At 37.9% G+C, this 133,401-nt stretch overlaps 1 protein-coding gene and 2 long non-coding RNA genes across 6 annotated transcripts; 2 read left to right on the top strand and 1 right to left on the bottom strand.

The window, feature by feature from the left end:
* Positions 1–61,034: 61,034 nt before the first annotated feature.
* Positions 61,035–133,172, bottom strand: MYOF (myoferlin). 3 transcript variants are annotated; one of them, XM_037400128.1, is made up of 55 exons: positions 132,944–133,170; positions 126,925–126,980; positions 125,960–126,051; positions 115,210–115,318; positions 113,861–113,945; positions 111,548–111,708; positions 110,893–111,021; positions 109,368–109,430; positions 109,205–109,255; positions 107,589–107,619; positions 107,007–107,122; positions 105,658–105,784; positions 104,282–104,385; positions 103,296–103,364; positions 103,134–103,177; positions 102,630–102,712; positions 100,382–100,420; positions 97,739–97,863; positions 97,177–97,293; positions 96,634–96,811; positions 95,719–95,843; positions 95,094–95,200; positions 92,688–92,880; positions 91,530–91,685; positions 89,828–89,959; positions 88,291–88,454; positions 86,464–86,578; positions 86,246–86,351; positions 84,280–84,422; positions 83,823–83,996; positions 82,588–82,696; positions 81,102–81,179; positions 79,125–79,306; positions 78,874–79,032; positions 78,597–78,695; positions 78,124–78,285; positions 77,442–77,607; positions 76,755–76,831; positions 75,282–75,338; positions 73,019–73,030; positions 71,611–71,709; positions 70,813–70,938; positions 69,930–70,085; positions 69,724–69,815; positions 68,215–68,385; positions 67,519–67,667; positions 67,154–67,293; positions 66,085–66,173; positions 65,904–65,999; positions 65,156–65,297; positions 64,745–64,844; positions 63,682–63,875; positions 62,609–62,718; positions 62,137–62,284; positions 61,035–61,692 (listed from the first exon to the last, which is right to left on the bottom strand). In XM_037400128.1, the coding sequence occupies exons 1-55, from the start codon at positions 133,029–133,031 to the stop codon at positions 61,657–61,659; spliced, it is 6,231 nt and encodes a 2,076-aa protein (XP_037256025.1). In that variant the 5' UTR covers positions 133,032–133,170; the 3' UTR covers positions 61,035–61,656. The 3 variants fall into 3 exon arrangements, with proteins under 3 accessions (XP_037256025.1, XP_037256026.1, XP_037256027.1); XM_037400129.1 differs by lacking the exon at positions 75,282–75,338; XM_037400130.1 differs by lacking the exons at positions 61,035–61,692; positions 62,137–62,284; positions 62,609–62,718; ... (4 more) ...; positions 66,085–66,173; positions 67,154–67,293 and having other exon boundaries at positions 67,541–67,662; positions 132,944–133,172.
* Positions 61,613–66,043, top strand: LOC119153535. 2 transcript variants are annotated; one of them, XR_005106161.1, is made up of 4 exons: positions 61,640–61,723; positions 63,583–63,638; positions 64,271–64,367; positions 65,957–66,043. It is a non-coding gene; the product is annotated as an uncharacterized LOC119153535 (long non-coding RNA). The 2 variants fall into 2 exon arrangements; XR_005106162.1 differs by lacking the exon at positions 63,583–63,638 and having other exon boundaries at positions 61,613–61,723.
* Positions 66,170–83,757, top strand: LOC119153534. Its single transcript, XR_005106160.1, has 6 exons — positions 66,170–66,434; positions 68,914–68,961; positions 69,337–69,424; positions 73,403–73,510; positions 78,942–79,046; positions 82,868–83,757. It is a non-coding gene; the product is annotated as an uncharacterized LOC119153534 (long non-coding RNA).
* Positions 133,173–133,401: the final 229 nt, after the last annotated feature.

Genomic DNA, 133,401 nt, shown 5'->3' with positions numbered 1-133,401 from the left:
TGCTATTTCACTGTGGCTGGCTGTGGATTTGAAACAGTTGTTTTCAGCAGAAGCAGCAAAAATACAATAGTGATATTAGAAACCAGTCTTGTATTCCTGAATTCCTTTAAAATAGACTGCTTGCTTTATCTGACAGCATGAAGTCTGCAGTCAGGTTAGACACAGAAATATTTACCCACACTATATACAAATATAGTTATACATTGAGCTATATAAAGTCAGGTAGAAATATGTAAAATGTTTTTTTTATCTTCATATGATCTACACTAGGCAAAGAAACACAGATACACCGTGGAACCGAAGTTTGACCTGTCACCACTAAAGCACAGTGTATGTCCCACCTGGCTGCGGCTCCTTGTTTGCTTGTTTTTCCCAAAAGCTGGAGGAAGCACAAGGATTTCAGAAGAAGCTTCTGGATCAGACGCATTGTCCTTGCAGCCAAAGAAGATATAGGGTAGGAGTAGGGTCAGGCCACCAGCTTGGAAGAAGGTCACTGTGGCTGCCCTTCTGCATGCTCAGCTTCTGACAGAGAGGACATAGGTATGCTAGGAAAACAGTAAGTGAGGAGAGCAGAAACCTAGCCCTTGGCCAGCTGGTTTACTGATCACTTGTGCACTTTGTAGCTCCTGTAGGCTGAGCTGGTGCAGGTGCCAGGGCCACCTCCCTGCTTCCTCCTTTCCCATCCTTCTTTACCCTCCTAATATTTGCCCCTGCGCTGTGGCTTCCCTTCCCTCCTGCAGATCCCTGGACAGAGGGTAAATGTGGTTTCACGTCCCTCAGGCTCCTTACACCTCCCTCCCCTGTACCAGGCTTTCCTACTGGCAGACTTTCCCCTCATCTCCCACAGCAGTGCTCGGGGTGGCCCTGGCTCCCCACCTCTGTGAGTAGGCTTCCACCACTCCCTCCTGCATTCCCTTCCCCAGTCCCCTACCCCTAGCCAAGGCATTCTCCCCAGTCTTTATTTGTCTGGGAAATCGCTCATTTAACTGGGACAGGGAGGATGGGCAGAGATGAGAAAGAGCCATTGTTATGCTGAAAGCAGTTAATGGGTGCCACCAGACACTGCTGTGACCTACAGATTATAGCAGAAGTCCCTTAAGCTCTGCTGGTGCTGCCCACCGCACAAGGGTTTCCCACTTCTCTCATCCCAGTTTCCTGATTTTCATCCAGTCAAAGCACCGATCTACACCATTCCTTGGCATTTTCTGATGGATTTCATGGGACAGTCAAAATGCCATACCGCAAGGGGAGAAACACCCTCGAATTGAGAAAAGGCCTTATGAAGTGTCACTAAAAACCTGAGGCTTTGGCTTTGGAGAGGGGTTTGGAGAGCAGGGCAGGGCCTGCCTTGCGTGGAGGGGCTGAGCTGAAGCTGCGGGCCGGGCTCACGTCTGCTTGCAGCCAGCTGTGCGCCCAGTGGCGTGTGCAGGGGGTGGGATGTGGTGACCTGCGCCCTTACTTTCTCTTGAGTGTTTAAACATGCTATGGGGAAAAAATAAATCACACTGTTCCAGAAGAAAATACGTTTTTTTACAGGCAGATGCCGGGCCTTCAGCAGAGGTGTCCGCGTCGGTCAGTTGTATGCTCCGTTGTATGCTCTGAGAGCGCCTGTTTGATCAAGGAAGTCTTCGTTTGTGTTTCTGTAGATGTTTACCTTAACTCTTGATTGGACTGGGGTTTTTATGGTTAATTGGCAAAAACACCGTCAAATAATTTAAAAGCCTAAATAACATCAAAAATAATTCACTCTTATCTTCCTCTTTTCAAGGGGCTGCCTGTTGGAAGCAACGTGAATTGTTGCTCACTTTTCAGCTCTGCTATCTGAACACTTGGAAGTTACTTAAATTCTCACTCTTTCTCATTATTTTTTTCTTTCTCTCCCTCACCCTCTGTCTGGATCACAAGCACTGACTTTAATCTCCACAAGCAGTTCAGTCTCTCAGAGTTTTCCTTGTTACCAAAAAAGGTGGAAGATGACTAAGATTTTGCTGGTCAAAAACGGAGTGTTACTGATTCACTGAAACAAATCCCAAGTGGCTGGTGGGACGTCTGTAAATATGCTGTAATGAATCACCAGTGACCTCTAAGGGGAAGATAATGTGTCAGAGATTGCCTACAGGTACACCTTCTAGACTGGTATGGAAGACGGCTGTTTCCATATTCCCTGACAGGTATAGGGAAGGTACTTGAAATAAATCTTGTAAGAAAAGAGGGTGGCTGGCATATGGTGTCATTCACCTAGAGTCATATCCAGCCGAATGCAGCAGTGGCTGAAGTTGTTAACATATCATTGTCCTTTAATGGTCTATGAAAACGAACTTTTGATCCCAGTCCTGTTTTAAGTAAACAGTTGACCCCATCAAGCAACACCATCCCATTTGGGAGCTCAGCAGAGGCTAAAGCTAGCAGTAAAAAAGATCTGCCGTTTACAGGCATCGCTAGTTAGCTGTGAACTTTTGTCCAAGGGATGGTGGTGGTGAAAGGACACAGGAAGAAGTAGGAGCAGTGACACTTGGTCAGTTACCAATTTCTGGTAGATTTTTTTTTAACTCTGGTTCTTTCTGTCACAAGGAATTTTGGAAATTAAGAATGTTATCTGTGAACAAACTCAGGAGCCAGAAAAGGTTAGTAACCCTGCCTGTCTCCCGAGGAGGTTGCCTGTGCAGTGGTAGGACAGAGTTCACATGTGGTTCAGCTGCCCTCTTACTCTGCTGGCAGGACGGTAGTGGCAGCCCAACAAGCTGCTGCTTTTAGTTTGAGTGATGCTGAAGGATGACGGTTAGCTCACGTGCAAGCTTTGGCCCTGCTGATCTGAACTCGGTGATAAAGTAAGTGTTTCTACCAGAACTAGCTTGCAAATTGAGCTCTTTCCCATTTCAGTGCTAGAAACCAAAAATTGCAACGTGCTTTGTGCTGTACTTAAGGGATATCAAGGGCCATTTCTAATTTGATCTTAACAATATTTTTTCATGAACAAGAAAATTCTCTGTCTATAAACCTTTTTGGCAGATTACAGTCATTTTTGCTAAGTCCAAGTCATTAGTTTAAATTTAAGGACTGCCTTATACCGTAAAGCTGGATAACCTTTTGGGGTTTTTTTGGGGTTTTTTTTTTTTGGTGGGGCAGGGAGGGAAGGGAGCTGCACGGCCTTTCACCTTCCAACTTTACAGGCAAAGCCAAACTTCTGGGCAATCGCTGTGCAAAATACTTTTTCCCTCCCCCTCTTCCAGTGATGGCTGCAAACAAAGATCTTTAGGGCTGGCTACTCCAGACTTCAGGACTTTTAAGGGTCTTTACTTGACTGGAGATCAAAGGTTTCTCCTTAAAGAGTTTATCACTCAGACAAATACTCTGCAGTTAGCATTTCAAACTGGGTTTACAAGTCAAATAATTTAGCAATTTCTTCTAACCGTGTGGCCTTATGTGGAGGCTGCTGGGTGCCAATTATAGCACCACTTTGACATGGAGTGCAGCACTATTGACAAATGTGTGTGCCCTTTTCACCACTCTTTACCACAGAGAAAAGAGGTTTTCCACATATTGTGAGTAGGTCCCAGACTGCTCAGCTGGGGCTTGAGTTCCCTTCCTGGGGTTGCTGATTCCTTACTTGTCACCTCAATGTGTCTCTGCCTCTCTGTCCCTGCAGGAAGTGTTTTTCTCCTTGGAAAGCATCAGAGCTATGAAGATGTGTAATTGGGTGGTGGGCATTATTGCCATTGGTGTACAATACAGTAATGTGACTAGAACCATGTCTTAAGCATTGTTCAGATATCCCTCACTATTAACTGTTCAAAGTTGTTATCAGAATATCCTGGCACTAGGAAGAAGAGTGCCTGGTGTGCTGATGTACAGGCCAAGCCAGTGCCCAAAATGCTGTTGTATGCAAACCTGTACCAGCAGCTCTTCCATATTAGCTGCTTGAGTCCAGAGCTCTGTTTATTCTCTGTGCTAGATTTTAATCTGTTACGTTTTATGTAGGTTCTTTTGCTGTGCTTGTCACTTTGAGCACCTTCCAGAAGTGCATTGAGCAGTGGCACTAGCACCTGTCTTGGATTTGTGTAGTCTTTCATCTCATCAGGTGGAGAAATAGAGTCATTGACTTATTGTGGGGAAGGTGAAATTTTTATTTCCATTAGTCTTTTACATACCTCTTCCCAAAAAAATTAAAGGAAGAAAAAACAGAACTCTGTTTACACATATTTTAATTTGAATGTAAAATTCTGGTAGCAATGTCAGCTGTCCATTAAATTGTGAGAAGAGTAATAGATGGGATTCACTGAAGGGAAGGTGCCTAGGCTTACACAAACTATCAGCTTGTTGTAAGGGGAGCTGTGTAAGAAGAATTACAGACACCTTCTTTCCACACCCCATGGAGGGAGGCTTTGCTCTGCCTGCTGACTGTGGAGGCACAGGATCTGACTTGGGCTGGTAATTCTAGAACAGAATCATTTTATGGTAGCAGATCAGTGGGTCAGGTTTTTCAGACAAAAGACTGAATGTTTTCTCACAGCTTCTGTGTAACCAATAATATACACAGTATTTGGGCAGCTTTATTAGTAATAGTTTAGCTGGCTAATTGTTTTGAATTGAAAGTGCAAATGAGGTACAGAAAAATGTCAGCATGGCGTGGGTAATTTGTGGCATATATTTTTTTCCAGGTGAAGATTCTGGTTGTTATATGCCATTTATGACATAGACTGGTATGTTCAGGGTTATGGGTGACTTAGTACTCAATAGAAGAATTTCATGTTGATATTAAACAAATGGTGTGTTCTACCTGCACCTATAGGTATATGAGAGGTTGGTTAAGGATTACTTTTCATTTGGGATAGTTTTTTTGCTTTGGGGAATATTAGGTACAAAACACCCCCTCTCCTTTTATATGACTATGGTATCTGCTCAGCATCCTGATAACTTAACAGTGCTAGATTTATAGAAAGCACTTTCGTTCATCTATCCTTTCCCTCACAGGGAATAACAGGGTGGTTATTTTCTAAGTTATTGGGAAGTGTATGGCTTCTATTCACCAGAATGACAGTTTCTACAAGAAGCCAAGGTAATTAATCCAAACACATTGTTTGTGTGAGAATTGCAGGCTGAGGAGCACAGATGGTATTGCATCTTTCTCCTGACCAGCTTCTGGACATTAGCTTGTCCTTGCCCAGTGTCTCCACCATGCAGAAGGCATTTGCAGAACAAATCAAAGCTAAAGAGGTAACTATGTCATTTCAAAAGCAGGGAAATTAATTTGCAGAGAGCATTCACATCCCATGTGCTTTTAGGAGCAGCTTCTGGAGATCACAATGAGATCAAAAGCTTGCCTAGTTCCACCGAGAAAAACTGTCACCCGGTTGTTTCATTGCTGAATCCTTCAGGAATAGGTAGGATTCAGGTGAAGGCAGTAACAGCTACTGTGTTCACACCATCTGATGTGCTGCAACAGAAAGTCACAGTACCCTACCCTACTGCCTGGATAAAAAAAAGTTGAAGGAACAGATATATTAAGAACTCTAGATTCTGATACATTCAGGTACTGGCTGAATTACCAAAAAGATAGAAGGTGTATGTTAGTATATAGAAGACTATGGAAGAAAAAATTGATTTCTGATGGGCTGCAATTTTACGTGGTCATTTAGAAGTGAATCCTAACTGGGCTTTTGTCAGTATTTGTAGACTTCTGCATTATTTTTACCTTTTTGTTGAATTATACCAAACTCTTTCAGAACAACAAACCTAAACAGTCCCTGTTACATATTTTATTCTAATTCAATTATATGATATGAAATTGCTAAAACAGCCAAATCAAATTAATTGATAATGATATGATGTCAAGATGGCATTCTCTAACACAGGGGCCAAGCAATATTATGTACAAAAGCAAGGCATAATATGGGAGACAACCTCATTTGAGCTGATAGCAAAACTCCACTTTGAATTTGAAAAGCCAGGCTGTATCTAGCCAAAATTTCTTTTTACCAAGCAGTCCTATAAAGAGCCTATCCTTGTTTATTTTGTTACTATTTAAAATTTTGCCATAGCATGTAGGAATCTGAAGCATGGATAAGGAGTCTAAAAGGGTGTTTTCTGCCCCATCAATAATCTACAGGTCTTGAGGGCCCTAGATGCATTGGGGTCTTTCTGCTAGATATGCTCAGGATGCCACCTGAAAGAGGAAAATAGAAATGGTGTCTCCTTTTCATCTAATTGCCTACTAATGAAAGTTGCCATCCAAGACTCAGGAAACCTAAGTCATACCTTGACTGGGTGACACATTTCTCCCCCTTGATGGGAAAGCATTCCTAACCACAGAGCCTCTGGCAGCATGGTGGAGTGCTCAACTCGGCGGGAGAAATATGACTTTGCCTGGATCAATTGTGCCAGAGCCAGACTGTAAGTATTCACTGGTCTGGCCAGGAGGCAGGGTTCTAACGTGGGAGCTGGGGTGCTCATCTGAAAGTGAGGGACTTGGCTACACCTTTTGTGAAGTTGTATGTCTTTTGGAGAAAGCTTAATTAGGCTGAGAATGAGTTTGATGCCATTTTGGCTACCATGGTGGTGAGATGGCTGGACAAGTGTGGAGTTGATGTGTTCAGCTCTGCTTTTTACATTGCCTTCTACAACCTTAGCACTGGATAACAAACACTCAACTTTTCTAATGATGAGTTTGATTTTTGAGAGGAGAACACATCACAGGATGAAAGCTAAGCTCCTAGGGATGATATTCCAAAGGCTCAAGTCTTACTCTCCATGATTTAGTTCAGTTGTTTCATATGATGGCAGTATAGGGTGTCACTGGAGTGCATATTTGTTCATTGTGGCCCTGAGAATGGTAGTCAAAACTGACAAGAGTGAGGCAAGAAGCAGCAGAAATGGCTTACTGCAGAAATGCTCAGATTTCCTAATCGGCTATCAATATTTCTGTGCCTGAATTGTCCACTTTATTATCTCTACCTGGAAAGAGGCATTGGATAAAAGATATTTATAGACCTGAAATTTTCTGAGTGATTTATCAAGTAGTAGAAGAGTTTGGAATATGAGGGTTATCTGGAAAACAGCTGTGTTATGGGTGGAATCAATGCAAAATATAAATTCCTTGTTCTGTCATACCCCCTTTGGTTTGTTCATGTTATTTCAGTGTAGTAAATGGGAATCCAGTTTTGTATTCTTTACTTAAACGCACAATTATTCTAAAAGAATTGTCTTGTCTGAAAAGGAGTTGTGATAGGTCTGAGTTAAAACAGCAGGTCTGGGTAGTAAGTCATGTGCTACAGACTAATAACTCCTTAGCATAATATCATCATGTGCCACGAAAACTGGTAACTAAAATATTCATACTGACTGTAAAAAGACCTTTCTGCACTTCACCACATCCTAGGGTATGTTTTCTTTTGGAAGTAGCAATATACTGAACTTTCAATATAACCAGGTCAACATTTTGTATAATATATTCCTACCATTACTATTGCTTGGTGAAGTGGTTGTTGCCAAGTTTAGTATCTGCTGATGTAAGTGGTGGGAGAAAGTGGGGACAGAAAGAATTGGTTTTCTAGATTTTATTTTGAGGGAAACTATATTAATATGTCAATACCTTGCAGGTGTTACTTTACAGATGATTTTATTTTGGCAACAATGTGGTAATTTTTGTATCAGAGCTAGTGTTTTTTATCATAAGCAGTATGTGCTATCATAGCGCTGGCCTAGAAGAGACCTTCTTTGACACTGCTGTTGCAGGTAGCTACAATCTTATCAAAAAACCCATTCTCAAAATGTATCTAACTTGGTCTTAAAAACAGATACAGTTTTTGCTTCTACTTTCTTAATGGAAAGCTCTTTTTGAATGACACTTTTCTAATATTTAAAACCTCCTCTGAAATCCAGAAAAAAATTGCTCAGACCTGCATGATATCTGTTTATTCTTGCACTAATTTTGTTTTAAAATTAAGTAAGATTTTCCCATTTTGGCTATTTGGTTTTTCTTTCATTTATAGAGAGCCCTCCTAGCTGGCTTCATCTATTGCACCACATGAGCCTTTTCATTCTCTTGTCAGGATTCTGTCAGTGCTGAAAATCTTCTCTTCAGTCATTCAGTTTTGAACAGATTAATTTACAGTGTGGGCTAATGTCAACAGTGTTCCAGATGAGGCTCAAACACCACCTTCTCCAGTGTCAAGAATATTTGACTATTTCCATTGGAAATGCCTTGCCTCGTATATTCCAGGATCACTTTTGGCTTTTCACAGCCCTATCATGTTGGCAACTCAGTCTTTCCACGATCAAGTAATTCCTCCTGATCTTTTTTCTTCCTTCTGTCGTTTCCAGCTGATGAGACCCTTAGTCTAATTTAAATCATTAGTTGCTAAATATAAGCTTGTACTTTACATATTACTTTTCATCCCACTTTTGCTATTGTAGATTATCTGTTTCTCTTGTGTGCCATTCTGATCATTCTCTTTTGGACACCATCACCCTCTGGCTTTTTGTCATCTCATGAAATGAGATGGTCACAGAACTGATAGTTGAGAAATTACTGTAGTAATTTCTCCTCTAACCACCTCTGACCAAACACTCTTCCTTTCAGCACTGCTGCCCCCCCCCCCCCCCAATTCTCCAAATTCTCATCCACCTCACAACTCTCTCAGCTTCTACCTTCTCTACCTTAGCTAACAACCACTTACGAAGCAGAGCATCAAGGGCTCTGCTAGAGGCTTTTTCTGTGTCCAGAAATTCCGTTATTTTCTCAAAACAAACCATCATAATATGTCTCAACCACTCTGATATATTTACTATGAATTCTCACTGGTAGTTCTGTACAATTTCCTATGAAACAATCTTTAACTTGTCAGGAAAAATTCAAAATGTGTCCATTTCAAATATGAATGAATTGTTAACAGGCGCAGCTTTGTGGTACATCTGTGCAATATTCAGTAGCTAATTTTTCCCATAAAAGTGGGGACAGAATGCAGTAGCAGAATAATTCTTTTAAAATGCTTGTCTGACTTGCTTTTTTTTTGTCAATTGGATTTTTTATTCAAAATCAAAATTATGAAATTCTTTCAAAGCTGATGGAAAAATTGTTGTGACTACAGTTGTGCAAAATATCATCCTTATTGATGGATTGATTAAACCTGTGTAATAGGGACCTGGAATAGTTGATCTGTGCTAACAGAAAAACATGCTTCAAGAAATATTAATATTCTCCTAATTACGTAGAGATGATGTATACACTAATGCCTTAATTTCTGTGTTGTTTTATGATTTTATTTTCTTTTGAGATCTAGATCTTTGTGAAGCACAACAGAATTGAGAAAGGAAAAGAATAATTTTCTCTTTTGCTGCCATGGACGGCCTGAATCAGATATAATTACCTTTATAAAGCTATCTGTATTCTATTGAGAAAATTAGAATTGAAAGTAGAAAGGCTTCAAAAACTTCATGCTTGGACTCTTGTAAAATACCCTCTGTAATCTGTATATTAGCCATTCTTTTAATAGTGGAAAGGGTTTATAATTCTTCAGATACATACTTCTAGCTCTTGTTTGTTCCTATATATTTTTTAATCAGTGACTTATCATTAATAACCTTCTGGAAAAGGGAATGTGTGTGGTTTAGACTCATATTTGGTCAGATGACAAATATGTCTGGTAAGACACCAAAACCTTTTCTTTACAAAATGGAAAGAAGCCATGATAAATTAGTTTTTCCTCCTCAAAGAAAAATAGCTGCATTTTTATAACTTCTGAAATCCAGCTAAAAATCATAAGCAGGTAAACATTTCTGCAGATGACTTCAGACTCAGACACCTGGTTTTGAACCACAGAACCACCTGTGCTGTCTTAAACATGAGAGGAAGGAAGTACAGTACACAAGGTAAAAAGTACAGGGCGAGGCAATGTGATGTATCCCTTAGGTCAAACAGGAGGCTGTTTGTAAATGACCCTTCTGAGGCAGGCATATGACATCCCAAGATTGGAGCATTCTACAAAGGGATGCATAAATAGCAGTTGTTCACAGCAAGGGTTATACTATATGGCTATTAGCGTGAATAGAAGCAACTCACTTCTTGCCAATGACAGGAAATAAGGTCAAGCAAAGATAACAGGTCTTTGAATTAGAGGTTTTCAAAATATTAGTCTTACGCCTCCAGTATGGAGTTGAATGAGTGGTTCTCTTTAAAATGTCCTACTTCTAAAACTCAGGGACATTTGAAACCACATGTATGAAAGAGCAATCATTATCATTAGGTTTTATACCTGCCTTACCCAGCTTTGCTTACTCCAGAAGGCAGTACAATTAATAACATAGCCAATCTGAATGTAAATAATTTTTAAAATGCAACTGAGGGCTTTGGAGCATACTTTTGTGTAATCTGGATGTTCTCTCTAAAAGGAAGGGAGAAGAAACCATGAAGTATGCCAATGCTGTAACAGCACTGCTAAACATCTGACTGACTTGAGAAAACAAATATTTGTATAACAGCACATTGTTTACTACTAATCTTTAATGTCTGTATTCCTGTGGTGCAGGAATAGCTCTCCTTTTCCATAATCCTTTAACAGATTAACCATGTAATCCATTTCCAGAGTGAACAAACCCCCAGCTTTCTTCTCTGACATTTGATAAAGGAAAATTGATCTTTTCCTGTGAGATGTTGCTGAATATGCCTCATCATTATCCAAACCCAGTCATTACCATGTTTTGGAATGCAAGCATTTAATATCAAAATTTGTTAGGGAAATAGTTTTACAGTGATTCCTAGAAGTTCAATCTGAGCTACTGTCCTCTTATCTCATCTCTTCAAATCTTACAAAGTATTTTTTCCTGTAAGTCATTTAAAATGTAAAACGATTTTATCTGTGAGAAGTAAATGAAGTTAAATCAGAGGCATAAACTTAAGGATAACTTAAACTCTTCCATGTACATACCATGTTCAGTAATCACACAATAAGTGAACCTATATAAACTTGTTCCATAGTGGAGTAAATTCAATAGATCGAATTCTCAATTAGTTGAACTGTCAGCAACAGTAAGAATATATGTAAAACATGAAAAAAATTAAGCATACCTTTTTTGTAGCCCCCTAGTGAACTAGCATGTTTGATTCTTTTTGTATTAATATTTTGTACTCAGAATCAGAAATTAAAAAATAATTAAATGACAAATTATTTCTTACAACAAATACACAGGTGTAGCAGTTTTTGTTTCTACTGCATACATATTTTGTATGTTTAGTTGGTACATAGCTTGATTTTGCACATATATTGTTCTTACAGTAAAATACAAATCTCTGCTAGCTAATTTCTGACTAGTAATTAAATTAATGTAGCATGAACAGAGATTGCATATTTTGTTCTAGTGTTTGTGCATTTGTGTTTCGATAGGACACAATAGATAAGCTAATTTTTCTAGAATACAATGGAAAGTCTTTTGTTTCATTTAGCAAGAAAAGGTAAAAACTCTTGATGGTCATTAACATGTGTTAGGTGGGTTAGAAAAAAAAAGATTAAACATCCTTTCACATTATCCCTTAATCACAGGCAATTTCCTTGATGCAGGAGTTTCATACCTTTCATAGGGATGTCAAAATGACTCATCTAAGTAAATCAGCTGCAAGACAAAGGAAGAAAAAGTTCACACATTTGTTGTTCCTTTTGTAATGCTGCAGCTCCTGCTTTAAAATGACAGAAATTTCCACTTGGAGTTTTGCGTTTAAGTGAAAAATCTTCTCCTTTTATATTTTATGCTTTGTTCAGTAATAAAATGCCAGTGATGTTAACTAGATAGATAAATATTGTTATTACATGAACAAAGTATTTGTTTCTGGTAAAACTGCACTATTTAAGCAGAAGAAATATAAACTACTAAAATATATTTATTAAATATAAAAATTATAGTATGTTTTGTGTATACATGATACATACTTCAGTTTACAGACTCATCTATAATCTATAATGAAATTTGTAATAAGGAACAAATGCTAGAAATAATTATATTTTAAAGACTGCCGTTTTGAAACCACAACAAGATAAGGTTGTGTAGTTAAAAATGTTTCCTTCACTACCATACATCTCTTTAAATGGTGGGAAACAAAAGAAGGTAGTAGTTCTCATCAGAAATCGAAGTCAAATCTGACCTATGGACTGACTGCACAGGAAAGGAGAGACTGTTCCTAAAACACAGATACTATTCCAAGGTCGTAGTTCCAATCACTTCAGTGAAGTGATTGAATAAAACCTGAAGATAACTTCTACCTGCTGTCAAAATTTCTTCCAATTAATTTTTTACAAATTCTAGTACATGGCTTTGGGAGGGTAGAATAGGGGGAAAATAAAAGGGGGGTGGGGAATGTTATATACTTTGAAGCCTGCCAAATCTAAGCAGATTAACTTTCAGTTTTAATTGTTCTATACTCTCTTCATTTTAGCTATGTTAGTGACATGGTGCTTATTAAAGACTACAGAAAGGCAGTGGTATGTTCAGCGTGGTCTTCTGAGCAGTTGAGCAGAAAAATCTGCTTCTCATCCATTTCCAACAATGAACAGTTCATTCACAAGTGAAAAGGAGAAAGATTGCTGCTAATCAGCAAGTCCAAAAGGCAGCAACCCATGGTCATCTTCCCCCTCAAAAAAAAGTTTGAGCTGGTCAGTCTCACATAATTTCTTACAGAGCTTCATTACACCATTCATTATGACATTCACACCAGTCTAGGTGTGCTGGAGGAGGGAACTTAGTACTTATCTGGAATTTCTCAAAGTTTAGCAGTGGCTGCCTCTAAAGGTTTGGGTCTACTCACTCGGCAGCTGCTGTTCAACAATCAAGTTATGTTAAGATATGACCAGGGATAGCAGCCAACTTTCCCCAAAGCACATGCCTCAAACATCCAGTAGCAATCAGGGCTGGCTACGTTGCTTCTCCCGAGACTGCTTCTGTACAGGGAAGGTGTTTCTTATCCCTATTTCTTTACTGAAATCTCCAGGTCTCAAATTTCTTTTAGCCTCATTGATGAAGTAGGAGAGGGAAAGAATTAATTTCTTTTTGCAATTCAACTTTTGGCTTTTTCCACAAATGGTAGTTATGACAGTCCTTGTGTTGTTTTGAATAATGTTAGAAATAATGTTTTCTCTCCCCACCCCCCCATTCTAATTGTGCTGACTTTAAATAAAGGATTTATTGAGTTTTCCTTTAAATAGTGTACAGGGTAGCATCAACTTGACATTATGTTCTAGTTCTTTGTGTTTTATATATATGAAAGATTATCTGTTTCACATTGTTCTTTTACTATTCATTAACTTTAATGATTGTGTGTTTCTACCATATATTCTGTGAGCTCCTTAAAGTAAATCTCTGAGTGGTATTTGGTTTTCCTTCTTCCTTGGGTCTTTAACTTTTATTTAAAAAACATATAAGAAATGGTGCCACGTTTCCTTGTGCTTGTCCTCTTGAATTATTCCTTATTTTTTAAAAGATTTTACCCAGAGTTCACAGATTCTGTTAACTCTTTTATATTCATTCTGGCACAAAGGATGGCATTTTTCCAGGGTTGGAATAATTTTTTTTGGTAACTGTCTAAAGTTAAATACTTTTATAGGCTCTTGAGAGCTCTGCAGCTCCTTAACGTTTGCCATCTGTACCTGGAGGAGATGTCTTATTTCAGTGAGCATGGCTGTGCTTCTGTGCCATGACTATACAGAGCTCAATCATTCTTTTGCAGTTTTCACTCCCAAACTACCAAAAAGCTTCCTGAACAACACCATCTGAGATGTATTTTAAAATTGGTCTGTCTTGTGTGTAGTCACTATGAATGTAACACCAGAGTACTGCAGTCCCAATGCATTTTCTTTGCATTTTTCTTAATGAGGAAAGTAGAACGTTGTTATTCCAATTTCACATACAGTTATACAGTCCAGCATGCTTTGGTTTATAACTGCCCCAGTCTTCTGGTGAATGACATACTTAATTTTTCAACCCCTCAACTCGTGTCCTAACTACTGGAGTTTTAGTATGGTTACTGTTCTTTATGTATGCCTTCTATCTCAACCTTTTAAAGGAAAACTCTTTAAAGGCATAGGATTCTACATAGTCTGAAATTTCTGAGGTTTTGGATGAAAAATGTTTACAAATTGTACAGATTTGAGCACAAATTTGAGTCCTCCTGCTCTGTTGTATTTTTTATCTGCCCAGGTGCAGGGTTTTTTCTTCCCTTGCTTTACACGTATGGACTTTCTCTGTCTATTGTAGCAACATGCAAAAACATTAATATTGTATCTGAGGTGCCTGCTGAGTGTTTCCGACACCCTGGGAGGGGCACACATGTTAGTAATGATATCTCCAGCTGCTGCTAAATAAATCATAATGCCATCTTAAAAACATTGACAAAATAGAACCAGATTCCATATTGAAAGCTGGCCAATCTTTCATATGAAAGTCTTTCACAGAAATTCCTGGGCACCTGTTATAAGACTTACTCTTCACTTTTAATTAAAAGATATCCATAAGTATTTTTATTAAAGACCTAAGCACACATGATCACCTTTTTTTCATCTTTTGTTGTTTTTTTTTTCTATAAAGTGTAAAATCATCTGCCAAATATTGTACTCTCTGCAAATTTTGTAGTTCGAGGGTCACATTGAAATGGGGAACCTGAAAGATGAAAGAACGAGTATACAACTCCCAAACTATGTTTGTATATCCAATACATAAAATGCTGCCCTCAAATGCAGATGTTTTTATTTTATTTTGTTTTGAGCTGTCCTCTAGAAAGGAAAACATAATCCTGGTATCATTTCCTGCTGAAGAAGCATGAGTATATTAGAGAAAAAGTATTACACACATTTTAATAGTAAGGAATGAAAACATACATGGGATAGGATTTTTAAATAACTCAACAATGCTTCCATATCTTTTGCATAAATGTACCCAACTGAAATAAAATTCCTCAACTTCAAAGGTTCTTTTGTTATTTTTGTGGTTTCCTGTTGTATGATGAACGGACAGGCTTCTGCCTTACTACGTAAGTTTCTCCTGCGGTGTTTTTTGCACTTTGTGATCTTTTCATCTGTATTACCTGACTTGTTTTCTCTGAGACAAACTGCACAGTTACAGAATTTACCACCAGCCTAGAGCACTCAAATCTGCTAGTAACTCTTTATAGAGGTTTTTCATGTTCATTCGGTACTTTGCTTTCATGGGTGTTAAGAAAATGTTTTTAATAGTCTTTTTCAGAAATATGACTTTGGGGCAATTTTTCCCTGTGTATCTGTAAGCTCTGCAAACCACAGTCTGCTTTCAACATGGGGTTTCAGGTAGTCATGTCTTCTGCTCTTGCTACGTGTTATCCTTTGGAACAGTGCTTTCATATTGTTTTAGCCTAATACCATAACACCAGAGTAATGGTAGTTGTTTTAAGAGGGTGACGTGAGTGAGAATCTTAGGGCGTGCAGACTATGGGGAGAATCATATGTATGCCAAAGTTTTTAAAACTTTCAACTTTAAGGCTCCTTAAGAGAAAGAATTAGGAAGCTGAAAGGCAGAAGTAAGTTTTTCATGTCAGCTAAACAAGCTTCATAGCCTTCACATGCAACAAAACCAGTCTGTGTTAGAAGGAGCATGCTTAAACCATTAGCTGTTCTGTCAGTGGGATAGGTAGAGTGTATGTTCGGTATGTATGTAGAAGTAGAGTGTATGCTGCTAATACTAACATGCCATTTTCAGTGCATAAAGATACTGTCATGCTGAAATTCTGTGTCATGTGAGAGCTGTTTAGAGGTGGAATGTAAATCAGAGCAGCAGTGCAGCACCACTGAGTGTTGACCTCATTCCTGAAGGTAGCCAATTCACAAAAGCATTCAGAATATTTATCCATCAGGAGCTCCTAAAAAACAGAAAACACTTGATTGGACAACATAATCGGGTAGAAATTAGCATGTACTTGTATACATTTTGGTATCAATCGTCAGCCAGCTGTGACTAGTATGAGTGCTAGTTTGAAATCATTCCAATATACAACATCATGCGTGTGTGCAAGCAAGAAATACCACCAAGAATCTTAAATCGGAGGTGGTGTACCAAACATCTACTAATTTAAGCTCTGTAGAAAACATTGCCGAACCAGAAGGCCCTGTGCGCCTTTTGTTTTATTTATTGCCTAACACCTTGAAGAAACTGTTAAAACACTGTTTATTTTTATGTGAAGAGAATCCCTGAATTTTGCCAAGTTCAATGTTAGCATGGTTTATAGACCATTCCCATGCCCACAAGACTGGAAAGCCTGCCCAAGGGCACAGGAAGGGTGTAGTCTAGTTTGGAATGGCTTAATATGATGAAGGATGTAATGTAATCAGTGGATACTAGAAAGTAATAAAGCATTTTGGATTAAAGATAGAACTTAGAGGGTTTTTTTCATCTAGTTTAAACATATGCAAAGGAATGAAAAATTGTTGTGTTATGTTTTGGAGTTTTTTAAGTTTCTTCCTCTAACCTTGTACTTTAAGACATTTTACTTTGTGAATATTGCATAGGTAACCGTCCATATTTTAGAAGCATATTCTGTTCATTAGTCTCTTCTCTTCCAGTAAAGTACTTAACAGCTAACTGTTTAATTGTGAGCTCATTTAAAACACATTAATAGTGTAACATAAAATGGATCTAGAGTTAAAATTTAATGGATAAACCACTGAGAGTATTAAAACTGTTCCATATAATAAATAAAAAAGGGGAGTAAGAACTGTCTGGGGTATTGTCATACAAAAAGTACGCAAAACATCTCATCTGCTTTCTGGCACTAACCCAGCTGAGACCTAGCTACCATGTAAAAAACAGATTAAACTAACATCCATCAAGGTGAAAGATAATTATTGCTTGTGTCAGACAACACCTGTTTTTGAAGCATTCCTCAACTGAGTTAAACTAGAGACATGCTGAAGCTTTCCACTGAATTTTACATTTGACAGTTGCCCAAAGCAATTGTGTCTGTGAAACACCTTCACCTCTTCCTTTGTTTACTTATTGGGCAGACTAAAAATGTTAAATACTAAACAGAAAATTTTACAATTAAGCAGAAAATCCAGCAGTAAAATATGTAAAGTCAATGATGGATGTTTATTGAAAAAATGTTACAATAGTCAGTCTTTGTGAAGTCTACATACAGATCTGTTGAAAACATTCATTTGAGAATGAATTCGGCTTACATTACTCAAGTGAGTAATCTCACTTACTTCACTGGAAGTTTGTAAGAGTGAAATCAGTAGTCACTAGATAATGCCATAATGCACCCTCGCTATCTTTGAAGAGCACTGCATAGTTTGTAAGGCAAGATGTTCATCCTACTGTGTAAATTAATCTGTATCACAATAGCAAATTTTGCAAGTCCTGCTTCAGTTGTGCTAGACAGCTCAGAGCCCATGGATCAAAGTGCATTCTGTTATGTGAAAAGCAATTATATGTATGCATGTTATAGCTTTCATAGGTCAGTTCACAGAATCATTTGGGGTCTTTTCTGTTTTGTTTTGCCTTTTTGTAAGATGTGGGATAAAGTTTGATTTTGTGACTGTAAGATCAACCAAAGGTCTTTTGAAATAGAACACTTTTGAAATACAACTTATTTTTCCTCTGTATAGAAAAAAAGTTGAAAACTATGTCATCAACTACTCTGCAAGGTACAATCTAACTTGATCAGGTTAAATACTGAAAGGTCCAATCCAGAGTTCACTTACATCAGAAAGGGTCTTTTAATTGGTTGAAGTGGGGTTTGGATGATACCTGACAGAAAGGTCAGGTGGATGATTATGCTAAACAGTAACCCCTGAATTAATTTGATGGGAGGAGATGCTGCTTTAGAAGAGAGAGGGAAGTGCAAGTTTTGGTAGGCTACAAACTACATGTTGAGCCAAGAGGGAAGAGAACTGGGAAGGGGTACAAGTAGTGAAGCACAAATCATCCCATTAAATGCAAAACTGCCAGCACATGGTAAACTATGGTAAACTGCGTTCAAAAGGTAAAGAAAACCCCTCTGCAAAAAATGTGCTTCCCAAGAGAGAGACACAGAGGTCCATAGCAGGGAATGAGCTGAGGTCACAGATGTGGTGTTTATTGGGGCAATAGATCCAGAGGCAGCACAGCACGCCTCATTGCAAAAGGAGGCAGCAGTTAACAGTGATTGGTACTCGCTGGTTTTAATGACACACAACTTCTAAAGACTGCACACAGATTTGAAAACAAACATGATCAGATGGAGAGATGCAAAACAGATAAAATGTGTAGGGCAAAGGCCTTAAAGGAAAAGGTTCTGCCACAAACAGGTCAGGGGAGGCGCTTGCATCAGTACAGAGAAAAGATGTAAGATCATCTTGTGGGAAATCTTGGCTGAATGATCAGGCAGAGGAACTATTTGGGCCACCTTATCTATTCTTAAGAGTTTTATCTGAGAGCACGTCAGGGCAGTATGGTCACAGCAAGGTTAGTGCTGATGCCACCCACAAATAGAGGGTTTTGAAGGGATTACAATGTTACCTTTCCCATTGAAAACTCATTTGGAGGGCAGACCTTGGTCAGGAGAGTGTGTCCTTAAGTGAGTAACCATACTCCTGAGAGAATTAACAGAGCAGCAAAAAGAGGCAAAACAATAAAGGAGTCCACAAATTGCCTAAAGTCAATGGACATCTCACAAAAAACTTAGTGGCCTGTAGAGATCCCTGAGTTTTTGCTAAAATTGTATACAAAAGCAGTGTTAGTTACTGGCAGAGGAAGGACAGTGGATGACAAAACACTCATGAACATTAGATAAAAAGATTGCTCTGCAAAAATCATGGTCTTACCGTAGATGACAGAATGACCAAGAAAACATTTCATAATACTTTAGCAACATCACCACATTAATTTCCAGAAACTTCAGAACAATGTACGGACAGAGACCCAAATGTAATCTGACAGTATAGTAACCAGAGGCAGGAGTTAAGAGTATGTAAACAGTAAGAGTGTGTCTGTGGAAAGTGTTTTAGAGACTATGCCTCAATAGCGGATGAGGTCAGTGGAGAAAGCTGTCAATTATTTGAGCTGGAAATCTACATTGCTGGGAGCTGTATTAACAATACAGCTGGTACTGATTACATAAAAGTAGTACAGGAAATACCAGAAAGAGAAGATAAAAATGTCCTTTGGTTTAAATGTATGAAAAATACATCTTTGTAGTTACAGTGATAACTGTGGAAGGTCTTCGTGCATTTCTTCACATCTCTCTTAATGTACTGATGCCATACTTCAGAACAATGGGCTTAGAGCATGAGTCAGTGACATGCAACCTAATTAAATAAAAGGTGTACTTGGTGATCAGAGAAGTGCAATGAGATCAACAGGAGAAACCAAATGATTAGCTTCCATATGATGTTTTTCAGGGTTTTATTTTTCAAACAAATCTAGTACAAGTACAGATCTAACATACATTCTTTCAAATCCTACAAAAACCCACAAAAAACACTGTTATGGTTATGAAACATAATAGTCTTTGCCCTGGAGTTTATAGCCTAGAACTATTTAATTGCCAAGTCTATATTTCTACCTGTGTTAACACTTTAACCTCTAATACTGTCCAAAATGGTTCAAAACTCGTAGAGAAAAAGCAGGGCAACATACAATCTGAAGAACAAATCATTGCAATTACCTGCCAAAAAGGAGATGATCACAGCTGATGTCTGGTTCAAGGAGCTGTTCCACAGACCATGTGCAACAGCTGAGTCCCATGTAATAAACCCTCACCCATTCATCTGCATGACACCACATACTTGAGTTGGTATCAGTGTTGACCGTGGCACTATATTTATCTTACACAGTTTTCCATGACCTCCAGATAGCTACATAGCTAAAACTTTTTTATGAAACTTTCACCCACTCATATATCAGTTTCTAACACATCTTTTTGCCTGGTTCTCAGAAATTCAGTTCTCCATTTGCTTCTGCTCAGAAAGATAGCTAAAATATTATTTTCCTGGACTGTTATTTCACTCACCTCTCTCTCACCATCATTCTCTCCGTAGTCTAAGTCAGCAGAAGTGATTTATCTTTTCTTTTGAGGAGATTTGTGGCTTATATGAGCTTCTCATTCAGCATCTAAAGGTCGACACCTATTTTTAACCTGTTAATAATGCCAGTGTCTATTTTCCACTTGTTACGTTTTCAAAAGAGCACCACAGTGCTTTCATCCATATATTTGGCAGAAGCTCCATTAAGAACTTCTAAAGAAGAGCAACCTATTCATCTTCATTGCCCTTAGACACAATGCCTACAAAAAAGTTGCCAACATCAGACTTCTGGGGTTCTGAGACACCTGCTCCTCAAGCTGATGATCATTGTTCTGGTCTTCTATTGTAAAGCTCTGTTGTAATTTGTTCTCTTTTATTTAACAGTAGAGCTTTTGGGGGCAGGTACTTAGGGACTTTTTCTGCTTTGCCTTTATGCAACACTGCTAGGATGTGCAGTGATGCCAAAAGAACAATTAATAATGCTGTACACAAAATTACGTAGTGGCCAGAGTTATTTGCTGGTACCCTGTAGCTTATGAAATAGCTATGCACAATAGCCGATAAATGGAAGAATTAACTTTTGCATGATCTACTGGCTATCTTGAATTGTCTTGTAGACCCGACCTTCCTTCAGCATGAAGCAGGGAGGTTCTGTGTGATTAAAGATGTCATATCTAAACATAGACTTTCAAAAAGCTTGTGGCATTTGCTGTGTAGTTTCAAACACCGTACTGTGCATGCGTGTGTATATTTGCTACTTCGGTTCTGCTTATTGCAGAACTAATAAAACCGGACCCAGCCACTTTCAGTGACACTGCTTGCTTCTCTGCTTTCTCTCTCTGAATCTCTTAAAAATACATGCATCAACACAGCAGTCTAACAAGCCATTTTAGGAGCCGATTTGATTGATGCTTCTGTAATAGGTTGCCAGTACAAGTCCTACAACAAATTAGAAAGAAATGGGAGAGCAGGGGCACGCACAGGGTCTACAGACCAAGGGTCAACTTCCTAAGTCTCACAGAGGAGTCAGTGTTTCAGCTGGGGAGTAGGTTTGATATACTATTCTGAACTTCCCAGAAGAAAGACAAGGGGATCTAAAGGATTAAACACATATTGGTCATCCACACCTGTCATTGTGAAAGGAAAAGCAGCCTCAGGGGGGCTGGCAACAAAACCGTTCCTGTCCATTATCATTCTAGATGCCAGAGGTAACTTTCCCCTTGGATCATGAGGTGGGTGCCCACAGCCACTCCTTCTCCAGTTTGAATGAATCCCAGCCCACAGCCTTTTTGTGAAAAGGCCAGGAAGCAATAAAATCACTCCCATGTATTGGGGGTGAAAAGAAATTCTCCTTTTTGTGTTGCAGCAGGCTGGCACGGAAAGCAGCACCCAGCAAGGCTTGCTCAGGCTTTGCAGCAGTGGGGCGATGTGCGAAGGCAGGGCGAAGTGCGAAGGCAGGGTGGAGTGCGAAGGCAGGGTGATGTGCGAAGGCAGGGTGATGTGCGAAGGCAGGGCGGAGTGCGAAGGCAGGGCGATGTGCGAAGGCAGGGCGATGTGCGAAGGCAGGGTGATGTGCGAAGGCAGGGCAGAGTGCGAAGGCAGGGTGATGTGTGAAGGCAGGGTGATGTGCGAAGGCAGGGCGGAGTGCGAAGGCAGGGCGGAGTGCGAAGGCAGGGCAATGTGCGAAGGCAGGGCGATGTGCGAAGGCAGGGCGGCGTGTGAAGGCAGGGCGATGTGCGAAGGCAGGGCGATGTGCGAAGGCAGGGTGATGTGCGAAGGCAGGGCGGAGTGCGAAGGCAGGGTGATGTGCGAAGGCAGGGCGATGTGCGAAGGCAGGGCGATGTGCGAAGGCAGGGCGATGTGCGAAGGCAGGGCGGAGTGCGAAGGCAGGGTGATGTGCGAAGGCAGGGCAGCGTGTGAAGGCAGGGCAGAGGGGAGGGTGCTGCACCGGTGGGCTGGGCTGGGCTGGGCGGGTGGCTCTCGGCAAGGGCACAGCTTGGAGTGTCCAACAGCTGGGGAAGGGAATGGAGAAACTCAGCATTATCGCTGGAAAAGTTCAGAAGGCAAATTCATGGAGCATCTAGGGTGTGGATTCAGGTCGTTGTGGAGAACATATGGAACGAATCAAGCAATGATTCAGGTTATTTTTCAGATCACTGATAACAATACAAGTGTTGGGGCATACAAAACGTTAGTGCTTCAGATCAGGTCCCTGTGTGGAGTGTCAGTAGGGTCTTGCCCTTCAAACAGTGACCCGGGGGACGCGCTGCCGGCGGCTTCACGCGGTTTGGGGCAGCGCAGAGCGCAGGCGGGTCCCGAGGCAGACACCCAGTGGTTTACAAACCCCGCAGCCATCGCCCCGGTTCGAAGGGAGGCTGGATGGAGGCTCCGCCGCTCCACAGCAGCGGCACCGCGCGCGGCGGCCGTTGGGCGCGCAGGTGCGGGCGGGCCGCAGCCGTTACCCGGCTCGCGGCGCCTCGCGCGGTGCCGCCCGTTCCCCGCCGGCGGGCTCCTTCCCGCGCCGCCTTTCCGGGAGCGCGGCGGCTCTTGCCGGCGGGGGGCGGCCGCCTCGGCCGGTGCCTGACTCCGCGGCGGGCCCGAGGGGCTGCTCCGCCTCGCAGAAGCCTGGCGGGTTCAGTGCCTTTGGCCAGTGAGATAAGAAGGTACCCGGGACTTGTTAATGGCAGGTACAAGGCATTCCTTTGTCTGGCTGTTTGAAACCGAGCGGGTCTGCGGTCCAGGCTCGGGGTGCCGGCTAAAGTTCTTCCTTATCGTTATTTGCATCTGTACAACTGCGAACTGCGCGGTCGGGGGGAGTGCGACCGGGGAGGGCGGGAGCCCGGCCGCCTGCCCCGCGCGCGCCGCCCGCCTTCCCGCCTTCCCGCCCGGCCGGGCCCCGCCGCTGGGCCGCCCGCCGGGGCGCTGGGCCGCCGCTCGGGCTCCTCTGCGGCTTCTTCCCCTTTCTTTTGTTTGTGGTGGGTTTTTTTGCTTTTTGGGATTTTTTTGGGGGTGTGTGTGTTGTGGCTGTTGTTGTTTTTTAAATGCAGCAAGACAGAGAATTCCTTGCCTTATTCCTGCAGAGTGCAGTCCTCTTGGGTGAATAGGAAAACCGGCAAGTATCTTTGGAAGTAAAACTTGCCCGCAAACCAAGTGAACCAAGGAAGAGCTATAGAAGTACTCTTTGGCGTTAAATGGTAAATTTGGAAGGTTGAGTTGGAAAACAAAGTTAGTAACGCCACATGTCTTTAAATTGCTTTAGGAATTTTCTAATTCTTGAATCTGCCTTCCTGTCATAGTTCAGCTGAATAAAAACGTCTATATAGCTTTGTTAACAAGCTGTATCAGAGAGGTGATATAACGTTGTTGGTGATTTTTACAGCTGCCACTGTGAGTGATCTCAGGTTTTTCCACTCTTGGATGGAAGGAGGTAGCGAGTGGCTCAGTCTCACCAGCTGGTGAAATGCAGGTTCTTGTGCAGCGTGATTGTTCTGAACAGTTGTAGGTATCACTTATCTGTTGGTGTTGTAACGCTCATCTGAACCCTATGTAATATGCAGTCAGCACTTCTAATGTGGTCAGAAATATTCGACATTCATATGTGCTAGCGAGTTATGAAACTGATTGTGAACTTGAAATACAGGACATCTTGCAGGGTCTTACAAGTAATTTTAAAAGCCTTGAAAAATTTTCCAGGTTTTGTTGGCTGATAGGTCTAAAATTGATAAAGTATGAATTGAGAATGCTGTAGAACTTTTATTAACGTTAAGAAAGGATCATAGCAGTCATATGCAAGCAGGTTGAGATTTTGGGTCAATGAGGAGCAGCAGCATAAGCATATCAAATGCACTATTTTCGGTTTTTTGGTTTTTTTTTTTAAGGACTCTTTCTGGTGTATGTCAGGAATGCAGGTGACAAACCTTTTCCTTCTGGGAAAAAGAAAAAGGTTTCAACTTCTCTATAATAAAGAGAATCCAGCCGGAACATAAAAATGAAATAGTAGTGCAGGGAGCCAAGTGAATTCATGTGTGCAGAGTATTTTTTTTTTTAACTGACTATATCTGTGAACTCCCAGCCCTGAAGCCTATTTGAAGTAAGATAGGAAACTTCAGTCTTGTCACAAATGCAGCTACAACTTGTCCTGGGGAAGCCTTCGTAATGGGGTCAGGTAAAGTTCAATGAACTACCAAACCAGCACTATTTCAGAAATGCTAAGGTGCTCTTTCCACTGATCTCTCCACTCTCTCTGCCTGTTATTAAACTGGTAGTTTTTACAACATCAATAAAGAACTTTCCTACCCAATTGCCCCAGACAAAGGCCTGAAAGCTAGGTTTAAACTATGAAAACTTTGTGTTAGGTTCATTTAGATTGTTTTGCTGTGTCAAATACTCACTTGAGTTCAAAAGTTCAGATGAACCATGAACTTTGTCATTTCACAGCAGGCAGTTCTACAAATATAATCCACAAGTGAAAAAACATTTGAGATTTAAGATGCGTTTGTTGTTCTGTGTGGAATATACTCGGAGTTCTTAATTCGCAAAGTACTGCTTGACTTAAAGAAACTTTTACCTATTTAAAAGACAGAAAAAATCTAAACACAATTAAGCCAAATAATTCCTTGATCCCTGACCTTTTAGGCTTTCAAACCAACACATATTCAGTGACTAATCATTACTGCACAAACTAAACCCAGCTAATCTTCTTAATAAATTGTGAAGTCTTGTATGTCTCATGGTTTCAGTGATGGCTTTTCTCCCCGTCTGGAACATTGCAGAATATCAAAACAAATGGGTCATGGCTTTATGTATTTGTTTAAAGTTTGAATCTATGTCATCTCATGATATAGCCTTGAGTTGAGCAGGTTTTACAAGCGTATGTGAAGACTGTTAGGAATGAAAAATCAGTCAATACAATTTTCATCTATTTATTAGATAATAAAAATGTGTGGGCGAAACCAGTTTGTGCAAAACTATTTTTCTAAATGTGGAAACTTACCAGGAACCGAAGAGCCTGTAATAAATTCAGCTTTTTTTCCATGAAAAGGAATTCCTTATGCCTACTCTCTCCTTCTTCCTAGTAGGTCTGGGGACTCAATCTATTAGGAAGAAGCAGCATTTCTTTTTCAGACCTAAATCTGGAATCAGAAACAGCTGATTTAAGGCTGTTGTCCCTGGCTGTTCATAAATTGTAATTCAGGGCACCCCAGTATTGCTACATCAGTTTAAAACAAACAAACCCAACATGACATTATCTGAAATGTATTATGTATATTTAATTATTTTTACTTTAGAAAAAGTTAGAAATCTTGAACATTTCCTTATGCTGTGTAAGAACTGGGACCTTGTTTTGGGGGCTTATAGAATTACAACACTCTTGGGACGTCTCATTTATAAAAACATAAAATAATGATAGATTTTTGTTAAAGTTGCTGTATTTGGTTTCTGTATGGGGCATGTGCTCTTTGCAGGAGTCATTTAATTGTTTGAAATAATTAATTGCTATTGCATTACTCAGCAAAGAACACATATAAGCATAGGGAAGAAATTAGCAATTGTGTCCTTTGTGAACAACAAAGAGAGGAGAATGAGGAAACGTCAAATTTGGTGGACATCTGCAACAGTTCAAAATCTGTGTTGCTAAACCCATAGTTGTAGTTGAGAATGTGATTGAGGTTGCGATGTTAATTGTGATTGTTGTTAGGATCGTTACCTTCTCTCCTCCCTCTTCCTGAAAGCTTGCATCTACTAAATGGAAAAAATATGCATTGTAAGAAAGAGCCCGTTGCCTGTCTTGTCTGACAGTTGCAAATGTTTGTTATCTAGGGTTGTTCTACAACATTATTGTAATGAAATGCACCCATTCCAGGAGCTGGCAATACTTGACTCATGGGGCTAGCACTGCTGCACCAAGCATAAGATTTCTTCCTGCTTTCAGGTTGTTGTGGGAAGAAGCCCAGGGAAACAAAAGCAGAATTTCCAGAATACAAGCAGCACATTTCAGTGGCAGTAGCTTCCTGCTAGCACTGGCAGGAAGCATCATATACCACATCAGTGATATGCAGTATGAGCTACAGACCTTCTCTGAAGGTTTGGTTATAACCTAATTTATACATATGCATGTAAGTCTTAATTTCTTTATGCTGGGTAAAAATCATAGAGCAGTACAAGCTTTCAGAGTTCTAGGTCTAGGTGAGGAGGGCTGTCTTCTGTGACCTCTCCTGCCCTTTCTTCTAACACTTCTGGAGATGGGGTGGTGGTGGGAGAGTCGCTGGAGATGAAAGCCATGGGCTGCATCACATCAGGGCATCCTTCTGTAACATCATCAGCCAGTGACCTCAGATGCTGTGATGCAGCCTAGCATCAGAGAAGGTGCACAGATGGCTTTATGCCAATTGAGCATTCTGTCCCTTCTCTGAGAGCTCTGTGTGAATTTGTGTAGAGATGCAACATATGTATAAACTTCCTAAAGTGCTGTATGATGTGTGAGCTGAAGAGAATTTCAGGGGTGGTGGTGGTTGGTTGGTTTGTTTGTTTTTGCAAGGTACAGTTTAGACCAAAATCTTGTATAAATTTCTAACCGAAGACAGAGTTAACTAATGGTGAGGTGGCCCTTCATTGCTTCCAGTTGTTGAGGCTGGTATAGCAAATGAAGAGCTGGGAAGGGGAGGCTGGTTTTCTCCTATTCTGAACATGGCCAGTGGTTTTAAGCATAGTTTTCTTTTCCCATTTGGGAACATGATTTTTAGTGAAGAATATTCTACTGTAATGAGGCTGCAGCACTAATAATGTTCATGTAATATAGTACTTCTCATTTTATTGTCTGTTTTAATCAGCTTCAGTGAGACAATAGAAGAGCAGCATTTCTCCTCTTATAGATATCTCTTGCATAAATATATGTTCAGGGTCTAATTCATTGTGGCAGGTCGTAACAGCTGAAAACTTCTGAATAGGTCTTGTGTTTTTATCATCAGTTCTAAAGATATAGTAATTGCTATACAGTATACTTAATGTATTTTAAAGTTATAATAAGAAAATCAAAATATTAATTAAAAAAAAAGGGATGGCTTTTTTTGTTGGATGTTTCTTCCTGTAGGTCATCTGAGTTCTGTGTAGGTACAAATAGCAAAAAAAGATAGACACTGAGATTCATTACTGAAGCTATGTAAAAAAGGTCAAACTTGTCTAGTACCAATTCATAAATTAGACTGTATTAATCTCTCATATTGTTTTGACCAAAATAGAATAATATTGGTGATAAATACAATGAATTTTTCTGTTCAGGCTGCTGTTAATTGGAGTGATCAGATTATTCAGTGAATGGAAATAACTCTAGGATGGGAGACAGACATAGGTATTGGGTTGCTTGTGAAAGCTTGAATTACTAGGTTTTTTAATTATTTATTATAATTTGTTATTTGTTTTAACAATCTATATTTATTATTTGTTACAGTTGATTACATGATTTTATTTATGTTACTAGTATTGATGTACTGACAATGTGTCAGCATAGGAAGAAAGCACATTACCTGCTTCAAGAATGCTGAAGTTCTGTTTTTTGTTGATTTAAGCACCTTAAATGGTGTAAGTTTTTCACAAGCTTCTGGAGACTTCCAATGTTGACTGGAAAACCTGAAACAAAAAGTTGGTTTCTGCTATTAACCATTTATTGGTCCATTTGCACATATTTGGGAAAGAGAATTTTCAGTGGTATTTTGGCCTTTTGCTCTGCTTGCACGGTAAGTAAAACTGAAAAATCTTTAAGGTGATTTCAGAACCATTCTGTTTAGACTTGACATAAAAATATTTAGAGTATTTTTTGGATGACAGTGGTGGAAAATTTGTACGTTTTTTTCCCCAGAGTGGTTGAACCATTACTAATTCAGTGTTTCCTGATCTTATCCATATAATGCAGTATAGGCTTTGAACTATGCAAATAGTATCCTTTAAGAGTAAATATTACAGTGTTACATTTTTACTGCATAAATGTGTTATTACTTTGGTTAATTACTAGATCCACCAGTCTTCTGGGGGCTGCCACAGAGTTTCAACTGAAGTCACTTAAAATAAGGGCTGAACAATAGAAAAGCTGAGACTGGCACTGAGACCACAGAAAAAGGGTTTGTGCACTAGTGCATATGTTTACTGCATGAACAGAAAGCATGCCAAAAGGTGTAAGAACCTGATCCTCTGAGTGCTCAGAAGTCTGGAAAGAATTTAGTGGTATTTGGTGTGTATCCAAGAAGGGAATAAGGAAGTGGTAAGTTGCAGTCCCAACTCTGAAGTCTATGTGGTCAAGCCTTGCCGCTAGTTTGGGCAAAAAGACAACAGCTGCAATAGTTTCAGTTTTGCCATTGGTCCACAGGAGCAGTGAGATGTTTCTTCTAGTGACTTGTCTAAGTGTTTGTGTCTTTAAATGCCTTAACAGGAGTGTTTAAATACATGGAAGCTTACTTGTGAAGAAACAGATGATAAAAGCAATAGGAAGAGAATATATGAGTATGTTCAGTTGTAGTAATCCCAACAAGGAGTTTGTCTTGGGTTTTGTCCGCATTGGGATTCTCAAGTGTTTTCTTTGACATCCTGCTAGGGATATTGTCAAGAGAGAGGTTTGCTTTGAGCAAAAAAAATAATTCCCATTTTCCTGTCAAAGGAGGATCATGGACAGCAGGCTAACCATAAATCAACATCATTCCATGTTTCATATCCTCATCATCACATCAGGTACCTGTGCAAGTTGTGGTTAGCAGGTCTAACGTTTTGTATTGATTACTGACTGCAGGACTGTAGGTTGCCTGGGCCTGCAGCGCTGCCTCCTTTATCCTTCAGCCACTTGCTCAGTTGCTGCCCTCTCTTTCCCTATTCTTTAAATTGCTTTTACTCTAACTGTTAAAAGTGGGTTTTATACCTCGGTTTTCTCCTGGCTAGATGAAAGTGAGGAGCTGTCAGTACCAGCTTCACAGCCCATAAGACTCTGTGCTGTTAATAGTTTTCACCACAGTGTTTCGGAAGTTGGGCTGTCGCAGGAAGCAGCCAGGGTGCATTTCTGTACCCTGTGGACCTGCCTGAGGCCACACAGTAAAGTGGCACTCCTCCCTGGTTTGTGTGTCTCCACCTTGGTATGCCATAACTGCTGCTGGCCTGTCCTGTGCCCTAGGAGGTTATCCAGCCCCAATAAAAACTCCAGAGGATTAACTAATGCACTGTAATGAAAATGCTGGTGCATTGTCAGAGCATCCACTGCTGCAGGTTTCTGATGTGGCTAGTTCTTCAAACTTAAATTCTTCTGCATGTGTTTGCTTTTAGTGTTTCAAACAAGCTTTACCAATCTCCAGGGGAGCTGCTGCTTTGGTCAGTTCTAGTAGTGGCCTTCCTGGTGGTGCGTTTCCGACTTGAACTGGATAGTGCTGTTGGTACAACACTTTCATAATTTGTTTTGGCTTTGTAAAGTCAGTCAAAGGAAATCAATTTCTTTCTTTAAACAGTTCACTGTGCAAAGTGTAGACGGCTGACTCTTAGACTCTAGCTCTTTCATTTTGTTCACATTTCCCTACTGTCACTGACTGACAATTCAGCCTACATTTTACTTCAAGGACATCTGACCTTTTGTATTTTTTTGTTTTCTCTAAAATCATGAGTTCTCAGCTGGTGAGTCTGGAAGTTTGTGGGCATGCTGGAGATCGGTATCTATTCCAAGTTCAAATGATGCTGTACTTGTTCCTTTTGAGGTTTGGATTCTGTGTGCTTCTAGAAGGTATTAATTCTTTAAGGCTCATCTGTTTTACAACCAGTCTCATATATCCACCTTCATATGAGCCTGTTGTAAATCATAGAATCATTTAAGTTGGAAAAGACTTTTGAGATCATAGAGTCCAACCATTAAATACCAATAAGATATTTAAATACCAGTAATACCAGTATTGGTATTAAATGCCAATAAGGAATGACACTGCTGCTTCAGCTGTTCTATTAGTATAGGAAATACACTTTTTTCAAAAACATTGTATTTTAATGGAATGGCTTTCTGTCACAAAAACATGCAGAAAGCACAGCTCAGGAGAGGCAGAACAGTGGAAATGGCATCCTTATCCTGCATCATCTAATGTGTGGCCTAGGATAGGTGAAGTACCTGGACTCAAGACTCTTCTTCTATATGGAAAGAAAGCATAGATCTTTCTGTCTTAGGCTTACATAATGATGTCTTTATGGCAGCAGAGTAGCAGAAAGAGATCCATGGGGTTTTTTTTTTCAGATGAACATTTGGATCTGCTGGAAAACATGCAAGTCTAAGACCTGGCTGCACTGTTTCCTAGGGATATCGCATCTTGTACTGGTACTTCTGTGATGTGAGGGTTTTAGCAGAGTCATAGATCGCTGTTCTTCAGATGGTCCAATGTTTAGAATAGTGCAGTATTATTAAAGTTAGGATTGGCCTATTGAAATCTAGTTAAAGGCCTGGATTCCTGGGCAGGGTGGAAACTCACGGACATGGGGGTGACTGCTTAGAGAGGTGCAGGAGAGGAGAAGGAAAAGGTAAAATCAAGAGCTGATGAGAATTTTTTTGGCCTGAGAGGATGGATTCATCATATCTCAGTGGCACTTTCAAGTAACAGTATACCTTTTAGATGTTCTTGCATCTGTGATCTCTGCTCTGAAAAATCTCCACTTGCATTCTTTCATCTTACAGCTGGAATATTGAATAAGTGACCTTTTCTGACTCAGACACATTGCTGTCTCTGACCTCTTCAAACCATGGTTTCACCTTTGTTGCTGCCAGATGCCTGACTACCTTCCATCTCCCATGTCTCAGCACCTCAAAAACTGTCCTTCATTCCTACCAGAGTCTTTCCTGTTGGTCTGTCACCGAGCTGCTTTTCTTACCACTTGCCTCTCAGATCTTTATAATTGACAGGCATTTACATTTTATTCCACTTTAGGAAAGCAGCTTCCATATGGAAAACACATTTTATTTGATATTTGATTTATCCAGGAGCTGATCTTAGTCATAATAACTGTTTTTTATTCAGTGTTGCTGGTTTTCTTTCTCTATTTTCCAGCTGGACTGTTTGAGGCATAGGAGGTCAAGTGACTTGTCCCAGACTGTGAGTCAGTGCTGTGAATTTGGACTAGAACCCAGTAACCTAAAGGCTCCCAGTATTCTCCTCTGACCATCACTAGACCATGCAGCATCTCTGAAAGGCCTGGCTCTATGGAAAAACACAAATTAAGAACACTGAGTTTGAATCTTAATTCCCAGAATGTAGTTATTGAGCCTTGTTCAGATTACAATGAAAATATGTTTTTTTAAGTGAATAAACCATGTAACAGCTTTTGGGTTTCGGCTTTGTCTCTTTCTCTGCCCACCTAAGTAGTGGCAAAATGTTTTTTATCAGCCACTAATACAGGAGGCAAAGCATGAAGAGGAGGACATCTAGAAATGTTTGGCCTGTGACCATGATTTAACACGTACTTTGGACAGACTGACTCCCTTTGTAGCTGCATGCAATTGTAGTTGGGTACTTCTTCCAGTTAATTTGAGCATACTGCTGCTTATAATTTGAGGGTCAAACCCTCCTTTTAATCTGTGGTATATACTAAGTTTTGTCAAGGGTGCCTTCTGGAACACTTAGGCTTCAGAGATCTTAATACATTTTGTTTGCAGAGCAGCTCCAGAGGGTGATGGGGGCACTCCCCTGTTTTTATAAAGTGTGATAAAAGTGCAGGGAAGCTGGTGCAGAAGTTTTTGCGAAGTCTGGGACTCCAGCCTGAGGTGTTTAGACCTGATTTATCAGGGAAAAGAAATTATGTTGCTTATGCTTTAAAGGATTTTGGTTATTGTTGTCTGGTTAAAAACTGAATACAAACCCCACTTGTTTCTATGTATTTCCACAAGATGCAGTTTCATAGAGACTTCTGTCACAGGTTTTAGACTGACCGCACCTGTAGCTGGTTGTCCACTCAGTGAAGAATTAATTAGTCTGCAGACATGAACTCCTTTGCTGAGGACTGATCAAACCGTTTTCTGTTTTCTTTCCCCATCCACTGGTTCCTCATGCTGGTCTCCAAGCTGATCTTATACAAGTGTGAAGTAATGATATGCCTAGCCAAGTCTTAAGTCCTTGTTCTTAAGCATTATAGTGCTAGGCGTTATCATCTGAACGTATTGATGGGGCAAAGTTATTCTTATTCTGGTTTCAGGGACCAGCAGTACAATTATACAGAAGCTCTCCGGAAGACTGTCCCAGGGCAGATAGAAGGAATGGGAATGTTCAGATTAATTGGTTGAAGAGTTGCTAAATTATAGGCAGCTGAAAAGAGACTTTTATAATGCAAAATATTGGATAACCTTCGCTTTTGCTGAATTGGCTGTGAATAGAACAGAGCTGACACTGGTATGTTGCTTTGGCAAGAGCCACTGTTACATTATCAATATGGCCATCAGATCGAGTTCTGGAGAAAACAACCGGACTTATAGGCTGCGCCAGTTGTGCTTGGCACCTGTGTTTGTCTTTTTATTTCCTGTTTTCTTTTGAATAACACATGCCCCTGGCTGATGACACCTCTTTTGTCATGTCATAGGTGATTAGTTAAATTCACTTTTAGTCCTAGAATACTGATAAATCTCTCATCAGCACTGTGACTTGCATATCTGTATTACTATAAACCAATAAGCACTAATGATGACACCTTACGTAGTCTTCTGCTGGATATTTAAAATACTGAAGCTCATCTAGTTTTGAAAGTATCAGAGTGTGATGTTGTCACACTACTTTTGGTCAGCTAAGCACATTATCAGACTGGTTCCTATGTCAAATGTTTTTGATGAACTTGAGAATTTGTAACACAGTAGTGATGTTTATTTGCCTTTAGATTCCCTCTATGAGGTCAACATAGCTGTAGCAGATCTGAGACCTATCTACCACACATGCAAATTAACCAGCTTGCTAGGTTTTAATTTAAATTTTAATTTAAAATTTTGATAATTTTGTAAGCCTCTGTACCAGGGGAAATACAGATGGCACTCTCACTGGTGCTTCCCTTAAAATACTCAGTAAAGAGGTTTAGGTCCAGTGTAATTTAAGCTTACATTGAAGAAGTGCACACAGATGAAGTGGCATCTACATGCCATAAGAGTCCAAGGGAAATATTTCAAGGTTAGCAATTTTTGTAAGATGTCTGCTCTTTGAAATTCAATCCTCATGGAAATTCATATTCTCATGAAAATTTCAACCAACTCCTAACAAACTAGAACTGGAGCAAATCTGTCTGGTTTTGATTTTAACGGGAGTCAAAGCTGTTGGTTCAGTATTGGACGACTTCAAGAAGACTGACTCACATAGCTGAAGTTAATTTTTTGCTGAAACATTAGGTGAAACAGGGCATTACAGTTGAGGTTCTGATTATAACTCCTCTCTGACACACTCACATAATCATGTGCATACATAACTTTTAAAACTTATTTTATCAGTTTATACCGATATACACAGAGTTGAGGAAGTGTTGCATGCTGTGGAGTTTGCGGGGGCTGGGAAGAGGGTATTGGTTCAGTTTGGTTTGGTTTTGTTTAGGCTTGAATTTGAACTCTAGAGGTAGGATTTTCCAAAGGATAGCTGTCTTGGATATTTTTGGACACAGACGCTTGTGGAATGGAGAATGTGTGGTTCAACATTGTTTGTCTCCATTTGGAGAATGCCAGTTAATTATTACTCATACTTTATGGTGAAAAGAAAATACTTTGTTTTCCAGCATTGTCTGTTGTTTTTCTGCTTTTGAAACTTTCTCAGATAGTAGAACAGGAACTGTATGTGTTTTGTAAATATAATTAATATGTTATGTAAGCAACAGATTTTTTTTTTTTTTTTTTTTTTTTTTTAGCTTTGCAACTGTGAAATGGTTAGCTTTAGTGCTAGCTCAAGCTTTAGTGCTAGCTCAGTCTGGAAAAATGAGCTACTCTAAATAGCAAATTACAGTTCTGCTTACTTTGTTGTGGGAATACAGTATGCAAACTTGCAGTGTAAACTGTTGCATTCAAATGAGAGAAAATGAGGGCTAGGGAGGCTTGCCTGGTTTTTCACCTGCTGCAGTGAACTTCTGACTTCACAGAATTTGTATAAAGCCTAGAAAAGCATTAGAATTTAACAGCTACTGGTCTTTCATCAAATCATTTGTAACAACCAGTGCTTGGAATACCAGTTGCTCCCTTGGGTTTCGTATGTGCAACACAAGAATGTAATTTTACTTTCACTCTTTCCCATTTTGCTTTCACTCCTATTTAATAAAAATTACCAAACACTTTCTAAGGTCTGCTTTGCAATGTACTTTGCCAGCCTCCCATAACTGTAGCCAGTAAGGAGAATGGAAACGTTTACTTTTTCTTTCTTTTCACTTTTTTTCCTGCTTGGAACAGCCCTTTATATTGCCAATAGCACTTGACATTGACATTTTTCTTTCTTCCACAGTACTCTACAAACTGGGCAAATGATAATTTTGCTCATAACACAGATATTAAGGTAATGTAAAGTACATTTCACAGAAATCCCCATTAAATGCTGCTCTTACCTTTTGAATTTCCACTGTCCTTTTTGTTCCAGCAGCTCTGCTCTTGATGTTAGTTGCTGAACACAGAAACAGGTAGTTTGCATCAAAGGCTCTGCCTCATTATTGCAAGAGGTTAGCAGTGTAAGAAGAAAAGGGAGAGCCCTAACCCTCGCTTTTTTTTTTATTAGTAGGTTTATTTTTTACTGCATTCATCACTGAACTTTTTTCTGTAAGGAAAATCCTTTGGAGGCTTTAAGTAAAAGCAAGCAGCTTCCACAAATTTTGCTACTTAGAATAATTAAAAAGTTAAGTTCAGCAAGTTCTGGTGGTGTTATGCTTGGGGGAGGGGCAAGGTACCTATAGTGTAAGATCCCCTCTGAAGTCAGGGGAAAATTCTGTGGGAAATCTGTTTTACCTTTACTGATTTTTTTTTTTTTTTTTTTTATCAGTTATGACATGGTGCACCAAGAATGGCAATTTCCCTCTTCCCATCCCCCCCAATGAATACTTCAACAAGTAGCAAATTATTTAAGATAAATGCCTACTGCTGTAGACAGCTGCCAGAATAGAAGTGAAAATAAACTGGTGAAAGGAAACTGCCCAGTTCATGGAAAGGGCAGCAACGATATAGTGCAGCAAGTCCATGACACTTCTGGATACACATGCTGAAAGACTTACCCTGGCTGGCCTGCTACAAATCTCCCAGTAATTCATTAAGGGGAAACGCTCCTTGCAACATTTCACTCCTGTTTTAACACCCTTTGTCTTTACCTTCCATACTCAGTGAGTTCATTCCTATGTCAAGTGAGCCTTAGTGAAACCAGTTTTTCATTCCTGATAGAGCATACTGCTTTGCTCCAGTAGAAAGATTAGATAGATGCTTTTACTGTAAATATTTTAACAGTCTATGGTATTTTTTCAAGGTTTGGGGTCAAAAGAAGGATATGAGCGTTGTGATCCAGTAAATAATGTAGAAATAAAGTAGCATGACCAGTGACTGAAACGGGTGAATGTTGTCATGTTTTTGCTGTAACTTTGAGAAAGTGCCTTGAAGAAACAGTCATCCTCTAAATATAATGCAATCAGATGCATATTAAGATTGAAATATAAAAATGTATCCTGGTTGTTCTGATCTGCTTCAAATCTTTGAAATTACAGAATTATTTTCATTATCACAGGGGCGAATTTGCTGTAATTGCCTAAGGAGGAATCCCATTAACTTCACTCTGAATTTTTCTGAATGCTGACCATGGGGTTTGACCTGTTTAAACAAAGAAGCTTGCCATTTATTTCAGCTAGTATTTAGTTACATCAAGTGTCTATTCCTCCTTATGTAACTTGATAACCCTAAAGAAAGTTGTAGCTGAGTCCTGGTTTAGTAATTTTGTATTTCTAAAACAGATCAGTGACAGAACAATACTTGAATTTACACAATAGTTACTGAAATATGTTGGCAGAAAGCTGAGTCTGGATAACCTGAGTGTATCCAAGGAAGTAAAACTGTCATCTTTTGCTCGTAGTTTACAGTTTTATGAGATTAGGCAGGTTGGGAGGGCAAAGTATGGCAATACCCGTACTTCTGGTATACTTTAAACAAACAAACAAAAAACCAACACAAAACCTGTAGTAGCTGCATGATGACATACTGGCAGTTGCTACTATACCTAGAGCTGCTTTGATTTTTCTAAACAACAGTGCAGATCCTTGAGAATGGTTCTATCAAGAGAATGTTTCAGAACAGTTCTATGAAGCATGCAATTCAAGAAGCAGTCTGTTTTACATTAGTGTGTCTCTGGCTACAGACTCCAGGTTTCTTTTTTTTTTTTTTTTTAAGTCTTGTTATTTCCCAGTCTATAAAATGGCTCATCATTGATGGCATTCTGTGGGGCCTCTGGATTTCATTCATAAACCTTTACAGTTTGATGGGATTTCCATGGTCGAGACACATTCCATTGTGCATATGCACACATACATACGTGTGCATGCTCTAGTCTTACCTGTGTAAAGAAAACTTCTCTTTAGTTGGATGCATATAAATGAACATCATCTGGCTGAAAAATGTTTATACTGGCCAAGAGTGGGCTGCATATTCACTTAGGGCCAGTAAGAAAGCTAATCTCTAATACTTGGAAGTTTTGTTGCCTGTGTCTTGTTTGTTTGCTTGTTTTTAAATTGGGTTGTAACACTAAATAGTGTGAATGAAAGTACCAGAATCTAGGCTGCTGTAACTCCTGTTAACTCTCCTGTGAATTTCAACTTGGAAATTCAATGAGTTGCCCTTTCCTTGGTTTAACTCAAATAGTAGTTGGATTTGCTTGTTGTAACCAGGATGGAAACAATGGTATAAAGCAAATAAAGCAAACCCTGTGCACAATAGTTACTTTTTTGCTCACCGCGTTAAGTTTGAGCCTTCGGTACCTATTTCTTTAAATCTCCATCTTTGTAAGTGATTAAAACGTTTTCATGTTTGTGTGTGGGTGTATGTTTGCTGTTCGTTTCTTAAAAATCCTGAGAAATTTGCATTTGGCATGATATGGAAGTGCCAGGCTTGATAGACTTTTTTATTGTGAACATAAAACATTATTAAAATTTCCTTTTCACCCTTATGGTTTAGCATTGCTGTTTTCCCTTTGTGATTGTATTTGGTGTCTAAATGTTGTTTGGTGTGCTATGGTTAGTTTGAAAAAACTATCCCTGCTCTGTTAGATACATGCATCTCCTGCTTGATATGTTATCACATGCCTTGAGAGCAGTACAGTGAAGTTGTCTGAATTCCAGCATCCACGTCACAGTATAATGTCCCTTTGCACTGTTTTGGAACCTGAAATTTGTCTTGTGTGTTTTATTCTAGTTATTTGTAATAGCCTTCTGTCACTTTATATTACTAACCCACCAGTAGCATTCCCCTTTTTTCTCAGGTTTGCATTCTGTTTTCTTCAGGCTCACTTGTTTTGCCCCCTTGCATGATTCCTTATCCTGGATCGTAAATTGCATTCTGAAAATAACAGGTACTTACCTCAGCACTATCTTAGCAAAAACAAACCTTCAGAGGAATGTTAAACCAAAGTACTATTAATATGAAAAGCAAATGGTAATGGAAGTAGAACTAAAGACAGTAGTAAGCTTAGTAGCTAAAAGAGAAAAGAATGACTGATGAGTCTTAATACTGTTTTGGGCTAATGTGATGGATATGGTTTTAGCTAATGTCTTGCTATTACAGACATGTCAGGGAAACAAATTGATGCCACCTGGTAAAGTGGTATATTCACTGGTTTTTGTAACTTCAAAATTAGTTCTGTTAAGTAGCGAACCCTGATCAGTAACTACTTGCAGAGGTGTTTGTCAGGTGAGCTGTATTAGCAGGAATCATTACAAGCACATGAAGGTTTAACCTAGCTCAAAAATTCAGACTGATTCAAGGTGGAAATAAAAATAAGGCACTACACTGTGCTTTGGATCACAAGGAGATTTTTTTGCCTGCTTGTATTATGCTGTTTATAGTTGACCGTGAGAAATAAACAGCTCTTTTATTAATTAAAATGTTACATGTACTTAATAGGTAGGTCTCATCTAGGATACATTTTTTATATTTCTTCTTTTCAGAACATTATTTGAAATTGACTGCTATATGGGAACTGAACATCTTAGAGGGTGTGGTTTTGCTGCCTAAAAGCAATGATCTCCTGAAGCACAGGTAGCATGCTTATAAGGAAGCAACAAAACATAAGTTGTGATTAATTTCTTCTCAGTATTCCTAGAGGGCTGGGGCCTGTGATACCCACTAGCTTTACTTTTTATCTTGAAATTATTTCTTGGTGGCAGCACAGAGGTAGAAAGGTTTGTATTACTGCTGAAGATGTGACAGAGTGGTTTGTCAACCAAGTCGTGAGGGAGGCTTTCAAAGGCTTAAGAAATATATGTGCCTAAAACTTATCAAGTCTCTCAAGGAGTCTGGCATCTAGTGTGCCTTTGCCAGAGGTGCAATTTTCTTTATTTCATTTGGAAACCTTGAAAATGGAAGCTACTGTTTCACACTACAAAGTAGGCTGCTTCTGATAATAGTGCTTACTTCCCTATTGTATGGTTTATAATTGTTTATTAGTTACTTCTTTAGGTATTGACCAGCTTTGTGGAGATTGCTAAGGTAGAGTGGTTAATAACTTCCATTAAATAAATACATGTTTATTGGCAGTCAGTAGTTTACCTCCTGGTGTCTTTTTTTAGCTGTAAGCTTTTTGTTCCACACCTTGGCTGGTACAATGCGCTTCGTTAGTGCTACCATATTTTTTTCCTTCACATTTTAAATTTAATTCACATTCTGTTACTGCTTGTTGATCACGTCTAACTTCCTAAAGAGATATTTAACCAGGGATGACTTGTAGTTCTGCTGCTCTGATAATTTGTTTGTGACTGTCATCAGCTAACAGAAGCTGAAAAACATGACATATGTGTTTGTATACAGTTTGCTGTATAATCAAAGAAAGGCTTACTTTTGGAACCTTCTTCTGTATAGGCCACAAACTTCTAAATGCTTCATTCCAAATAATGACTCATTTAATCAAAAACCAGGAGTTAATTTGAAGCTTGGAGTAGATGAATGCACTTAGCGAGGCTCCCAAAACTTAAGTCGGAAAAATGTTTCTGTTGGTTTTATTTTTTCTCCTCTCTGTTTGCCTTTGAGACAAAAAGGAACAGTGCGAAACCAGAGTTGCCCTCAAGGAACTCTACTTGGCCAGAATCAGAAAGGACCAGCAGGCTCCGAACAGCCTTCCTGTCTTCTGCCTCCTCCTTCTCTGTCTCGCTCACAAGGTTCTAGTCTGGAAGTTTAGACCAAGTTATAGATCAGTCTTTCTTCATGGAAAAAATGGACTTATTTAATGTATATGCTTACCTATAAGCTGGTATTTTGTTTTTATCCGTGTTGTGCTACTAGAGAAGGCAGACAGAGATCTTCTAGGAAAAAAAATATATCTCAAGATCCATTTTAAATGGCCTGGGGAGCTCTGCATAGTATGGAGCAAAATTATAGTTCAGGAAAACATCATCGCCTGTAGCATAGCCTATATACTGAACACAAATCTACACAATTCTTACGCAATTTTATTTTTTTTTTAAATTATATTATCAGTTTTAATATATTAATATAGATTTGGGAGATATCTTTATGTACAGATAAGATGTATGACCTTAAAATTAGTATTTAATACATTTCTGTAATCAATAAGGTTCTACAATTATAGTCTCTTCATTGCTGTATGTGAGGTGGGAATGGGAATTATGTAAAGGTGTGGAGTTTATTGTTTATTTTTGTCAGCATTCCTTTTTTGGAAACCATGAGTAACTCTGAATGACTAGAAAGCATTTTGAGAAACTTTCAGCTTCAGAAAAGGGATCTGTACCTTATTGAGTTAATACTGAATACTTTTGTGCGTTCAAGGCTGACAAAGTAAAATATCTCTAGTTCTTAATCTCTTTTGGTAGGTAAAGTAATAGGTTAAAAACTTTCGTGACACAAATCATTATTTGTATGCCTTGTTGTTTGGGCAGGGAAACTGTATGCAAGCAAATACTGCTGAAGTTCAAAACAAGAATCCCAAAGCTAAATTTTAAATAAAAGGACGTGTACAGACCTGTGGGGTGGAGCATCTGTCTTACCAAGGTATCTTAGTTTGGTATAGCAAGAAAGGAGAGAAAATTTGTAATGCATAGTACAAACATGAAGGGGCATTATGAGCAGTATTGCTTTGCTGGTCATGCTTCTGCTTCAGGAAGTCATCCTTACTTTAGGAAGCATCAAAAATAGAAAAATGAGAGGCTAAGAAGAATAATGGAAACAAATCTAACTGGGCATGAAAAGAAGCAATGGTCTGAGTTAGAAACTTTAAGATTCCATAAGGCTTTTTTTCCATCAAGAATGAAGGAATAAAAAAAGGTTTCAAATATGGAACTTGCATTAATCTAGTGGCCACAAGCGTGTGCTCCAGGAACTGGCAAAAATTGTTGCTGGGGCAGGAGATCTGGAGAGATCGCTTTCATCATGCTGTTTATTCTCTGTAGTGTGTTATGCCATTGAATGTATAGTAGGAAGTATGTCCTGCCATTCTTCAGTGACATTTTAAAAATGGCCAATCCAACAAGGAATCTGAGGTTAGTGTACCCTGATGAATCAGTTACTTTCTCATCTGGTAGAGAGGTGAATTGCAGCAAGTGTCAGGGCGGAACGAGGGTATGTGGAGAGTAGCAAGTTTCAGAGGTACAAGTTTCCAAGTATTCCAAAGCCGTAGGGATATACAGACATGAATAAAACAACTTTGCAGAACAGTGTATGCGGTATTGGAATAGCTACATATTTTCTGAATTAGGTCACAGAAAATGCTGAATTAGCTCATCCCTACCTCAGCCACTTCAGAAAGGAGCCAAGAGCCTGTTGCAGTTATCAGACAAGTAACGGCTCAACCATGGGAGAAGACTAAAGGCACAGCCTGACAGTCATGTACCCTTTTATATGTCTAATGTTCTCATTCCTCTCCTCCTGGGATTCTCTCACCATCAGCTAGATCTCTTGTGTAAATAAGGGTAAATAAGCCATTTATTTACCTCTAAATTCAGGACATTGTCCCATTTAGAATTGGGTTTATGTTTTAGAATTCCTTGTGACAGTCATCCTTCAGGTGAGTTGGAAGTTGCCATAGCTTTGTCTCCCAGGTAGTATAAAACTCTCAAACACTTGGATTTGGATTTGCCTTGCTGTCACTTGCTAAAATATATTACAAAGAAATCAACCCAATACCACTAAATTTTAGTGAACCTTTTGGTAATCTGTGAATCACTGCTAGCAACATTCTTACTTGATGATGGCTACATGCTAAAGAAAGAAGAGAAATAAACAGATTTAAAGTGCATTGCAAAGAAATTAGATACATTTAAATGAATGGGAGAGCCTGGTGTGTGTGGGTGTGCTGGTACTGGCAAGTAAAATCTTGTTTTAAAAGGACTGGTGGAAATCAAGACACCTGCTGTATCAATGAGATTACTCAGCCATATGCGTGCATTTTTCTAGTGTTATGAAATGAGTCAGCTAAACCAAAAACCACCAGGTTCTCTTCACATTTTTGTTTGCTGTAAATAAGGAGCAGGTCCAATGAACAGAGTTGCACAGGTATGGAATAGCTTGGAGAAGTCCAAGCTGAACTGAAGTCACAGTGGGCTTCCATCAAGGTTAGGGTGGAGAACTGGTAAAGTTCTCTTCAGGGCAACTGTGGGTGGGGGCAATGGCTTAATCCTGTGTCTGCCTGGTGATGTGTTTTCTTAGTTGGACAAACGAGTGAAAGAAAACAAATGTAGAATTCCTCGGTAATCTTTTATTTAGCTAGTTCTAATTATTCCTGCTCATGCAGAAGTACATTTGCAAATTAGATGGGGGAGAAAAACCCCAAACAACCAAACAACTTTTATTTCTGTCGAGGTCTTGGTTAATTGTAAGAAATTTTATGTCCCATTGACTTTAGTAATGTCCTGGGTTTTGGGATGTTTTCCCCTTTTGGTTTGTTGTCATTTCCAGATATTTTTGGTCCTGCTTTTCAGAGAGTGTACCTGCTTTACTGTATCCCTTTTAACTTGAGTTACGAAGTTTTAGAAGTTCAATAATAATTTTTCTTGCTATGAAAAATGAAGTTCTCAATGAAAAAGCCTTTTATATGATGATTGATAGGTCTACTGTATTTCTGGTTTTAAAATTCACTTTGTTCATTTTTTTGTAAAGCAGAATATTGTCTATATTACATTCTATTCAGACAAGTCCACTATAGGCACTCAGATGTCAAAATGTTTCAAAACCATATAAAAAATAAAGAAATGAATAGAAGCTTCCTTGTTCCTTAAATTATTACTGTGTTACCCTGAACTGTAAGTGAACCCTTTTTGCTTATAAAAGAAGCAGCTGTTCATGCGATTGAAACCATGGTTCATTACAAGCTGACCTCAAATTCAGGAGTAAAACTTCCTCTATTTTACTACAACTATTCAGACGTGGACTAGAGATAAACAATAATCAAAATCAGGATGAAACTTGACTGGGAAACCCTCTATACTCTCTGGCAGAATTATAGCAGCTCTTGGATCACCAAGAGTGATATAATGTTAAATGACCCTAAAACATTCCCTTCTCAAATGCAGCAGGTCTGTGCTGCCAACTCTGTAGCAAACAAAGGCTGATTGTAATGACTCCTTAAGCATAAGAGTATAAAAACGTTAATTATCATATTTTTACGTTAAACATCTACAGAGAGTCAAGATGAAAATGGACCTGTTTGTGTTGATTTTACACTTCTTTTTGGGTAAATCATGTGGTTAAAATAGATTTTCCTTGTGTGTGTCCTGTTTGAGTTTCGTATCTTTCCTAAATGGTTTTGCTTTTTAGCTACTTTTGGAATTATATTGGATGTAAAACTAACAAAAGTAAGCTAATGTGCCACTACTGTTTTGACTGAAGATGTATGTCTAGAATAATGTCATACCATTAAAAAATGTAAACTAATGCTCATTACTAGCCAACTCTTTTATAAATGAAGTAGGGCAGTGACATAGTGCCTTGGATGTATGTTTCTCTCTTTTGGTCCATTGTGTTTGTTATCCCTCTTCTGTAGCTCCCTTGTTTGTTGTTGTCCAATTTTGAGACACAGCAATCCTTTCTAATATTATTCATGACCCATATAACGAGACTTAGAGAGAAGATCTTTTACTATTTACTCGTGTGCTATACAGAGTCCCTAAGATTTCATGGTCAAGTACAAATGGGAGATTCTTTATGAATATGTGTACGTTTGCCATGATACATTTAATTACACAGATTTGGGGCAAAAAACTTTGAGTCAGAGTGAAGTACAATATGCATCAAGTAGTAGCAGTATTAATGACACTTGTTCAGTAAACTAGAATTCTTCCTCATATTATAACTGTGTTCAGACAATTTTTTGCATTCTGACCTAATTTGTGGGGAGGTTAAAAACAGTACTATGAATGTATCTCTGGGGTTTTTAAATATGTTATGGAAGTGTCTTAAGAAACTGCTGGGAGGGGGGGCAGGGAAGAAAGAAGTTGTTCTCCTATGTTTAGAAATCTGCTGGCTCGAGATGTGTTGTACTGTTTTGAGATAAGCTGATACTATCTTCCATTGATAAATAGTTTTCCTTATGCTGTATTCACCCACTGAAGCACTTGTAGTGTTTGACTCTCATTATTAATCTGCATAAAAATTGTTGATTCCCTTTACCCACAGATTTTGAGAGGTGTTTTTACAAAAGATGAGGTTTGTTTAAACTGTCTAATCTTTGAATGTTAGGAAAGCAAAAAGCATTTCTGTTGAAGTGTCATTTTGAGGGAAGGTAATTGAAAAGCTAAAATTTCACATTTCTCAGAAACATTTTCTTAAATTTGTTGTATTTTCTTCGCTCATTATGTGTGCATTGCATGCAGTGTCTTCTTCCCTACTAAGCAGAATTCCTTGTCATCCTTGTCCAGTTCTATCCCTTACCCTTGCTGTAAAGAAGTCAGGAGGAGACCACCTAAGTTTCACATCACAGTTTTACTCATTCCACTGTTTGATCCCGTCACTGTGCAACTCCGTTATCATATCTACTTGCCAGAGGATCAGGGAGGCTTACCTGGAGTCACACACGAAAGAGGTCAGAATCCCACTAGACTAGACTAGCCCCCTCCCCCGTTTTACTCTTTTTCTTCTTAAGCTGTTGCTCCACTGGTGAAACTTCAGCCACAGTCTAAGTAGAGAAAAAAGAGGAAAGAAGGGAGGGAGACTGGATAGCTGCTTAGCTGTGGCTGTACTGTACAACGTGGAGCCATGTGTAACAGTGACCATAGCTGTCTATTGCAAAATATGACTGCTGTTCTGTCTGTCTGGATTCTTAAGGATTAATCTCTTTCACACATTGCATGTATCCTGTTTTCAGCTGGCCTGTTTTCATTTAGCTGCTGGACTCTCGCTCCTTACAGTTGTGCTCTCTCTTTCTTGTGTTACAGGTCTTTACTCTCACGGGCCTTTCTTCTTTGCTTTTGAACTTCTGACTTCTCTGCTTTCAAGACACGTTCTGGTTTTGTTTCTTGTCTGGTCACAGTGCTGCTGATTACTCATATATTTTCTGTAAGAGTGATAATATTTTGGATTCCATCTTTTTAATTATTAGTAAGTGGTATTATGGTCATTAGCTAAGTATGTCTACCTTGAGTGTAATACAGTATACTATGCATAATGTCTGATATTTGGACCCAACTGTGTTCTTTTTGAAGTGATAGTCTCCAAGTACATTTACACTGCGAGTATGTAGTGCTGTTTCTCCAGAGACTGAAAAATTTTTTGCTTTCACATGGAAGGTGTGTGCTCATGCTCTGCTGTCCCTCACGTTCAGCGCAGGTGAAGTACGTTTAGCACAATTTCACTTCCTCTGCGAGGGGGGATAAAATGCTCTGTTGAAGAACTCTCATGTAGAGAAATCATGAAGATTTTGGTCCTACTGTTGTTTGCTGCTGTTTTACCATCTGTCTTCAGCCCCTGTAAATGCCTGCTGGGGATTAAAAAAAAACCCAACCCAACATAAAACCTGGGGCAAATTCTGTTAATTTAAGCTTTGGTTGTCAATCTTCTCTTGCATCAGTAATCTGTTTAAGTCATCTTGGTTCATTTTTGGTGGCAGTAAGTCCAAATCTTCTGCTTTTGGGATAGATGCGTTTCTGGCCCAGAAGGGCACTATCCGCTTCTCAGGTATGCGGAGTTCTGTGGGTCTCGGCAGCATAACATCATGATTCTTGGCCCTGCTAGAGGGAACACTGTGCAGCATTGACCATACCCAGCAATGATGAAGCTCCTTTGGCCACCAATGTAAAAAGAACTACGGACACTCAATTTTGGCCGCATGCCTCCTTGTTCATCCCCATAGAAATACGTCCATTGGATCCACTGCAGCTGCTGAATGTCATCTATGTCTCTGAGCAAAGGCAGATGAAGACTTAGTGATCTTTGTCTTCTGCTTAAGGAAAAAGCTGAGCTCACGTATAAACTTACCTTTTGGATATTTCTTCATGGTCCATTAACTGTTAGGGCAACACTTCCAGTTAATGAAGCTTTTACAGTTCAAGGCAGTATCTTGTGGTTTATTACAGCCTCTTGTCACCTGACTATGGAACGAGTCAGCAAAGTGTATCAGCTTTCCACTGGGGAGATTGGTTTCTTTTTCAGGTATCTGCTCAGCTAGAAGTATCTAAGCAATCTTACTGTTAAAGACAGGGACCCAAATTGCTTAGATGCTTTTGATAAAGGAGCATCTCTCTTGGTACTGGCATGATTGGATAATTACTAGACCTTTTTGACGTTCATTGAGCACAAGCTCATTGGTCATCACTGCTTTCCAAATCTCTGGCTCACTGAATCTGAGGATGACTTGGTGGTAGTTCAGAGAGCTCCAGCTAATTTCAGTATCTCTCTTTTGCTGTGCTAGATAGAGCAGGTCTTAGGTCTGCCAGTCTTACTGTATTTTCTATTTATTATTTTTGCTTCTCTAAGAAGAGCTGAAACCTAGCAGTTTTTGGAGGTACCTTTCAACAACATTGAAATACATCAGACCAAGAAATTACTGAAGAAGTGGATTAGGACAGTGTTTTTCAGTTGGAAGAGATGTATAAATACATTTTCACTTCATCTGCTTCTAAGAGAGAGCCATGATATTTCCAAGAAAGGTAATGAAGGATGTACACTCTGTGGAGCTGTAAGGAAAGTAGAATAATGAATAAATTGTCCAGTGGAATCAATATATTTACCCCTATAAAAATCCTGAAACGTTTAATGATCTAAGTGATCAGGAATACTGTTGTGCCTGTTATAGCTGAATATAGCGTTCAGAATGCTCCGAAGCCGGCGGGAGCACCTGGCGGGAGCAGTGCCACCTTTCCGTTGCTGACAGCATCCCGGATTGTCCTGTGCATTCTCTTGTCTGTCCAGGTTGATGGTAACTTATTTAAGGTGACTGTGTGATGGGCGCAACTTGAAGTCTACCACCTTATGTCACTCGTTCTTCAGTCTTTCAGATGAATTTCATAGATAAAAGAATCTTTGTCATTTTAACCTTTTTTCAGTGGTTTGAGTTCAAGATGAAATGTCAGATGTAACTTTTAATTTCCTGTCTATTTCATTTTGAGGCCAGGTCTTTTGGTGTTACTTAATCAGTGTGATATTTTAATGCAGCTACTGACATGTGACTCTTGCTCTGGCATGTTTTAGAAACACACAAAATGTCTGAAGCTTAAAGAGCAAATCATGCAAAACTGAAACGTACAAGGAACAAAGTAGACTTATTTTTATCCTTCTTAATAAAAAACAACAAAAACTGGTTATCTTGACATAGCCTAGAATGGACTTTTTAAAACATGTCAAAGATTATCTGTGATTGGAAGATCATTTAGATATTTAGATATGGCTCATGCAGACAAGAAACCAGAAACAAGAAAAATGTGAGGGACAGTATTAATTTTAGGGGCTTCTTAATGTTTTGAGACTTATGCAAAAAGTTATCCACAGCCATTCAATGATAGTAAAAAAGGAAAAAAAAAATCTGTACCAAAACCTAGTATTAGGATAAAGCCTATACAGAATTTAAATAGCTGCTTTCAAGGCTAGCAGTGAAGTGTGCTGTTTGATGTCGTTCATGGCCTCTATTTTAGGGAACTTAGATTTCCCTGTGGTCATATTGGATTGACTCAGGAAAACATAGAGGGGTCTAAACATCTCAGAGGGAGGTCTTCTGTTGCCTGATGCTGACACTGCTTGTGTAGTAATGTAGGTTATAGTCTTTTTCAAAGAGTCAGAACAAAACCAGCCCTCCATGACCAAAACCAAAATATAAGATACTTTAAATGTGTTAGCCTTTCAGTGCCTCCTTTGTTCTGATACTGCACCATCTGCCTCATGCTACACAGTGATTCTCTTCAAGTATTTATTTCTGTAGCGTCTGAAAGTTTGTGCTATAGGTGTTAGAAACACAGAAGAAGGTAGCACTGTGCCTAAAGATCTTGCAAATTAAACAAATGGGATACAAAGGGAGAGAGGACTTTTTATTTTTTTCTGCTTGCCCTTTTAATTTTTTTAATTTTGTTCGTTCTGCTGCTTCATTTAGCTACCCTTATTTTCTAGCTGATTTCCATAGCTACTGGCTATTTTCTTTACTTGTGCACACATATGCATTGTTGTCTCTTGTTGTAATCCTTTTTTAATCTATTGTGCAACTTTTATGAGTTTTTCCTTTTAGCTTTTTTCTGTTTTCACACTTGTGTCATTATGTTTTACAGCTGAAAGAAATGTTTATAGTTTGTATTCTGCTGCAGACTGGCTGACCCAGGCCTTTGGGGGAATCTCTAGCACTTAGGCTCCTGTTAAAATGCTGATTAGTCTGCTAGTGATCTTGCTATGCCAGAGCCACAGGGCATCTCTTTTGTGGTCAGGAAAGATACGGACTAAAGCAAGAATTAAAGCTGTGCTGTCCTTACTTCTCCTGGTCTACTCTGTGCCTGCTAGCCCCAGGATAATTGCAGCCTGGAACATCTTTCACTTGATTGCAAGAATAGTAATAGTGTGACCTGCACATGGGTCCGTCCCCTCAAATAAGCACAGCCAGTTACTCCCAGTATCAGGATGCTGTTGTCCCTAAGAAGGAAAGTGCAGTGGACGTCTGTCTCCTCTGTGGTTACAGAGAAGCTAAAGAAAAATGCAGATGCTAGTCTTTGCAATTCAAACATCTTAATGGGACAGATTATTTGCAGAGGAGGACACAAGATAAGTCATTCTGTTCTTGTTATTTTAGCTGCCATTTGTCTCTGTAACTAATCTAATTTTAAAAAATAACGCAGTATATCAAGAAATACTGATAACAACCCAAATCTAACAACCCTGCAGTGTCCTTCAGTTGCTATTCATGGTTTATTTCATAATCTCACTGAATGGACTCTCAAAAGAAGCAGCTGCTTTTTTCATTGTCCCCACTTCATAAAAATCACAGTATTCTGAAAGCTATCAAACTGTTAATGAAGTGAATATTAATACTTTCAGAACAATTAGTAAATGAACCAAAGAGCTAGACTGGGAAAGTCATGTTTCAGCTCTAAGTTCAAGATCTGTGAACCAGCTTAAATCCAAAGGCTTTGACACAGTTTTCTGCTACTGCACTCATGCTGCTTTTTGTTTTTATGTGGGTTTGGTTTTTCTAAATTTGTATTTTACTTATTGTCTGTATGAAAAAACAGACTATGCAGTGAAGGGAGCAGTGTGAGTTGAAATTGCATGCAAAACTGTTTGGAACGCAGAAGTCCTTAAAAAAGAAAAAAAAAACCAAAACACTACTGAAGATTTTTAAATTAAAGAGATTTATTAGCTATTCTACTTTACCAGCAGTAGGACAAATTCGGTATGAATCAAGACTTCTGGGCCAAAGCTCAGAACAGCAGGTTTTCTACCTAAAGACGCAAATTTTGCTTTGTTGTTGATCTTGGACAGAAATGACAGTATAAGACCCCCCTCAGTTTCCTGAGACATCAAGTGATGATACTGCCTGTGCTGCAGCTAAGGCAACGTTCCAGGGCATAGCTAAACCAGTCAGCTGCCTAAAAATGGCTGTGTTAGCATCCTGGTTTTGGCTGGGACAGAGTTAATTTTCTTCTCGGTAGCTGATGCTGTGGTTTTGGATCTAGTATGAGAATAATATTGATAACACACTGATGGTTTTAGTTGTTGCTAAGTAATGTTTATACTAAGTCAAGGACTTTAGATTTCTCAGGCCCTGCCAGCAAGAGGACTGGGGGGGCATGGGAAATTGGGAAAGGACACAGCCCCAACAACTGACCCAAACTAGCCAAAGGGATATTCCGTGCCATAGAATGTCATGCTCAGTATATGAACTGGGGGGGGTTGGCTGGGGCTGCCGATCGCTGCTGGGGGACTGGCTGGGCATCAGTCAGCAGGTGGTGGGCAATTGTGTTGTGCATCACTTGTTTTTTGGGGGTTGTGGGGTTTTTTTCTTTTTAGGTTTTATTCCTCTCTCTCCTTTTTATTACAATTGTTGTTGTTATTTCAATTATTAGTTTCTTCTTATATCAACCCATGAGTTTTTTACCTTTTTTCCGATTCTCCTCACCATCCCACTGCGGGGTGGGGTAAGAGAGAACAGACTTTAACAGACTTATTCTGACTTCCCCCTAAAAACTGCCTCAAGGGTTTTTCCATTGGATCCCAAGCTTATTGTCCCTCTACTGGAGGATCTTGGTTTGAAGGAAACCTGACTTAAAAAAAAAAAAAGTCCTCTAGTAAAACAACCAACCAACCAACCAACAAAAGAAAACAAACCCCAAAACCTAAAAGCAGACAAAAACCCAAAAAAACCCCACCCACACTAAAAATTAGGTCAAAAGATTTAATCAATGAGTATCATAAGAATTTTATGGAATCTGAATGGCATCTCCTCCAAAGCTGAAATGGGAGAAAATAGCAACAGTTAGTTTACAATTTGGTTATTTAGAGACACTTGAAAGTCAACATTATTTAGCACTGATTGTGAAAGAATTGTTCTGTTAAACCAGGAGATTAGATGAAAGAATATGGAATTATTTAATAGGTGGCTGAACTAAAAAAATCTTGCAGGAAATGTCACCTCTTTTACTGTAGTGTGTTTCCCTGGGTTAGTAACTTCCGTGCAGCTGAAGCGTTGTCCTGTATGGCTTCACTGCAATTTGTGACTGTCTTTTTCCATTCCATATCACATCATTTCCACAGTGACACGAGTTCCTAGGATCATAGTGATGTTTTTAATTCTGGTTTTCATAGCTACATATTTCTAATGACTTGACACTATCCATTGGTGTAGGTGCTCTTGTTTTCAAATTCATTTTCATTAAGTTTCAGTAAGTCGAGGATTCTTTAGTGCATTTATGGAATTAAGAATACAAACCATTAAATGTTGCTTTAATGAAGAGCTTCCACAGAAATTTTATTCAGCTGCGGTTCTCTCTGCTTGCCAAGATTAATGAATTTCAGTGCTCAAAAGGCCAAGTAGATGTTCACCACAAGCAGGAAACCCACAGGTGGTGGTGGTGCCTTTTGTCAGTCAGACAGGATCTGGTGAAAATAGCTTTGATATGTGTGGTGACCAGGTCAGATGTAGTATGTTTATAGTCAAGCCTGATTGGCTAAGTGAAAACTGTAATGTGCCTGTATATTATTTTGTTTTCCAGACACTCTAAGCATCTTTGGTTTATACAGAGGCCCACTATTGTAGTCACACATGGACCACTCTTCCCGGCACCCCGCCCCATCGTGTTAGGTTTTTTGGGGAGGTATGAGATTGAACATATGAAATGTCTCAGATGCTGCCTTGGTGGCATTTGAGACAAATTTCTTTATTTTCTTCGGGGTTTTTATTTGTTTGGGTTTTGGCATTTCCTGAAATTGGCAAATCCTGAAATTACTTGAAAAACGTTTAGCCTCTGAAACATTTTGTTTCTCTTGGCACATCCTAAAAATCATTAGCCTTTGGAAAAAAAATGAAAAAATCCAACAGAACTGAAAGTTACCCCCTAAACTGATGACAGAATCCAGAAATGTGTTGTTTGCATACTTTATGATAACAGTAGCGGCAAACAATTAATATGCTTGCAAATACAACCCAGGATTTAAAAATACAATATTTAGGAAAATACCAAAGGGAGCACCACCTTTATACAAGGAAATAATTGGATAATATGAACAACAGTCTTTGAGGGCTAAAATTCCATGTTGGCTGGGCTAAGCATCAGTCTTGGTGTCATTCTCTACCCACAGGGGAGGCTTCGGGTCAATGAAGAAAGCTAAGCCCTGCAGAAGGTGAATTGCAGACACACGTGCCCCGAGCGCTTCTCTGTTGGTCAGGTATAGGCTGTTCCACATGCTGACTACTTTGGCTTTAATTTTGTCATCTACTTTGCTCTACAAACTTTATAGGGAGTAGAGGTATCTAATAATATCTGCCCACTGTCCAACATGAAAATGCTTATGCTTGTTATTGAATCCATCCTGTATTTTCTTATATGCTGCTGGTCATCTAGAAGCCTTGCATCTATGAGATGGAGCCTGGCCGGCAGCTTCAAGCTTTATAGGAAAGGACTGATGAGAGAGGGTGGAGAAACAAGATGGTAGCATAAGCCTTTGCTTCTTAGGAAACCAAGCTAAAACCCTGAATTGGGCCAGTGTTTTAATATCTGCTCAAGAAGGGCAAATCTCCCTTAGAAGGGATTTGAAAACACTATTACTTCCTGGGTTTGTTTTTTCTTGCTGTATTTGTCTGGGTTTTATGTTGCTTCATGTTGGTAAGTATAGAAGTACTCAAATTTGATGAGTTTAAGGTACCTTGCAAGCCACTCAATCTGTCTTTTCAACCAGTGGGTGCAGAAAAATTAGAGAAATCGTGTCTAAGCATCAGAATCAGGGATGTCTATGTCAGGTGGTTCTGGATTCTGTAACTTCTTTCGTCACAATTAACCCTAATACCAAGCTCACTCAATAGGACAGAAGAAACAGTCCATGGATGAGCCATCAACTTCAAAATGGCAGGACTGTGGTTTTGTGTTACCTCTCACTGCCTTTCCCATTGCTCTTGTACTCCCAGTTTACATTTTAGTAGAGATTCCCACTCCTATTGCACTAAGGATGTCCACCTTCTTTCGCATCAGCCAGTGTGTTAGTATCACTGAAGCTGGTGCATTTGCATAGTTCAGCATAATTTAACACAAAGATAAGGCTCTGGTCCCAAAAGCAGGATACTGGTGATATTCATGTGTGGGACTGCACTCATTCTCAACAGCGTTCACTTGGGTATGGCACAGATTTGGCTGTAGTGGGAGAGTTTTTGGTGTTTAAAATACTCTTTTCAGGCAACGGCTGTGTAATTGTTACATTGAAATCTCAGAGAAAGTTTTTTTCTAGTAGATTAAACCTTGGACCAGAATTTAATGAATCTGGCTTCTCTGGCTCCTGACCTGTTTGATGGCAGTGAACAAATCGTTATATCACCCTGTGCTTGTTGCTTACCTAGTTAAGCCTGTTCATATGCACTGAAGCTAGACATTTTTACTCACCAGAGCTGAGAGTAAGAGTGTTTCGCTAGAATATGAGATGGCTTAGTCTGATGTGACATTTATCTTCACTCATCAGAAGTGCAATCAGTGGGGAGTTACCCAGATCTTTGTTTGTGAAGATAAATGTCAAATGTTATCTATCTACATTCTCATATGGTGTCTATCACCATGGTATCGGAATGCCTTCCAAAGAAATAATGTACACAAATTAGACCTAAACCAGTCAGCAAATCATCATCATAGAGATGTCGCCGACAATTTCCTGGCAGTGGCTGTTTGGATCGAATCTTTCCTGTTTCCTTTCATTCTGTAACAGACAGTGAGAGATATGCTTGTTTAATTATTGGGAGGGGACGATGAGGGGAGATTAAAAAAGATAGACTCGGACAGTATGATGGAATACTGAATTCATAATAAATTCTTTCTTTCACCTTCCTTCTAGTTTCCCTTTCTGCCCAGGAGGCTAAAGACACGTTCTCGTTCTCTCTTCTGAAGTCAGTATTGGAGTAAGCACTGCCAACAAGGCCAGGTGTAATTTAAAAATATTTATGCATCGTCAGTTCTGGAATTAATCTTTCTTAATTGAATTGACACGAACTCATGTCTGCAGGTAATGTAAACTGTCAAATGCTCTGCCAGTGACAGCATGTTGGTCAGGGTGGTGAAGTTAATGAGAGATCTAAATTATGATGGAATATCTCAGCATTGGCTTTGGAGCCTGGTGTTTATAAATTCGTTAGTAACATCACATTAACTACAGGCTACAGACTCTGGAGTTCAGAAGGGCTAATTATTTGTTTGCAGTTTCTGCAAGAACTAGGGGTGAGAGAGTTGTACCTCAAACATTTTAGTAGTATTATTTGCTGCGGTGAGATTTCTTTCCCTTGAAATGCATATAATGGAATTTTAAAGCATAATATATTTCATTTGATAAACAGTGCTTTTATAGACTGGAGATACTGTTTTAAAATACGCATATCAAAGCATTTGTCAACACTATCTAGGAGGGTCTTACTGAGTTTCCACTGACAGCTAGATCAAGTCTGCAGTTACCTGTTAGCAGAGCAGTTAGCACAGTCTAATAACGATGCTTTGTTTTCCTTCCCCTCATCAGAAAATGGAATTACTGTTACTTTCTAAAATCCAGAGAATGCAAGGAGGATGCTGCGTGTGTAACAGAAATCATAGATAATGTTTATGATGAAGGAACAAAATCGGCAGATGAGCCTTTGCTTGCAATAGGCAACTGTTCATGAGGATTTCCCAGGATCTTCCAAGCTCAGTGAAGTGTCACGGGCTCTGCATGACGCGCTCAAGGGTGAGGCTGCAGCCAGGTTTTACTGAGGGGAGGCAGGAGCTGATGAATCTAGTGTCTGAATCCTCTGAGATGAGTACTTGCTTACGTGCCATAGTAAGTACTAGTAAGCATCAAACTGCTTTCTGTGCTAGTTAGACCTTCTTTGTGTCTTCTTTTGATTCCTTTCCCTGTTACTCATTCTCTTGCTTACCAAATGCAGATGAAGTCAAAAGACATTTACAGATAGATCATATGAAAAGATGCTGACCTGATGAGACTAGAATTCGTGGAGGTCTCTGGAGCTGGTGTCTTCATATTAGCACTTGGCTTTCACAGTAGGGTTCATTCTATGGTGTTGCGTCTGCCAGCTATTTCCATAAGACTTTTGACTATTGTCTTATGACTGGAGTAGTACAGGACAGGTTAGAATAGACCAGTGTTTGATGTTCTAACTAATGTGGCATCTTATTCTTGTAAAATTTAGGTGATTTTCTGGTTAAAATTACAGCAACTTGTTTCATTGTTGTGTTAGTGTGGGTCTGATCTTTTATGTACATACCATTGAAAATTTGTAGTCCTGCCTTAACCCTGAACATATTTATGAACAATTTTAAAATAATAAAGATAATTAAACAGGACTAGGACTTAAATGAGTAGCTAATTCACCTGGCCTTGCCTCTGTGAATTAATAGAAGCAGTTTCTACTTTTGCAAAGTGGTAACTTGGGAGTAGCTCATTTGGTCGGATCCACCAGTAGAGAGACCATTCCGATTCAGATTACTTCTTTATGTATAAAAGGAAAACATAAGCTCATTGAGGTTGAAATTTCAATTGAGAAGGTGTGGGTTTGTTCATCTCTTGCAGATACAGGGAAAAGGGTCTATTACAGCCTGGCCTGGATTCCTGAGAGTTTGTAACGGCTCCAGCACTGCATTGGGCTTGTAGGTTTTTCTGCCCAGTTCAGATGTAGCTACTGGTAGCTTTCTGAAGCTTTTCATTGAAAGTACTCTTCGGATAAAACCAACAAGCATGCTGTTTTCACAGATGGGCTATGGAATTTTTTTCTTTACCCCTTTTTAATTGTCTTCACACCAAATTTTCACAGCATTTTTTTTTCATTGCATTCAGATAAAAAAAAATATTGGAGGTGAAATTTGGTATTTCTAGTTTCCAAACTGGAAGCCCAGCTTTTGAACTAGTAGTGACATGCAGCAGTGAATATGTATAATATAGTTGAAGTTTTACGGAACAGGTGGCCACATGCTTAACGATTGCTACGGTAAGGCATTTCAGAGGTGCATCAGCATCTGTACCGTGTGAGCTTTGCAAAGGTCGGACTGATTTGGAGGCTGGCCGAAATGAAGACGTTTTCCCATGTGCTCCAAAAGGGACAAAGAGCAGATCAGTCGTTAGAGCTGATGCTAACAGCAGAGCTCTCCCGTGACTTGGCAGGCTGGCTTGGCATTCGCTGTGCAAGAAGGATTTGGTGTTCCAACCCATTTTTTTCCCTCCTTATTGCCCTGAGCACACAAGTTTGTTTTCAGGGTCTTTTGCTAGTTTGGGAGCAGGGGAGGTATGGTTCTCTTTCATTGCTTCGGGGGATTTCCATTCCATTTTCCTTTAATTTGCTCCTCCCTGTTAATCGCATAAGAGAAGCTTAGAGTGTTAAGTGAACACATAATACTTGGTCCATGTGTACGAGCAAGAAGAATTCAGATTTGCATGTAAATAGCTATCCTCAGGTTAGACCTTTACATTTGGAAATAAGTTCTTTTCAGGTCTACTTTCCCTCCATTGTTATGTGTTTTATTTAATGTGAATGGTGGATGTTTGGGGAGGGACAGAGGTTTGTCTGACTATTCAAATTCATTGGCAGGGTTTAAGTTGGCACAGCATGGATCAGAGCAAGATGAGCAGAGACATCTTATTTCTAATTAAAAACGTACGCACATATACTTGCCCAATTGAAGTAAAAGTAAATCCTTTCTCAGAGCTGATTGCTTCTACCTGTCTACTTTTTTTTGTATAAACTCACAGCACAGTGGGACAATCCCATTTTGTTTCAGGATTTTTAAGGCAAGAAACAGAACTAAAAACTGGAATGGCAACACCAGATGAAGATCTCAGTAGGTGTTCTGGTTCCTTCTTTTCTTACATAAATACTTGTTTTGGTATTTCCCCCTCCTTTCTTAGTATTCTAACAGTAGCAGTTATATATATTGCATATACAGTGCAGGCTTTTGCATGAGGGCAGATTGATTATGTGGTAGAATGTGTTTATATATTAAACTGATCTGCTGTGGGCAGGATTAGTTTTAAAAGTTTAAATGACTGCCTCCTATGTCAAAATGGGAACTCTTTAGCTTTGAAAAAAGCCTGACAGGCCAGGGAGTCATCACTGGAGTCCTAGAGGTGCCTTTGGAGGCCTGTGTGTGTTTCTTGCACCCAAAAAGGAAGGGCATATCATGCTGCGGTGAAGGCGCTAATTAACTGTGCTGTCAGTTCTCAGCCAGATAGCTATCTGAAGAAAACATTTGTTAACTATGTTAATTAAAACAAAGGCTTCATGTATCTGGGAGTAAAAGCAGAGCAGGTTCATATACAAAATACTTCTGCAAAGTTTCTCCCCTTTGAAATCAAGGAAAGGAGGGTTAAAAAACCTGGACTTTTGCTGCAGAAGCCTGGTGCTTTTCTCCAAGGTAGTGATGTCTGACATTCTGTTGCTAACTGGAGCTTTCATTGGTTTAGCTATGCTAATATCTGTCTTTTACATTTAGAGTAAGTGTTGGGCTTTCAAAGGATTCTTTGTCTCAACTTGTAAGTTGTCATGTTTGCAATATCCATCCTCATTTTTGGCACATATGTGGACTGGTGGCTAAGTACTTTTTTGTTACTTTATTATTTTTTTTTAGTTTTTCCTATTATATTTGCCCTCCTGTGAGCAAATGAATTCTTCTGCACAGGAATGACCTTCAGTGGATGTATTCTTGTCTCCCTGAGCCTGCCCGCAGTCCTGAAACAGAGTCTTGGGGCAAAGGAACTTGCTGATAACTCAGTTTGAGAATGTTTTATTTGATGACTACATCAGCTTAAGATATTCTTCTCAAGGCCATAAACCATTTCTTTCAACACACCATAGTACTATGGTTTGAAGCAAGTAAGAAAACTGGCCCACACTAGAAAACAAAAAAATCAGAAAGGGTGTAGGAAGAGGTTGGTGGTGTTTCAATTTTTTCCAAGTCTGATTTTGTTAGTCAAGGGCATGGTAGCGAATAGGAATAAATATCTGAAGTTAGTAACGCTAATGCATTGTGAGGCCATGGTCCCATTGGAATGGTGTCTCTGAAGCTGGTCTGTGATCTTCTGAGATCACTTCTTCGTGGTATTTTATCTGAGAACCCGAGTAGTAAGGAGTATGTACTCAGGGCTAGAAGACTTGGGAATTCTGCAAGGAAGGGCGTCTCTCACATCTGTGAGTATATAATCCTGCTCCCAGTTGCACTGTGCTATCTGCGAGCGGCACACCGTTCTGGGCATTCCTGCCCGTGAGTGCGGGATGTGGTGCAGTGTAAGAGCTGGTGTATTTTGTGATATTGTCCTAATACGTAAATGCAGGGAAGTGTTACAGCTTTTCTTTGTTCTTACTAAACCAAATAATATGCTCTACCAGTGTGTTCAACAGTTATCTTAAAAACTGCACTCAATTGTCTCCTTTAACCTTTTGTAAATTTTCTGCCTTTTAGTTTGAAGGTTTTGAGGATGAAGAAGGATTCTTTATGTGTGAAAGTGCATGGTTCTAATATAGTCCCTGAAGAAAGGCATCCAATTCATGTGTGCTTTACCTCTCTGTAGCTTACTTTAGATACCTGTTATTTGTTACTCTGTCCCTTTCCAGGCCATTGCTGACCTCCTAAGCTTCTCTTGCACAGGAGGCCTTCTCCTACCTGTTTGCTCTTGATTACTTTCCTTGTCTGCATTTGAGTCATAATTCATTAATAATGTGCCTTTTTTGAGACCTGTAGTAAAATCAGATATGAAGTTTGAACGTGAGGATTATGATTGATACAACACCGTGCATATTCTGGCTCATTTGTTGTTCCCTGTCTGATGATACATCTGACTTTATTAAATAGTTTGCCTACCCGCTGTTTCTATTGAGCATTCCCATTTCTTTCCTGCATATGAATTTTTAAAGAATTCTTAAAGAATTTTCTAGTTTTCCTTCTTTAGAGAATTGTCTTTCTAGTTCTGGTCCCTGTCTATGTGTGACAGCCTGTGTGTATATGTGACCACAAAGCTGAGTGCTATTTACTGGCTGAGCTTCGACACAAGGTTCAGCACTGAACGCTGCCATCTCACTCCTTGGTACTGCTTTCAGGCTGCTCCATGGGTGCTCAGGCACCTGGTGGCGCGGAGGGAAAATCCTGCTCCCTGCTCGCACAACTGCACCCGTCAGTGCTCCCTGCTCGCACAACTGCACCCGTCAGTGCTCCCTGCTCGCACAACTGCACCCGTCAGTGCTCCCTGCTCGCACAACTGCACCCGTCAGTGCTCCCTGCTCGCACAACTGCACCGTCAGCGGGGCCCAGCCTTGGAGCCCCTCTCTGTCTGCAGACAACAGGAGCTCCCAAAGGCGCTTGCCGGTGTGCTTTCCAAATACACTCAGAAGTCATGGCCTTTGATGGGACTGTGTTTCCCTTAACTATTAAATGTATCTTATTGTTGAGCCCCGTATGTGAGATGTATTTAGGATCAGAACAAACCGGAGGCACTGCAAGGCCTTTGTGAACACATGGGACTTGGGATGCCATCTTGTGGTTGTTCAAAGAAATGCAAGAACGGCTTGTGGGTGTGGAGTTCATTGCCTCTATTTTACACTGAGCTGGTTTAGGTGCACATTTTTCTTCTTGAGCTACGTGATGATTCTTCCTTGTGCAATCTGTCTAGCTGTAAAGTACATGACAGCAGCTGTTAACCTCCCTACAGCCTAATTCCAGTAGTCAGGGTTTGGGGTGACTACAGCAAACAATCTATAGGAGTCATGTGCTGCTTCCATACCTGAGTGTATCAAGAGTGCAGCTGCTATTTAAAGCTACGTGGTGTCAGAGACAGAAGGGCTCTGACATACTGCTGGCAAGTGATGTACTGCTGTTATTTAGCCATTTTTTGTTAAAAGCACTTTCTGTTTAGCCTTTCCCTTGCTGTTTCAGCTGGCTGGCATCTCGCGTTTGAACGACATGCAGGTGCAGAGACTGTAGCCTCAGCAAACTTTCTTTTCCCGGAGCGGAGAAGTCATTTTAGACCCAGATATTTTCTGTGAAGCACAGAGCCTGTATATCAGGGACTTACTGACAGGGGTGCAGCTGAACTGGCCCCATTAGCTCACAAGCCAAAATATTTGTCAGTTTGTCAGTGTAGGCAAAGCAAATTCATAGGAGAAGGAACTTGTGGAGTCAAGTAACTTCCTGTTACGAGACTGATCAGGCACATCTCTGTTCTGCCTTTTTTTCTGTGACCTCAAAGGGTGTTTACCTCAGTTGTTGGCAACGGGAGCCATACCGAGCTGCCCTGGCCAAAGTGAACATCCCAGATGTCAGTGCAGATCAGAAGCAGCATAAAGTTGTTCCCTGCACAGGGCTAAACCTTTGCTAACTGTTTACACTAGGCAAAAAGCTACTGTATGCCAAAGTCTGCACAGCAGCTGTACCAGGGATTACAGATTTGACTAGCACTGTGTGGAAATATCAAAGAGATTTTTCTTTCTTGTGAGCACGTGGAGCAGGTTGGGAGATGGAATGGCTTCTCAGACTTTTCAGGTTTTTAATAGTTTCACTATTACTAGGCAATACTATCAAGCCTGTGCATGCTTGGACAAAAAGTCATTTCGAAGAGGGTGAACTCGAACCCAGAAGGGCAGTACCTGCCTCTCTTCAAATTCTAGGTGAACAGGCTTGCTCAGGTGTCTACTCCCTTTCATAATTGTTTTCTGGGTTAAATGCTTTCTAATTACAATGATTTCAAGCAACATGCTTTCTTGTTTTACAATGAAAATAAAGCTGCTGTGATTTTTGCCATCTGTCAGATTTATGGCATTGACTGAGACAGATTTTAATAGTGGATGAAAAACATTAGCTCATGCAAATTGCCCGTTATTTCTGGAGCGTTATTTCTTCATTACTGAAGGGACAATCCATCTGCGTGGTGATAAGTTGCAATTCTGAGCTCTCATTCACAGGGCAAGATGCTTGAGAGTTTCTTAACAACCAAAAAAATACGGGCTTTGTTATCTTTTTGACAGGATGACTATTGCTTGTTCCACTCTAACCACTGGGACTTCACAATCTGGGATTTATTTCCTGTAATACCTTTACACTAGCTTGTTCAACAGAGTTAAGTCAGTATAATTTACTTATTTCACCTGACACGTGCATGCTTGTTTTGCAGTGCTGTGTTATAAGAAAGCATTAAATGTGCCACGAAATACAGAGATTTTTCAAGACTAATTCATTCCTGCAGTTATTTTTGTCATCTTCTTAAAGACAGCTGAAGTCTTTATCCAGTCAAGAGCGTGACAAACATACAAAACGCTGATTTCAGGTTGGCTGCAGATTTCCTACATTTCAAGCACCAGAGAATGTTCAGAGAGATGCTTCTGCTTTGGCTCTCCAAAAGTGAGGTAGAATCCCAGACTATAAGCTGATTTTTAGTGCAGATTATATTTTACTGTGCCTAGAGAGAAGAGACAGAGGCTGAATGGCATACTTCCCCCACACATACCGGATTTCAAACAGGGGTTGTATCCGAGTTGTGTATCCTCTTACTGTACTCTAACTATGAGGAATATAGTGAAACTGTTCCACAACTTTAATGAAATTCATTAGAACTTTGCGCAGAAATATTTCCTTATTCTTCACTGTAAAAACAGCAGTAAAATACCTTAAACTCTGTAGTTCTGGCATTACATCCTGTGATAGACACTGTATCATACCTAATTCATTGTAGTTTTGCAACTGATAAAAGAAAACTGGAAACTCGCATTTTACTTGTGGATAAGTTTATTTAAACATGTGTAAATTATACCAAATAAACAGTGTAGTATTTATTTCTCTGTGCATGCAGTTGTCAAGATACATACATAGCATTGTCAAGTCTGCAGTGCAGCAACAAAGAATTTTAAGCGTCATGGTGCTGAAAACTTTTCTAGAAACAATGTCTGACCGTTCTTTGATTGCACTGTGAGGTTTCTTTGGTATACATAAGTAGTGCTTGTTTTTGATTAAATTAAAATGCAAAGTTTCAAAGTGTGTCCAATAGAGAGGTATTCTGAAAAGGAAGTATAAAAAATGGAGAGAGCAATAGTAGGCAGCCTCTTGAGTGATTTTGATGAAAAATCGAGTTTGAAAGCAAGGAAGTCAGAACTTTGCTATGATGTTTAATACTACTGAAGTAAAAAAATGTACATGAAGCATGAGGGGGTTTATCCTTTTGTTTTTTCAAAACACCTGCCGTGACCTCTTGAACCTTGGCTATCCTTGGTTAAATTCTTACTTCTCTATTTTACAGTTCCAAAGGAAGGAGAGCCTTGCCCAATTTGGTCCACAGACTGAGGCGAAACCTTATTACTGCTTAAAAAGATGACGTAAAAAAAGAAAGTCTTCTTTAAATTGGTTTCACGATCTTCATTGACAAATAGTTCTGTTGGGGAAGGAGGGAAGAAGCAACAGAGGTAAAAAGTTGTACACAAAATACTTTGGTGTAGTTTTGTAAAAGACATTTAAGATACTAAAATGGATCAGAATATATTCAGGGTATGGTAATTTCAGTTAAAATACAGTAAAAATGAGCACGATATTTCAGACTAAAGTAGACTGAAATCCAGACTCTAGCCAATCTATTAACTGTTTTTAATTGTATGTTAACACTTCTAAAGCACTCACTTGGTCCCTCTGTAGTTAATAGGTTAGTTCTAACAAATTTTAATTGTTTCTTAATCAGTTGAAATTGTTTATAGCTCTAAGGATATAATCCCTATCTCCCTGCTAAAATTGAGTTGATAGAATCTTTTGTCTGAATTAAGGAAGTCACCCTGTTGATGACTCACATATAAGCTGAAGAACAGTAACATGTAAAAATTCTTACCGGCAACGAATAGAGGAGTACTGCTACAAACAGGAGTAAAATCAGCAAGATGATAAGCCCTATAAAGAGCCATTTAAACCTGCGCCACACAATAAATTTCATTGTCTTGCAGGGATTTGTAAACCAAAGGAAGGAAGTATCTGGTCGGCTGCATTTTGAAAGAAACAAGTATTACTCATACTATAAAGACAGGGAATACTTAAGCCTGAGAACATAACACGTTAAAACATGCCGGTTTGGAGGTTGAAAGAAACAGTTTTGTAATGTAAGATGGCAGTTTCAGTAAATGTGTGCCATTAATACTCAAACCACCTTGCATTTTATCCCAATGCTTGCAGAAAGAAGCAAGACTGGCTTCTGTAAGTTAAGTTTTGCAAAGGATGGATCCTTTACTGCATGCAGATTTTGTCAAGAACATCATACTGGCTAGATATTTATTATTTCTCCAACTAGCGAAAGAAAAATATCTTACTTTGGTAGATCTAGTTTGGGGTTCATGTTGGGTTCATCTCTTCCTTTACCGGCTGGCCTTTCCTCAGCTTCTTTTTCATTGACAACTTCCAATGTCATTTCGACTTTACCCTTTAGGAAACAAGTGGCATGAGACAAGCACCTTATTGCAACAGTACTAATGCTGCCTGTTCGGTACTTATACAGCAGTTTGGAGTCAGCTCACTGTGTGCATCTGTGTTTTTTCCACTTCCTTCTCAAAATATATTTATTTCTGCACGATGACAGCGTCACAACAGAGTGTCAGAGAATGACCGAAAAAAGTATCACAGTACATAAAATTGTTGTGCTAATTCATTTGTAGTTCTGTTTTAAGCTATACATTGGTTTTTTCCAATTTTGCAAAACAAAAACAACTCTTCTTTCAAGAATAACCCAAGGACTGCATTTTTTCCAAATGACTAAGCATCTCATTTTTTATATTGCTGAGGTTGATATATGTTTCTGAATATTATTCCTCATTTATTAAAATTTAAAGGCAAAAACATAAGAAGAACTCGACACAATTGAAAGGCTTAATATTCTAGGAAGTGACACATGTCCATTTCTATTCTTCATAGAACACGTTAAAATGCATTGGGTCATATGATTGCCCTCATAATCACGAAGGTAGTCAGGGTTTTCCAGTATGTAAGTTATATTTGCTGTGTACAAAAATGCTTTGTACATTCAAACTTTAGTCTCTAATGCATTTAGGACACTTTGTGTTTCTCCTAAGCAATAATATGGTAAGCCACACAATAACTCTGTGGCTGCTTTAGTGAGGTAACATGACTCTAACTGGTGCCAGAGTCCTTCAAGTTAAACAAAGTTAATATTTAGATTAATTTTGTTTATAAACTCATACTTTAAAACCAAAAATTGTTTATGGAGCAAAGTGCCTGAACTTGTGCATGAAATATTCTATTCATTTCTCCCCTGTCTGTTCACTGGAAGCTGACAGCTGAGTGGGGGGTACCCTTTACAATCAATGTTTAGAATTTGAAAATAAGGTAAGCACGTTTTAAGTACTTTTAAAAGAACTAATAATCATACCGCTAAAATATGGACACCATCCTTTTCAACATAACATGGCCACCATCCTTTCATGGATTTCTGTTCAAAGAGAGAGGCAGTCCTGGGAGCCTTCTGAGGACTGTCTGCCTTGTATTCTGGAATCATGTCTATATTGCACTTCTCTGGAACTTTTGCTGGAATGATTGTTTTATGTAAATCGAGTTCCACAAAGCCTAGGAGATGGATGAGAAAATAAACACCGTGTTACAGAACCAACCATAGAGCACAGTGGTTCAACATCAACCTTTCCTATCTCTAAACATGTTATACAGGAAAAACAACCAACATACGCTACATTCTTGTTTGTCTAAGGATGTTGTGGGACAGGCTGGTTTAAGCTTACCTTGCTGGTGTCGAAAGCACTGGTGTTTATCAGTTGGACTTGGCAAGCTCTCGTCCCCCCTTTTTTAATGCAAGATCACCTAATTTTTAATAGACAATTTTTTCCCCACACCCCTAAACAGAAGATAACCAAATAGAGCAATGGAATAATAATGTAATTTGACATAGTTAAATGCATGATTTAGCTAACTTTAATGACAGTTATAAATCAATTCTTTGCTTTCAGATTTTGAGGCCTATAAGGTTTGCATCTGAGCTAAAGACTTGGGAGCTGTCTCAATACAGGGCAGAGAGTCTTCTGTAGAGCAGCATCTCTACAAAAGGTAAGGATCATTAATGGTGTGAAGTAGATTGCTTAGCCTAAATCATAGTCTTATGTAAATACTTGGATTTGAAGTACTCTTGTTTTTTAAGTAATTTTGCTTAAAGAAAGAAGCAAACTAAGTTTTCATGCACGTTATCATTTCATGCAATTTGTGATAGGGCTTACGCTGAGTGAAAAGTATCTTGTTCTACCTGCAAGTAGGCCTTTACTGAGTGAACATGAGCACAAGTGACCCTGTACTGTGTGGGAAAGCAGGAGTGTATTTGCATGCTCAGTGGCTCATTTTGTGAAAACAATCCTTAGCCAATAATTTAAAATTGTTCAGTGTTATCTCTTACTTTGAGACAACAATATTTTGTTTCTGAGAAGTCTTACCCAGGTAGTCATCCAAGGAGAACTTGTCATTATCCCATATTTGAATGATCAGTTTGGGTGGGATTCTGAATTCTGTCTTGTCAAGACTCCAAAAATGTTCCTAAAATTTTAAAAACCAAAACCCAATCAGCTTTTAGAGTTATTTATGAAAATTCAACGCTGTGGTCTGTTAGTACTTGTGAATTCCGGGGTTGGTGGAAGTATTAAGGATCTAATCTTGTCCTTGCTAAGAGGAGACCACTGTTGCCAGTGTTTTATTCCCAGTGCAAAGGAAAAACTGAATCTGTTTACAATAGCAGCGTGAGAGAAGTACACAGAACTGAGCCAAACCGTCCCTTTTAATATGTAGGTACAAAATTATCAGACTAATTACAATTGGTTCCAAGTATTGAAATCTTTAGAAATACTTACCTTTTTGGAAACGACACAGAGTTGCTCTGCCGGGAGATAGTCAAAAGGGAACACAAATCTCCAGTTGAAGTTCCCTTCACCATCCAACGATCGGTAGTGAACATCGGTTTTCTGCTTATTTTCTTCATTACCAGGCATCCATCTGGAAATACAGAGAGAAGTGTCTGGTGTTTGCAGTAGGACGACACTGGTGCTTGTTTGTACTATAACCACGTCATCAAGTGGTTGCAAGCAAGCTGTAAGTGTCACTCACAGAGGGCTGGAAACTTCCACATCCTTTCTCAGTTTGGTTCCAATTTGGAACTGCAACTAAGAACATCTGAACTGAATTTAATCTGCTAAGTGTATTATTATATCAGTGGTAAGTTGTTGGTGGGGTTTTTTAATTTCTTTTTTAGAAGAAATTAGATCAATAGCCTGGTAGTATATTTCTCTGTTTTCTATTGATTTTTTTGACATAGTAAGACCAGGAAACATAACAAGTACGAATCCAGGTTATGCAGCACTAAAGCTATCTTTTCAGTTGCTTCTTATCTCAAGAGGTGAACTTCTGGGATCTTTCGCTGCACATTAACTGGTCATGCTTTATCTCGTAATACTTGTGTACTTCTCTGACGTTAGCGCTATTTCAGAGGCTGTAGTGTGCACTGACTTGGCTGAACCAAATCATCTTTGGAACCCATGGTCTAGGCATTCCCAGGACATTCTGAAAGCCATTCAGTTGTAAGTGTTACATGACAGCTCTTACCCCTTCACGTAAATGTCACTCATTTCTTCCCCTGTGATGCTCTTTTCATCCAGAAGAACATCTTTGGTGTTCCAGACAATCACCCGCAAGATATACCTATGAGAGAAGATGTTTGGGGAAAGAGAATTGCATTGCCTTTGTCAGGGCTGCCAGATGGTGTGTAGTACATACAGATACTCACTTCTTGGCTTTTCGGGGAGTGATGTTGAAGGGAGGGCCTGGTGGTCCTAAGCTTTTGGGGAAAACATCGACCCACATCTGGAGCTTTCCCTGTAGCAGTGGAGAAGATGGACGAGGGATTGTTTTTTGCATACAAGTTTGTCATGTTAATTCCATGGAACTGCTTATTGACATGCTTAGTAATATTTTAGCCACAGAGCAGAGCTCAATCATGTTACCGATGTCAGAACTTCTACAGAATTCAGACAGCAGCAAGCCTAACCCCTCGTGTTACACGAGCTGCTTCAAATGAATAATGTCAAGAGTTCAGAAGATGGTAGGGATGTTAATTCCTACTGAGTTCAGCGCAAGGTAGGTGCCTAAATAATTCTCATTCTGTAGGCCCAAGTTTCTGTTCTCTCAGAGGTGGTATCAAGTACAGTGTCATCCATGTGGCTGACAGTTCGCAGGTGGCCTACACCGTGTAGATGGTCAGTCTAGGCTCTGAGGTAAGGCAACCACTGCAGATTTTATACTCTGTCTCAAATGCAAGCCCCTTTATATTTGCAGGTAAGTTTTCTGTTTGCTGCAGAAACTTTCCTAAAAAACCAGCCACTGGTGAATTAGGAAATGCTAGAAAACAAACATATGTTAGCCTTTGTTCCTCTCTAACGGAGAGGTCCAGTATAAGACTTTGTATTTAAACTAGCACCTCTGGGCCTTGCACAGAAACGACAAGTTTGGTCTCACTTGTTAAATGTAGGGAGGAAGCTCTTGAGCCAGGTGGTCTCCTTTGTTGTTGTTGAGGTATTAAACAGACATTCCAGTTTATTTCAGTAACAAAGTAATAAATAAATTTTCCCCAGTTTCCACTCTGTCAATGTTCAAGGTGTCATTTGAAGGTCTTAATGGTAAAACGTAACTGCAGTTTGTTATGTTTTTAGACTAACCTGCTTTAGTTTCTCAGCCAAGGAATATTTATCTGCAGCCCTCTTCCCCCTGAGTGATACCGCTCTATTGACGACATGATATAAATGCAGGAATGCTCGTTTCTGCGTTCAAGAAACCAGAAGTAAAAGAGTTCATAGTACCTGGGAGATGTTGGGCTGGAAGGTGCTATATAAGGTCCTGGTCTCTACATGTTCGGGTACCAAACCCTGGGTTCTGAGGATATGAAGGGCTAGCCGCTCTTCACCTGGGCCAAGATGCTGATGCAAAATTTTGTTGGCTTCTGAAATAAAATAAATGGAAAAAGAACAGGGGCTTATGAACCAGAATTTGCATTTGAACTTTAAAAAAAACAAAACAAAACAGATATTTAAAATTGAGCAGAAAACTGTGCTCAAAATAAAAAAAAAAATCAGATTCTTTTCTAATTTTCCATAAATAACTGAACAGTTTTATGTTTGTATCAATATGAATTGAAGACAAATATAAAATAACTGAACAAGCTCACCCGCTTCCTCCAAAGTATAGTCTTGTCCCCCGTAGTTAATCTTTCTGCCATTCTCAGAGAGGACAGGAGGAGCATAGCCTTTAAACCTGGCTACGTTTTGCAATAACTGGGTTGGTTTTAGTTGATCACGCCAGGTATTCACACCTGAACTTTTAGGAAACCAACAGAAACACATCCTACAGTTATTCATTACTCAGGGCATTTACATGTCATGTAAATTTTATTTGTCATGTAAATATTAAACTCCTTCAGAAAGAGCAGCACTCTAACTGCCTAGATTGAGGCCACTAGAATTTGATACAGTGACACAATTTTGTACCAGCTCAATTACCTTCCAAGACAGAGTGCTTTTTTCTTTACACACCAAAATAACGTATGCTAACAGATGCTTTCATATTTCCATGAATAAGTCAGAAAATTCTGTTGAAGTGTGTGTTCTCTGGACAGAAACAACACACATTACTGTACAAAGAGACTATTAGAATGTCTGACATCATGGTTTCCAGTTAAGGCTCTTCTGAAGACTTTGCAGCTTAACTTGGAATTCAGATGATAGAGCGAGCACAACACACACCCATGAGAAGCCACAGCACTGTTCTGTAACCGTATCTTTAAGATGAAGGAAGCCCAGTTTTTTTGCAAAGACCGGGTACTAGATCTTACACAAAAAAAATTCAATAGACTGAAATGACTTACATCCAATACTGCTGTGGGATGCCACAGTGAGATCCATAACGAGAAAGGAATCTGTTCTCAAGATCAATTATGGTTTCACCCACTTTTTCATCACGAGTCAATGCATCATAGTCATAGACTGAAATTTTCAGATCCTTTTCTTGAGGCAAGAAGCAGCTGAGTTCATACATTCTAAACATAAAAATGTCCAGTTAACGCTATTGCTCTTTTGAGCAATACTTCTTATTTTTAAACTTAAGAAACCCCTCAACCTTAAAAATTCCACTTTTTAGCTTTATTTTTGAGCAATAGCTGTTACATATAAAGGGATGCTTCCAATGCTGATAGATGTAGAAGCAGTTACCACTCATGCTGCAATTTCTGTTTGCCCCTCTTCAGAATTTTGTACTCCTATGGATACTGCATCCTTTCTTTCTGCACAATGTTACCGAGACATTTTCTGTGCAGCAGCTTGAATTGGGACTGAGAAAGAAACTAGTGTGGCTCTGCCAGCCACTCTGTAAAAAGGATCGCTGTTCAATCCATACTTTCTATATGATTAGATTTTTTTTTTTACTGCAATACATAGCTGGAGCCTTAAAAAATATGGTTCAAATGTTTAGCTTCTGTGACTAGATGCGATTATTTTGTTGTCTAGCTGTCCTATACAAAACAGACTGCAGAGTTTTCTCAAATTAATTCTCTGAATTTACTTTCAAGATATGCAGCCTGATAGCTTCTACTGCTGCTGAACGCATTACCCTTAAGGTAAACTATTCCATGGTTAATTTTTCTTTGCATTTTTCTTTTTTCAATTTGGTTTGGTTTACTTCTAATCATACCTTTTAAAGTTCCAGAATTATTCTGGAAAACCTTCACATTTTTAAGGTACTTTGTACCTATAATCAAGTCTCTTTCTTTGCTGTTCCTTTGTGTAATCTGAACAGTTGAAATCCTGTATTACATCATTGCAAAGTATGCTTTCCAAATTTTTTGTAATCTTTCTAGTCCTCCTTTCCTAATTTCCTAATTTATCAAAATCCTCCTCTAACTCTAGACACTAAAGCAGACCCAGAATTTCATTAGTAGTTATAAAGATAATGTAACCTCTTCATTCCTAACTTCTCTTCATATCTTTCAAAGATATCATTAGCCTTTGAAGGAAAGACCAGTGTACTGGGAATACACGTTAAACTGATTACTCATCGTGACATCTAAGTACTTTTCAGAGGTAAAACTTTTTCCATATTCTATAAATATATGTTGTTATTCTTGTATGCATAAAACAGGGCAGTTTTAAGATACATACATTGTTTGACTTTGTGCAGTTTACCCATGCAATACAGAAAATTAAACTAGTCAAACCTGTGCTGTCCAATGATTTCAAAGAGAAATGCCTTATGCAACTTTACTCATAATTAGCTGTCAGTATATAACTATGGTTAGAGTACTGGATATTGCAAATACTGGTTCATCTTTAAAAACAATAGGAAAACATAATAAAATACAAACAATTGAAAAGTTTGTTACCTGCCAAAAATTGGGTTGAGAGTATTAGGCACATAATTATCTCTGTCTTCAATTACTTTTTTACTTAGGGATATTTTTATATACGGATCACACTATTTAAAATGAGGAAAAAAATATTGTTAAGTTACAGTTATCAAGATTAACTTTATTTAAAACACATTAGAGCAGAGTTTGCTCACAGACATTCCAAACCCAAAAAATCTCACCAGCCCATTATTATCCTGGGGTTGAAGCTGCAGAGCTCGAACAATATAAATTCGCACAATACACTCCTGAGGCCCACTGTCTGGTAGCTCACGGAACTGGCGAGGAGGAGCCGGAATAGTGGGATCATCAGGTAGTGCATAGATTTTAAAGGATCCCTAAAAAATAATACAAAGACAGTCAAGATAAATGTAGAAAAGTCACTCTTGTAGGTTTCTTCTCTATTTATCCAACAAATGCACGTAGCAAAATTATAGCCTGATTGACAGTTACTTAGAAGTCTTTAGCGGGTTTTGGATAAGGCTTCCTACAAAGGCGAGGTTGTATCCTTAGCTGATTTAAATCAATACAGCTCTTCTGCTTTCAACATAGTTACATGGTTTGCTCCAGTTGAGAATATGTTACAATACACCCCTCTCCAAAAGCATAATTTATAAAGTTTGGGTGTGGGGGTTTCTTTTTTGTTTTCTTGGTTTGGTTTGGTTTACGTACAATGTTAACATCACTTTAATCTTTAGAAGTCATAGGCAGATTCACAGAAATAGTACAAAATACCTTTTCCAAATTAATTCTAAAAATGTACTTCCTCAAAACATCTGCAGATGAAACTTTAGGCCTGTTCAGGAGGTTATCTGGTACCAGGGAAGATCACATTAGCAGGAACAGTATTTCTTTTAAATTAAATCAACACGTATCACATTTAGTGTAAGCAATGTGTAGCTGTACCCTCCTTGAAAAAGGAGGGCCTGTACCTCCGTAGTTACAAGCATCTGTGGTCCTATTAATGCACTGAAACGCTTGCACGCAGACTTACTTAAATGATAACCACTTACACACAAAAGACTGCATCTAGCATTTGGTAATTGCACATTATTTGAAATTTACCTTGAATTCACCGACCACTGATGGATCATCACTGTCCTCAGATTTGCCTCTGTATAGTTTAAATGTATCACAGAAATCGGTTAAGCTATTAAATTCAGGTACTTTTTCCAATTCACAGTCGTATACCTTTTAAGAAGAAAAGAAAAAGGAAAATGAAAAAAGTGCAGTTCAGAAATGATCATACATATCAGCCCCACCACTGTGGCATTGCAAAGCGTATTGTATGTTTGATAAAATATCTTAAGGAACCAAAGCATTTGGAACTATTTTTATTTTTACACTGAAGTGAAAGAAAATGCAATGTTTGGAGAACATGCTATCAAGCTTCACTTAGGCCTTATTAAAAACAGGGCAAACAGCATTTCACAAGCTTATTTTTAGCTTCTTTGTTAGGTGTATTAGATGAGAAATTAAAGTGGTCTGGCTTCAAATTTTTAACCAACAGACAGGAAAAGTACTGATCCTCTCTGTTCATACTTTCTCAACGTGTATGTCTTTAGGATCTGCCTGCCAAATTAGTGGAGTAAAAGTCCATTTGACTGAAGGTTAGATTAAACTCTTAATACATCTAATGTTAATCTTAATACTTAATATATCTTACTAAGCCTAGTTAAATAGAAAAGAAGCAAAGATATCTTCTTGAAACCTTCATTTCACCACATGAATTAATAATGGACTTTTACAGGAAATTGTGTACAGTTAAATTTTGAAGAGCTTTTAAAAAAACCAAAGGGCACATCTCTGACCCGGTTTTGGGCCTGTAAACATTGAGATACGTTAATTTATCCCGAGCAATACCTTTAAAGTGTCATATCCTTTTTTAATATACTGTCCGCATTTTTCATGTTCTCCTACTGAAGCATAAAATTTGCTCCACCAATCAACAATTTCTTCCTCCTTAAAGGAAAGCAAATAAAAAAGTCTTTTATTAGGAGATGAAGCCTCTTTTGTATCATGCTGTAGAGCAGAAAAATTAACTATTAAGAATACTACAAGACAGTATACTCTTATTATCAGTTAAGTAATATTAAAGGTTCATCTGAAGGAGAATTAGAAGGTAAATGTTAGGTTAAAAAGATGGCATTTCTCTTACCCAGGTTTAGGTAGCTAGTCTATAATCCAGCTGTGTCGATAGTCAACAACAGCCGTCTCCAAGGAAGCAATTAATTACTGGTATCCAGCTACCTATCCCAAAGGACTGATGTCCGAGGTGCATGTATTTCTCTCCTCCATCTCCTGGCGGTGCAGCACAGCTGGCCCCCTAAGTTCTAGATTATTTAAGTCAGAGGAAGGGAATGTGCACTGAGCTGGTGCCACCATTGTGTCAGCTGTTAAGAAAAACCACCATCATACCTGGTATTCACTACAGGAACTGCATGATGGTAAAAACTACACTGAACGTGTTGAAAACTTTTTCCTGAGAGATAAATGTACTAGCTTGCTTTCAGCTTTCCCATTCATTTCAAAACTGTTGCTATATAGTAGCACAGGGACAGACCTGTAACTGCTTTAACCATACATCGTTCCATTAAAACCAGTGGAGATTGTCTGTGTCATGACAGAATCTTGCAGTTGGCGATCTACCTTCATGTTTACCATGTGCAGTTGAAAAGAAGCAGTGAGTCTTGCCCTCTTAAAGATAATACTTCTGTGAGCCTCATGAAACCCTCGACGCTAGCAATCTATACATTCCACCAAGACAGTACTTCTGTAGGGTCTTTTTATATTTTGATTTATGTAAGTCTGATAATCACTTTGTTCAACAAAATGATTATTTTCTGTATTTATCTATAGGGATTGAGTAATATAATTGCCCCTGAAAACATACTTCAATTGGTAATGAATAGTATTCATTCCCTGTGAATGAATGGAATGAATAGTATCCACTGTGTAAATTTAAAAAAGTTTTTGAGATTTTTTGTACTTAAAGAGAATCTTAAAAGTGTTATACAGATCATTCAACGTCCATTTGTTCTGTATTTTTTTTAATAGCTAGGGCTTATTATTTCAGTCTTGCATATTTTTACTGAATTTACCATTTTACAAGTTGTTTGTAGGTTTTATGTCAAATATTTTTAGAGGTTACTGTTCTCATCCACACATTTAGAACGCTCATGTAGGAGGCTGTATTGATATACTGATTTTCAACTGGAGATATCATTTACAAGAAAGCAATGCGTAGATTTGTAAAAGTAATATACGTTACCTTTTCCGTAAGCTGCTCATGAGGATCAATTCATAAAAAAAGAGCAAAATAAAAATGATGGTAAGGGTATGGTTTGTAGAATTTTATACAGTTAAATAGGCTTTAAATTTTAGGGGTTTGTATACAGCATCTGTGTAAAGTAAGTTACTAACATCAATAATTTATAAATACTTTTGAAGACTATTAAGACATCACGTGTGGGTTTTTTTGTGTGTTGTGGTTTTTTTCCTTGCTGTCAACATGTCCTAGATATTAAACTGGAGCATACATATAACAAATTTTAAAAGGTAGGTTTTCAGGACTGTAAGACATTATTACCCTGCTTTGTTCTTCACAGAAGTTCACAGAACTGAGAAACTTGGTTTTCTTACTGTATCATTGCAGGTTACACTCTGGATTCAATTTACTGATTTCCACAGTAACATCATTCCCTGCTTTCATCTGCGCTTGCAGAGAGCACTGGATCTGATGCATTTCAGATGAAAAGTGTTTGTAAGAGAACTTACTAAATGGAATCTGTTCCAGAGATTCTTTTCCAAACAAGTTTCACATACATAACATTCAAGTGATTTTTTGCCCTTTGTAAATATTTACTTCTTTATAAAACAATTTGCTAATGCTCAACAGCCTTTTCCCTTTTCCTTCTACTATTGTTTTTCAATTGTTTACAGGCTGTACATTTTCAGGAGTCTGAAAAAAAAATGCGAACAATTATAAAGTACAGTAACAACCAGTATATGCATCTATAGATTTATCTGTGTAAGTGTAATAACAATCCGCACAATTCAAAATGCTTCACCTGTTAAATCACAGATACCATAATTATGACCCGATAGTCCATTAAGAGCAACCATCCCGTTTGGAAGCCATGATTACCAAGTGTGATTTGTGCTAGTGCTTATATACCATACTTTGTGTTTTAATTTAAAGGTATAATCCATACATTTTTGTGCAAAGCAGAAGAAATATGCAAAACATTTTATGAACATAAGCCCAGTGCATCAATAGGTCAGGACATCACTCTGGTATATCATACTCATTTACTCCCGTTTATATTGCGTAAATAATTATCTTGCTGGGATGTTCAGGTCTCCTGTATTTCAGTAGTCTTGTCTAACTTCGAATCAGAAATACAGCGTAATTGTTTCAGATCTACATGGTACTGTCAGATTTTTCTAAAGGCAATTGGAGTGATTTATTCTTAGAAACTGTACCATTAGTGATTTGCAAAACTTACAGGTGGAATTCATGGGTAATTTTGAATACTTTGCCGTATTTAAATTTGACTCTGTTTAAACACTGCTTTGTAATGCTGACAACATGAAGGGTAGCTTGCATAATTATGCAGTAATAATTTAAACTCCCAATTTAAAGCCTTTTCACAAAATACACTGTGTAGAACTCTGAATCTTTCATCAAAGCATAATGTTGCAAGAGTTTAAATTAGGGTTTGTGGGTGGTCTTTTTTTTTTTTTTTTTTTCCTGTTGATATACCTTCAAATGTCTCCTCAAATAACGCACTTGGTAACTTTGGGAAGAAGAGGTTAAGAAAAAAAAATCAAAACCTTAAGACCTTTAAAAATTCCCAAAGCAAATAGTAAATCTTCAATATTTGGGTATTATTGTTACTAAAACTGGTAAGTAGGATATGCTAACAGAATACCAGAAGACAGAATAAAATACCTTATGATAAATTTGAGATTTTGGAGTGAAATATTCACATGGTAAAGATCACGTAATGGTTCCTGTCCTTTTTTTAATGTACCCAGTGACTTCACTGGAGATTGCTGTACATGAAATTTTCAAGACACTAACACTGAACTATTAGCTTTTTGAACATCCTGAAATTACAGAAAAAAAAATTAAGAGGTACAGTGGATCCCTAGAAAACTTAGACTTGAAAACACGTAAACGTTATTTACTGTAGATTTATTTTATTCTCCAGAAAGTAGACTTTTAAACAAAGTTTAAATATTAATAGTGTGACTGAATAATTCCTGTTAATTCTGGTACATAGATTCCAAAACAGTTGGCACAAAAAAAGTTTTTAGTAGTGCATACATATTGTATACACACATTAAGGCTTTCAGAAGGATACCTGAATATATGTAACTAATCATACTAGATTTACAAGCATCATCTCCTCCAAAATCTCTCTATGGAATAATTGGCAAGAGAAGAACAGCCTCATGACCACATCACATTCTTCCCCCATCCGACCCTGCTCTGCTCATCTCCATGCATTAGCTTGGTACATACATACATGCACTGTTGTTGGAGAAGCCATTTTGCCAAGTGCTGTTGACATACTGCTTAAACACTGGAAATTGGAATATAATTGATGAAATTTTGGCATTTTTCTCAGGGTATTATCTGTATATCACTTACACTTTCCAGAGTTGTACTTATTTAAATTTGAATTGTTTTGAATATTCTTTCCTCTCTTATCTGGATGCTATCGCTGTACCTAGTATCACAGTATATTTGGCTCCGATGATGTCTAACTAAAAGAAATTGTGTTTCACCTTATATAGCATTTAAAATTTTTCCCCTTTTAGTTGAAATCAACTACACAAATTCAGTCAGTTTTGCCATTGAGTTCAAGGTGCTAAGTTTTATTTATTTATTTAATCTCTTAATTTTTTTCAAGGAAATAAAAATCCTCTCTACCAGCTATAAAGCATTTATGTTAGAATAGAAGGCCTAATTCAGATAAAAGTTAGAGACTTAAAAATTAAGTATGAAGGACAATTTACATGATAAAAGTAAATACAAGAACGCGGTCTAGAAGATATTTGTGAGTCTGAGTATCATGACATTAAGGATACAGAAGAAGAAATGAGGGAAGAGAACAACGCAATCAATAACATACTCAAATAGCAGTAAGAGTTCAAAAGTTTAAATTCAGTAGCATTTACTTTGGGACCTCTGTAACAAAATAAAGAATTTTGCATTTTTTAAAAGTCAAAGTTGTGGATTAAGAGCCTGCAAAATCATTGTATTAAAGGGAACAACTTCTGTGCTTCCTTAAAAATAACAGGTCATCAGAAATTTATGAGAACACCTTCTAAGTAAGGGGAACATTTTACATTCCTAAAATAATTGAAAATTCTTCCTTGAAAATATACAGTCTGGAATTTGTCAGAAGCGAAATCCTGCAAGCAGAATTATTTTTTACCTGGAAAGTAAAATTGTATTGTGGTAGTCCTGAAAGAATCAGAGCAGTAGAGAAATTCACAAGGCGCAAGAGAAAAGGAAAGAAAGGAAGTGTTAGCGCAGAAAAAATTGTTTCACTGGTACCAGTTTTGAACGACTTCATGGTAAGAGAGGCAAAGCCACAACTGATAACATGAATGGCTGAAGGCCTGTGTCATCATGGCTTTGATTCTATACTCCTTTATTTAATCTGTGCAAGATCAGACTGCTCTAACCATCACCAGTGGACAACGGAGTAATGTTCTATCACATGCTTTCAGTAGCTGTTGAACAAGTGAATTAATTCTTAAGCTGCTGGGTGAACTTTACCATGCACAGAAAGCTATAGTTTAATGTTTACTATATGAAAATCGAGGTTAAAGTGATTAATCTATTTCCTTTGCTTTCTGTCACAAATTAACTTTGTTCCATCTGGCTTTCCAGCAGGTTGCCTATGTTTCTGACAGTTTTGCTGTTTAGAGAGTTTCTCAGAAATCACAGATCTGAAGAAGAAAGTCAAGCATCAAATTTCAAAGATTACCTGAGCTGCTAGCAGTGGCTGTCTGTCTTCCATTTCAATTATCGTATGCTGGCGAGGTGCAGCAGAGAGCAGACTAACTGTAAGGCAAAGATTTTATTAAGGAAATATGGTGTAGGAAAAAAATTATTATTAAATACCTTATTCCATTTTGAAATCCAAACAGTTACAGAAGATGTAAAATAATTCACTGGCTCTATGTCTGATCCTCTGAAGAAAGCAAGTAGTTGCCATTTTTGCTAAAAATACACAATGTATTTTGTGCAGGGTACACAAACATTTCTCAAATATATAGAGTTTAAAAAAAAAAAAGTAAAACTTGTGAAAAAATATACAGAAAAATGTCAGCATTGTATTCATAGCATTCTTGCTGGAATACTGGATCATTACTTTGGTACTTAGTGCAGGGGTAACTGCAGGTAGTTAAATTCCAAGTTGACAGTAAAGAGGAAATTCAGGGAACCAGCACACTAAGTCAGAGAGTGGACTTGCCTTTGTATTCTGTCCTCCTGTGCTCCACAGAATATTGTACTAAGAGTTAGATGGGGTTTTTTTCATATCACATTATCTCCAAATAAGCACACAACAAGAGACGGTTATTCATCAGTATAGTACGCAGAGTAAACACTGAAGCTAGATTATTCTACCATCTCATAAGAAAGCAGAATTTGTCATTTTCCAGGTGTCTACCTTTCAGTTGTGGTGCAATGTCTTCTTTAGTAGTGTAGGGGTCACAGCGAAAGCTTTCCAGCAGATCAATAGTACACTGTCCCACGATCGGCTTCCGTCCAAAAGGTCTGTGGTCTATCACTTTAATAACAAGAGATGGACTGTATAACTCCTCTTTTGGCAAAAGCTGAAAATGAAAGGTCAGAGTTTGTTTATAATGCAAACAGAAAGAAAATGAAGAATAACGACTTCCCCCCTAAAATAGAGTTGTTACTTCATTTATTTAATATTGAACTACTGTGTTCTACAGCTCTATGGGGAATGAAAATTTCTAGTCTTATGATTCAATAGAAGAAGAATTTTAATTGCCTCAAATGTTGAATTTTCTTGACTCTTGCACAGCTCCTATCCTAGCAGTAGGAAAGCAGCCTTTCCTACATGTCAACTGATGCCTTTTCAAATAAATAAATATATATACATACACACATACGCACAATCTCGTGCAGTAATTAATCAATGACTATACAGAGTGTTTACGTGATCTTTATTAGAATTTTCAGGCTCAGTAAATTCCTGATGCTAAGTCAGAAAAGGACATGCAAGTTTTTTTTGTTCATTCTTGCATAACAAATCCTTGACCTTTAAAAGTATGGGATAATTGATTTTGCTATAGACAGCTGGTAGATATTTTTTTGCAACTTACAACTTTCATGAAGAGAACTGAAGATGGAAAATTAGGTGTCTTTTTGAGGTTTTTGATCACCACAGATTCCACCATTTCACCCCCACATTCCACAATGAGACTTGGAGACATAACAGGTGCCAGTTGGTAGTTTTTCATGTTCCGCAAACCCCAAGCCAGAATCTGTAAAATAAAATCCAAAATAAGCAAAAGTGGGAGAGATATCAATGATAGTATGATACTCAAAAAGTAGGAAAGAAGAAATGTAGTTTTCTCAATAATAAGATGTGACCGGAAAAATATTAAACACTAAACTGCAATGCTGTTCTAGGAAAGTAAATGGAAAAAATGAAACTCAAAATCTCTTAAGAGAAAAAAAGATCTAAAAAATCGTATTTATCACTACAATTTTTTTTTTCTGAAGCAAATAAACTTACTATCTAGAAGACGAGATTACTGTACTTTTATTCAGTTAGTTTAAGAATAAACCATACCTCAACAGCAGTGAGTTGAACTACTGGTCTGATTCCTTGAGGTACCATGTAAAGCTTAGGTGCTCTTTGTGATGGAAGAATTGGAAGGTTGGCGCCACCCTGTTCAGACACAGACATGAGCAGTGATTCCTTTCATCTTCCTTAAATAAAATACCTTGCAAGTATTAAGACAAGTCTTCATACTATGACTTACTGTGAAAGGATATATAATGTATCATATTGTATTTTATATATATATATATACACACACAACCCTCCCCATGTAAGAAATATATACCTTGTCCCTCAAAATAAGTTCTGCAGCAAAAAGAATGTCTCCACTAGCTTTGCCATTATTTGTTACAGGATACCAGAGCAATTTTGGTGTGATGTCGTCCTCTGGGATTAACCTGACCATGGGAGAGCAAATACTTCTTCCAAGGAATTCATCTTTACCCTGCAACCAAAAAGGTAATCACAGCCATTAATGTTACTCTCAGTTAATATAAATAAATATAAAAGCAATCAGGGTAAAAAGCATTCACGTACCACTTGATCACTGTCAAAAAGTTCAATAACAACATTAGGTGGATTTTGGGCTACTGTCTGTGGGTCCCCATAGATCTCAATTTCATTAAATATAAGAGTTTGGTCCCATGTAGGATTTAGAGTTGAATGAATGATCTCAGTTGTTTTGCTTTGATGGAGGAAAGACACGTGAGCATACGGATCTGAAATATCATAAAAAGCATAGTTACAGGCAAACAAAACGCCATGAAGCCATAAGGCACACAAGCACAATTTTTATCAATATAGTTATTTTTCTTCTGTCATTACCAGTTCTATAAGCCATTCTGTATAAAATAAAAGCTCACACGTACACATAATTTACATGTAATAGAGCAATTTCCATTTCATTACTAAACAGCTTCCTTTGCACAAGTCTTGATTAACAGAGTAATAAATGAAAATGATAAAACATCTTGCAAATCAGAAAGAGAACCTGAAAACTAAAAAGAAACACTGGCTGTACTAAATATTGTCTGTAGAAGCTTTGTTTTGTTGTTTCCATTGATATACAACTGTACAGCCTCATAAATAATACAAAGAAATAACTCTAGTTCTGACTAGTCACCAAACAAATTCTCCCAGGCTATATTGCTCAGATCAAGCTTTGCGTTCAAACATGCTTATTTATAGCAACCTCTTCTTGTGAAGCTGAATGCTGACAGTGGTCTAGGCACAGCGTTTGGCAGGTCTCTAAATCTTCCAGAGCTGTGTAGAAGGTATCTGATGATGGTCATTAACATTTCCTATACAAATTGCAATCACTAAAGACTAGAGGCTATTTTAAAGGTTATCTTTAGGTCAGTTCAAACAGCTCCTGGCTAGGTACCTGAAGGTACCTGATCAGAGTTTTACAAAATCTGGCTAACTCTTCAAACTAGTTTTAGAGGAAAGTAAAATGTAGATGCTCTAGTTTATGTGTGACTGCATCTGAAGTACCCATCTTGAGTTCTACATATGCACATTAGAGGCATTTATTGTTATTATTTCTTTGTATTGCTTTTAAGTGCTGCATATTGAAGTAAGACCAAATACACAGGCAGCTGTACAAAACTCCCCTCATTTCAGAAAACAGCATTAAAATAGAGCTATAGCTCTAAGTCTTCTGTAACAAATTAATATGCATTACACTTACTCAATTATTAATTAAAATAGGGAGAGAAAGAAGTACGCAAACGGGGGCTGATGGGGAGAGAAAATTCTAAGCTGCTCATTTAATCTTTATCTTTGGCTGAACTTATTTAAAGGAAGTATAAGTCATATTCTTACAGAATCTGATTTCAAATTGCTCTCTGACTTCCCAGTGGAATTTTAATTCTCATTAGCAAAAATTAAATACTTGAGAATCTCAGTATTGACTGAGCCTGACCACGAAGACACCAAATAGATACAACACTGTTGGAATACCTAAGAGCTGGACAGAAAAGGGCAACAGGTACACCTGTATAAACAAACAAAAGCCATGTTTATTAGTAAGGCACAGTGTAGTTTTCTACAGGTTCATCTCAGTAATGAATTAATATAAAATATTAAACACCGAGAGGCAGTTGGTGACATAACAGCCATCCTGCTTGCTTCATCCTTGCTTGTGTGCAAGCTTCCTGCAGGACAGCTTAGGAACTGTATGTAGGCTTTGGTTAGAAGGAGAAGCTAAGGCACAGGGAAGGGATTGGTCATGGGAAATTCAGACTTTATTTGAATTCCCATTCCCTCACTGAGAATCCGTTGGCAGCAGCAGATGCTGCACATTCAAGAGTGCTTCTTTTTTGCCAGCCTCTGGGGCAGTACTAACCAAATCTGGATCACACAGAATGAAGCCAAGACTTCTTTTATGGTGTAGTTTCAATAGCTGAGGCCTACACACAAACCTTAAGGATTCAACGTATTTTATAGCTAAATGAAGTTACTAGTTTATTGCAGAAGTGGGTTTTCTGCACCATTACCAGGATTTTTCCATACCTGAAAAACTGTCTTTGTCTAAAGCCATGAGATTTCTTGCCTGGTAGACATAACACCGAAGGTGGTAGGTATATACTCCTGTATCAAATGAATGAAAAGAGATTAACTGCATTATACATTCTGTAATGAAGATATTGAGTCTATAAAAATGCCTTACCCATTTTAACTCTAGCACAAGCACTGTAGTAACTTTTCTGCTCTGCTTTTTTAGTGTAAAGTTTACTAATACCAATGAGCTAGCACCTGAGAACATTTGTTCCGACACAACTTCTAGCAGAAATGAAAAACACCCACTAATGAATGCTATTTGGGCTTTTTTCACTGTATGATCATCTAAAAATCCTTCTATTCAAAAAGTCCTGTTTGAAATAGTCCGATTATCTCCTCTGAAGAGAATCAAGAGCTGGGCATTCCTGTGCTTAATTTAAGTATTCACCACCACACTGGAGGGACTTGGGAGTTTCACATTTTTAGCTATTAGCTCTAGAAAATTATTCCAATTGCAACTCTGTCTCTTTGGCTAAAAGATTTAAAAAAATAAATCATTGCAGGCAAGTGGAATAGCTTAAAAGGAAAATGTAAGAGCGGCCCAAACCCAGGATAGGATGTGGCTAAGTTACTAAAGCTTTTCTTTAAAAAAGGCCCTTTCAGCCCTTGGAAAAGTCTGAGCCACTCATAGCCTCAATGTGCTGAAACCTCTGAACTATGGCAGGAAAAGGTGCCATTTTCCTCCTGTTGTGGTCTTTATTTAAAAGAAACCACAATAATCTTCCTCAACTTCTGAAAGACAAGATTTAAGATTCAAACACCCATTTCCCAGCAAGGAGATAAAATTCTGTACAGTCCAAATAAAGACAAATGTTCCAGTCAGAGATCCTCAAAAAGGATTTTGACTCTTGGGAGTGGATGGGATTGGCCTCTGTTCCTATTAACTAACGCTGGTGGCTCCCATGTCAGTGTCCCTGCTTTTGTGAATCCCATGACAGTGACTCCAAGGCATTTAAAGCCAATCCAGGTTGGCAAACAGTTTTGCTCAGTTTGCCAACTCAAGTACACGGTCTTTGTGCTTCCTCTGGGTCAGTCATTTGTCTGACCCTGCATTGAGATGGTTAAGTGAGCTAAAACAGCAAAAAATGAACTGTACATAAATCTCTGCTGGCTTAGCTCTCTGCGTTGTTATAGAGGGACGCTAATGCTAAAAATGCATCACTTAAGACAGCCTAAAATTCAGGTGCTGCAACAGAGTTGGCTTTAGAATTCCTGTCCCATACAGGCTTTTAAAAATGCATGACAGCGGACTGAAATATCGAAATGATTAGCTGTGATTTTTCTTTTAGTAGTCTAAACAGGGCCCAGTCAAGGATCAGACAGTAATTATAACAGAAGGTACATAACCCTAGATGTAAACCACAAGGAAGTACAATTCTGGTTGATACCAGGCAGAAACTGACATAATTTTCAAGAGAGGAATGGTTAAAGAACCTACTGTCAAAGTAGCAGGAAACAAGCGGTGTATTGGCACCAAACACCTTTGTAGCTGCCTCCCTGGTTTTGTCTGAACTCTTCCCTTCATCATCAACACTGGTGTCTGCTCCCTGAAGTTATATGAAGAAAAAAAAAGTTACTGTGTATTTAGAAACATAAAAGGAACCTCGTAAAAGTGGACTGTGTGTGGGAATATACAGGTTTCAGTCTCTCCTCCAGGACAAAGAGAAATTTACTTTCCTGCGTAAATTTACTTTAAAAGACTCTTACTATGTCCACAGGTCATTTCTTGTTGCCATTGCAGCTGTGCAGAAATGAGATGCAGTCATTCCATCTTACTTTACAGAATGTCTTATTTCTGGAGATACCTCTCGGCTCTTACTGATGGAGAAGCTGCAGCTCTTCTGCACTGTGCTGTTGCAAGGACCTGCTCTTAAGGCTTTATCCCAGCAATGGCCCAGGAAGTACACTCAGAAGAGGAACTGAAACAGCAATTTTTAAACTCTGGAACCAAATTACTTGGAGAAAGAAAACGCTATCAATGAATCCTACGCCAACACTTCGTGCAAAAGAGAAACAAAACAAGAAGAAAGTGCAAACTTTTCTTAATGCTATACAATCACATTCAGAGTCATCATTTTAGAAGAACAAAGAAGCCTTCCCACCTTACTTGCTCCAAGTTGTATTTTGGTAATTAGAGCTCATCTATGAAGCTGTGTTACAACTGAAAACCTGAGGAATAATTCCATTCTGATTATCTATTTGTGACATACAACATTCTGGCTTCTCCAACACTTTGCTATCCTTTCTTGTGCTTGGTTGTTTATACATGCAAACATCACAGGTGCAGCTATTTCCGTGCCTGTTGTTTCTGTATTAACATCATTGTGTACCTGGTGTTAAAACATTTAAATTATGTTCATGAAAAGCTTGTGCTATCTTTTCACTGGACGAGAAGACTCATTAGTAATTTGGCTCTTTGCTCTAAATCTTACATAATGTAATAACAAAAATAATTTGAAAAATAAATAAGCATGTTATGCAAGAGTCTCGACTCCAACTTCAATAGCTCCTTTCAGACTTTAAACAATTTAAACAATATACATTGTATTAGTTCCTCAGTTATATATTAATCTAACAATGCAAGGACTAAACCAGCTGATATACTTAATTGTTTATTTACTCTACGTTAACAGGACGAACTTTTAAAGACTTTTTTGATACTCTGTCCCTTACCAAAGCACCTTCAAGTTTAAAGATAGCTGCTGCACCATGTGTTTCTGAGGGAGCCATTTTTCGTCTCCATCTTCTTCGACGGAAAGTATCAGAACTGCGTTGCTTCCAGTGGAATTTCCAGCCAATCAAAGAAGCATATTCCCATCCTTCCTGATCTTCATATGATGACATTCCCTGGAAGACATAAATCCTTGTTATCCACAGTGTTGTGTAAATGTAATTAATAAAACTGACACTTGCTTTGAAAGGCATAATCCTTCGTAAACCAACACTGGAAACATCAATTTACAAAAAGACAAAGAAAAGGAATATAATTAAAACATACAAGATTGCTCTAGATCTCTCTGTTTTTTTTCTTTAGTCAGGAAACTAGTCATCTCATGCGATTATTTTTAAAAACAGAAACCTTGAACTGTTACAATGTACAAGTCTCTGACTGCATCTCTCTTCTGCTTACCCTTCCTGCTGTTACTGCTTGAGCTGGATCCCTCTTACGTTTCCGCACCAGTCTTCGTCGTCGATGGGTATGGTACATTTTCTCTGCAGCAACCCATGACTTTGGTTTAGTGTCTGGAGGAATAGTGATTCCATATTCCCACCCTGAAACAGAATTGATTAGTTGGTATATTTCCAGAAACACAAGCAAGATAACAAAGGGAAATAGTTATTGTACCTACAGAGGATGAAGCTTTAGTCACACAAGACCACTTGAAATTGCAAACCCTAAACGCTCAGTAGTTAGGGGGGAACCGATGACATTTTATGATGATGCTCTGTTACAACATATATGACAAAAAATTCTCAACATTAAAACAGAGACAATACATTTTAAGTTCTTTTCTTTGCATTCTTGTTTTTTCAAGTGTTAGGTGTATTGATACCACATTTTCATACTTCATCACAGGGAAAACTTAAGTTTAAATGACTAGAATGTCCTGTGTGCTCTTGCAACTCCAGCAGCCTGGCTTTTAAGGGAACACCAGCTATCTGAACTTTGATCAGAACTGGGAAACCTGTTACTGTATTTGGGCTCTACATATTACAATTCACTTGTCAGGTATCTAGGCCTCAGACTTCTGTTTAGATTGATCTCTTATGAAGAGGTTACTGCAGAGTCCTACCAGAGGTTCCAGTTTAGACAGATATTTTGATAGCTATTTAATTAACAATTTAATTATTAATAGCTATTTAATTTCAGCTGGTTTAGACCAAATTAAAATTTGTGATACTTTTGCAAAATTCTGAGCTTTCCAGAACCTTCTACAGCCTTCCCTTTTGCTTTTATTATTCATTTTGTTTTCAAGCCATCAAATCAATGTCCTGTAAATAATGTGCTATGTAAGACTGTTTCTTCCTATTGCTGTAGAATCCAAGTTATGGTCTTATAAGGTTATTTATATGAAAACTTTCAAAGCTGGTAAGAGTTTCAATTTAGTGTAACAAGCATATAAAAGTCAAAGCAACTGCAGGATAAATGTTGGCTCTATGCGCTTAGGATTTTCTAACCTGATCAGGTTAGTAGCACATCTGATCTCTGTATACAGTTACGATTTTATCCTGATCAGGCTTGCACGGCTCCCTTCCCACACAAACTCAGTGCAATGGTTCTCCTCTCAACGATAAAGGAATCCTTCACACACTTGTGTGTGTGACCAACGCTAAGAGGTTCCTGACTTCCTTTGCTCCACAGACCTCCTGATTCATCTCTTGGCATTGTTTGGTCACTTGTCCCCTGGCTAAAGGCTCCCAGTTAAATTACCAGACGGATCCAAACCTTGGTACAATTACAGAGGCTTCATGTCTCAACTTAAGCTTCTGACTTCTCTAAAAAAAACCCAGTTACTGCTACCAATACTCATCTTACAAGCTCAATTGTAACCATTGAACTGCATTTAGGAAAGACGTTTTGGAAGGTTATTTCAAACAAGGATGGGTTCTATTTCCATGCACACAGTTTTTCCAACTGGAACCTCTCGCGTTAGTAGATTGTTGTTGCATTAGCCTTCTTTTCTTTTAATCTGTCGGAGCTTTGGGCTCAAAACTATCATCTGCTGCTGCAGTTAGGACCATCGTACAGCTGCTTAGATTATGTGACTTTCTCTAGTAGGCACTTATAAATGCATTTATTACATACACTGTTCAAAATAGTGGTCCATTTTAATCCAAGAAAGCCTCAATGAGAACAGTGAGTTTCATGGAACCGTGATTAAAATGCAAATAGAAACAGATGCCGACAGTGAACACTTTCTCAATGTCATTGTATCTGATTCCTTAAGCAACTGTTACCCAAATGTTTCTTTTACATTTTTCCATGGGGCGACCACTATGGTGGCTCAGGATATCACTGCAGTCTTGCCCTGTGTCCTCCCTCAGTAAAGACTATGACAGATTGTCCTAATAAGCAGCAGATCAGCAAATCTTACCTTGCTCATCCACTGCTCGATTTAAATCGGATTTCCAAGCATCATCTTCCCACATCCATCCAAGAGGACATGTGAACTCACATGGGGGTGGAGCTTTTTCTCCATTCTTTTATGTAGGGAAAATATAACAGTTCTGTGCATTAATAGATGAAATAAACTATGTAGCAAACCTTAGAACTCCCTCTTTTAAACCTTATTCAGTGAAAAATATGTCTCACCACATCTGTGTAACCCTCTTCAGCTGCTTTCCATTCCGCTCCAGGATAGCGACTCTGATTTTCATATACTTCATCAGTGAACTCTGTATGACCAGCATCAGCTTCAGTCAACAAACTGCAAGTCGAAAGCAAATACAACACTAACCCAAATGTATTTTAGTTAGCTACAGAGAATATATAAAAACTACATACAGAATGTGGACGTGTGCTGGAATTCTGGATTGTCCCTATTTATTAACAGAGTACAGTGCAGCCCTCATCGCTACTTATTTCCGTAGAATGTCTTCCAAAAACTGAAGCAACTCCAGTAGCAGTGAGCAATAGGGGGAACATTACTCATAAAAATGGGTGACTAGCCCAAGTGTTTTAACTGCTGTGTTGTTCAGGATGTGCTGTCAACAACTCTTGGAAAAAGAAAAACTTCATATAAGTGCAGGAAAACCCAGACTGCACATGACAGTTACATGCATCTCTAATTTTGATATATCTAGCTACGCACTAAAATTTGGCAATGTACTCGATTTTGTTCCCCTTCATGCTGTTAACAAGGCAAGCGATCAGTTGGCTAATACTCTTCTAACTTGCAAGTAAAAGAAATATGAGAACATTAAGTCAGACAAAAGAGCCTTGATTTCCACTCGTGATTAACTGTGATTTGGGAAGCACTAAAGCGTGTTCTAAAATGCCATCTGCTGGTCAAATAAAGCCACACAACAGCAGCAGGTGCAAGACAGCGTGCTTACCCATTTTAACACTAGGGGTTTTTTCCATTATCTGAGAAAATACCTCCGTGTCTGTTATTGCTTTTCTTTGTGTCAGATTATTGACTGAAATAAAAGCTATTAATTGAATACGAAAATAAATCCTTCCATTCATACCTACAAACTGATACAATTTTAAAAGTGATCACATAATAGCACATATTTTTCCTGAAGTTTTTCTATAGCAACAGTCTTGTCATCAGAACACAAAAATTGAAAATGGGCTGAACTCTTTATTTTAAGAAAAAAAGAAAGCAATCTCTTTCTCATACTGGCTTTGCTTATGAAAAAATAATTTACCTAGTCTGGTTTAAAGTGTGGCAACACAAGCAGCTTTAGTGGCACAACTCAGGAGTTGAAAACCTCCGACAGAGCGGGACTGAACCTGCTAGAGTTGGGGGAGGACTGACGCCTCATGAAATTGGTCTGCCAGGGGAGGAACCACAACCTGAAAACAACCCCTCCCTAGAGTTAGTTTGAGAAATAACCTGTGAAGTTGTTTAACAAGGGCAATGGAACTTCTCAACATTTAGTGATATAAACACAAAAACCCCATCCACTGTGTGAACAACCACGCGAATGCTGAAATGGTGTTGATACAACATGAACTGCAGACATGTCAGGGTAAAGTTTCTGTCTATGGCAGATGTAGCTATCTAAGGGTCTTGTCTGAAACCATCACAGCAGGATCTCAGAACCTCACACAGACACAAGTGACCCTACAGTAGTAGCTTTCTAGGAAAGGAAAACTACTATTATCCCTTTTCTCAAGATGCGGCACTGTGACAGCATGATATACCCATCATCACACGGGGACTTCTAACCTGTCAGCTGGTTCCTAGGAAATGCACATGTTCTTTCTGTTGTATGTGCTATTTTACTTTTTAAAAAGGTAATGTTAATTTTAGTGTTATTAACTAACTTTGACTATTGGTTGGCTTTTGCTGTCTTAAGAAGTTCAGCTTAAAATCTCTTTCTGGGCCAAGAAAACAGACAGAAGCTTTTACTCTGCACTCTGAGATTAAACTCCTTTATTCCTCTTTGCATAAAATTGAAAAAATCTGACCTTCTTTCAGGATCCACCATCCATTCTCCTTCCCACTCCCAGCCCTTTGGGGGTAGAAAGTACTCTCTTTTCAGTTTGATTTTTCCTGTGACATCAGAAAACTTGTGGCGACCAACAAGTCCTGAGGTACCCCACTTTCCAAACAGAAGAGCCTGATTTTCATACTGTTTGGGGAGAAAGAAAAAAAATTAGTACTTAAGGAATAATAAAAAGTTTGGTGGTTTTTTTTTTTTAGGGCTGCTGGTGGTGTTATGTAACTGTTACAATTGAAACATTCTACTATGCGTTTCCTTTTTCCCCCTTCTCTGAAATTATCTCTTCCCACATTACTCTGCGATATCATAATTAATTTCTTTCTTTAATTTTCTTCTATGCTGCCTGGTAAACAGTGATTCCACTGCTTTATAAACTACATGGTCTTCTCAATTTAATGCCACTCTACAACTACAGTCAAACTTCCTCCAAATTAAAGCTTTGTTAAGTAAAATTCCATTACATTATTCAAACAAGTTTCTTCTGTTCCCTAAACACATGATCCTCTCATTCTTTTCCATCTCAAATCTCCTCTTACTTATATTCTTTTCTTTCTTAACATTTGTAAAACTGAATTGTAGTCTTATCATGGAAGCTACCAGAGGCATGATTCTGATGTCAGCCCAGTTTACGTAGTGTACTTCCCCTTATGCTAATGGGATTATTATAGTTTATGATGGCCTTGAGTTTTCTGTTCCTATTCCTGTACAATCGTTGGACTACTGCATGAAGAGCAAAAGCTGAGGTATTCAATAGCCTCTTAAATGCTATACTTAAACAATGGCTTTGAACACCCATTGACTATTTTAAGTGAGTTACTACAGCAGTACTAAATATTTAAGCATAGGTGCAACGGTGACACAAGTGTCTCTAAAAATGTCTTGTTTCATTAGCTATTATACAGATCTTGGATTATATGCACCATTAGGTGACAGGGCATATAAAAGACATCTGTTGCTTACCGTTATCATTAAAAATCTCTATTATATGCTGTGGGACTATTTCAAGCATTTTTATTCCAAATTTGTTATAGCCTTTTGTTTGCAAAATCTACTGGTTTTGACCAGTTTTTCTTGTAACAGTGATTTTCTACTGCTACAAAAGAACCATTATTAAGCAAAAGCACTTGTGTCCAACTATCATTTGTAGAAGTGAAGAAGCAATTAAAATAAAAAGGTTATTCACATGCCAAAACATAATGGTCTAGATCCCAATCTTAATTACAATGATAAAAATCTAAAATAAATGTTTTTGAAATCACTGGAGTTAACCAGATTTTTACCTGATTAACCAGTTCAGAATCTAGTCTGCTGAAGTTCACCTGGCAGGCACAATGGACAATTGTTCATTACCTTGAATGGGGTCTACTTGTTTCAGTATAACAACTACTACTCTCCCTTTCTGCCTGGCATGCCAAAAAAAAAAAAAAAAAAAAAGCTCCAACTTAACTGAATTCCTAACACTCACATCCAAGTTTAAAGCAAGAAAGCAATGATGGACATACCATTTCTGCAAAAACACTGAACGTTCCTTCTGCAAAGCTATTAAACTTCTTTTCAACTGCACTGAGCCCAAGCCAAATGTTAATTCGCAACTCCGCAGGCATTTTGACATCTTTCGTCTTGTCCTGTGGGTACTGGCACACAAACAAAACAAGTTGTTCTTTGTTATGTAGGTTATTGTAGCTTTCAGTAAAATATACACGATAACATGGAGGTATGAGTAATAATACATGATTTATTTATCTCTTCCTGTACTGCACTTCCTCAAAAGGCAGTAATAAATAGTTCAGAAACTGCCTGAGGAGTGTAAATATAATGTAAAAATAGTTTTTACACTGCCTGAAGAGTGTAAAACCCAAACACAGTAACAATAGTATCATCCCTGTTTCTGTATATTCTCTCCCAAGTTTCATGCAGCAATGCATTTTTAATTAGGAAAATAACTTAAAAACTTATCAGGATAATGGAAATGCAGAGGTTAGTCAGAACGGTTCACCACATGTAGAAGTAATGCATCGTAACACGCATGACAAGGGTCTTGCATGGTCTCTTCTCTCAAGTAGCAAGCTAGGACAAGAGGAAATGGCCTCTGGCTGTGCTGGGGGGAGGTTAGGTTGGATATTAGGAAAAATTCTTCACCGAAAGGGTGGTCAAGCATGGGAACAGGCTGCCCAAGGAAGTGGCTGAATCACCATCCCGGGAGGTGTTTAAAAGACATGTAGATGTGGCGTTTAGGGACATGGTTTAGTGGTGGACTTGGCAGTACTAGGTTAACACTTGCACTTGATGATCTTAAAGGTCTTTTCCAGCCTAAATGATTTTATGATTCTAAACAGGCCTGTCTGCATTGAAGTATTGATCAACATAGCTACTGGTACACTGACAAACTCTGTTATTGTTATGTTATTGTTCTACAGTCAGATTGCCTTTTTTCTGCTTCGGTTTATTCCAATTACAGACAATATAAACTTAAATGGAGAAAGGCATTCCTATTAAAGAGTAAGACTCAATGCAGAGAGGCATACTGGGGAACTTCTGGGTGTAGGCATGCTTTATATTATTTGCAGAAAACTTTGAATAGGTTGAATAGGTTGGAACTTCTCCGACTCACACTAATTATTCCCTCTGAAAGTCTCCGTTCATGTCCAACCCCAAAACACCAACCCCGGTAACCCTTTAAAAGTCCTGTCACAATTTTAAGCTCTTCAGAAAAGCCTCAGAGTTAGGGGCTGATGCTAGTTCGAACTGGCTTACGATGAATTTCACATTTTCTGTGACAGGACATGTTGTGATAGGACAAGGGGGAATGGTTTTAAGCTGAAAGAGGATAGATTTAGATTAGATATTAGGAAGAAACTCTTTACTGTGAGGCTGGTGAGGCGCTGCACAGGCTGCCCAGAGCAGCTGTGGGTGCCCCATCCCTGGCAGTGCTCAAGGCCAGGCTGGACGGGGCTGGGAGCACCCTGGTCTAGTGGGAGGTGTCTCTGCCCACGGCAGGGGGTTGGAACTAGATGATCTTTAAGGTCCCTTCAACCCAAACCATTCTATGATCTATGATTTTGAAGAAGCTCTATTCAGTTGACTTTTAATCTGTCCCGAGTTTTGACACCTCATTGTTCATAGTTCATTTGCATGTTTCATGTTCATGTCAGAAGGCATCACAGTTTAGGGAGTTAATTCTTTTTTAAGGGTGGGGGGAAGTACCTTTAAGAAGATCGTTTGGGTCTTTCCACAATATTTACCAGATGATTCGGGGCTCGTTGTGGAATACAGCACTTGGTGTGCAGGAACACGAGCATAAGCCAGTCTTTTCTCCCCTCGGATCATCCATATGATTACATCAGGCATACTGTTTTGTGGCTGTGGATCATTTTGGGGGAAAAAAAAGTTAAGAACAGTAATTAACAGAATGTTAAACTAATTAACGCTTAGACAGCAGAAACAAATTTAGATTTGATTACTTAGAATCAATAATTAACATGAATTTATGATAAATCGAGGAAACTGTGTTACTTTGCAAGTAATGCAATACATAGTTCTGAAACAATCATTAAAAATACCATCGGTATTTGGAAAGCAAGTAAGTTTTATTTAAAAAGAAGCAGTTCCTATATCTTTTGCAAAATCTTTTAGAGATACTCTGTATCTTGATTCCTTTATGGTGACTACAGTGACCGATCCCGAATACTAATGATTTGGATTGGCGTGCTACATACTTAAGTGCTTGCTACCCTTCCGCATTAAGGGTAGATCGTCGTAAGACTTTTAGCAGAGGATGGAAACAGCTTACTATCTTTCTCCAGCTTTGCACACACCTTTATGTGTTAGCTACAAGTCTGCCAGATTAGCTGCTCTCTTTTTTTCAAATTAATAACTTTTCAAAGCAGAAGTGACAAAGAAAAAATAAAACATTTCTACAGTGTTGTGGAAACCAATTATGAGATAACCAAAATGAAAACTTAAGATATTGCTGAAAATTTTAAAAACACGGAAACAAACAAATTTAACTCTTAAGAAGTTGATTGCTATGGCTAATAAGCTGCCGAAGTACAACATATATCCTGCACTCCCTGAACCCCCAATGTGATCTGCAATTCTGGAAGGAAGGAAAGGACAAAATACTGTCACTTTAAACAGAATGCAGTCTATTCTACAAATCACAGCGCGGTTATCCCCCAGCACACGTTCTCAGTGAAGAAGCACACATCCTAATTACAGAGGGGAACATGTTTACTTTCACAGCTTCTACAATTCTATTCTAAGGAGAGTGGATATTGCTTGATCAGCAGTGAATGTCACACCAGTTTGTGTTAGACAGTTATTTCTATACTAACTGAATCTCTGGCATTGTGTAGTACTAACCTCTTCACTCAGCTGCAGTAATTTATCCAACCAATCCTCAATTTCTGTCAGAGTGGCTTTCACATCAGTAGCTTCATTTCTCATCCTCGCTGCTGCTTCTCCAATCTGTTTGAGAGACTTGAGGCGCAGTTTTTCTATCTGAGTGTCAAGGACTGTAATATTAGATTTGCCTTCTATGAGGGGAAATGGTTTACTGAAAAGAGAACATTTATTATGGTTAATAATCTAAGTGGATTTTATGTAGCCACACACTTAACGCAGACATGCATACAGTGGGAACACATTCAGTGCTATTATGTCCTGTGGCTGAAAACCACTAGAATAGTGCTATAGCATCTATGTCGGCAGAGATTTCCACCTAACAAAGTGTTTACAGTAAGCAAGGGAAATGCTGTGCTTACATAACAAGCACCAATGTAGAATTGTTCGAGGTGTATGCTTTAATGTAATTGCTGCTAAGCAAACCAAAGAAAATCCATTTTCCTATAAATTGTCTCAGAATGTACATCTCAAAGATGAAAACAGTGCCTTCAGAGGAAGATTAGGTTCCTTCCCTTCACTGGAAACTCTATACATTCTCAGGAACTCAATAGACAAATACAGCTTGTGTCTATGACTAGGGTAATCTAACCCTCTGGCAAGAAAACACTGAAGAACTCTAAAAGAAATCCATGACACAGAACTTTTGAGTCACCAGAGGGCAGGGTAACTATTCAATGGAACCAAGAAATCCTGTAGATTACAGTAGTGCAGGAAAAATGAACTTTTTTGACTTGGCGGAGGTTTGAGGAAAAGGGAGCTTTTCACAGACCAATGACTATATCCCTTTACAAGGGTTCATGAAGAGGTCTTCAATATGACACTTGGGAAAAAAATAATTTCCAAAGACACTGTCTAGTTTGAAAAGATTGACTCTTCTCTGACCTGTTTTTAATGACAAGCCGTGTGCTTCTAAGGGCTTTGATTCTGCAAAACCTTGATGCTGACTATTGTGCCTTCTACTGTAGTTCATTCTACTAATCTGAATGCAAGTGCTGCCTGCCCTGGGTGCAAGTACTTACACATGAATCAAACGTACCAGATCAAAACTTCCAGAAAGTCGCCTCATTTTAGTTTTAAATAGTGCAGTGAAAACTCTCCCGAACTCCTAACTAATTTAAACATTAGCACTGCAAGGAAAATTGTTCTATGAATTCAATAAAGGCAATTATGTTTTTGACATAGGTTTCATGACCTTGCTGAAAAAAACCGTAAAAAACATTGTATGCTATGAACAACAGGAAACTTGTTTGGCTGATGTATCTAGATGCTATTGCTCCACAACGGTTGGATGACAAGACATTTTATACAATAAAGGACCAAATTAGTAACAGTGCAGATTGAGTGTCAGGAGGACGGGCTGACATAATTGATATAAAACCTGAAGATCCCACACTTACTCGATGGCTCCATGTGCCAATCATTTCCCCTTCACATTTTCCTTTCCTAAGCATGTCAGTTCTTTCTTTCCTTTCTTCCACATCACAGCAGGTATTCTATGAAGTTACTAGTTTATATTTTAATGTAAACTATCTATCACATAGTTCTTTGCTGGTATATATTGATCCCTGCTGTTTGCTTTTTCCTCTGTTGACCTTTCTATCGGCTCTACAGCTTGATGATTTTTTTTCTTTCATTTCACCTTTTCTGTTATTTCTTCTAATGGATAACTGTTCTCTCATTTTCCTTTTCCTGTGCTGTTTCATCAACCACTTCTTTAATGTTTTTCAAGCACCTCTCCCCACACCAGTGTCTCCTTCTATTAATGTCTTTCTCATAAAATTCCTTCCATTCTATTTAGAATATATTCTCCTTCAAAACCCTAAGTGCTGATTCCTATTGCCTTCTCTGAACACTCCCATACATACAGGTGTGTTAACTAAAGGCTTATTTAAAAATACCTTTACAGCCCTTAAGCTCTGGATAGCTTAGAGATTTTGTATTCTGGGCTTACCAGTAAATCACAGAATTTCCTCCCTCTTCAGTTTCAAAAATAACATTGAAACATGGGTAAACAAAAGGTATATGAGGAATTCAAAAGAAGGCAAGATATTAGAAAGGCAGCAGAGATCCACAATTTCACATTTTCAAAACAGTTCTGCCTTAGATTTTTTTAAGAGATGCTGGTTTATTACTGTCAGTGACTAAGATAGAGGAGAATTACAAAACTAGATGGATGACATCATTGGCAATATCCATGCTGGTTTACTACTTTCAGAGACTTCTGGAATTCCAGTTCTCAGGTCAGTTCATAGGGGTAATCAGTTTCAGAGTCCTTAGAATTTGTTTTCTGACTTAGTACAGGCAATAGCAAAGATTCTGAGCAGGCCTAGAATGATAACCTAAGAGATAAAAAAGGTACTTTACCTCACATCATCTGTAAGTTCATCAATCAGCTTCAACCACATCTCAGCTAATTGGTTTTCTGCAATTTTAGCCTGCATTCCTGATTTTAAGGCGGCCAAGTTGGATTGCTGCGTAATTTAAAAGAAAAGGATTTGTACTTATAAACTTCCATTGCAGTTTAAGGTCAATATGAGTTTCAAGACTTTAATCTGATTTATTTGTATGTATAAAGCCCAAACCAACAAAGACTCAGATGTTCAAACTTGCTTCATATTTAACAGGACTATTCCTACATTCTTTCTTACTATATTTAATAACACATGATATTGCATCTAGTTTCCAAAGCAAGTAACCGTTCTACAGACTTAATGCGCCCCTAACCAACACCAAGGACTCCTCCTTCCTGTGGAAATTCTCTGCACATTAAAGCAGAAGTGTGCTGGGCCTTGCCAGAACACAGACCTATTATTAGCAGTGCCATTTGTTAACACCAAGCTATGTTTAATTTGAATAGGAAAAAAAAGAGGGGAAAGTCTCAGAAAACTGTTCCATCATTTGCTCAAAATGTCACTTTTGATTACGCCTGTAAATGAAAAAAGTAAAAATAAAAAGCATATCAGCATAAGAAAGATCTTAAGTGTCTTACCAGTCTTTCTGTCATGTTTAGGATTACATTCACAGGGTCTAATCTATGACTTATGTCCTCCCAAAAGGATGTCAGTGTTACAACTGGCTTTGTGTTTGCCCATGGCAAGTAGTAATAGTAATTACCTGGTGAAACATTTATATGTTAGAGTTAGAATTCATGGCAGGAATACGTACTGCACAAATCGTTGTATTTATTTCATTTAGAACATACAAGCTAGGGCAAACTTTGTACTTTCCAGCCACTGTAGTGTCTGTTGGATGGTGAACTTTTACTTCGAATTGTTTCAAAATCCAATATTTTTTTTTTAATAAATCATCTGTTAACACATTCATTATTCTTTCCCATAACTTAGCAATGTAGATAACACATTAAGTGTATATCTGAAATAAATATTCAAATAATTATTTTCCAGAGTAAACCTGATTATGTCATTTAATACACAAATAAAACCCCTCCTACTGTTTGCAGTTAAATAAATAAAAAAAAAAATTATAGCCAAAATACATTTTCCTGTGATCTAGCTAGGTTCTTTTCTTCTAGGCTGCTAGACAGCTGGTTTAAAATCAAGTTTTTATTTATTTTGAATCATAATGTTCAAAGAATATTTTCCCTATTTAACCCCTAGTTTTTAGATACCTGTAAAATAATGCAATTTTTTTCTTTCCAATTTTCTTGTACACATCTAGTACACAGAAGATTTCACTGAATTCTGCAAAAACTTCTTTAATAACCTCAGAGGGCTTTTGCAGCATGTACTGCACTTCATTGCAAAGCTATGAAGAGCCACATGTTCTTTTCTGTCATGTTTTCGTAAGTTTTTAGTGCAGTTAGGCTGTTATTCCAAAGCTATGAAATAGCACCTTGGAAAGAGAATTGCACATCATTTTATCCCCACACCAGCAGTATCCTTACCATCAAAAACAGCACGACTGTACTGAGTTGTTGATGCCAAAGGTTTACAGGTGGTATCAAACTTGTTGCCGTAATTACCAATGCTAACTTCAAACTGGATAGGCTCACCAGTGTCTTGCAGCATGGTAGCAGAATGAAACACAGCAGCCAAACAGAACTTTCGTCTGCGCTGGTACTTCTACAAGAAGAACCTTTTTAGTTGTGTTTCAGTATTTGTTAAACAGGATCCTCAATTATAAAAAACAATAGCAATTTTATAATGGAAATAATAATTTTAGTATTTTTACTACTTTCTGAGAAGCAACCAAAAAGCTATGATGTGTGTATAATGAATTACTGTATTTGAGATTCTAAAAATGTTTCAAATTAACATTTCATGCTATGAGGGTACGACATTTTTGTAGCCACACCATCAATAGTGACCTCTCTTAACTCTGAGATTCAATTCAGTTGTTTCAATTCTAGTAAGTTAGATCATTCTCCAAAAATAAACAGCCAAGGCACATCTCCATTACCAACACGGACAATAAAACAAGGATTTACCTCAACAACCAGTAAGTCATCGTTAGGAATCATCTCTAACTTTTTATTAACAGGTTTGCTTTCAAGTATTGTAGATAGTTCAACCAGAATTCTCCCTCTATAAGCAACTCCTTCTCCCTGTAACATAATTATACAATGAAGCCAATTTTATGTATTTCTCCTAAAGCAGTACACTCTATCTTTAGCTGTACATGAACCTGGCTTCACTGAAGTGTTCTCAAAACTTCTGCAAGGCATGGATGTACATATTTGAACAAATGAAATAAAGCAGTTGTCTTTAATTAATTATAGAAGTGAAAAATACATGTTTAGAAAAACAAGGAAATAAGAAATAAAAATACATGCAGATAGTGAAAATCACTGAAAACACTGCTGCTCCTTCAAAAAGACATTTAAAACAAAAACAGTTAAGAATGGAAAATACTATCACACTTCCTTATTAATCATAAATATAAAATATTATTAAAAAAAAACACACCAAAGAGAGTGTAATGTGAAACAAACCCCCCACCATTAAAACAAATTCATTCATTGATTAAAAACAATGAACAAAGAAACTGACCTTTCCAAAGTTCAATTCATCATATGGGTCTGGGAATCCAGTATATTCTCTTGGACTTCCATAAAAGTTTAGGTAACAAGGCCCAAATGTTGGTAAAAAGCCAACTTCAGTTTCTCCAGTGTTTACTAACAGAAAACATTACCATTATCTCTTTGTTAATTATCATTCAGAGCCAGAAAAGCAAATAAAATTACTATTAAGCCAGTAGAACAAATGTTAGATATTAGTTAGGTATTAGTTATTAGTAAAGTAAGAACACTTTATTCTCTGGATATACTATATGAATGTTAAGTAATTATATATTATATCAGTGACTGTACTTGTTCCTAACCTCTTCCTTCATTGTACAATACTTACTAGATACTACATTGCAGTAAAAAACTCACAAAATAAACAGAACTTCTGCCTCACTCGAAATACCAGGTTTTTATTTCTGTGAAGAAGTAATACGCTCTTATCTTAACAGAAAACATATTTTCTAGAAATAAACGGAGAAAAAGCAACGTTTGCAATCACTTAAATGCACAGGCTTGTTCTAGCTAAACAGCTACAAAAAAGATGCACACCATAGCGGAAAAAACCCTTACTGCTTACAGCAGAACAGTTAAACCTACTGTTCCAATGTTTAGTGTAATTTTTCTGTGCCTATACTTCAAGGTAAACACAAACTACTGTAACTCTAACTGTAACTGCTGCAGTGCACTGTTTCTCACAAACTCCCTTTTCAGTAAGCTAAAATTCATAAAAGACCATAAGGCTGCAAACTCAGTTAATACCAGTGACAGTAAACCCTGATTTGTATACTACTCTTATTCCATGACTAACAAATTAAAATTTTCCCAATGTCTTAATCTGGCTATAAAAAAATTTAGTAAGGATTTAGACATTTTTGTCAGTTTTAATAGCTAAGCTAGGAAACTGCACACTAAAGCTATTGTTTATTTTCAGATACTTAAGATATCTAAGAACTTGAAAAGTATTTCTATTGCTAATCCCTACTGTCGTAACTTTGTATTTTTGAACAGTGTTCTGTTTTTTAGCAGAAAAATAAATACAGGGAAGCCTTAGTTGTATTACTACTGTTACCTTTTGGGTTTGCATTCGTGCCTTGCAATTTTATTAGATGAATGAGATTATAAAAAACTCTAAAAAAAATTAAATTCTATCCTTAAGGGAGTTGATTCTTCCTTCAGTAACAATCAAATATATACCAAGGCTATTGATTAATAAATTTGATGAGTAGTGCAAAGAGAATTAGAACAAGGTAAGCAGCACATGCAGAAGAATACTCCATAGTTTTGAGCGAACAGGAGAGATTCTGTATTCCTTTCCATCTTGAATCCTAGCTTTTGTCTGTGAACAAATGATCCTGGTATAAAAAACTGAACTGGGCTTCTAAACCTTGCAACATATACCAGTTAGAGTGGTCTGCAGCACAAAGAAGGATGCATTTATCACCAGAAAGTATGGCTGAGATAACAAAGTGAAAATTAATACACCTTGTATCACTTTGGCACTGTGATTACTGAGTGACATGAATAATAAAAATGAATATGATGTCCTGATGTAATTTTCTGTCAGCACAAAATCATATAAAATCTGCAAAATACAAAATAAAGATTTGCAGTTCTCTATTTTGCATTTGGATACTTTCGCATCCTTCCATCTGTATCAGAAACAGATCAGAATTTGAATGAAAAAGAACTCAAGACTCTTGTTGGAATACCACCCAATTTTTTAAAAACTCCAGCACTGAACTGCTCATATCAGATCTCATTAGGACTAGATTTAAGGTACTGATCTGTGTTGAATGAATACATTCACTACTTACTGATGCTAAAAAATGAAACAGAATATAAATTGAAATACAAAACTACACAAAAAAATCTCCTTAACCCAGAATAAAGAGACTATATTTTGTATTTCTTTACATTTAAAATTAAGCTGTTTACATTTAAAAGGCTGATAGTCACATATTGCAGAAAGCCATTAAAAAGTTATTTCAGCCTTTTAACTTATTACTTTGTTAAGAAAGAAAGACTGTAAATGAAGTATTTGTATGAATGAATGTTTGTTACTTCTCAACATCACTCCAGTTGTATTTACTTCTCACTATAAATATTTACCACAAAGTATTTCAAAACTGGATGTCAGGCTAGACAGTTCTGTAAAAAGCCATCTCTTCAGGTTTCAACAGAATCAGATTTCATTTTTCAGATTTTATTTATACAGCTAGCTAAGCATAAGCGCCATTCATTATTTCAGGCAGTTATTTACTTCTGCAGGGCTCCGCAGCTGCAAATATATAGTTGCAATATATATACAAATATAGTTGCAAACTCATAGCTAAGTTAAAAATTGCAAGCCATTGTTAGACTAAGTTTAGACTAGAACTGAAGCAACTGCCTGCTCAACTCTAAAACAGCCTGAAGCACCAGCCGAACAGAAATATTTTCGAACCAGTTCCAGTGCCAAAACTGATTTTTAAAGTTAGTTATGTTTTGATACTCTTTAATAATAACGATGAATTCTTTTAGACAAGTAAATCTTTAAAAATATTTTTTATCGTGATGAGTTTTCTTAGGCAATACTTCTCAGTTTGGGCAATGGAAAGAAAAATCAGTAAGAGACAAAGATATAAACCTTCATATGACGAAGCCCCTGTTCCCGAAGATGAAAATTCTATATTATGAAAAGAGAAGAAGTTACATGACAAGTGACAATAGCATTTTAAAAACAAATACATCACAAAGCAATCCGCTTTTAAAATAAAGTTTAAGGCCTGAGAAAAAATCAAGTTCATGTGGGCTAGAATTTTCCTTCCTGATTAAAATATGACGGTACTCTTGTACAAATTCCAAAGGAGAAAACCCAAACCACGTAGCTGACAAAGTATGTTGTTTTGATGCTTCTGTTTCAACTTTGTATAATTCTCCTCCTCTCCCCCCTCCCCCCCAAATAATAATAAAAAAATTAAAACGCTATTAAAATCCCAAAAGCATTCAAGAAAACCACTACATGTCTGGGCCCATTAGAATATCTTCAGTAAATGAAGCCCATAGACTAGTTCAGTTTCCCCAATCCTTCAGAAGCCAGAAGAGGCTTCAGGCAAGGCATTGACCTGAAGGGAAGGTAATCTGTGATTTTACATGGAAATGGCTATTCCCATGTCAGTACCTTTGTAGAGAGACTATCCAAATAAGATTTTCTCAGTTACTAGGTGCCTGGGTTTGAAGTATAAATGAGCTGTGACTCAGCAGCAGTTCAAGTTACACACTTAAGTGGGTAGTACAAGTGATCTCCAGAGCTGAATTTTCCCCAACAGCCCAGCCCTTCTGTCTTTGATTTCCCATTGCCTTTTTCTGTAACCCTTTCTTTTGCCTCCTGGCAACTCGCCTGGTTGTGTGTGGGGTATGAAAAAGAATGTTTGCACAAGGTCTTACTTCAACACCTGTACTTCTAAGAGGACTGGGTTGTAACTTTGAAGTTATGTGACTGAAAATACTGTTCCACCCAATAAGATAAATAATTGCCTCAAGTCACTACAGGATTTAAGCCACTAATTTTGTTTTTAAACTCCTGACATAGCAACCAAGGACAAACTGGCCTGTCTCAGTCGAGTACATATAACATAGATTTCATAAACACAACAGAAAAAATAGTAATTTAGACTCTTATTGGGGCAACAGTGGGAATGGTTTTGAGCCAGTGTCCTTCAACCTATCATAGATAGCCAAGTGAATAAATGTTAAACCTATTCAGCCATGAACTTTACAATTCTGTATGGAGAACTAATATGCCATACTATGTTCATTAAAAAGAAAACTTTTTTTCTGGCAAATTAACACAGAAACCTTGTCATGGAGCTGGCTGAACTGTATGAAAGATCTTGATATAAAAAAGGAGGAGATTATAGATAAAGATCACAAAGAAATAATCAACAATCATAGTATTATATTAGACCATAAAGGTAACAGATTTTTTAAAAACTTTTCCCAAAATCTTGACACAAAAAATGTTTTATATAATACCGTAAAGAAGAGGTTTATTATAAAGGTATTTTCCACTGGGGACAACATGTTAGGAACTTCATATCCTGCATAACTAAATCTGTTTTCTTGCCGTTAATAGTTGTTTTGTTTTAGTTTTTATGAAATTACATATCCAGTCACCTATACTGATTGAAGCATCGTCTGTGATCATAGCGCTGCAATTCAAACCTTAATTCACTGAAGATGCTAAAACAAGGGTTACTAAGTAGTACTTTGGAGTACTTGTGCAATGAGATGCAGTGCCCATTTCCAGTAAGCTACTGATCAGAGCAGAGGCTGATCCACGTTTCCCAGCGTCTGAAAGCAGCCTAGTAGTGTACAGGAGATGAGCAGGTGGTTCTAGGTAGCTCTGTAGGATAACTGATCGGGCACATTCCCCAGCTTTAGGTTCTCTTCCCAGAGTAAGAACAGACACACATAAGGTGACAAAAGAAGTCTTGTCTGTTACTGCCCAAGATTCTGAAACAGTGACTCTGGGTAAGTTTGCATGTCTTACTTATGATAGATTGTGCTATCACATAGTTTCCTGAATTTGGGAAAGTACTCACAAATTTAAAGTAATTCATTAACTTTGTATATATAACAGGACACTGTATTTTGAATTAGATGCTGCAATTTCCATGATGATGTCATTTAAACACTAGAATTCTAATACGTTACTTCGAAAAGTCCCACAATATACTTTCTAGGAGCATTGTTTGGAAAGCTCCAGAAACAGATAATCTTCTTGCTACAGAATTGAGGAACTATAGGAAAATACACTTTCTCAGAACACTGATCTTTGCTATTACTCATAGCACAAGAGAAGACAGTAAGTTACATACTGCTCAATCAATTACCTTCAACTTCTCCTCCAGAAGAAGCAATTTTTGAGAGACTTAAATATGTTGTTCCTACTACATCATTTTTTGTAAGACGATCCCTACAAAAAGAAAAAAAAGAAAGATTTTATTTAAATATAATGCTGGTCATCCTACACAGAAGCAAGCTATCAGTGACTAAATGCACTCCAGGACTGTATACACACATTTTCTATCACCTGGAATGCTTTAATATTACTGACACAGATGGTAATGGCTAGTTACAAGAGTGGGCTGTGTCATGAAGAAGTCACCTGACTTTTACACTATCACCTAAATAATGATAGTGCTGACCCCACAAAATTAACAATACTCCCATGTTTTACTGATCAAGTCTCTTGTAAAGAGACCATAAAGATACTTAAACACTCGCTTAAATACTCTCATGGACTGTAAAAATACCTGACATCTATAGAACCAAACTTTTCTTCACTTAATATAAATTTACCTTTTCTAGAACTTTAATTAAAATTCATAACTCACCAGTCAACAACTGCAAGTTTTATTTTCTCACACATCGAGGGAAACTGAAAAAAAAGCAAAGCAATTAAATAATCCATTACTTACTTCACCTCTGTTACGTTAATGCTCTGTGTTCCAAAAGGATGGCTGTTTTCTACAGAAACAAGACAAAAGAAATCTGACCTTGATTTGAAGATAAATAATTTGATTCCACTCTGGATTAGCATTTTTCTCGATTATATTTGTGCAAACCTGCAAAAAATGAAATCAACTATAGAGCACATCAAAGATAAAACAGACAAAAAACCCCATATACTAGCTGTGATTTAGGATGAATCATACTGTTTGGTAAGATGAGTGGTAGTAGTTAATGATGAATCCAGAGTAGTTTATGCTGCAATGAGCCATTAGTTTTCAGTTGGTAAATACTGCTAAACTGATCTGCATATGCAGCATTAATGACTACTGGAGAGAAAAAAAAATTTTGAAACCGTGTTTAAACCTGGGACTGCAGTTACCCTACTTGTTATTTCCACTAGCTACAATTTAATGTGCTTTCACACTTGTACTGATATCTTATCACAGCAGGGAATTGATATGAAGAAATGACTTGATTCCAGCTTGCTTTATGCAGATGTCAGAGTAGATGAAGAATATATTCTATATTGTTTGCTAGTCACGTCTACTGAAAATCCTCTATAGTACTGGGTGTGACAACCTGACTATATAACATCATAAAAGGACTGATATTTTTCTTCTTACAAAAAAAATAAATAAATTGGCTAGCAATGAATATAGGTTGTGCAACTGTGCTTCAGCTCAAATTTGGTATTCTAAGGAACACATTAGTAATAAAACGTACAAATGCTGTTAACCTGTCCAGAAAGATCTGTACCATCAGTTACAAAAAGCACTCAGGAAGAACCTGCAGGCAAGCAATCTGGCATGCATCAGTTCCTAGCATTAGTCATACATTCCTTTTATTAGTCATCAGCTTTATACCCATTCTACTGTACCTTGTAGTGTATCCTTATTTTATGCAGTGAACTTTAGGGCTAACCCTTTTTTGATTCCATAATTTCTGTAAACTTAAAAATTTACATTGGTGTATGAAATCTGTTCTCAGGACTACAACTGGAATGCAAAGATTTAAATAGTTACTAAATTACCTTTTTGCCAGCAAAAGAAACTTCTACAAATGGATCTACCAGGTTTTTCTTGTCTGCTTCTCCTCCAAATATTTCCTTGACAGTCTGTGCAAAAGCATCGTCCACTGGAGAGGGGTCAAAGAAGAAATTCAGGTTTATGCTTTTCATTATTATTTCATTTTATTGTATTTATTCAGCCAAAATAATAAATTGCCCACAGCAATCCCATCAAAATCAACCAGCTTACAGATCTAGGTACAGTGAAGTCTAATCTGAGAAGCAAAATTCTGAACAGTTGCTGGTAAAAATGGAGAATTTAGGCTCAGGAGCAATTTCAAGAATACAAATTTTTGAAATATCACAAGGAGTGCTGATTTGCTTCTGAATTTAGAGACATTGTTGTATTTGAAAAAAGTTATGCATATACCTGTAGACACTGTCATTTGTTGTCACAGATACAGGTGAGAAATTGCACTAAGAAGGGATAAAAAGCCAGCTATATTCTATCAGAAAACACATATGCCATATACTGAGAGAAATAGTCTTTGACTTAGCAATATAGAGTTGACAAAAGTAGTATCTCACTAAACAAATTAAGGTCAAACTGCTTACAAGCTCCCCTGCCCTCCAAGGCTGTTTATTTAAGCTTATGGTGCTCAGCTTAAAGCCCACAAACTGCAAGCAGCTTTCTGGTTCTAGTTACTAATTTCCTGTGGCCACTCAGGAGCAGGCTGGTGGCAATACAGATTGCTTTGGCCACCACAGCAGCAGCTGACTGATAGCAGTCTGGTGGCCTTTCCCCCATTGCAAAACAGCTGCAGCTATAAGCACCTATGAAGGATTGATGGGAAGAGGAAGGTGCAGCAGGCCATCAGGCTGTACTACTTATCTACCAGGATCTAAATGGCCCTGGAAAAGAGGGCTGCAGGGAACCAGCTGCCCAATAACCTCTCGAAAGCGGGCAGGGATTGGGATCCAACAGGAAGCTGACACATGCACTGTACAGTTGAGCTAGACCTGCTCAGAACATCCAGTTTATCTGCAGATCAGTTGTACCTGAATGTTGTTACTTGCATGTAACTTCTGCAATTGCAGAACGGCTAATGAAGATGACTCTTTCCCACTACCAGAAGCCATGTGGCCCACTCAGCAACAAATAAACATTACTAATCTAATGGGTAACATGAAATTATCCATTACATGAATTAAGTAGACTTACTGAGCATTACCAAAAGACTTGAAATGGGCTACGAGAGCCATTACAGAATTATTGGCTCAGGTAACAATGTAAAACACTCAAGATGTTTTACCTTCTAGGAATGTTTCTGAACAGCTAACACAAATATTTCTGATGGTAATCAAAGACACCAATGAGCAAGCAGTAACAAGCAACATACTTTGTGGAATGTCCTCAGCTCTGTAGATTTTGAGAAGGAAAGTGACCCATCGAAGTGCAATTCCAGCAGGTAATAACAGATTGCTCTCCACATCATCACTTTCATTATCTCTTTCCCTTTTTTCAACCTGTTGGGAGATACAGTGGTACATAGTATCTGGTATATAAGAAAGGCAAAGCAATGTACAGAATTAAGGTGATAAGTTGAACCAGTGCCCACAACACTCTTCAGGCAGAAGACTTGTCAGTTTCATTAAAAAGAATGAGATTTTATCAAGTTATCAAACCACAAAAATTAATTCTACCTAAATTATTTTACTTAATTTTTATCTCTGAAGCACTTAATTGCAGGATCTGATTATAATCACACTTCTAAAATCACCATCATCTGATGACGATTTTGGCACTCGTACAATGCCATACTTCATGCAATTTTCATACTCATCTCAAGATGAATATTGAAGTAAGACATCTCACTGCAATTAGGAAATGTGTACAACTCTGATATAATTTACCAGAACTTACTGCTTCCTCCTTTCAAAATAAAGGACGACATAAAAGATTTCACCACAAATAACTAGACATATGCTTGTGATTTTAAGAGTCATGAGGATAGCAGAATGGCAGAGTTAACCTGGAACAAGGAGATCTGTGGTTCTGGGGACCATGTTACATTTAACTAAGGAGCAGCAGTATGCAAAAATCTCAGGCAGGAAGAACAGTAGAACTTAAACTACAGACAATGGTCAAGTAAGGAAAACATCACAGAGAAAAGGGCCTGTTTCTGCCTTAGTAGAACAGCAGGCAGTTAACGACTGGATTGTTAAAACTGCCTACTGCTTTCATATGCATCAAATTACTTGTGCCTAAACTTGTCATTACTGATGGGTCTGATTTTCACCTGGCAAATATTTGAAGCTTTCTGGTACTTAGGTTTCTCTGTGGGCTTGTCTACATTACGTAGCAGCAGAGACATTCCTGACTTAGTCCTGGAACTGGTATCAATACGTTGCTCAGCCTCATTAGCCATGCTAAGGAGAATTACATATTAACTTGAATGCAACACCAGGCTAACACATCTCTACTTCTTCCAGGCTGTGAAGAAACATCTACAAATGGTAGATCAACAAAACCAGAGCTTGTCCAGGGATTGCTTTATTGGACAGGATAAAAATACAAGCTTTGAGTTAGCCACTTAATACTGGATGTCCTTGAAACAACTTGTAAACCTTGTCTTACTTTTAAATACTGCACGCAGAGAATTATACAGCGTTCAAAAAAATGTTGGGGGCACATGCACAAATATCTGTGGGGTGGAGAAGGGAAGAAAAACATTTAAATGAAACTTACTGGTGGTTCATCTCCAGTTCCCAGGACAAACATGCTGACTTTCATATACCCTTTAGCTCCTGAATTCGTATCTTCAGGATCACTCAGCAAAAGCCATTTTCTCATGACTGCATGGCCTAAAGAAACACCACCACCCACACCCAACAATATCCATTACCAAATGGTAGAAATAATAAAATAGAAGTCAACAGTTCCAAAAGTATGCTTTATCCTAAACCTAATTATTTTAAATTCTGTCCTAGACAGGTCTCAATAGTGCCATTCAAAACAAGAAATGTAGTGGTGTTAAAATGTTGTGGCATACTAATTCAAGGACATAATTAACAGGCGTTTTCTGCATTATTTTTTATGTTAGGTCTTTGATACCAAAATTAACATCCAAATTTTAGGTGCTTGTACTTCATCCTAGAACCACTGAAAGGAGTTATATATTGGTGGATTTTTTTTTTTAATTTAATACTTAAAGCAGCAATCTCAAATAACTTTCCATTAAATTTCCTCTTTTACTTTAAAAATTTAATGAAATGTTTGAACTTGCAAGTTTCAAGTCAGTACAGAAGCTCTGAAGTAACTGGTACTTACCAGGCTCATCATAAACATAGCCAATGTCAATCTGAAATAAAGACCAAAAGTATTATTTCCGAAAAAAATACCAAAACAGAAAAATGCTAGGGAAACTCCCCTCAAGTTTTTCATGAGTACTACTACATTGCCCTCTTGTCACAAACAAAAGAAAGTTTACATAGGATATTCTTGGGAGGAGAAATAAAAAATGCCTTACATTGAAAAGTGAGGAGTTTTGAACGCATACAGCAACCAAGAGGAAAATGCAAGAAAAGATGTAGCAGAACTAACAGCTGTAGTTACTTTCTTGTTTCCTCAGATCCCCAGCTTTTTCATTTACCAGAGACAGAAGATGGGGTTAGCTTACTGCCTCTTGAATTCCCTGTTTCCCCCACTATTTAATGTTCAGACAGGCTTTTCAGAACTCTTGTTTCTACTTCCTGCTCAACATCTCATCCTCCAGTTCCAGAAATGAAGCTTATTTTTTTAATGAATAATTTCCTTTTACGAAGATGATGGAACATTTTTTCCCTTCACTGTCAAATCTGGACAAGATTGCACATGTACCACAACTGTATTCATTGTTTTCATTGATTTCAAACATGTTCAGGAAGGTAAGTATGTTTGCACATTGCAATTTGGGCTAGTATTCGTGGCAGGTAAAGTCTGAGAGGGTGACTTTCTAGAGAGAATTACCCTTGGGGTTTTCCTCTGGAATGTGTGCCTGTAGGAACAGAAAGCAGCTGAACAACATGCTGTCACCTGCTTAGTGAATGATCAATCCTCCACAAAGCAATATACCACTGTCTGAATCACTAGAATTTACACAGATAATAAGCAGCCAGAAGCAAAAGAAACCAGCTTTGTGGCTGAAACTGCTTCATTTAGAGCACTCTTCCATACTTGCATATTTTTGTGAAAAGCTGGTCCAGAGATCTACTGAATTTGTGCAGTACAAAGTAAGCACACAGAAAATACAGCCAACACTGATATTGTAAGCGTTGTAACAGAGGATCCCAGTAGCCATTACAATTGTCATGTGAATTCTTTCTCTGTATTGCTTCAGCAGCACCTTCAGCAGGCAGATGCCCACCTCCCAATACTGACCATTACAAATACAGACAATCTCATTAATATCATGAAAACCACAGAAATTACTTTAACTAAGAGACTCTTCCAACCATCTCTTTATTTAACAAACTTCTGACCAAAGGAACACCTTTCCACATCACTTGAGAATGTGTATCTTTATGCTGCCAAACATATCACTACTCTACCTATTAGCTACCTACTAAAATTGTCTCTTCAAACCCTACCTCATACCAAATATTCACCTCAGCTTTTAAGGAAAAAAATTACTTTTTGGTAAATATTGTTTTTCTCTTAGATGCGAGTTAGAGAACCTGGTATATAAAACATACTAATTTTCTTTAACAATAATCTTCTACTGAGATAAGAAAACTGTTTAGTAGTGCTTTGAGCAAATGGTCTCTAGCATGAGAAGCAAGACATCATCAGGTCATTCTCTGGCCCCACGCTAAAGTAGTTTAAATTAAACATTTGAAACAAGTGTTTAAAAAAATTCTCTCATTTTATTTAATTTAGTCAAGATATGGAAATTGTTTCATACCCACCTTAAATTCTCCCATTAGACAGTCTGCCCGTAGAGAGTAAGAATCATATACCTAAGAAGACAGACAAGCTTGAAACAGGAATGTTCCTGAACATCACAGTGAAATGGACAAACAAGGCTATATGCACCCAGCAGCCTTTTGGACATGCAGCAATTTTTCTTACCCGAATGCTAATTGTTTCATCAAGCAACTGCAAAGGAGTCATGTGGACATTGTAGAAAAAGATCTGTTAGGGTAAAAACAAACAAAAAACCTATCTCAAAATGACAAACACATAATTATCTGAACAGAATGCAAAAACATTATTTTAAGAGGCCTGTGAGGCATGCCTGCTACAGTACTTTTACCCTGCCTCCTTGCTGCACACATTCTATGATAATTCAGTGCAAAACAAAACGCCTAAATTTAGTAAATAAACTTAGTACAAAATAGACAGTCACAACTTCCATTTGAATGAATACAGTAGGCACAGCCATGCTCCAGACCTTAAGCACTGCCCTCGCTCTTCACTCTGCACTTCACATTCTCCTCAGGGGAACAACTTTGGGAATTACAAAGGTTGTTAATTTTCCAGGACATTCAATCCTGGTCTAGCCACCTCTGTTGTTGTCAAAAAGGTCTTGTTTAGGGCTAGTGGTCATAGCGATTGTAATGATTTGCATCTTTCAAAGTCAAGGCCACAGGAATAAATCTGATAGTACAAATAAACTAATAAACGATATATTTTTCTTCATGCTGTCAAACAATTAATAGTATATGCCTTATTAAGTTTGGTTTTTGAGCCCACCTATAATCCAGTCAGTACTTTATCCCACAAAAGGGAAGGGTACATACACATGGTCCCTCCTATCCACTTTTAGCCTAGTGTGGATATTGAGACTGCCTAGGAATTGATTCAATACAAGGTGCAACTGGCTTTCTCCCTTCCCTGTATTTCACCACTGCTTCATAAATCTTGACCGCTACCTACAGCTTAGTTCAAGTCTCAAAGTTTTGTAACTTCCTTGGTTTTGCCCGCATGTGTTAAATATGCTTGCCACTCTGTTCCAGAATCTTTTGAAATTTCCACACATGTCCAGATAACGAGACTTATCCCTCAGCACTCTATTAAAGCTTAAACTTTGCAACTTCAGTCTTCCAGACATGGGATCATTCTTGTGTCCCTTACACAGCTTTAAATTCTCTCCAGTATTTAAGTGTTTGATGTACCTATCCCTGTCTGGATAAAGAAATCTAGTTGTGCTTTTACAAATTACGGGTAGCAAGGCAATGACTCTCCAGATTCTGTGTGGCAGTCACTGACACAAAACGCTGCACTGAAAGCTCATCTGCATGCTCCATAAAGGTTTACAACAATTCCTAATTAATTTCGATGTGATTTTATAACCTGCATACAACTATTGAAAATAACTATTATGTCAAATGAAAAGAACATATTCCACATGTCTCAGCTGAAGTTTGACTTCCTTCTAGATAGCTTTATCTGCTAAGACTGCCAGTGATGGAGATGTGTTCAGTGACGTGAATACATAAAGGAAGAGACTGGGAACTGCAAAATGCATAGTTAGCCATAAACACCCTTAAATTTTAGCAAATTCTTATTCACTGATCATAGTGAAAGCTGTAGTAACTATTTTTCTACGTTTGATAATACCAACATTTCAGCTACAGTGTTCTTAGCCACTCACTTCATCAAAATATGGGTTGTTTCCTCTTTTGATTCTTGTTCGGTGTGTCTGACCACAAACATGAACTTTGACTACTGGTTTTATGTTATTTCCAGGCAACTGACGACCTTCAATTACTCTAACACGAATCTGAGGAAAAAAAATAAATTCAATTATTTGTATTAATTCATTCCCTATATTATACATCATCCTGGTGGCAACAATTTCTTACCATACCATCAAAAAAGTTAGCCAACAGCTCAACTACCTGGCAGATATAGACCGGAGAGACTTTTCAGAGTTAATTATGAGAGTGAGTATAATTTTACACTTGAATTTTACAAGACAAGTTGGGGATAATTATTTCAGTAGAATTTTTTTTTACTTGCTTTTACTACATATTTTTAAAGCTGCTATTGTACTTTGAAATCTATACAACTATAAAATAAATAAGGTTCATCTAGATATACAGTGATAACTGTACAAAATTGAACATCTCTAAAAGGCAAATTGGAAGAACAGTTGAAATACAGACTTTCAAATGAAGACACTAATTGTCTCTACAGTGCATTAGATTTGCACAATCTGACATTAAATCATGCTCAGGCTATGTGAAAGAAACAATGTCCCCCCCAGGCAGAAAAAGGGAATATGCAACATTTAATAAATCTATTACCTGGAAATCTTGTGGTTTGTTAGAAAGGATTCTCCGTGTTTTCTTTCCTTTGGTGATGCGTTTAGCTAGCTGGGCTTCCTTTGTGTCACTTGGAACTGTTGGTGTGATACCACCAACTGGACCATCCAAGCCATCCTCATAACCTCCATCATCTTCTCCATCTCAGAGAGTTAAAAAAAAAACAAAAAGGTGCAATTATAAACAAACAGTACAGCTTGATGTTAAAGTTAACAGCAATAGCAGTCTGATATCCAAGAGTTCTACTAGAATTTCATTATTATCTCGTTTCAACAATTTTTTTGCTAATCACATGCTTCCGACTCCTTTTGAAAGCTAGTAATTTTAGCCTGCTTAAGAACAAATTTGTATCTTAACCAAACTAACTGTAGATCTGTCCCTCTTCAGCATGCAGAGTATCTAATACACTTTTTAGAACAACTGATGGAAGTTTTAGCAAAGTACAGTTCAGCTGTAGTTGTCAAGAGACTCATTCATAATACATCAGAAGCGATTAATTTTATTCCAGTTGAAGCTGTTTCCCAGCAGTAAGACTAGGCTATAGCATAATCTTGGGTTTTACTTTAGAATCCTGAAAAGATAAAGGCATTCAGGGTCTACCATCCAAAATAAAACTCTGAATTCTCTTCCACAGCATTTAGCTGTGGAATAAGTTAAGTTAAAGTTTCTTAGTAAGCCTTTTCGACAGTTCTGAAATCACAATACCTCTGTGGAATACTGCTCTACAACCACATGACACTACAATACTGGATCATACACTCAAATTCCAGTATTGCAAAACAGGATCCGTAAATAACTAGACCACAAAAGTGTGTCACTCTCTTGTGCTTCCAGCTTCTTTTCTTAACTGAAGGACAGTGACTGTGGTGAAATCTACAGGAAGAACAAACTGTGTCTCTGATGGTTAGCTTTAACAGAATGTTTTTCATCTTTATGAATTCATTTGCCAACACAGAGTGATGATCACTTTGCATAATGAAGTCCTCAGTGATCCTTGTAAGAGACGTATAAAACCACAAGAGACTGACATACCATGTCTTTTATAACCAGAAAACCCCACCTTCAAAACGCTCTCAAAATCCATCTGCCTGGATGGATCCATTAAACTGACTGATCACACCCCCTGACTTTGCACTTAATTTCTGAAAGTCAGCTGTAGCAATCTCAGCTGGGGAGGTGATTTCATTTCATGGGAAATGGATATTTACAATAATTAACTACGGTGTGTTTGATAATTTGCACTGAAATAAATTTCATGCAGTTGCTGGACACTAGCTAAAAATCTGCCATGTTTTATTTTACCTGTATTACCTAATAGTTTAAGGACATTTTAAAAAAGATATCAAAATAATCTCAAATAAGTCCATTTGTGTTTTTAGCCTTCAAGTCCACATTTCTATAAAATTATTTTGAAATGTAGTAATTTAACAGAGAGATTGTGTGTTTATATTACCTATCCTTCAACTCCCCAAGAACACCTCTCTGAAAAGTCAATGGAATTAAAATTTCATGCCAGAAGACTCCTAATCTGAATTTTTTCCTTCTTATGTTATTATCTATCAGCAGATAATGGTCAATCTGATTTATTTCTTCACAAACACATAACATCTGTTATAGAGTCTGGATGTTAGGGTATTCACCTGTCAACCGCAAAAACCTGTTGCTACTTCACAGTTCTTTTAAGAGTCTGGAAAACCAGAGAATCTCAAAAACACTCTCAGCAAAGGCCTAGTTAATACGATATAGAGATAACAAGGGACATTCCCTATTAATCACAATATTTCTTGGGCAAGTCTAATATAAGATACAAGTGTCTTTCAAAACTTACTTACTCGACAGGAAAAAGTTTAATGATTTGAGAAAATATTTTCACAAATCTCCTTGACATTAAAAGTAACAGAATATATTTTTCAAAAAAAAGTGACTTCCCTGCTTTTTTGGTTAGCCCTAGCATTACAGCAGATAACTGCTCTTTCTTTAAGCATTCAAAAACCTTTCTTTCCTAAACATAAACTGTTTTGAAAAGCTTTTAAGCAACATCATTCTTTTGTTACTTCATTCCACTGGAGAAGATAATGTCAAAAAACATTTTAATGTCAGAAAACGTCGATTTTCTTCCTAGCTGTAGTTCTGAATCATCCTTAATTTCTTTAAATTCACTGTCTGGCAATCATGACATGCTGGTTCTGGTTACTTTTTTTTCTGATGAACAGTGCTGCTGAATCGCTTTCTTGCCTTATGTTAAATATCTCCATGATCTTTTCACAATAATGTTGTAAGAAAAGACTGAAGTACCTTCTTGTGTATTGGTCCCTCCTGGATCATTTGGATTTGCAGGACCAGCTGGTGGCTCATATCCTACTACCAAATCAATTGTTGCCTGTAGAGAAATACACATTTTTTAACACAGCATACAGTATTCACAACAATTGATTTCAAACAGTAAGTTCTGCTAACACTGTACACGAACAGTTAACTATTCATGGTCACAGCTCAGCTTATAATAAAATTTCAGGTATTAGTAAAATAATAAACTTATTAAGCTATATATACATACAAACAATAAAGATTATACAATTTGCAGCTAATGGAATAGGCTCTAAAATAGTATCTAACAAATGGAATTGCTGTGTTTATATTTAGAAAAATCTCTCACAATACAAGTATGTAAGATGTTCTACAAATGCTAATTTAGTTCTACATTAACGGTAAACTAGGTGACATCCTAAATTTGCAAACAGAAGAACAAAGGCAGTGAGAAATAACACTATCTGATCAACAACGTAAGTCTGAACCATAAGTAAAATTTCCTGTCTGGCTCTTCTAATTGCTTGTTCATACCTCCATTCTGGAAGAAAAACACGATGTAGTTTTCCACTCTAATTACAGAATTGCCTTTTTTTGTGCTTGACTGTGGTTTTGGATTATTTAACAAACCATTATTCCTAGCTGCAACATTAAGATGAGGAATCAGCACAAAAAGCCCAACCCTATGACCTGCTAACCATGATACTAAACTACAGCTGATGAGACCTTAAGCCCCCTTGTTAAGTGTACTAGAATGCAACATCAAGTGCCTGAACAGCTAGATGCACAAATACAGCAAGGTCCCAGTTCTAGAAACTACTTTATTAACAACTAAGTTAACAACAAGTTAACAACTCTGTTAAATCTAAACACATGCTAAACAAAGTTAAGCAAGTTGTTGTGTAACTTTCTGAATGGAGCTGGCAGTGAACTTCTGAATTATGTGCTTTCTAGAATTAGTGCTATGACACAGGTGGATATTAGAAAGAAAACAGCAAAACAGTGCACATGGGACCTCCATCTGGTACTTAGGAAAATGTTCTTTTTCAACATCAGGCTAACCTCCATACATACTCTGTGGCCAATATTTATAGCACATATATAGAAATATATAACACACACACAGAAGACAATGTATCTAATTTAAAGGATATTAAACAAACTCAGATGGCATAGACATAACTGTACCTTGTTGTAACATTTCCTCTGTCTGGAGCTTTTGCTACAACATTTACAAAGTAAAAATAACTTGAAAATATTTTTGTTGCACTATTATCCCTGTTGCTGGAGCATTTTGATCATGAATACAGTAAAATAAGGAAATAAAAGCCACTCACTCCAGTTTCTTGTCCCCTCTCATTTAGCAGCGGTATGAGTTTGAAGGGAAAAGATCTGCTTTGGTTACCTACAAGATCCTTAAGTGCTACAGATGCATTGCCAATTAATCTGAAATGAAGTAAAAATCATTATTAGAACGCAAGTATACATCAAACTGAAGTTCCCTTTTGTTTCTCACTAGTGTCTATCAGTCAACCAAATAACTCCAGCCATGACTTGAAAACCCAAGACACAAAAAAAGGTCACTGCAAATGTTATCTAAAGATTGTGTACTGTTAATTTGTATTTTCAGTTTCACTGCACTTAAATGTGCTGGCATTCTTTATGGAAGACACAGCTTTAACCTAAAAGATGTTAAACCCCTAAATTTAAATAAATTTTACATGTATTTCTGAAAATAATCTTCTGTGTAACTCAACATGTCACTTGTTTCAGCCGCTGAATTCTCATTGGTAAAGGATGTAATTCTTTCCCTATATAGCTTTGCAAACTCTTCAAATGAGAGGTAATGTGTAAAAGCTAGATATGACAGCTCTTGTACTACACAGAAAGAGACAGAAAAAGACAAATACACATCTCTAATGAAAACAATGAAACCGAACAAATGCAATCAACATGTTTACTAGAGGCTTCACAAAATTACTTTTCTTGCCCTTATTCTACGCTTTGGAATAGATTCATCTCCTTGCCTCTAAATTCTCAAGAGTGTTTCGATACGGTGCTGGAGAGGCCTACCAAAGGAAGCTGCCCAGGGGATCTGACATAATGTGGTAGACTTTCCTGAGCTACTTCTGCCTACTTTGGGACTGCATCTGCCAACCCTTGTGAAAAAAAGTGAAAATTGCATGCATTTTTAACCTGAGAAACTTCTTTTAGGCTGAGTTTCTAACACTGTGGCATTGGTCTCATGATACCTGGTACTGTGGTTTGTTCCCATACATGTAATAACAGCCTACTCCCATACTGAAGTGGATTATTGGAATAACTGAGATTTTTGCCAATGTAAAAACCCCAAGATAATTTCACCCTGTAAATATTACAAAGAACATGTTTCACAAACAAAATACTAGCTTTGCTGCCAAAGCGGAAAAAGATTTGTACGCTGACACCTTAACTGAGATCCCTTTGAATAGATTACAGTGCTTTTTCATGGAGAAGGTAAAGATGCAAGGGCATTTTTTGACATGAAGCAAGAGCACTATTATAGCTGCTCTCAGGTGCTACGTCAAGAGAACATAATTTACTTTTTGTGAAGTACACTATGATAGGTAAGTATAAAGCATTAATTTCCTGCAAATATACATTTCAGGTATTACACACTGCAACTTCTGTTTAGCTGTGCGCTTTCTGTGTGAATGACCTGTGAGAATTACTTTGGTGCTGTCACCTCCTCAGTCAAATCTGGTTTTCCAGTTCATCTCATGCCTCCAATCTCAGTTTTGTTTTTGAGAAGTTTTGACTCACTACTCAAACCTTTCACTACTGCCCTCCAAATTGCCAAAGCACAGTAATATTCCAGCTACGCCTCCTATATTCATTACACACTGGGGATGGGCTAGATGTGAAAAGCAGTTTAAGATCAGGCCATGCTGCAGAGGAAATACATGAAGCTGTTCTAACTTTTAAGATGACCACAACTGAAACTGATGCCACCTCTAACACCTGCCTCTCCTCCCTTTACTGAACAGACACCTGGGTTCAGAACTGTAGTCTTGATCCAGTGTCCTTTAAAAATCTATGGAAATATACCTAGTTATTTCAATGAGCATTAGATTAATCCCAGGTACATTTTCACTTTTTACAAACTGTTGCACAGAGCTGGATGTTAGCTGACACGCTGACTCCATGAACTTCTCTACTTTTGGGAGCTTAAGAAGCAATTTCTCCTGTTACGCAATCAAAATTGCATTCAACCCACAAAACAAATGTAGATTTGGAACGTCACATATACATGCAGTGGTCTCATTTATCCCTCCAACTGTAGTATTATTTGATATTGCTTATGACCTGATGTAGAAAATATAGACATTAAACAACAATGTCCACCTAGCTCAGGAAACAACAGCAGATGATCTCTCTCAAACAGAAAAAGGCTTTATTTTTTCCCCTGTGGCTTGAACACTCCAAAACCCGCTGTTATATAGAAGTCAACTAACTGACATTTCACAACGAAGAGAACATTTCCCTCTATATTTGACCAAACCTTTCTATGTAAAGAGCAGGTGTCATGCAGACACTGATATTATTCAACAGTCGAAAAGCAGAAAAGGCTCATTCCATAATGGCTGCAAATCCCAAAGCAGTTAAAGAGAAAAATACTGGGTAGCTTAATGCATTTCCCCCTTTATTACATAGCCTTCTAACACATCAATAGCTTTGAAAGCAAGTATAATATAAGCAAATGCAAAACTGTTCCTGCAGTTGGAAGGAACAAATGCTTGAATTTCTTTTACACATTACTGAAAGAAACTGACTTCTCATCACTTTTTCCTTCAGTGCAAAATTAATCTAGAAAATAAATTCCAAATATTATTATTTTCCCCAAATCCTTCAACCATATGCCTTCCCATTTGAGAATAACAGAGAGAAACATACACAGTTTGAGGTATCACAAAAGGGAAAACCCCAACAAGACTACCCAAAACCAGTAAGACAAAATCTGATTCAAGAGAAAGGCAAAGATGATCTTTTCCTACGTACATTAATAGAAAAATTTCTAGACTTGGTATTTTGATTTGATATGAGCTGAAGTGACTTATATTAACTCCAAAAAGAACTTCAGAAGTCATGCAGCCTCAAATCATCTGGATGACTTTCAGCAACCACACCCTCCTATCTGGTGATACTAACTCAAGAGCAGCTGTTCAACAGTAGTGCTTTCGAAATTTTCCAGCATAAATTTCCATTTCTACATCCTTATCTGTCCTGTGCAAATGATAACGGTACACACATTTGAATACACAGTAATTTTAAAATTTCTGATCACCTTCAGAAGACTGAAGGGGGAGTCAGTTACATATACTACTTGATTGCTACTAGTTGGCTCTGAAGTCCTTTGTTTCCCTCTCCTTTAACAGGTTGAGCAACAATAGTCTTCAGTCATTTTCCACTCTAGCAAGAGTGAGAAATCTAATGTTCAGCCTATACACTATCTTAACCTACTTCTGAGCTTTAGCCAAATTCCAAACTTTAGGCAGTTAGTCTTTTGCTTTCCCCAAAGTGCTCCTGTTCAGTGGATTTGGGATGTCTGATTTCTCCCTTAGCAGAACCACAAACTGATGAGGTTGGAAAAGACCACTTGAGATCATCTAGTCCAACCCCTTTGCCCAAAGTCAGCTATAACAGGTTGCCCAGGACCATGTTCAGGCCAGTTTTGGTCATACAGCTACTCAACACCTGAAGTAATATTTTTAAAGGAACAAGGAATGCCTCAAAGTCATCTTTGTCACTTGTACAGGTCTAGAGAAAGCCTAATCTTTGGGCTAAGTCAGGTAAAACCAAGCCAGGGAAGTCAGATAGCAGCAGCTGTTGTGACACCACATCCATTAACGGTTCATTGCTGTTTAATGCTTTGCTGCAAGGTCTGCTACTGTACTCACTTCTGATGTGTAACTAGACCCCCAGTTCTCTGCACAACTACTGTGAAGTTGCTGTGTTCCTCTGAACTCTGAAGACTTTTTACCTTCATGCAGGATTGCATGCCATCTCCCTCTGAAGTCATGACTTTCAAGGTGATAAGAAGTCCTTTCCTTCCAGCACAGCTGAAAAGACTTTCTGTCACCTACTCATCCTCAAAGGACACTGCTCTTTGCTGGGGCTATTTCAGCTTTCTTCCTCTTGCCTAGGCAGACATTTGCCCATTTAATTCCAGATCACACTGGTCTCTTGATGCCATCAAGTGGGATAGTTTCTGCTTTCAGAATAGCTCAATACATCCTCTGATGTTCATTAGCTGCTTTGTCAGTAGACAGCACATGAGAATTGTATCTTAACTCTACTTTAAGTACACTTTTGGCCATCCCTAAGACCTGTTATGTAGAGCGCCCAGTCAGCCAGGTCTCAAACTTTGCCAGCTTTGCAGAAGTAAAGCAAAAAACCTGTCCTGCCACAAGCAGTTTAAACATTCTGGTCTACCACTGAATAAGACACCAAAGATAAATGCAAAGTCCACATTTAGAAGCATATTTTAAACCACTACAAATATACCTTACTAGTATTAGGTCTGTGATACTTCCCTTCTCTCCCCCCCCCCCCAGTCAAAGGGAAATACTTAGTTTATTAGGGTGAAATCAATCAACCAACTACTGATGACCAACTATTAAATTAATCCATTAGTGCTGTCATTAGCACTTCCTGTTCACTGCCCAAATACCGAGAAGTGAAACTTCACACCCATGCCTGGATCAGGAAATACTAACTCACAATACCAACTATTCCTCCTCCGTTCCTCTGTATGAAGGTAGCAAGTTACACTAAATTCTTTAGCATATGACATCCTCCAGTTGCTTACATGATACTTATACTAGAAGCCCAGTGATTGTAATCTCCCGAGAGTCAAGCATTTAAATTATTTTGACTTACTTTTAAGGGTTTATTTTGACAGAGGCTTATATTGGTTATTCTCATTAGCAAACTTGATCTCACACTGCAATTATAATTGCTACACCCAACCTTTCTTTCTCAGGGTATATGTTCCAGTATAGATTCTATGTTACAAGACCCAACACCCGCCTTCTGTTATTCATGCTGTATTTTAAAATTTTTATTGAGTGAACCAACTATTTTTATCTTCTTTAGTTATTTGATACTCTTCTTTGCATGAACAAACTTCAAAAAGAACCAAAGCATGGAACCTATTTTGTACAAGGCAGAAAAACTGAAACCTGAATCTTAACCAGGCTGGATCTTGTATACAGTGTACGCAAGGAAAGTCAGCAACTACGCACAGCCACACTGACTCAGAAAAGAATCCACACAAAAGGCTACAGCTGTAGGAGGACTCAAACAATCTAGTAATTCTCTAACTATGGAAAATACTTAAACACGATTAAATAATTTGCTGCACTGTACATTTGTGGCTGCATTTTTCGGCTTGAGAAATGGGTGTGCCCAATCTGTTTTTCCCCTGTGTTGCTAGGTTACTAACCATGCAAAGAACATCGGGAAACACATACTCCCAACACTCTTTCAAACAGAATGAAAATGACTTCATTTAGACACAACTGTAACTTCCTGTTCACATTTTTTTTCTTAACTTCACAGGGACAACTAAAGTTACAGGGTTTTTTTGTTTGTTTTTAAACTGCATAGAGAGTTGTGTTGAGAGTCTGAAATCTTTCTAACAGTATTAAACATAATAGAAAACAGATGTGTTCTCTTTTCAAACATCGTTATGCTGGAAAATCTAGCTAAGCATGGATCATATGAGTCCTCTCTAGCTTATTCCTACGATGGTCTGTCTGCACACGTCAGTGTGGTCTGCTTTATTAATCTTTTCCAATGACTGTCTTTTTCAGACATGAATTACGGAAACATGCTAAAGTAATGAGTTACATGTTTTGGCACAGAGTAAAAAGAGTAACATCCACTGTGCTCCTCCTCCTGCATCAGTATAAGAATAGGCTGGATGCCCAGCTATGGAAGTTTTTAAGAGCTGTAGCAAAATCATGGGTTATATTGCCATCCTCTGCTGTGTTATTCTAGAGGGGAGTATGGGTTCCATAGTCAGTTCTTGGGCACAGCAATGGACGAGGTGTCCAGAACTAGCCAGGAATAACACTGCATGGAGTATCTGTGTATTAGCTAGGAGCTTTGTGAGTGAGCAGCCAGAGAGAGTGAGCTGGGTTGAGAAACACTGTTCTGCTTCTAGCCTACACTGCAGCAAAGAATGGTGGCAGAATGTCTGAACAAAAGTTCTCTACCTAGAAAATAACAATAGCAATCCTCACTGCTTATTTTCTTCCAGAAGGGAGAAAACAAAGCCAAAGACATGGTGTAGTTTCTTCTCATTGCTCTTTCTCAGGCAACACAGAGCCCTAGATGTACCCTTTACACTCAAAAACTAAATCCCAATTCAATCTAGACTTTAAAGTAAAATATATAAAAACATGAACCTCTAAAGGAAAAATTAGAGATTTAGACTCAAATCCCACTTAGCTTAAACACCAGATATACCTTCCAAATTAATGGGTCTACTCATCAATAATGTCAAAAGCATATGGCAAACACCGGGTTTCTGAAATAACGGGCCTTTACCTCTGAAAGACTTCAATCCCATTAACCACATCAAAATTGCAGATAAAAATTAATACAATATTGTCCAGCTCTCACTCCCCTCCCCTCCTTTTTTTTTTTTTAAACTGTCATTATAATAGCTTTCTGTAGTAAGGAACTTAGACAGGCATCATACTCCATCTTTCCAATCCTGAATTAGCACGCAAAGCAAGGGAGTGTCATTTGCACACACTTCCACCAAGCATCTTTTCTGAATGCTGCAACACTCCAGGCATGTATCCAGGCTATATACTTTTCCTTAAGTATTAAAAGAGGATACTGTGAAAGGATAGCAAAACTATGATAAGGTAGTCCTAAATCTCTCTCAAACTCAGTAAACAGAATCAGTAACTCTACAGAAATACAGCTTACACATGCATGCAAGAATATGTGGGACACTTATTCCACATTCCTTCTTTCATACGCTCGTTTGTCTAAACGTGAATGTTCATTAGTACCAAATCTCTTCTGCTGTTACAGTGCTTTGTGCCTTTAAAGGAAATCCAAGATGACATTTCTTATTATCTTGTTACAGTCAGGAAGCCTACCCATGTGTTTCCCACTCCTCACCCCCTTATCCTGTTTCCCTGCCAACTGCCCTTCCAAACACATCACACACCGCAAACATGTGGTGGTTATTGAGGATTTATTTTCAAAAAGCATTATTTTTGAAAGTGTTGCTCTGTCTTTGGTATGGATTAGACACATTTTTGCACAGCTCCATACAAGGAAGTCACTTTTTCAAAATATTTTACTGGTTTCTTTTTAAATTGTACACAGAATAAGTGGTGGACCACTTCCAGTGCATAAACCCAAGCAAAATGAACCAGCATTTGCACAAGCTGGGTTAAGCGCTACAAATACGTGTCCAGATATTTACAAATATGCTTTGAAATAAACCAAACCCGAGCTCTTGCTTAACTTCGAACCCACATAGAAAGATTTTAGGGGCTTCAGCCAAGTACCTTCCTTTATTTTCTGATACGTTATAAAATCCACTACAAAATTCTCATTACTGATAAGCTTTTCTGTATCAAGTTCTGGGATTTCCCTGAAGTCAGAGGCATGCAATGTAGTCCTGCTTTACTGACCTACAGGAATCTCAAGAATGAGAGATCTGAGGGCACTGGCTTGACTCACAGTGATTTTGTGACAGAGCTGTTGGATTATTGCAAAATCCTGAATTCAAATGCTGGGGGGAGGCAGAAAGTAGTAAAGAAAAGCTAACAATGAAAGTGGACTACCATCAATAAATATGAATGTATGCCTATCTCAGTGTAATAAAATATGCAAATCTGCCATAAAAGAAAAAGGAAAGAAGATCATGTGGTATCATACTCCCTTTCAAAATAGCAACAGCCAACACTACTTGGCATCAACAGAAAAAGAAGAGCAAGAGCACAGCAAACAGAGGAATGGATCCTTGTTAAAATCTAGGACTTTACACAAAGTAGTAGGGAACTGGCACCTCATCTTTTATAAGCTGGGTTTTTTCTGCACAGATGTTTTTTAAAAAATATCCTCTATGAGTGATGGTTGCCCCAATGAATATTAGACAAAAATCACATTATTTAAGTAGAGAGCCAGCAGATCTTAACCACTGTGGGATAGCTAAAGATTAAACACATTGATGAAGCTTTATCTGTTATGTCTGTTAAGAAAGAACTCCTGACTTTGCCAGAGCTTTTAGTACAAGCATGTTTCAACACAAAATAACACCCCTTATCCCTGCTGTAGATTATCTAAAAGAAAAGCGTTCTGATTAGCTTGCCACCATGCAAGGCCTCATACTTTTCCGGCAATTGATTTTAGGGACCAGGTTCATTTTTGTGTGACGAGTCATAAAACAAACGGCATGCAGAACAGAAGAGGTTGCTAACAATTTCAACCGGTAATTTATGTCATCTTTATTGAAACGATATGCATACATTGCTTTAACATATCTTGTATAGCTCCAATTCTGATATTAAATTAAAGCTTAAATCCTACAAAACTCCAGATATGGGTGGTTTTCTTTTTTAATCTCTATCATCTTATGTTCAGATCCACCTAAAACTTGTTAAGAGTCTGCATTATGTATTTGTTTCATCACAAATACAGCAGGAATCTCAAAGTCCAGGTCAAAATGACAAAATGCACCCTCCAGCTTTACTGAAGTTTATATATTATGCTTTTTAATAGAATGTGATTTAATTGAATTCTAGTGTTCCCATATATACCATTTTCATTTTTCACAGCAACAATTTTTGTCAATGGCCAAAAGTCCTAGCAACTCAGTTCACAGGAGCCAATCTACTCATTAAAAAAAGTTTGAAAAATAAAAAATTAAAGGTAGTTGAACAAGACACCTTAATTACTTATATATTTAGTTATTACATGTTCCTATTCTGGAAGAGTATAAACCTAAAAAAAAAGTTTAAATGCCAACATGGACACTTGACAAGTGTTTCGGCACTCTACAACTTTTTATAATGTCATCTCCTTTCATATAAAGATTGAAGCCTCAGTTCAAGGTACCTCATTTCTCAGTGTCTTCAACAGCAAGATTAAACTAAAAAAGAAAAATATTTTTCAGAAAGTCATGCACTCTGTGCATCTTTTCTGGTGTAATTAGTTCATGCATAGAAAAACTACATATATTTTTCATTTTTTAGTTGAAGGAAATCTATTTGTGTGTTGTGTAATATCCTTCAAGGCACACACAGCTATAGTTACTATTTGTTTATCTTCAGTTCTCTAAAATGAGTAATAAAACCTGATTTTGTCAGAACTAAAACTAAGCATCTTACTACTCATGAAGAAGTTTTTGTCTGAACACTGAGGACTCAACAAACTACTGCATAAATGACACTTTCCTTTAGCCTCTCACAAATGAAAAAAAAAAAGACCTATGTAAAAAGATCTGCAGCTTTAGTTCCCAAGATACTTGATTTTTAGATGCCTGAAAAATGCAGAACCCAATTTTAGGTATACAGGTACTGTTCATACTGCACTAGCTCTAGAATAGGATTCAAGCCTATCAACATGCACTATTGGCACCAACCAAAACGGTGCAGGGGGAAGGAGCCTTGAATTCCTAAAAGTTTGGGACATCATGAAAATAGGTATTTCTGTCTGCTGAAGACCAAAGCTCTAAATCCTTTACTGGTAATAGGGGTCTTTGCCTTTCATTTCCAAGAAATGACTATCAGAAAAGGCAATTCTCAGTGGCCTCACCCCCCGTTTTTTATAAGCCTAGAGTCCTGTAAGGAATGGGAAGCTAGATATCCATTTTATTCCTCTGCTGAGGTTATTCAATTTACTTTTCACAGAAGGGTCTCTTAACATCAAACTACGTATGTTCTTTTAAAAAACCAACAAACCAAAACAAACCACCAACCACAGAAAAAAATCCTCAATCCATTTTTAAACAATGTTTTAAAAATGTAACCAGAAGAGGAGGTAGCATCAGTGTTGCCACTCTTCTACATATGCAATGAGCCTGAGGCTTACAAGATTTGACCAACAATTGCAGACTGATTCATTTCCCTACTCAGTATGAGTGAATTTACTCTGGCGTCTGACCTCAAAATAAGAGCTCTGCAAGCTTGTAGAAATTAACTTCTGTTTTCAAGTTTTTTAACAACCATCCAGAGAACTCAGGATTCACTGGGCCAAGAAGAGTAGGAACATGACATTTCATAGACCCTCACTAGCTAGGACACTCAAAAAAACCAGAAACACAGATTCCATTCCCAGAACAGTTTTTGCATTTTATCCAACATATTTATCCCGATGACTAAGCCATTCTCCCAGGAGATGAGTTTCAGTCTTCAATCCCTCCAGACAAGATAAGAAACTGAACTTAGGCTTCCCCTCTTCCTAGGCAAGACTTAAGTAAATGATGTATAACAGAGCCTCTTCAGGAGATTTAAAAAGATAGTTAAGAGCTTTAACTGCATTTTGTAATTTTTGGTGGTTTCTGGTAGCTGTGCTCTGAGAATGCCAATTAAGAGTTCTTCAGAACTACTGTCTGGACACTTATTATATACAGTCTAGGGAACTGCCCCACACCATTCTGCAAGACGACAACCTGCACCAGGTGTCTGTAGTGGCATAAATCTCGTTACACAAGGACCTTTATTACAAGTAAGCACCAACTGAAATATGGCAGTATTTTCAAATGACAGTCATAGGTGAAGGGATCTAAATTTTACCCAAATTCTGCCTTAAATGCATAAAATGTTGCTTTAATTTTGTTTCAGCATGTCTAAAATTAAGTGTAAAAAGAAAGTTGACACTGCTTCAGAGTAACAATCCAACTGGCGAGGGATGGAAAGTGCACTGGCTTACAGACTACAAGTAGGTATTACATCAGAAACCACTAATTGCATCCATCATTTCTGTCCAGCAATTATCAGTTCCATTTTTTCCCTGGACTTCTCTATTAGACGTTGTATTTAATACTGCAGGAAAAAAAAATCAAAAAGAACTTACTTGTTTTGTCCAATTGTTTCAAAATCCTTCACAATAATTGTCAGGGAAGATGAATTATCCAGAGCAATTCCTTTCAAGTCAAATTCAAGGATCTGAACAAAAAAAAAGTAGCAAAACCAAATTATAATTACAAGTTAAGTGTAAATTAATTAACAGCAGCGTAGCAAATACAACAAAATCATTCAGAAATAGATTTTGCATTTAGTGAGACACAGCCCAGACAAGCTTAAATTTGCAAAAGTAAAATTAAAAATGCTCATAGCACAGTCTTGATTCGGTAGTTACTACTAATAATAACAACAGAAAAAGAACTAAATTGTTTAATAGTGGGCCATAACCTCTTTTGCAGTTCCACTTCCTCACACTAACATAAGTATTTTCTTATCATTCGTAAGATCTGATACTATTCACCTGCAATACTGGTTGAAGTCAGTTGCTGTTGAATTTAGACAAATATTTGTAGGTTCCCTTTCTTTGTATTCCCAAGCACAAAATACAAGAATAACCTTTACCTTTCATTTCTGGTTGTGAGAAAACAGTACTAAGAAAACACCTTCCCCAAGAAAAACATTACTGAAAGTGCAAAATAGGACCAGTCCTATAAATAAACCATAAGGAACTTCAATACATGATTCATTCTAATTCTGCAGGGTTTTTTCCTAGTATATAATAAAGGATCCAGGTATGTTCCAATACATGTGACAAAGCAATGGCTGAATATCATTATGTCCAAAGTAAGTGGGAACAAAACTAGGCCACAAACTCACCAGATATCCATCTACTTTCACATAAAAACATTACTTAATGAATTGTAATACACAGCACAGGATGAATCCATTCATCCAAGTTTACTAACACCTATCACTAGTTCTATTCCTAACTGATATTCACAGCTGCAGAAACGGACTTAATTTTACAAGCATTTTGTCTTAAAAAAGACCAAGAATTGAATAAAAAAAAATTACCTCATTCCAAACAGGATTAAGTTCACTGTCAATTTTCTTCGTTTTCTTCTTTTCATCTGTAAATACAAAGTGTGATGATCTGTTTTTACTAAAGCATGACACAAATATCACAATTTTTCCTTTCACTTTTCAAAAGAAAAGTTTGAGCTTTAAACCAAACATTTCAACTCATTTCCCCTCTTCCAGCAGCTACACATTTTACAAGCAAAAAGTCCTCTGGGTAATTTTACTAGTTGAGGCTTTTTCTTCTGTTTTGTTTAAGCATAGCTAGATATATTCCCAAAAAGCAATATGTTTAGATTTCTCAACCTCTTATGACCCTTGACTGCAACCTCAGTAATGATGAAAGAAAACAGACTAAAAGGCTTGGAGACATCAAACCAAACAGTAACCTCAAAGTGATGAACTTCAGCAGTAAAGAAAACATTGGAGCTACAAAATACTTGTGTTTAGCTCTGAAATAAAATCGCTTGGAAAATAAAAATATCTTAAAAAGATATGCTTACAGTGTCAACACTTTCTGCTTTAAATAAGCAAATATTAGCAGAAATATACATGCATGTAAGAGGAAATACAGTCCATCCTGAAAAAACGTTTTCCAGAGGTTATGCAGATCACTTCACTGACATTTACTGTAGCCTAAAAATCACAAACTTTTCATACTTCTTGGCAAAATTTGCACTGGTCAACTTAAAAATCATGGGAGTTGGGAGGGTGGTATAAATTATATATAGTGTGGCATTTCTATTCAGATTCCTTCTCCCAAGAGGAATAATACAACTCAAGTGCTGCAAAGGTCCTTTGCAGGCCTCCCTCAGCTATTAAAAATGAAAACAAAATTCTGTTCTTACAACAGGTTCAATGCAAGTAACATGCCATGGCTTTATTTTTACTTTTTACTTGTGCTACACATATACAGCTCAATGGAGAACAAGTCTTGCCACAACATTCAGAAGTGCAAAAGAACACTCAGCTCTCTAAACATCAGTTGCATATATTAGTGATTAAAATGAGTATATTTAAGTACAGTCAATAAACTAACTGCTGATCCATAAAACAGTCAGCCACAAGTCTGCTTCAGGCACACTCCTTGTATTTAAGGACTACAGTAAAGGTAATAGTGGTTTTATTATTCACAAGTTATAGCTAGTTTGCGACAAAATGTTGCAAAGGCCTGGGAAGCTAGAGTAAAGATATGCCAAATGGGGAAGTTCATATACCCACTATTCAAGCAGTAGGCTGCAGTGGCTCATTGCATTGGAATAAAGTGGGATGTACTGAAAGACAAAAAGTCAGCCCATACAGCAAATTGCGAGAACTGACTCACATTTATGTAACAGGAATTGCCTACCATTTATACAGGATATTGACTCACATCACACCACAAAGGAAAGAACTTTCATAACATACCATGCTGTGGACTCACATTTTGCAGAACAAAGAACTAATTAACATGCTAGCAAGAGAAATTCAACTTCATGTTATCTAATAGGAGACAAAGCATTTTCAAAACTGAATATCCCAGAATACCTAGGATTTGGCACTGATACTCCAAGTCCCCTTGCAAATAGCAGCTGGGAGTCTGGGAAAAGATGCTCTCAGTGCTGGTGAAAAAAGGAACAGTTGCAGCTGTTTGTAAAGGAGATAATGAATCACAGACCTGATCCTGACAGACCTAATGGACAGAAGTCCTATGATCCCTGCCTAAGCTCAAATGTAACTCTGTAAGGTAAGGAAAGCCCTGACTTGAACAACAGTCAAGGCGATTCTTGACAAGGAGTAAAATTTTCTGCTCTGGACTACCCATTTTCATAAAAACAAGAGTAAGATTTATAATTCCACTAACAATATGAATATTCTAGATTATGCTAAGAAAAAAACCTTTTCGTGTGATGTATTGCTGTGAAAGCTGGACGGAAAACACTGGGCATATTGGATTTTAGTTGTAACTTTAGTCAGTTTGAGTGTAGCACTCACATTCCTTAAGCATGTATTTTGCATGTATTTTCTTCACTTCACTTTCTTTTTATTAAATTTTTTATCATTCTTTTAATGTACTGGGGTCTTGTTTGGTTGGTTTTTAAATTGTTGAAAAAGAGCTTTCTTCTCCCCACCAAAAAAAACATATTTGCCAAGGAGAGTTAGATGGACTGTCCAGTTATTCCAGGAGCTCAGGTAAGTTCCAGGTCCTCAGGCTGCCTTCCCCTACTGGTAATGAATCCAGCTACAGTAGCCAAGACAGTAAACCACATCAGGGTGAACCGTAAGATAGGGCCAGTCATCATTTTTAGTTTGGCCCTACCAAGCAGTAAGAGCAGGAAATTATAATGGACACTTCATATACTTGTTTCTTTAAAAACTAACTACAATAACCTTGGTACTGTAGAAGAAATCATTATTTGCTTTATCTTGATAAAGGCATTATACTACCACATATTGTTTAATGTTCTCAATTGGAAATTAATGTAATCAGAACTTAGTGATAATCACTGAGATGACACTGTTCAAAAAAATTCATTCAAGACGAACTGTTTAAACAACTGTTTCATCACTAGAAAGTTAACTGCAGTACCACAAAACAACCAATGCTTACATCTTAAATTTTTTCTTCTATTATAACTACCTATTTTATCAATTTCAGTCGGAATTATTGGGGAACAGCTGAAACAAGCATTATGTTTTAGAAGAGTCTTAAGATTCAAAAGAGAATCGCATTTCAGTTCACTAGGTTTCCCATAAAACTTTTGTGAATGAAGATGTAAGATTGCACGGTGGCAGCAACTACAGGATCAAATGGACAGACCTCCAAAAGTCAGGAAATTAAAGTTAGGGTAATTTAATTCTCTGCAAAACAGAAAGTGTAACTTTAGTGAAAAATTACACTCTAATACTCTTTGCTTTCACACACTGAAAATATAAACATAGCTATGAACTACAGCAAGCCTGCTGAAAAGCTCTTAAATTAAGCACAAATGGAAAAAGAAATTGCATTCAAGTGGGCCCAATCAAACTGAATGCCATTTCACATCACTTTTTCAGGCATAAAGCTGAATGAAGCAGGCAAAATGAATGACCAAAGCACTAAATGTCCTAGAATTGACTGTACATATAAGCAATTGTGTCAATTTTTACACCCGAAGTCAAGAACCTGACACGTTTTTCTTCAGTTTGGCGTATCTGACAAACCAAAAGAATTGTACTGGTTTAACCATTACCACTTAGTGCCACTTCAGCAAATGTCAACAGTTTTTCCTGTTAATTTAATTTAACTAATAATTTGTCTCATGTAGAGTGACAATGAACTCAGAATTCTGCAGTAACAGCACCCAGTTCCAGAGAGCACACTCGTTTACTTTCAGGGTGTAGTTCTCTTTGAACAGTGAGTTGTTCTAAAGTAAATAAAAGCTCCATCCCCCTAGAATGAAATAAATATGTAATTAAAAAAAATGTCAAATGCCTGCACAAAACCCCTATACTGTAAATAAGATATCACAACAGAAACAGCTGCTTATTTCCTCTTAATATGTACCTAATATGTCACTGTATTAATCATAGCAACTGTATAGTATATAACTAGCACAGACAAATCTGATACAAGTCCATCATATACATAGATGAAACTATACTAACATATGTGTGTTAACATATAAAGTGTTCGCAAAGTCACTTACTATTAGTTGTAGGATCATGGCCTTTTTCTTCACAGCATAGCTGTAAAGTTCTAATCCTGAGAGATAATGTGTGTTTTCATTGAAGTCTTAAAATACTGAACCTGACATCAGAAAAGGCTATGTAATGAACAAAACACTGTTCAATGAAATGTCAATTTCCACTGCAATTTTCTGTCAAATGAGTGCTGTTCTCTAAGACTTCTGCAAGAATACTTCAGTCAAGCAAGAACACGAGAACGTACTGCAGGGCTATGGCCAAAGTCCTGCAAGTGTCTGAGTCTTTTCCCAGTCTGGAAAATAAACTCCAAGTTGTGTTTTTTATGTCCCCCAGGAGACTCAGTGGGTATGTACTACTATGAAAGACTGCTGCCCTTTGACATACAACTTCCAAAAAATAAGACTGGTTTCCCATGTCTACACACTAAGAGGGTAAGGGGGAACAGGCTGTATATAAAAAACCATCTATAAGCATAAACAGCCAGAACTTCAACATATTTCAAATATGATCCCTATGACCTTGCACCTGGCAACCAGGTACTCTACTTTCAAATTAAATCAGAGCAGTTCAATAGCTGGCAAAAGCCTGGTATTTTCTGACCCCCCTGAATCACTCTGGACAGAAAGCAAAATATCAGACTATTGATAGGTAGTAAAACTACATAAAAAGAAGTGGTAGCTATAATGAGAAATTCAGTAATTAATAAAAAACTGTCACAATTAGGAAGTTGTATTTAAGACAATGGTTAGGCATGTTTGTGGACATAAAAAATCCCAGTTATAGAACATAAAGGATAAATATAAACTTATTCCTTTAATGCTTGTTACCCAGTTCCTGTGTTTGGATAATTGAAGGCCCGAGAAACAAATCCAGCAATGAAGAAGGAAAAAATTAAATCTGTAACTTGTATTTACTAAAAAAAAAACGAATTGCATTAGGGCACACAGTAGGAACAGAAGTTTACATGGAGGAATAAACAGACACTTGAGGCATAAAGAAGCAAAGGCATAATAAACCAACTCTGGAGTATGAAACTGCTGGAGCAGAGGTAACACAGAAAGGCAAAACTGTGACAGGAAAGCAAAGAGAAAGGCAAGAAACTGAAAACAGAGCATGAACACTTAAAGCAGCAGGAGAAACAAATTGAACAAACCAGAGAAATTACAGTACACCAGTAACATCACTTTTTGCAGGGCAAATAAAATATTTTTTTAAGAATTCGGAATTTCCAAAAGCTACTGAGACAGGCTCAGCCACTTGCTCTAACACACAGGAGGGTAAAAAACATAAACTTGAAAAAGAGAAGGAAAAGAAAGAAAATGGAATGATACCACAACTTTCTGATGCTGAAATAAAGTATACAAAAACTTTTTTGTTTTGGAAGTTAAGATGCTGGACCTGTACCGCCTTGTCCTTTTCCAGCCTCCAGCAATATGTCATGATTTCAGATTTGGTTTCTAAAGGTGACAAACCCCTGCAATGATTTTTCATACTTTAGGAAATACCATTTCCATTTCAGTGCAATTAGAAAACCAGGTCACCAGGAATTAAGACGACCATTTGTCACAACCTGGTTTAATGCTATTACACGATCCAAAATTGCTTGGAGGTTTATGCACCTTAACGCTATGCTAATACTTGAAATCAAGTTCCTTTAGTCTAGGCCAGTGAGGAAATTATGTCAACAGGTAAAATATACTGAAAAATATAATTAGCTTTACATATAAATGTTCATTTTATCACACCGTTTTCTCCTTCTCCCATATGTATCTAACAAGCAATTAAAGTGTAAAATGTGGTTTCCTTCCTAAATCTTTTATTTTAACCCAAATAATCTAAACAGGCAAAATATAAAGTGCAATTCAGTTTGTAAAAAATACCACCAAAACAAACCCAAACACCTTTAGTAGTGGTACTACTGTTTTTCAACACACTGGTAATAACAACAATAAACCAGTCACAATAAAAACTGGTACAGTGAGCAGTGGCTGTGCAAAGTAATCAAGGCAGAGGAATGATTGTTTCAGAGGGAAAACAACAACGTAATCTTCAATAGCAGAATGAAAAGTGAAATCATGCAGTTAGATTAGGGTTTTTAAAGCAAAGGGCTAAGCCTTTGCAAAAGCTTGTAAAACGTGGATCCTGAAACAGAAGCACTGGTGGCCATAAAACACCAAAGCACTTCACCCAGTTAAAACTTCACTGAGTTAACTCCTGTCTAATTAAAAAGTCTTCCCTAAAGTTACATCAGATGTAACTCCAGGAAAACATGTTTTCATAGATTTCCAAATACTTACATAGGGCACTGCCTTCAGAAAACCTCCTTCCTGAGTATGACAGTTTTGCTTACCTTTAAAAATAACAGAAACAATAGGATCTGGTTTCCCAAACTTGGTTTTAGGGATATTGGTCGCAGATTCCACAATCACCCGAAGCATTGTTCCCAGTCTTGACTAAATGTCGATTGTTACCAAAGAAATTTAAGGAAGTCTTAAGCTTCAAACTCCTAAACTTCTGGACTGAAATGCTAGCAGGAAGAAGAGGCAGGGAATAGCTGGGTAACAGTAAAGAAGGTCTATGGGTGGATCTATGACGGACTAGCTCCTGCAGGCTATAAAAAAAAAAAAGGACCTGTAAATTGACACCAAGTTCTGCGTCGATGCAGAAAAGAGCTCTCGCTAGTAAAATCCGGTAACAGAAAGGGCACAGTGTAAAAACGAATGCACATTTTTTTGTTGTTGCTTTTACTCTTATACTACGTGGTCAGCCTCTTGTCAGTAACAAGGCAAAAATAAGCATAAGCAACAT

This window comes from Falco rusticolus, chromosome 9 (assembly GCF_015220075.1).
Source record: "Falco rusticolus isolate bFalRus1 chromosome 9, bFalRus1.pri, whole genome shotgun sequence".
Lineage (NCBI taxonomy): Eukaryota > Metazoa > Chordata > Aves > Falconiformes > Falconidae > Falco > Falco rusticolus.
This window is presented reverse-complemented; position numbering and strand designations above follow the sequence as displayed.

Coding starts and splice junctions, on each gene's coding strand:
- MYOF (XM_037400128.1), bottom strand. CDS start 133,031: ATGCTTCGGGTGATTGTGGAATCTGCGACCAATATCCCTAAAACCAAG. Junction 100,421..102,629: donor TTCTGGAGGAGAAGTTGAAG/GTAATTGATTGA, acceptor TTCATAATATAG/AATTTTCATCTTCGGGAACA. Junction 86,579..88,290: donor ATGGTGGATCCTGAAAGAAG/GTCAGATTTTTT, acceptor TTCGACTTGCAG/TTTGTTGACTGAAGCTGATG.